Below are 144179 nucleotides of genomic sequence, written 5' to 3'. Positions count from 1 at the left end.
AAAATAGATTTTTGTTAGGAATAAACAAGCTAATGCTTGTAAAAGGTAAAAATTGTGCTTGGCTCACAGTCAAGACCCTGTAGTTGCTGGTGATTATCATGATTACCCTTCTAGAGTTTTGGAGAGAGAAAAATAGGGCTGAGTCCTGGGTAGTTTAAAACTTTTGTGGCTCTTGGCATCTGATTTAGAAATGATCTCAGCAGACAATCTTGCTCAGAGATTGTGTCTTTATTTGTGGTGCTGGGGATTAAACTCAGGGACATTCTAACTCTGAGTTATACCCCTAGACCAATATTTGTTTATTTATTTGTTTACACTGGGGATTGAACCCAGGGGGATTCTATCTCTGAGCAATATTCCCTATTTTTTATTCTTTATTTTAAAACAGGGTCTCACTAAATAGCAGAAGGACTCACAAGTTGCTGAGGCTGGCTGCGAACCTGTGATCATACTGTCTCAGTCTTCCGGGTACTGGGATTACAATTGTTTGCCACCATGCCCGGCTTAATTTTATTTTACTAATTTGTTTATTTGTTTGCTTATTTTTGCAGTACTGGGAATAGAACCCAAAGGCATTATACCTTTGAGATACAGCCCCAGCCCTAGTTTTTATTTTAAAACAGGGTCTCACTGAGTTGCAGAGCGTCACTAAGTAGCTGAGGCTGTCCATGAACCAAGATTCTCATGCTGCAGCCTCCCAAATGCTGGGATTACAAACGTGCACCACCATGCCCAATTTATTTATTATTTGGAAACACAGTCTTGCTAAGTTGCGGGGGCCTCTCTGAGTTGGTGAGGCTGACTGTGAACCTGAGATTTTCCTGTCTCAGCCTCCCAAGTACTGTGATTACAAATGTGCGCCACCACACCGGGATTTATTTTTTATTTTGAAACAAGTTCTTACCACGTTGCTGAGAGTCCCACTAAGCTGTCCTTGAGTCTATGATCCTCCTGCCTCAGCCTCCCAAGTACTGGAATCACAGGCGCCTGTCACTGTGCCCAGCTTCCTAGCCTTGTATATTTTCATTTGAAAGTTTCTATTTAATTTGTCCCTTAGGTACCTTAGGTACCCATCCCATTCTATCCTGTTTGCTCAAGTCTAGTTAGCCATCTTTTTTTTTTTTTTTTTTTTTGCAGATCTGGGGATGGAACCCAGAGGCATTTGACCTCCAAGCTACACCCACCCCCTGCCCAATTTTTTTATTTTTTATTTTGAAACAGGGTCTCACTGAGTTTCAGAGGGCCTCACTAAGTAGATGAGGCTGTCTGCAAACCATGATCCTCCGGTCTCAGCCTCCTGAATGCTGGGATTACAAGTGCTGTACCACCACTCCCGACTTAGTTAGCTATCTGACAGTGCATGTCTGTAGTTTCTGTAAGTCTTGGCTACTCAAGAAGCTGAGGCAGGAGGATTGCAGGTTCCAAGCCAATCTGGGAAATTTAGGGAGACCCTGTATAAAAATGGGGGGATGTAGCTCAGGACTAGAGCATACTGGGTTTCCCAGTACACACACACACACACACACACACACACACACACACACACACACATGCACATCTGTGCAGGAGTAAAGGCAAAAGTTTGCCATGAAATAAGTTTATATCAGCACAACATTTTTAGAATTGCTCCTGAGATTGAAGATGCAGCTCAGAGGTAGAGCTCTGATCTAGCAATGGTCTAAGCTCTAGGTTCCATTAGGACATGGAAAACAACTCTGGCGGCTTTTGGGAAGTGAAGTTGACTTGCATATTTACCTGTATGTACCCTAAGAGGCAGTCCACTGATTCTGGTCTAGTTCAGGCTGCAACACTGGGGAAATAGGCAGCAGCAGGGGCTTTTCCTGTGGAGACTGACCTTTGGCCCAGGATCCTCTGGACATTTTCAGGTGCAAATCTTTGCAATGCCTAAGTCTCTTAGTGGTCCTAACACATTTCCATAGCCCTTTTGGGTGGCCCAGGGCTAATGCTTTTGGGTGGCCCAGGGAACCTTGAGAATGGGGTTTTTAAGAAACCTGGGAGTCAGGAGTGGTGGCGCACCCATTGGGAGGCTGAGACCAGAGGATCGTGTTCTCGGACAGCCTCAGCTACTTAGTGAGGCCCTCTGCAACTTGGTGAGACCCTGTTTCAAAATAAAGAATAAAAAATAGGGTAGGGGTGTAGCTCGGAGGTTGAATGCCCCTGGGTTCCATCCCAGGACTGGAAGAAAGAAAGAAAGAAAGAAAGAAAGAAAGAAAGAAAGAAAGAAAGAAAGAAAGAAAGAAAGAAAGCTAGCTGAAATTCCCCAGGCATGCTGCTTCCAAGAAATCCCTGTACTTGGGAAGTTGAGACAGGAGGATAACAGATTCAAAGACAGAATCAGTGAGTAGTGAGACTCTCATCAATCTAGCAAGACCCTATTTTTTATTCTTTACTTTGAAACAAGGTCTCACTGAGTTGCAAAGGGCCTAATTACAAGGGCCCCTGAATTCAATCCTGGTACCACAAATAAATTAAAAGAGCTTGTGCTTCTTTCTTATCCCAATCTAGCCTACCAGCTCATTTATATATCTATCTAACCCCAGGTGTCTGTTTGGCTTGAATTTGCACTACCTAATTTTACCTGGATTTCCTTGAATTTTTTTTTCCCTTGAATTCTACCCTGCTCTCCAGCCATATGAAAATTCCAGGCTGCCAGCCCCCATGGTGTGACGATTTTTAAATTCAAAAGTAAAGACCAGTAAAAAAAAATTATTTTTTAAAATGGTGTTGATTGAACCTAGGGTATTCTAGGTATTCCCAGCTTATATTTTATTTTGAGACAGAGTCTCTCTCAGTTACCCAGCCTGATCTCAAACTTGAGATCCTCTGGTATCAGCCTTCCAAGTTGCTAAGATTACAGGTATGTGCCATGGCACCTAGTGGAAGACATTTTTTAAGTTAAAAAAATATTAATTTTTGCTGGGCATGGTGGCACACACTTGTAATCCCAGAAGTTGGGAGGCTGAGACAAGAAGATAGCGGTTTGCAGACAGCCTCAGCTACTAAGTGAGGCCTTCTGCAACTCAGTGAGACCCTGTTTCAAAATAAAGAATAAAAAATAGGTCTGAGGGTGTAGCTCGGAGGTAGAATGTTCCTGGGTTTCATCCCCAGTACCTCAAAAAATAATAATAATAATAATAAATTTTTAATGTGGTGTATCATTTGTTAAAAAAAAAAGGACGACAATAAAACACCATGTCCCAGAATGCTACTTTCTGTTCCCAAAATACCACACCAAGTTAATGGAACAGTGAGAATAATCCTGGGCTGGAAAATCTAGATGTACAGTATCGAAGCACTGGCTTTCTCTCTCTCTTCTCCTTCTCTCTCTCTCTCTCTCTCTCTCTCTCTCTCTCTCTCTCTCTCTCTCTCTCTTTGTGGGTCTGGGGATGGAACCCAGAGGCATTTGACCTTTGAGATACACCCCCTGCCCAATTTTTTATTCTTTATTTTGAAACAGGGTCTCACTGAGTTGCAGAGGGCCTCACTAATTAGGTGAGGCTGTCTGCGAACCACGATCCTCCGGGCTCAGTCTCCCAAATACTAGGATTACAAGCGTGTGCCACCACGCCCGGCTTTGGCTTTCTCTTATGCACACTCGGAACTAGGGCAAGTTAGTGTTATCTGTAGAAAGTTACTTTCTTGCATGTATGCCAGGACAGTGACTCCATGGGATGCTGGTCATTCAAGCAAACTGATGCTGATAATGTCACTGCCTCTGCCCTCTGCAGCCTAACATATAAAATCACTTTGTGAGTGGGGATGGGTGTGGAATGAGGGCCCTGTGGAGGGGATACCTGTCACTCAGCTGCCACTGGACAATGCACCATGAGGGAGAAGAGGCACGGACACAGGTGCTGTCTGCTAGCCCGCACCACTGAACTCTTCTTGGAATAGGCTCCGGTCTCTTTAAACTTTCTTCAATAAAGCAGGTGTCTCGCACTCTGTCCCTGGACACTTTCTTTGGCCTTTCCACAACCTACCCGACTGATTTGGTATAACTGGACTGTGGATGGGACATGTAGAACATTCTAAACATTTTTCAGAAGTAGTATGAATAGCAATGGACCTCATTTACCCATCTCCCAGCTGTAACTGTTACCTTCTTATGACTGCCAAAGTTCTTGGTATGAGGTTGAGCAGCTAGCTGGCCTTGGTTTCCACACAGGTGGTGCTGTTGATCCTGGAAGGTAGGAGAAGGGAGTTCCATGGGCCGGTGCTCATGCTTCCAGATTGCCTTTGTATCTTAATCTCAATAGCTAAGTTATCCTGATTAAGCTACTTTTTATTGCAACTATACCAGCCTGCTGTAACTAGCCATTCCCTGTCTTTTTTACTCTAATTGCCCTACTGTGGACCTACATGCTGCTTTTCCTCTAAATTATTACAACAGTAGCCTAATTGGCCTTCCTTTATTCAGGCCTCTATACTCAGTACTTCTGGCACCATTTGAAGTATATTCTTTCTATGTCACAAGCCTAATTATGGCACTCAATTCAGAAGCCCAGCAATTACTCTCAGTTGCCTATAGAGTAAAATTCAAATTTCCTCTTTTCCACCGAATCTAGGTGAGCTTTTTCAATGGTTTCCTAGAATATCTTCCACTCAATACTATAATATTGCAAGTCCAAGATGGCATTGATTATAAGATATAACACTGATTTGATAATAGCTTTGGGTCGGGGACCAAAAAGCAGAGTAAAACCCACATATCACCAGTAAGACACATTGTGATAAGCTGGGCCCACATCTGTGATACCAGTATGTGGGAGGCTGAAACAGGAGAATCATAGGCTTGAGGCCAGCCTTGGCGACTCAATAAGATCCCATTTTGAAAATAAAAAATAGGTTGGAGTCTGGTGTGGTTGTGCAAATTTGTAATCCCAGTAGTTGGGAGGCTGAGACAGGAGGCTCGCAGGTTCTTGGCCAGCCTCAGCTATTTAGTGAGGTCCTCCAAAAGTTAGTGAGATCCTGTTTCAAAATAAAAAATAAAAAATAGGGCTGGGGGTGTAGCTCAGAGGTAGAAAGCCTTTTGGTTTAATCCCAGTACCACACACAAACACACACACACACACACACACACACACACACACACACACACAAGTTGGGCATGGTGGTGCATGCTTGTAATCCCAGTAGTTGGGAGGCTGAGACAGGAGGATCAAAGTTTTAAGGACAACCTTAGCAATGTAGCAAGAATCTCAGAAATCTAGTGAGAACTTGTTTCAAAACAAAAAAGGCAGCCGGGCATAGTGGCGCATGCTTGTAATCCCAGCATTCAGGAGGCTGAGACCAGAGATAGCCTCAGCTACTTAGTGAGGCCCTCTGCAACTTAGTGAGACCCTGTTTCAAAATAAAGAATACAAAAAATAGGGCAGGGGGTGTAGCTCGGAGGTCAAATGCCCTGGGTTACATTCCCAGACCCGCAAAAATAAATAAATAAATAAATAAATATATATATATAAAAGGCTGGATGTGTAGCTAGAGGTAGAATGCTCCTAGTACCACAAAACAAATAAACAAATAAATAAAAGAACAAAAAAGTGCTGGGTGTGAATATTGGAGGTTGACTGTCCCTGTGTTTAATCTCTAGTACCAAAAAAATTGTGACCTTACAATTATTGTTGTTGTTGTTGGTGGTGTGTGTGTGTGGTGTGTGTGTGTATGTGTGTGTGTGTGTGTGTGTGTGTGTGTGTGTGTGTGTGTGTTGCTGGGTATTGAACCCAGGAGCATTTTACCTCTGAACTACACCCTCAGCCCTATTTTATTTTATTTGGAAACAGGCTGACAGCCTCATTACGTTGCTGAGGCTGGCTTTGGACCTGTGATCCTCTGTCTCAGCCTTCCAAGTACTGGGATCACAGGCTTGTGCCACCACACCCAGCTTACAATTATTAAAATGTAAGGGCAGTCAACAAATAAATGGATAATGAAATGGTGGTGTATATACACACAATGAATTTTTACTCAACCATAAGGAACAAAATTATGTCATTTGCAGAAAATGAATGGTACTAGAGAATATGAGGGTAAGTGAGACCAGCCAGTCTTAGAAAGTCAAGGGTAGCAGGGCGTGGTGGGGCACGCTTGTAATCCCAGCATTCGGGAGGCTGAGACCTGAGGATCAGGGTTTGCAGACAGCCTCGGCTACTTAGTGAGGCCCTCTGCAACTCAGTGAGACCCTGTTTCAAAACAAAGAATTAAGAGCCGGGCGTGGTGGCGCACGCTTGTAATCCCAGCATTCAGGAGGCTGAGACCTGAGGACTGCGGTTCATGGGCAGCCTCAGCTACTTAGTGAGGCCCTCTGCAACTCAGTGAGACCTGGTTTCAAAATAAAGAATAAAAAATAGGGCAGGGAGTGTAGCTCAGAGGTCAAATGCCCCTGGGTTCCATCCCCAGTCCAGAAAGAAAGAAAGAAAGGAAAGAAAGAAAGAAAGAAAGAAAGAAAGAAAGAAAGAAAGAAAGAATTTTAAAATATATAGGACTGGGGGTGTAGCTTGGAGGTAGAATGCCTCTGGGTTCCATCCTCAGTAACACACACACACACAAAAGAAAGTCAAAGGTCATATGCTTTCTTTCATATGTGGAATATAGAACAAATATAGGAAAGAAAAGGAACTTCAGTCAAAGGAGGAGAGAAACCAGTAGAATAGTAGAAGGGGGTTGGAGGAGGGAGATAGGGAGGGGGAAAATAAGGAAGAAGGGAATACTTTAAATAAGATTGTGTTTGCCGGGTATGGTGTTGCACACTTGTAATCCCAGCATTCAGGAGGCTGAGACCAGAGGATCGCGGTTCGCAGACAGCCTCAGCTACTTAGTGAGGCCCTCTGCAACTCAGTGAGACCTGGTTTCAAAATAAAGAAAAATAGGGCAGCGGGTATAGCTCAGAGGTCGAATGCCCCCAGGTTCCATCCCCAGACCCGCAAAACAAAACAAAACAAAACAAAGAAAATAAGGTTGTGTTCATACAGAAGATATCACTACCAATCTCACAGGATAGGGAGGGAAATACACTGAGTGATGTGTACACATATGTTGTGTCACTACGGCTCTTATTATAATGTATAATGCACTAGAAAAGTTAAAAAAAAAAGCCAAGTGTGGTGGCGCATGCTTATAATCCCAGTATTTGGGTGGCTGAGACAGGAGGATCACAGGTTCGCAGCCAGCCTCACCTACTTAGTGAGGCACTCCACAACTTAATGAGATGCTGTTTCAAAAAGAAGGAGGAAGAGGAGGAGGAGAATCAAAAATAGGTCTGAGGGTATAGCTCAGAGGTAGAATGCCCCTGGGTTCAATTCTCAGTTCTGAGGGGAAAAAAATAGTAAGAGCATATTAAAAATCCTGATAATCACAAATACAGTATTAGGGTAACAGCAAGAAATAGATGGGATATTAGACTGAGTAATTCAAGGAAATTTGAGTAAGGAAATAACTTACAAGACATGGGCAAAGTTTAGGGAGCAAAGAAGAAATGGTGTAGGATCCTAGGGCTACCTAGCTTTGGGATGAGTGGTATTAGGAGCATATCATCAAACCAAGCAGAGCCCCTTCACAGTAACTGGCTGCAGAAACTTCTTGTCTGTCTCTTTGTAGAGGTTGTGCTGTGCTAAAGATAACCTAGTGACCAAGACAAGATGACTTTACCCAGTTTCACTAGCTGACCTCACTTGGTTGCACTAAAATTGACCCCTTTCGTTTTATTTATTTTTATTTTTATTTTTGCGGTACTGGGGATGGAACCCAGGGGCATTCTACCTCTGAGCGACACCCCCAGCCCTATTTTATTATTATTATTACTTTTTTTTTTTGCGGGTGTGGGGATGGAACCCGGGGGCATTCTAGCTCTGAGCTACACCCCCCTGCCCTATTTTTTATTCTTTATTTTGAAACCGGGTCTCACTGAGTTGCAGAGGGCCTCACTAAGTAGCTGAGGCTGTCCGCGAACCGCGATCCTCCAGGTCTCAGTCTCCCGAATGCTGGGATTACAAGCGTGTGCCACCACGCCTGGCTTATTATTCATTATTTTGAAACGGGATCTCACTGAGTTGCAAAGGGCCTAAGTAGCTGAGGTTGGATTTGAACTTGCCCAGTTCTCCTGTCTCAGCCTCCCAAATGCTGGGATTATAAGACTGTGCCACCATGCCTGGCTGACCCCTTTGGTTTTAGTTTTCCACTTTTCAGATCCTCCTGGGCTTTGCCGATCCCTCTCTTATATATAGTACTCTCACCCTGTTCTTCAAGGCTGATGACGTTTTTGCCTTGGCTTCTCTGCTGGCAGATGTTATAATAAATTTTGTTCCCAGATTCTTGTCTGGCCAGGTTCCTCTCTGCCTTCGACCTAACAGGTGGAGAAGTATTACAACCTCTACATCTAGAGGTCAATGAAGGGAATGGTATGTGATCCTACAGAGGAGAGTGGATAGAGCAGACTCTAGATATGAGCTGTGGCCTTCAGTAGAGGGAGTAAGCCAGGGGAACCTGGCAGGGAGGAGGCTGGGAAATAGATGTCCCTCCTCCACTCTCCCCCAACCCTCCTAGCTTCAACTTAGCTGAACCACAGGAGCCAGAGGATAAGGAAGTGCACCAGTGCAGGTCACTTTCCAGGGCACAGCGAGAGAAGGAACAGCAGAAAAACACAATGAAGGAGGACCCAAAGGGCCACCTGGACTTATCTGACACACCTCCCATCCCTTTTCTCTCCATCTCTTAAATCACACATTACAAGCATGCGCCACCGTGTTCCCGGTCGGTCTCTCTCTCTCTCTCTCTCTCTCTCTCTCTCTCTCTCTCTCTCTCTCTCTCTCTCGTACTTAAGACGTAATCTAGGGGCATTCTACCTCCAAATGACACCCCCAGCCCTATTTTTTATTCTTTATTTTAAAACAGGGTCTCACTGACTTGCAAAAGAGCACTTTTATTTTGAAACAGGATCTTGCTAAGTTGCTGAGACATCCCTCAAACCTGTGATCCTTCTGTCTTAGCCTTCCAAGTAGATTATAGGTATGCACCAAGCCACTAGGCTTGACTTCTTAATTTTTTCTCCAATGTGTTTCTATAAAATTCTACTTAAAAATTCAAATTTTATACTTTCTTAAGAGCTGTCTCTATATTGATGTATTCACTGATGTATTATAAACTCTTTGGTGCTGAGACATTTTACAATCCTTTGCCTAAAAACACATAGACTCACCTGTCACAATATCTCTATTTAGAATCAAATAGTTTGGAGTTAGAAAAAGTCCTGGAAACATCTAAAACTACTATATTACTTAATAGGTGAAGAAACTGGGTCCCTGATCATCATCCAGTATTGGTGAGTGCCCAATAAATGCTAATTGAAGTGAAAGTGAAGATTTAGTTTTTAAAAAAAGGCTGAGTAGCATCAAGAGGACTTTGAAAATAAGTAAAAAAAAATCATCTTCTTTCTTGCAGAAAATCCACAGGGCAAGGTGGGTTGCATAAATGTGTAAAGTAGCAAGAGCATAATAAAATATTCTTTGCCACTGCTATGGTTTGAATACGATACCTTCAAAATTCATGTTAAAACTTAATCTCCAATGCAAGAGTATTAAGAAGTAGGGCCCTTAGGGGTTTCATTCAGTCATGAGATTTCCATTCTCATCGATGAATTAGTTCCTTTGAAAAGGGTCACAAGAAACTAGTTTAGTCTCCTTTTTTTGTGATACTGGGGGTTAAACCCAGGGGTCTTCTAGCCTTGAGCTACAACCCCTATAACCCACCCTCCTGCCTCCTTCGTGTGTGTGTGTGTGTGTGTGTGTGTGTGTGTGTGTGTGTGTGTGTGTGTTACTGGGGGTGGACTCGAGGGCATTCTACCTCTGAGCTACACCCCCAGCCCTATTTTATTCTTATTTTGAAATGGGGTCTCACTAAGTTGCAGAGGGCCTCCCAAGTTGCTGAGGCCTGCTACAAACCTGTGATCCTCTTGTCTCAGCCTCCCAAGTATTAGGATTACAAGTGTGTGCCACCATGCCACCATGCATGGCTTTCCTTCCTTCCTTTTTTTTTTTTTTTTGAGACAAGTCTTGCTACATGGCCCAGGTGGCCTTGAACTTGATATCTTCCCACCTCAGGCTCCCCACTAGCCAGGATTACATACAGGGTGAACCACCAGGTCTGGTTTAGTTTGGGCCCCTCTGCCCTCCCATTCCTTCTGCCATATGAGGACACAGCGTTCCAGGTGCTCTCTTGGAAGCAGAGCCAAGGGCCTCACCAGACAGAATCTGAGGGGCCTTGGGCTCAGGCTTTCCAGCCTCCAGAACAGTGTGAAACAAATGTCTATTTCTTATAAATTGTGTAGCCACGGGAATTTTGTGAGAGTGCCACAAATGTACTAACAAACTCACAAAAAATCCCTGCCGTTTTATTTTCTAAGAAATATATAGCACATTGGTATAAGAAAAGTTTTGTTTTCTTCCAAACTTTTCTACAAGAAACACAGTAATACAAGTATAATGTTAAGTGACAATTGACAACAGCATTAGGGTAAGAAGCTCTCTGGAGTGGTAGTGACATGTGCTCGCTGCATCTACAGGCAGAACATTGAAGCAGAAAACCATGGTGGAGGGAAGCTCTGCGAGCCTGGGTCTTCTATCTGTCTTCTCTCTATGTGCCCAATCAGTAGGATCCAGGGATGTGACGGGGTCCTCAGGAGTGGTTTTTCTCAATTGTATGAAATGAAGAGTTCATTCTATTACCAAAAATATTTCCATTCAGGTATGGTGGCACATACCTGCAATCCCAGTACTTGGGAGGCTGGGACAGGGAGATCACAGGTTTGAGGCCAGCCTCAGCCTCAGCAACGTAGCAAGACCCTGTTTGAAAATTAAAGGGACAAAGCCAGGTGTGGTGGTGCACTCTTGTAATCCCAGCATTTGAGAGGCTGAGGCATGAGTATTGTGGTTTGTGGCCAGTCTCAGGTACTACTCAGTGAGGTCCTTTGCAACACAGTGAGACCCTATTTTAAAATAAAGAATAAAAAAAATATAGGGCTGGGAGTGTAGCTCAGAGGTAGAATGCCCCTGAGTTCCATCCCCAGTACTGAAGGAAAAAAAAAAGTAAAGAGAAGAAAAAAAAAAAAAAAAGGCTGGGAGTATAACTCAGAGGTAGAACAATGCCCTGGGTTTAGTTCCCAGAACAACAACAACAAAAAATCCTCTGACCCACTTTGATAGTACATGATAAGACCTTCGTTTCAGAAGAGATTCTATCTCATGACAGCAAGAAAGGAATGCCGGAAAATCTACACAAACAGAATCCTTTCTTTTTTCCCTCTTCCTTTCTTCTTCTTGTGTTCATGGGCATTTTACCTGTTGGTGACACCTCCAGCACCCCTTTTATTGCAGTACTACTTCTAAGCTATACCCCAACCCTATTTTTTATTTATTTTGAAACCAGTTCTCATTGAGTTGCAAAGGGCCTCACTAAGTAGCTGAGGCTGTCCACAAACTGTGATCCTCCTGTCTCAGCCTCCCAAATGCTGGGATTACAGGCGTGTGCCACCATGCCCAGCTTTCCAGCTCCTTTTTATTTATATTTTGAAACAAAGTCTCACTAAGTTGCTGAGAATCTCACTAAGTTGTTGAGGCTGGCCTTGAACCTGTGGTCCTCCTGTCTCAGCCTCCCAAGTACTGGCATGATAGGCACACACCACCAGACCTGGCTCCCGATCACATTTCTATGTAGTTATCCATATTCCAGTCATGCCTATGCAATGAGATCTCTATAAAACCCCAAAATTTCAGAGTTCTGAGAGCTTTAGACAGCTGAACACATGCAGGTTCCTGGGGTACCACACCCAGAGGGGTTACAGAAGCTCCAACCCCTTCTGCCATCCCTCCCCTAAGCCTCTCTCTTCATCTATAGCCTTTGTAGTAGTCTATATAATAAACCAGTGAATGTTAAGTGTTTTCCTGAGTTCTGTGAGACATTTCCTAAGAAAATGAATCGAACATGATGTGGGTGTTGTGGGAACTTCAATGTATAGCCTGCAGTTAAAGCACAGGCGAAACAACCCAGGGCTTGTGATTGGCATCCAAAGTGGCCCACGGGCAGGGACATCTTGGGGGACTAAGGCCTCAACCTGTGGGATTAGACAATTTCTAGACGTAGATAGCGTTAGAATTCAGTTGAATTAAAGGACACCCAGCTGATGTTCACTGCTGAGAATTGCTTGCTAGCTCCATATCTGGGGCCAACCCCAAGCACTTGTGGTGTTAGAAGTGATCAGCGTTGTGAGAATACAATAGGAGAAACTGAGTTTGAATCTGCGTTTATTTTTGATACACACAAGTAAATAACAAGCAAATATTTTATAAGCTGAAGAAATATTTAAACTCAGTACAAAATAGAACAGTTTAATCAATTATACTCATGATTTATTATAATGACACTTAAAGCTAACGTGTGTGTGTGTGTGTGTGTGTGTGTGTGTGTGTGTGTGTGTTACTGGGGATAGAACCCAGGGGCATTCTACCTCCCAGCTACACCCCCAGCCCTATTTTTTATTCTTTATTTTGAAACAATGTCTCACTGAGTTGTAAAGGGCCTCCCTAAGTAGTTGAGGCTGTCCTCGAACCATGATCCTCCTGTCTTAGCTTCCCAAATGCTGGGATTATAAGTGTGTGCCACCACTCCCGGCTTAAAGCTAACTTTTACCTAGGATATAGTAAATTGTTTTTGGAAAGTACCATTAGGTACTTTTGATATTTTTCAATAATACTAATTCAAAACCTCATTTCTTCCCTATTTAATTCTGTTGAATTTATAAAAAGAAGTTGCTCTAAGAAAGTCTAATTTAGCCATTTTCCATGGGTTATTATCATTGATTCAGTCTTTTTTTTTTTTTTTTTTTTTTTGTCCTATGAACTACTGACAGCTTTCTAAATTATTCTAAGATTCTGGATTTCAATGATTTATTATTTGGGAAACAATTTCTGCAAAGTTGCTGAAAACTGGCAAATCTATAATTAATTACACATATTAGACTAAGCAGTTGGCCCTGACACAACAGAGATGGATATTTCCTCATTTCTGCAGTATTTTTGGTCACTTGTTAATGTCTAAATGGATGTTTTTGTTCTGTTTTAGTGGTAGAAAGAACATTTTTGTTGCATTTATATCTTTTTAAATTTTGTGATACTCTTTATTGAACCCAGGGGCATTTTACCTCTGAGCTACACCCCAACCTTTTTTGTTGTTGTTATGTTTTGTTTAGAAACAGACTCTCATTAGGTTGATGAGAATTTTGCTGCACTGCTGGGCTGTCTTGGAACCAGTGATTCTCCTGTCTCAGGTTCCCAGATACTGGGATTATAGGTGTGTACAACCATACCCCACATATTTCTTTTTTATTTTTCTTGTTTCTTTGTTTAGTGTTGCATTTCTTGAAGGTCTCCTTCTAATCTGCATGACAGAACCGAGGAAGAATAGCATTCCAAATACTATGGAAGCATAGCAAGGAACTCCAATCTGCAGAAAGCTGAATGAGAGACATGGGGGAAGGGGATGTTGAGCATACAACCAGGGTGGGCATCAGGAACCATTTGGAGGAGGACAGAGTTGACTCTTGGAAGAAATAACTTTGAAGAAAAACCAGTCAGAAACAACTCAAATTGGTTAGAGAGCCTTTGCAGGAGGAGAATAGTCTCTGTAGGCAGCCTGATGGCTCTCATTCAGCTCACTCTCTTTTATAAGTTCCCTAACTGGGAATGCAGGATCTGGGAGAGGGCCAGCTATAAGTCAAAATTGAAAGTGCTTTTGTTTCACCGAAAGCTTATGGATTCCTCCTATCAGAATTGAGGAGGAGGAAAGAAGGATCCTTTTCCATGAAGGAGAGAAGCATCCTTCTTCAGCACCTTTGTGATAGTGCGTGGAGAGAGATAGTGAGAGATAGAACATTACTTGAGAGAGAGACCCTGGAGGCAGGCAAGCAGCATCAGAGGTCACTACGAACTGTCACACCTGGGAGCAGAGGCAGAAGCTGATGCCCAGTCCCTACATCTGTAGGGAAATTGGTGCCTGCGTTGCCCATCAAGTAAACCAGAGGCTTCTCTTAACATCACCAGATTCCAGCAGAAATTGCTGTGCAGACAGGGCAGGACCAGAGCCTCCAGGGAAACATGGAGCTGGTGGAAGAGCTGCAGGTCTAGGGAATGAATGAGGTGCCTAATGGGTGGTTGCTAAGTCAGAATGTATTTGTGAGCAGTGAGATACTCACTGAAGATGCCTAACATGCTTCAAAAAACTGCAAAACAGGACAGAAGTCTGATATGAATTATGCAGGTGATGCCATGAGCTGGTGACTATTAGATTATTCAAATTAATGTGACTTTATTTATAACCATGAGTTAGAAGAAGCTGGGCAAATGGATATATATATCCATATATATGTACTTTATATATATATATATATATGGATATATATCCACATATATGTACATATATATGTATATATATGTCCATATATATATATATCCATATATATATATATGTACTTTTTTTTTTGCGGGTCTGGGAATGGAACCCAGGGGCATTTGACCTCCGAGCTACACCCCCTGCCCTATTTTTTATTCTTTATTTTGAAACCAGGACTCACTAAGTTGAAGAGGACCTCACTAAGTAGCTGAGGCTGTCTGCGAACTGCGATCCTCCGGTCTCAGCCTCCCGAATGCTGGGATTACAAGCGTGCGCCACCACGCCTGGCTTAAATGGTATATTAAATAATGTAGATATCAGAAGTCATTTTCAGACCAGTTGGGAAGATTTAGGGGCCACCTGAGGATTTTTTTGTCATAATTAATTTACGTGTAAAGTAAGATCTCATTTTATAGTCACAGCTTAAAATGTTGTGTAAGTACTTATTTAAGAGTAAATAATCCAAATCTTGAGAAAGATACCAATTTGGACTCTGCTCTTTGTCTCATAGAAGTCATAGGCCTAACTCATGTCTGCATGAGTCCCGGTGAGATTGTATTAATGAAGGGAAGAGATATATTTCTTTTCTTTTGTGGAACTGGTGATTGAACTCAGGCATTCTGCATTTGAGCTACACCCCCAGTTCTATTCTGTTTCTTATCTATCATCTATTGTGGTGTTGGAAATTGAACCCAGGGGTTCAGTTGCTCTATCATTAAAACTTTACCCAGTGGGGATGATTGTAGCTAACTAGACTGAAGGACATCATCTTATTTTGGAAGGTGTTCAACTGGTAGCACAGGCAAACCTTGAAAGACAAAGATCATAAAAGGGAATTAATAAAAGCCTACAAGTAGAAAAAGCTAAAATGCAGATGCTGCCAGGTTCAGTGGCACATACCTGTGACACCAGCAACTCTGGAGATTGTGGTAAAAGAATTACAAGTTCAAGGCCAACCTGAGCAACTTAGTGAGATCCAGTCTCAAAACAAAATACAAAGACAAGGAAATCAGTCAGGTCTGGAGGCACATGCCTGAAATCCCAATGCTTGGGAGGTTGAGACAGAAGGATCGCAGGTCCAAGGATAGTCTCAGCAATGTAGTGAGACTCTCAGCAACCTAGGGAGAACCTACTTAAAAATGTAAAAAGATGGACTTAGGTGTGGTCATCCACACTATAATCCCAGAATTTGGGAGCCTGACACAGGAGATTGCAGTTCACAGCCAGCCTTAGCAACTTAGTGAGGCCTTCTGTAACTTAGTGAGACCCTGTTTTGAAACAAAGAATAAAAAATAAGGTTAGGGGTGTAGCTCAGAGGTAGAAAGACTCTAGGTTCAATTCTCAGTACCACACACACAAAAAAAGTTGACAACATGATACTATAAGCAGAAATCAAGTTTATTTTTATGTAAATTCTTATTTTATTTTTAATTTTTTATTGGTACATTGTAGTCATACATCTTAATGGAGTACAAGATGGTGGAGGCAACCGGGCGTGGTGGAGCATGCTTGTGATCCCAGCATTTGGGAGGCGGAGACTGGAGGATCGCAGTTTGTGAGGGCACTTCACAACTCAGTGAGACCCTATTTCAAAAATAAAAGTACTAAAAAATAGGACTGGGGGTGTAGCTTGGAGGTACTATGCCTCTGGGTTCTATCCTCAGTACCAAAAAAAAAAAAAAAAAAAAGATGGTGAAGGTATACATGTACACAACACCCAATTAGCCTTTACCCAATTCCTGCCCCATTCTCTCCCCCTCCCTTCTTCTCATGTTTGGCTTAGTGATTGACTTTTATATGTTTCTTAATGTACATCATAAACATTAGAGAATTTCCCTCCTTCCTCTTCCCATCTCCTCAAGTCGCCTTATTTGCTCATCTATAGTATCCCCTTCTTCATCCAGAGTTCCTCCTATGACCCATTTTCTACCTAGATTTAACATATTAGGGAGAGCATCCGATTTCTTTTTTGTGACTGACTAATCTGACTTAGTATAGTGTTCTCCAGTTCCATCCATTTCCCTAAAAATAATATAATTGTGTTTTTCTTTATGGCTAAGTAAAATTCCATTGTGTGTATATCTCATAGTTTTGAAATCCATTCATCTGTTGATGGACATCTTGGCTGGTTTCATAGTTTGGCAATGATGAATTGTGCAGCTATGAACATAGATATGCATGCATTAGTTTAGTAGTTTGGTTTTCATTCTTTTGAGTAAATAGCCAGAAGTGGTATTGCTGGATTATATGGTAATTTTGTTCCCATTCTTCTGAGGATCCTCCATACTGTTTTCCAAAATGGTCGCACTAATTTGCAATCCACCAACAATGTATTAGCGTTCCTACTTCTCCACATCCTCACCAGCATTTGTTGTTTTTTGTGTTTTGAATGATTGCTATTATAGTTGGAGTTAGGTGAACTATCAGGGTAATTTTGATTTGCATCTCTCTGATTGTTAATGATATTGAGCATTTTCCTGTTCTACTTGCACTGTTGTTTCTCTCCAAGGAGGTCTTCGCCCCTCTTTTCCTACCCACCAAATGAGAGGACATTTGCCAGGACAGGACTAGCAAAAAAAAAACCCTAAAATATTTTCTTACCATGGTAGACACCCTAATAGGTTGGGTAGAGTCTTTTCCCTCAAAAGATGAGACAGCCAGTATGGTGGCCAATGTTCTATGCTCAGACATCATCCCTTGGTTTGGACTCCCCAATTCCTTACAGTCTGATAATGGATCAGCTTTTATTTCTAAGGTTACTTAACAGGTGGCACAAGCCCTGGGTATTTCTTGGAAGCTCCACGTCCCATATCAACTACAGTCATCAGAAAAGGCACCTCCTTAGGGAACATGCTGACCAATATCTTCCCCAACCTGGGACTGAAGAAGCAGCTCCACACCCGGTAGTCAAGGCCCTTAAGCCAGGGGATCAAGTCCTCCTCAAGTCACTTCAACCAAAACATCTCCAACCATGGTGGACTGGGCCTTTCACAGTGATCCTCACCACCTACTGCAGCCAAACTGCTGGGGGACCCCAATTGGCATCACCTTACTCAGTTTAAAAGTGCTCCATTATAGCAACCTCACGACAAATTCTCCTGTAGTGTTGGGGGCCACTAAGCTCCATTTTTCTCAGCATAATTCTCTTTAATGCTTTTATTTCAGCAAGTTCACTTGCTTACATAGTATGGTGCTCTCCCTCTCTGGATGCCAGACAGCCATAAGTATTAAACTCTCTAAAATCTGTTACTAACAAAAAATAGCTGGGCAGATGTGGTGGCCCACACTTGTAATCCCAGTACTTCAGAGGCTGAGACAGGAGGATAGCAGGTTTGCAGCCAGCTTTGGCTACTCAGTGAGGCCCTCCACAACTTAGTGAGATACTGTTTCAAAATAAAGAGCCAGGCATGGTGGCACACACTTGTAATCCCTGCACTTGGGAGGCTGAGACAGGAGGATCACATAGGTTCGAAGCCAGCCTCAGCTACTTAGTGAGGCTCTCAGCAACTTAGTGAGACCCTGTTTCCAAATAAAATATAAAAAAATAGATCTGGGAATATAGCCCAGAGGTAGAAAGCCTCTGGGCTCCACCCCCAGTACCACAAAATAAAATAAAATAAATTCATTACTAATGCACCTGACCCAATAGTATATTTTCTATTCAACCAGACTGACCCATATTGCCTCTTCGAGTGGCTCTTGCATTTAAATTTTGACCAGGTTAAGAGAGAATCTAAAAACACAACATTGACAGTCTACCTCATATCTGAAAGGGTTCAAAAGGCCAGCAGCTGCTGGGCTCCTTCCCCTCCTGGCAAGGGCTAGTAGCTGACAGGCTCATTCCTTTCTTGGGACCTGCTCTCACGATTTGCCTTTTCTTTTAATAGCTCCTTGTCTATTAACATTTATTCGAACACGCATTACTGAGCTGTCCAGGGTAACCTCCAATAGACTCCCACTGTAGCCATATTCCCACCTGCTCACTTCTGAAGGACCCGACCTCTCCTGGCCAAGGGGCACCCTACAACATCCCTTTATAACGGTAAGTAGTTATGGACTCTGTCTTTGCCCAATATCACCTAAAGGCTGGGATAATACGTTGGGTCCCTCCTTTCCTCCACGGGACCCCACAATGGGGACAGGAGGCAGAACCCTGGAAGCCAGAGCAGAGATGTTGCAAAACTCCAGATGTCCTGAGACTATAGACATCGTGAAACTACAGATGTTGTGAGAAGACCGGCTAGTCCCATCCCAGGATCTGGCTACATAAATGCCATCAGTTCCTCTCTGACCACGTGACTCTGCCAACCGACCGTTACTGGCTGACTCTGGTGACCGCATAGCTCTGACTGGGTCATCGATCTCTTCCCCCTCGCCCAAAGGTGCCAGTTTGATTAAAGACACTTGGTCTCACACAATAACTTGGCTGGTGTTTGTCTCCTTTGTGCCCTCCAACTCTATTTCAACATTACAGAACCCAGGTCCTTGCACATTATTACACCTCCAACCCTAATTTCCATTTATTTTTTATTTATTATTTTCTTTCCTCTTATGTAAGTAGATAGCCAGGTCTGTGCTTTCTTCTACAAGGTGAAGTCAGTAGTAAGGATGGACACTGAAACTGTGTAGCAAGCAACAGGCCACAAGGTCCTAAGACCAATAAGTCACATCACACATAACTTGTGTATTTCCACAATGTCATGAGGTTTATTCAGTACTTGAAGGTTACAGCATGCAGGAAATTATAAGGACTTCTGGCCAAGATGACAGCAGCCACGGCTGCAGCGGCAATGGTTGGGAGTGGCTGAATAGGGCATGTATTCCTCTGAGAAACCTTGGACAACAGATTTTGGTTTAATATCTGATTGGGACAACATACAGAGACAGTTCCAGTCATGACTTCCTATCTAAAATATAAGAGAGAGCCAGGGCATAGTGGCGCATGCTTGTAATCCCAGCATTTGGGAGGTCGAGACCGAAGGATCGTGTTTTGCGGACAGCCTCAGCTACTAAGTGAGGCCCTCTGCAACTCAGTGAGACCCTGTTTCAAAATAAAGAATTTTAAAAAATGGGCAGGGGGTATAGCTCGGAGGTTGAATGTCTCTGGGTTCCATCCCCAGACCTGCAAAAAGAATAAATAAAATAAAATAAAATATAAGAGAGAGACAGTGGAAAATGGTGGAATTAGAGGCAAGATGGCAGCAAAAAAGTGATTTTTGGAAGAACATCCCAGAAGAGATCAGAAAGTAGACTGCTCCTGCTGCTCCTGCTGCTCCTGCTCAGAAATTCTTAACAAGATACTCTGTAAGTAAAATGTTTGGTCACATTGGAGGGAGCCCAGCATAGCCAGATGGGATCACCGTGCTGCATGTCCCCGGAGGTCTTGGTGCTCCTGGTCGCCCTGCTCCTCTATGCCACACTGGGGGCCATGATGCAACAGATCCTGCTCTCCGTAGTGAAGTTGTGGGCCTCTGCTCTCAGTGGTGAGATCAAATCCATTGCTGCTAAGTACTCGGACTCCCTGCTTCTGCAAAAGACACGTACTGTTTTCTTTTATTAAAAAAAATATTGAAGAAAAAAATGGGACCCTCTGTAGACATCCTGCTCACAGTGTCGGGGAGTGGTGCCTGATTCACAGCAAGGCTGGGATCAGGGTCTGCCTGACGCGAGGCCAAGGACCATGGCCTGCTCCACAGTAAAGGGCCAGCAGGTCCCTGCAACCACGCAGTCAGGAAGCATTTGAAGCTGCCGCTGCTTCACCTCATCTCTCAGCAGATTCCCAGACCCAAGTGACCTCTATTAAAAAAATTGGTTGTGAGTAGATCATCTAATCAAAGTTACTCACCTTCTAGCTTTCAGGATTACAATAAGTGTGAATCAGTGCTGAAAATAAAAGGACTTCTAAGGCAGAAAAAAAATTGTAAGTGATCAGATGTGAAGTAGAAACTCTGCTACATTGTTGGTGGGATTGCAAATTAGTGCAACCACTTTGGAAAACAGTGTGGAGGATCCACAGAAGAATGAATGCAAACTTACCATATGATCCAGCAATACCACTTCTGAGTATCTACCCAAAAGAATGAAAACCAAGCTACCAAACTAATGCATGCATATCTGTGTTGATAGCTGCACAATTCATCATTGCCAAACTATGGAACCAGCCAAGACGTCCATCAACAGATGAATGGATTACAAAACTGTGGGATATGGACACAATGGAATTTTACTCAGCCATAAAGGAGAACAAAATTATGTCATTTACAGGGAAATGTATGGAACTGGAAAACAGTATGCTAAGTGAGATTAATTAGTCACAAAAAGAAAGAAATTGGATGCTCTTCCTATTATGCGGAAGCAAGGGAGAAAATGGATCATAGAAAGAACTATAAATTAAGAAGGAGAAACTATAGATGAGCAAATAAGGCGACCTAACTGAGGGGGGTGGGGGGGAAGAGGGAAATTCCCTAATGTACAGGATGTACATTAATAAACATACAAAGTCAATCACTAAGCCAAACACGGGAAGGAGGGCAGAGGGAGGGAGTGGGGTGGGGATTGGGTAAGAGCTAAATGGATGATGTGTGCATGTATGCCTCTATCATTTTGTACTGCATTAAGATGTGTGACTACCATGCACCAATAAAAATTAAAAAAAGAAATTATCAGGGAATTCTCTAAGCAAAGTTAAGCTAGTTTTGGATGCTGGGCAGCTGCTTTACTAAAAGCTAATTAGCTCTGAATAAGTATCAAACAATATACTTCACAGAAACAAATCTAACAATTTAGGTCAAACAAGTATATTAGACAATATATAAATTCCAACATTAGAGCACTTTAAATAAACAGCAAATAACACGTTACAAACAAGCAGGGGGACTGGGATAACAAACCAAGTCCAGCAGTGGATGAGGAGATTCTCAAGTTGGTCCGGTGCTGAGAAGATAAAAAGTTTCCCTGATCCCTAGCCAGGCGTGGTGGCGTATGCTTGTAATCTCCGCGCTTGGGAGGCAGAGACAGGAGGATCCCGCAGGTTCGAAGCCAGCCACACGCACTGGCTTAGGAGACCCTGTTTCCAAATATAAAATGTAAAAATAGGTCTGGGAGTGTAGCCCGGAGGTAGAAGGGCTTCCAGGAACCCCAGTACCACCACCAAAAAAAAAAAAAAAAAGTTTCCCTGATCCTTGATCAGCAAAGTGCAGGGTCCAAGCAAAGTTGCCGCAATAGGTCAGCACACTATTTCGAAAATGCTTTTCTTTTATAGGGTTTCTGTAGGTGCTGTCAAGTATCCTTGGCAGGCTTATCAAACCTTTCCAGACACCTGACAGTAACCACAAATGTACTGATGATATAAGTCCATCAGACGCAGGAAGAAATTTATGATTCAAGGGGCCCTTATTGTTGGTCTGAGCCACATGCGGGCATGTCCAAAGTCGTTGCTTTATGAGTTCCTGATGTTGTTTATGTTCCATGCTCTATACAATTGGTATGTCTGAACACCCTGTTTATGAGTTCCTGAAGCTCTCTTATATTTCATGCTCTAAACAAATTTTCTGGGAAACTTTCTGGCTTTTAGTTCAAAAGGTTAAGCCTCAATAAAGAAGAGAGTATGCAGGTACAGACAAATGACTTGGAGAAAGCTGAAGTAAAGGGATATTGTGCACTTTAGAGAGAAAAAGATTCAATGAGGGCCAGAGGAACTTTGGGACATGGGAACTTTTTTATTTTTTTTGCGGGTCTGGGAATAGAACCCAGGGGCATTCTACCTCATAGTTATACCCCTGCCCAAATTTTTATTCTTTATTTTGAAACAGGGTCTCACTAAGTTGTGGAGGGCCTCACTAAGTAGCTGAGGCTGTCTGTGAAACGAGATTCCCTGGTCTCAGCCTCCTGAATGCTGGAATTACAAGCCTGTGCCGCCACACCTGGCTTATTTTTAAATTTTGAAGCAGAAATTCACTCAGTTATAGAAGTTCTCACTAAGTTGCTCAAATATGCAATCTTCCTGTTTCTGCCTCCCAAGTACTCTTATCACAGGTGTACACCAGCACATCCAGCCACTTTTTGTCTATTTCTGAGAGCTTAGATTCATAGCCACTATATTTGCATTATCAGAATAAAGGACCAAGCTCACTTCTGAATTTCAAGTGAATGACAGTGGCTGTAACGATGGCTCTTTTAAGCCACAAACCAAGCCAGGCATGGTGGCACATGCTTGTAATCCCAGTGCTTGGGAGGCTGACACAGGAGGATCGCGCAGGTTCGAAGCCAGCTTCAGCTACTTAGTGAGGCTCTCAGCAACTTAGTGAGACCCTGTTTCAATATATATATATATATATATATATATATGTATATGTATATGTATATATATATATATGTATATGTATATGTATATGTATATGTATATGTATATGTATATGTATATGTATATGTATATGTCTGGGAGTGTAGCCCGAGGGTAGAAAGTCCCTGGTTTCCATCTCCAGTACCACAAATAAATAGATAAATAAATAAAATAAACCACAAACCAAAATGACATGCTAGGAGAATCTTATGTAATGAAGTCTAAAGTGAAGTAAAGAAAAAAATTGTGTATTGCAGTCTCTCTCTCTCTCTCCCTAACTGGACCGAGTCTGGAAGACCATCTTGGGTGTTACCAGTCCTTGCTATTGCGACCTGTGGCAGCTGTGGATCCCTATTGCATCGTATACCATTCTGGCGACTCAGCTATTCTCTGAAGCTGCTGCTCCTGTGGACTGAGCAATGAGCTGACTTCTCCCCATTGTCTTTCTTAGCTTTTGCCATTCATAGTTTCTGACGACTCTTGACTTTTATTGTCTCATAGCTTCTGATCGTTGCCTATTCTCTGGAGTGGGTTGGCTTTGCTCTTTTCATTTTTTGAACTCTACCCTCAGAACAAACTGCTGACTTACCCTGTGTATTACACACTCAGCTTTGCAAAAGAGAATATTGGTCTATTTATTCAGTCATAGGCACCTCTGTTGGACAGAGCTGTCACCTCGATCATCGACTTATCTCTGAACCACACTGTGTCTAGGGCTAAGGGCTCGCAAACCTTTCTAAGCCTAATTCACAAGGAGCTGTGGTTGTGCGGGATAATAATAATAATAATAATAATAATAATAATAATAATAATAATAAATGACAGCAGGTAACATTTACAGAGTGCTAACTGTGGACCAGACATTGTTCCAAATAATATCATCATTTACAGGTGAGGAAGCGAAGGTGCTTAGTGTTGAGCAGTATTTCTAGGAACACACAGCAGCAGTACAAAAATCCAAGGCAGACAATTTCAGTTTTAACTACTGCCTTTCCAATTGAACTATCCATGAAAACACACACACACACATACACACACACACACACACACACACACACACATCCTTACTGATTTTTGTTGTTGTTGTTGTTGCTACTAGAGGTTGAACCCAGAGGCATTCTACCTCTGAGCTGTACTCCCAGTCATTTTATTTATTATTTTGAAGCAGGGTCTTGCTAAGTTTCTGAGGGTCTTACCAAATTGCTGAGGCTGGCCTTGAATCTGAGATCCTCTTGTCTCAGCTTCCCAAAAACTGGGATTACAGGTGTGTGCCACCACGATCAGGTTACCATCTTTACCAAATATTAATACATTGCAACTATTGTTGGCTCTCCTATTCTGCATGTGGCTATATACACAAATAATGTTGCATGCCAGAGATACGTTGGAGCATCTTTTCTTGGGTCTCCTATTATTGTATGTGAATAATCAAGGTTATCTATTGGGAAATAGCATCTACTGCTTTCCTGGATCTAGATTTTTTTTTTTCGGTACTGGGGATGGAACCCAGGGGCATTTTACCTCTGAGCTACACCCCTAAACCTATTTTTTATTCTTTATTTTGAAACAGAGTCTCACTGAGTTGCAGAGGGCCTCACTAAGTAGCTGAGGCTGTCCATGAACCATGATCCTCCAGTCTCAGCCTCCTGAATGCTGGGATTACAAGCGTGCACCACCATGCCCGGCTGTGGATCTAGATTCTAATAGATTTACTATAACATATTTCCCAATGTTATGGGCTGAATTTCATCTTGTCTTCCAATCTATATATTGAAGTCCTAACCTCCAGCACCTCTGGATACGGCTGTAATTAGGGAAAGGGCCTTTAAAGATGTAAGTAAGGGAAGACAAGATTGTATGAATGGACTCTAATCCAAATGACTTGTATCCTTACATTAAAAAAAAAAAAGATTGAAGATGGCGACCGAGAAAAGCAGGGCTTAAGAGCCCCGCTAACAACCAATCTCCATTACCACAAAATCAGCGCCTTTCATAGCCAGAAAACACCATCACCAGAGAAACAAAAAAATCACCAGGCTCCAGAGAGAAAGCAGACTGAGAACAGAGTTCAGAGCCACAGAGGAGATAACTGGCCTCACGCCCGAGGATGCGGCAGCAGCGCCATACTGCCGGCGGTAGCGGCAAATTCCCCGGACAGCTACAGCAAGCCGAGGTGAGCCGCTGCAGAACAGCCAGGCGAGATTTCTCGCCGCAGGTAAAATCTAAAGCTCCCAGTGGCTGAGCTCAGCACACGCCGCAGGGATTCAGAGTGGAAATCAAAACCAAGAAGAAATACGCCAGCCTCACGGCCGAGGGCGTAGCAGCAGCGCCATATTGCCACCGGCGGCAGCAGCAGAGAATTCACCGAATCCAGTACAGCTACATCTGCGTACTCAAGAACAGTGAGTCAAAATGTGGGCCACAAAGGAGAAATCCCAGTACTGTACTCCCTGGGACTTGACCCAGTGGGGGAGTGGCGGTGGCAGAGATATCACACCATAGGAGAACGTGCAACCTGGCAACCCCCACAGTCTAAAGCAGCCTCTATCGACTCTCTGGGTCGGAGACTCTGTGATACAACCCAGTAAAGGAGTAGTGGGGTCTGAGATACTACTGACTCGAGATCCAGAGCATCTTAAGTGAAGTCATAGTGACCCAAGGGAAGAACCCAGAGAAGGCACAAACTTCTGAAATCATGGGAAAGAGGAATAATATTGGAGTAATGAATGCCCACAACCCCACAACATCAGAACCCGATAAAACAGAAAATCAGAGATTTCTAGAAGATCAAATCAGGAAAATAACTGTAGAAATAATAGAGGTGCTTTGAAAAGAACTCAGAGAGAGCCAAAAAGAGATAAAGGATGCAATTAATGAAGTAAAGGCCTCAATTCAAAGCACAAACAACCAATTAGACCACAAGGAGAACAGAATCTCGCTCTTAGAAGATGATCATTCCAAAAATGAACGCATAGTTTCTAATCTAGAAAAAAATAACCGACAGCAGGAATCACACTGAAGAAATATGGGTCCATTTTAAGAGAGCTAACCTAAGAATAATTGGAATAGAGGAGGGAAAAGAAAGTGAAACCAAAGGGATCAACAATCTCTTCAAGGAAGTAATAGCAGAAAATTTTCCAAACATAGAGTAAGAGGTCAATACACAGGTCCAGGAAACTTACAGAACCCCCTTTAGACAGGATCAGAGAAGAGGATCCTCACGCCACATAATTGTCAAAATGACCAATGTGGAAGCCAAGCAGAGAATCTTAAAGGCAACAAAAACAAAGGGCCAAGTGACATTCAGAGGCAAACCAATTAGAATCACTCCGGACTTCCCAAACCAAGTCATGAGAGCCAGAAGGGCTTGGAGTAACATATTCCAAACTCTGAAAGAAAACAACTTCCAGCCAAAAATTTCCTACCCAGCAAAACTTTCTATCAAATTAGATGGAGAAATAAGAAGCTTCCATGACAAACAGAAACTGAAGGAATTTTTGTCTTCAAAACCAGCACTAGAGAAAATACTCAAAGAGATTAACTACAAAGAAGAAATAGGTAACACACACCAGAACCAGAGAAACAAGAGTTTCCATCCAACAGTCAACTAAGATTGATTATCTGTGGAGATTCATTACTTATGTTAGTCTTTTACCTATCTGTAAATGGTATTGTTTGCCTTTATTGTTGTTAATTTTTAGAATTTCTAGTTGGAATATTAATATACCTTCAGATATAGCATTTGGAAATATTTTATCCCATTCTATTAGTAACTTTTAACTCTGTTTACATTGTCTTTTGATATACAATATTTTTTTTTATTTTTTAGGGAGTTTGTATACTCTTCTGTTGCCTGTGCCATTGAAATCATATCCAAGAAATCACTGCCAATTTCAATGTTGTGAGGTTTTATGACCCAGATTTTCTCCTAAAAGTTTATAGTCTTAAGATTTATATTTAGGTCTTTTATCTATTTTGAGTTAATATTTGTATATGGGATTAGGTAAGGGTCCAACTTTATTCTTTTCCTTGTAATTATTATTTTTCAACAATATTTAGTTAAAAGATTATTATTTCCACCACCAAATGTTCGTGGAAACCTTGTCAAAAATAACTTGACAATATAGGGAAGAATTTAGCTCTAGGCTTTTAGTTAACTCCAATGGTTTATATATCTGCCTTTAGAATAGTACTTCACTGTTTCAATTATTGTAGCTTTATATGGTTTGAAATCAGAAAATATATATCTTCTAGTTTTGTTCTTTTTCAAGATCGTTTTGGGTATCTAGAGTCCATATTCCATATTAGGATAGAGTTTTTTTTCTGAAAAATAAATATATAAATATATGATAGTTTCACCTAAAAAAAATAGAAAAAAAATTCTCTGGTAAGAAAGAAAGTAAAAAGAAATATTGAAATGTCATCTTTAAGTCATCAAAAGCTTGGTATCAGACAAATGAAACTGTTATGTGAGATTATCATTTTTAATTTAGGATAAATTGCTATAATACTAGATGTCAACCACTAAGCCAAGCTTGGGAGGGAGGGATGGGGAGAGAATGGGGTGGGGATCAGGTGGGGGCTGAGTGGGCGATGTGTGTATGTATGTCTACAAAAGTTTGTATCCCACTATGATGTATGAATACAGTGCACCAATAAAAAAAAAGTAAAAAAAAAAAGATTAAGACACACAATACATACTGAGGCACAACTGTATAAGGACAAGAAAATGGCTATCCACAGACCAAAGAGAGAGGTCTCAGAAGAAACTAAACCCGCCAACACCTTGATGTTGGACTTCTACCTTTCAGGACTATGAAAAAATAAACACATAGTTTAAGCCATCCAGCCTATGGTATTTTCTTATGACAGTAGTAGCAAACAATTAAACTCTAAAAGGTCCTCTGTCCCCTAGAATCAATTTTCTTTCTTTCTTTCTTTCTTTCTTTCTTTCTTTCTTTCTTTCTTTCTTTCTTTCTTTCTTTCTGCGGTACTGAGGATGATACTCAGGGGAATTCTACCTCTGAGCGACACCCCCTGCTCTATTTTTTATTCTTTATTTTGAAACAGGGTCTCACTGAAATGCAGAGGGCCTCACTAAGTAGCTGAGGCTGGCCTTGAACTGTGATCCTCGTGTTTCTACCCAAATGCTGGGATTACAAGTGTGTGGCACCACGCCAGGCTAGAATCAGTATTCTTAATATTTCAATCTTCTAAATTGTCACGGATATAACCTTGGAAAGCATAAGCGGGATTCTTTGCACCTTAACCAATATCTAAATATTGTAAACATTGTTTTATTAATTCCGCAATCAAGAACTCTACTTGTAGACTATGGAATCCATTCATATTAGGAGCTGCTCCTTTATTTTCTGAGATGAAGTAGATAATCTACCCATTCAAATAAGTCAAGGATATGCCAGGTGTGGTGGCGCATGCTTGTCCTTGAAAAGTCCCTGGGTTCCACCCCCAGTGCCACACACACACACAAAAAGTCAAGGATATCCCCTCTAAGCTGTTTACATTTTGATCCTTGAATTTTACTATTAGTAATTAATGTTCTTTTAATAATCCCACAAATTCATCAAATGTTTTCTTTAGTCCTAAGTGAAACAGAACAGGGTGACTTTATTATAGCAAATATTTTCTTTCAAAAGAATTCAGTATTCCAGACTATCAAAAGCATAACATGATTCATGATTCTGTTCAGAAATCTATTTTGTTTATTTTCAAAGGGGATAAAAGCCTTAGAAGAGCAGTTTTTTAGAGTCCTCCAAAGACTTTTTTTTTTGTATGTGTGGTTACTGGGAATTGAACACAAGAGGATCTACCTCTGAGCTGCATCCCCAGTACTTTTCATTTTATTTATTTATTTATTTATTTAATTTATTTATTTTGTGGTATTGGAGATGGAACCCAGAAGCATTCTACCTCCGAGCTACACTCCCAGCCCTATTTTTTAGTCTTTATTTTGAAACAGGGCCTCACTCAGTTGCAAAAGGCCTCCCTAAGTAGTAGCTGAGGATGTCTGCGAACCCGGATTCTCCTGTCTCAATCTCCCAAATGCTGGGATTACAAGCGTGCACCACCATGCCTGGCTCCCAGTACTTAAGAAAATTTTTTGTTGTTGTTTGAAATAGGGTCTTGCTAGGTTGCTGAGGCTGGTCTGGAACCTGTGATCCTCTTATTTCAACTTCCCAAGTATTGGGATTACAGATATGTGTCACCAGACCTTGCTCAAAAACATTTTATCGTCGTGTCCTATTCAGTTTTAGAAATGTATAGATAATACCAATGTTTTAAATAAGATAAAATGATGTTAGCACTTGAAATACTATCTTTCTTCCTCCTTTTACTTTCTGTCTTTTCTTTCTTTCTTCCTTTCTTTCATTCTTTCTTGGTACTGGGGATTGAACCCAGGGGCATTCTACCTTCTACCTATACCCTCAGCTCTGTTATTTTTGAATTTTGAAACAAAGCCTCAGTTAGTTTGCTGAGATTGTCTTTGAACCTGTGATCCTCCTGCTTTAGCCTCCCAAGTATTGTGATTACAGGTATGTGTCACTATGCCTAGACATTTTGTGTACATCTTGCCACTATATTCAGCACACTTGAATTATAAAAAAAAAAGAGAGAGAAAAGAACCAAGCTTTATTATAAAAAACATGAAGCTGAGCATGGTGGCACACACTTGTGATCCCAGTACTTGAGAGGCTGAGAAAGGGAGGCTGATCCTCCTCCTTTGGGGATCACAGGTTTGCAGCCAGCCTCAGTTACTTAGTGAGGCCCTCCATAACTTAGTGAGACCCTGTTTCAAATCAAAGAATAAAAAATAGGACTGGAGGTGTATCTCAGAGGTAGAATGTCTCTGCTTTCCATCTCCAGTATCACTAAGGGAGAGAGAGAGAGAGAGAGAGAGAGAGAGAGAGAGAGAGAGAGAGAGAGAGAGAGAGAGAGAGAGAGAGAGAAATATGGCTGGGGAGTAGTATAAACCTGTAATCCCAGCATTTGGAAGGCTGAGACAAAAGAATTCCAGGTTTAAATGAGATCAGTTTTAGCCACTTAGGCCTTGGTTCAAAATAAAAATAAAATAGGGAAGGGGGGTATCTTGAAGGTAGAATGTCCCCAGTACATGCCCCCATAAAAACTCCAGAATAGCCAGGCATGGTGGCACATGCTTATAATCTCAGCACTTGGGAGGCTGAGACAGAAAGATTGCATAGGTTCAAAGCCAGCCTCAGCTACTGAGTGAGGTTCTCAGCAACTTAGTAAGACACTGTTTCCAAATATAGTATAAAATAGGTCTGGGAATATAGCCTGGAGGTAGAAAAGCTCCTGGGTTCCATCCCCAGTACCACACACATACACACACACACACATACATACACACGCACACATACTACATAGAATAGATATTAATTAATATAGAATTACCTGAGAATCCCCTAAGGTGCATTAATAATAGTCTTATTATAAAAACTATTATTAGAACCGGGGGTGGTGGTGCATGCCTGTAATCTTAGTACTTGGGAGGTTGAGACAGGAGGATCATGTATTTGTGGACAGCCTCAATTACTTAGGGATGCCCTCTGCAACTTAGTGAGACTCTGTTTCAAAATAAAGAATTAAAAAAAAAAATAGGACTGGGGTGTAGCTCAGAGGTAGAATGACCCTGGGTTCAATCCCCAGTGCAGAAAAAGAATACGTAGAAAATCTTTTTAAGAACTGCATTATTTAATTACATTATTCATTTTGATGATGATCATATTAGAATAAAGCAAAATAGATGACTTCTGCAATCCCAGGTTGCACAGTGCTACATTTTGAACTATCAAGAGTCACTTGGTTAAATAGCCTCACGCAGTCATGGTGGTCATTCTCACAACAGCAGCTGCATGCACAGCTGGATGAAGCAGCCTTCTCCCAAATCATTCTGACCTTGGTAGCATGTCTGACCTCTTTTTTGAGCTTTCTCTACCATTCCCTGTAGAACTCACCTTTTGCACTGCTTTCAGAATAGAGCTAAACTGAAGCCCTGCCATAAATCAATGTCTATGAATGGATACTATACAATTCCTAATTTATATGCAACATGGCTTGTGTTCCTTTGAGAGTCATAAAGCTACACAAATAGAGTAACCAGAAAGCACTAATATAAAAGGGCCATTTGGTTAAGAAAGGAAGCAACAGAACCAATAAGCTTCCTTCATGCGAGTAAGTGAGTGTGCCACCATGCAGTGTGTCAGGGCCTCTGGAGAGGGCTCTTAGGAAGTGATAAAATTATATAGCAAATGAATGCTTGTCTTTCATTTTCAAACTGGCTTGGTATGGCATAATTCTCTTTCCTGCTATCCACTTGGAAGACCTGTCAAACCATCCGTGTAGTCTGGGCCCATACGGGAAGGTTGGAAAGAATTGTACCTTCGCTTGTTTCTTTCCTGGGCCTTTCTTTGCTAAAAAAGCATTGCTCTGAACATAAGCAGAATATGGAAGGTTATTTCCTTACATAAAGGTATGTTCCTGGGTAATTAAATGTTTCATCTTTTAGATCTTGCTAGCCTGTAGATGAGGTATTCCTTCATAGCTCAAACGACAAAGTTCAGACTTTCCAATGAGATTTTGGCATTAATGCATACGTCAAGTGTTTCACAATTTGTGGCTATTCATCTAACTTGAATTATTTAAAGTTTCCACTTCTTTTAAATTTATCAGAAGCACTCAAGACAAAAAAGCTGAACTGTGCTTATTTTGCACTACATTTCCAAACCTACCTTAAAACATTACTTTTCGTTCAACTAGCCTGTGCAATCCATCTTAGAACAGTTTTATAATACACTGTGAACTATGCCAGCAGGAATCAATTCAAGCAACTCTTTAGTTTCTATTGCTAACCTCACAGGAATAGCGGATGATGCTACCTGCCATTTTAATTTGTGAGATAGTACTGAGAAAAACCAGATGTGGAACACATATTTCCAATTAAACTTTGGAGTGTTTGGTTGATACTTATCTGAGGCATTGCATTTTACATGACATAGTTGCATTAACAAAAAATTTGCGTCAATTAATTTTGAGGCTGAATTGTAGAATGAAACATGTGTTTTCTATGAAAAGTAGAAAAGATAGTCCCGGGAGTTTTTAGCCTGGTGAGTTAAGAACTCTTTTTTAGATTATATTTTTAAAGAAATGTGTGATGTAAAATTCCCCATCTTTATAACTGAACTGAAATCTGAAGCTTGTGTTAAGTTTAAAAAATAGGAAAATTCAACCAGGAATGGTGGAACACGCCTGTAATCCTAGTACTTGAGAGGCTGAGACAGACAGGAGGATTATGTGTTCAAGAACAGCCTCAGCAGCATAGTGAGACTCTCAGCAAATTAGCAAGACCCTGTTACAAAACAAACAAAAGAAAAAGGGATGGGATATTGCTCAGAGGTAGGATGCCCTGGGTTCAATTATTTTTGTAGGGAAGGGTATTGGGAATTGAACGTAGGGACATTCTACCTCTGGCTATGCCCCTAGCCCTATTTTATTTTTCATATTTATTTATTTATTTATTTATTTATTTATTTATTTATTTTGCTGGTACTGGGGGTGGAACCCAAAGGCTTTCTACCTCCAGGCTATACTCCCAGGCCCATTTTATATTTTATTTGGAAACAGGGTCTCACTAAGTTGCTGAGAGCCTCACTAAGTAGCTGAGGCTGGCTTCAAGCCTGCGTGCTCCTCCTGTGTCAGCCTCCCAAGCGCTGGGATTACCAGCATGTGCCACCACTCATTTTAGGAATACATATATTCAAGAAGCCAAGTATGGGGCCTCATGCTTGTAATCCCAGTATTTGGAAGGCTGAGACAGTAGGATCACAGTTCTAGGACAGCCTCAGCTCCTTAGGAGGAACAATGCCCCTGGGTTCCATTCCTAGTACTGCAAAACAAAACAAACAAAAAACCAAAAAACAAGAATACACATATTTATTAAAAGATATTGGAAAGCCGGGCATGGTGGCGCACGCCTGTAATCCCAGCATTCGGGAGGCTGAGACCAGAGGATTGCGGTTCGCGTACAGCCTCAGCTACTTAGTGAGGCCCTCTGCAACTTAGTGAGACCCTGTCTCAAAATAAAGAATAAAAAATAGGGCAGGGGGTGTAGCTCAGAGGTCGAATACCCCTGGGTTCCATCCCCGGACCCACCAAAAAAAAAAAAAAAAAAAAAAAAAAAAGATATTGGAGCTGTGTGTGGTGGCCCATGCTTGTAAACCCAGCACTTGGGAGGCTGAGACAGGGTGATCGTGCAGGTTCGAAGCCAGCCTCAGCTACTTAGTTAGGCTCTCGCAACTTAATGAGACCCTGTTTCCAAATAAAATATAAAATAGGTCTGGAAGTGTAGCCTGGAGGTAGAAAGTCCCTGAGTTCCATCCCTATTACTACCAAAAAGAAAAAAAAAAGATACTGGAAAATAAAGATGACAAAAAAATTTATTAGTCCACCAAACATAGTCATATCCATATTTGGGTGTGTTTTGTGTGTGTGTGTGTGTGTGTGTGTGTGTGTGTGTGTGTGTGTTACTGGGATTGAACCCAGCAGCATTATGCCTCCAAGCTACACCCCCCAGCACCTTTCATTTTTATTTTTATTTTTTTTATTTTTTGTGGTACTGAAGATGGAACCCAGGGGCATTGTACCTTCGAGCTATACTCCCAGTCCTATTTTGTAGTCTTTTTATTTTAATTAATTAATTAATTTATTTATTTATTTATTTATTTTTGGAGGTACTGAGGGTGGAACCCAGGGGCTTTTCTACCTCCGGACTATCCTCCCAGACCTATTTTATACTTTATTTGGAAACAGGGTCTCAGTAAGTTGCTGAGAGCCTCACTAATTAGCTGAGGCTGGCTTTGAACCTGTGCAATCCTCCTGTCTCAGCCTCCCAAGCACCTGAATTATAAGCATGCGACACCACACCCGGCAAGTCTTTTTATTTTTAAAACAGGGTTCCACTGAGTTGCAAATTACCTCACTAAGTAGCTGAGGCTGTCTGAGAACCCTGATCCTCCAGTGTCTGCCTCCCGAATGCTTGGGATTACAAGTGTGTGCGACCACGCCTGGCCTTTATTTTTATTTTTTTTAACAACCAGCATTTATTTATTTATTTATTTATTTATTTATTTGTTTGTTTGTTTGTTTGTTTATTTATCTGTAGTATTGGGGGTGGAGCCCAGGGGCTGTTCTACCTCTGGGCTATAATCCCAGACCTATTTTATACTTTATTTGGAAACAGGGTCTTACTAAGTTGCTGAGAGCCTCATTAAGTAGCTGAGGCTGGCTTCAAACCTGTGCGATCCTCCTATCTCAGCCTCCCAAGAGCTGGGATTACAAGTGTGCACCACCATGCTCGGCCTTTATTTTTATTTTTTTTTAACAACCAACTTTTAATAAAGAAATGTAGGTGGCATGAAAGATGATGGCGGTGATAGCTGGCAGCAGCCAAATAGGACATTATTCCTCTGAGAAACCCCGGACAACAGATTTTGGTTTAATATCTGATTGGGACAACATACAGAGACATCTCCAGCCATGACTTTGTACCTAAATTATAAGAGAGAAGAGACAGACCAAGATGGTGGCAGCGGCCAGTATTTGGGAGAGGCAGACAGATCCAATCCAACCTGCCTTGAACTATTGGAGAAATCTCCCCCAAAACAGAATGCTGCCCCACATGCTCAGGAATTCTGGGCAACATACTAGGTAAGAAAAAAAAATGCTTGGGAGGAGAACCAAGACGGTGGTGGCGGCAGCGGCAGCGGCGGCCAGTATTTGGGAGAGGCAGACAGATTCAATCTAATCCACCCTGAACTTTTGAGGAAATCTCCCTGAAAGTAGATTGCACCTGCCCCACATGCTCAGGAACTCTGGACAATATACTATGTAAGAAAAATGTCCGGGGTGAGTTGGAGGGAGCCCCGCCCATATTGCCAGGCCGGCTCACTGGACCAGGTGTCCAGAGAGACCTCAGTGCTCATGGCCGCCAGGCTCCTCTGCGCTGCGCTAGGGGCCAGGGTGTGCTTGAAGCAGCGGATCCCACTCTCCATGGTGAGGCTGTGGGGCTCCACTTTTGGTGGGGAGATAAAATCCATTGCTGCTGTAGCCAGGCGTGGTGGCGCACGCTTGTAATCCCTGCACTTGGGAGGCTGAGACAGGAGGATCACACAGGTTCGAAGCCAGCCTCAGCTACTTAGTGAGGCTCTCAGCAACTTAGTGAGACCTTGTTTCCAAATAAAATATAAAAAAGGTCTGGGAGTATAGCCCAGAGGTAGAAAGCCTCTGGGTTCCACACCCAGTACCACCAAAAAAAAAAAAAAAAAAAAGTCTATTGCTGCTAGGGAATTGAGCTCCCAGCTTTTGCAAATGACACGTGCTGTTTTCTCCTACTTTAAAGAAAAAAAAAATGGAAGGGAAAATGGGAACCTCTGTAGACATCCTGCCCATGGTGATGGGGACTGGAGCCTGCCACGTGGCAAGGCCGGGTCCTGAGCCAGCAAGGCGGGGCCGGGAGCCTGTTGTGTGGCAGGCCTGGGACCAGGACCTGCTCCAAAGGGCCATGGGTCCCTGCAACTGTGTGGCCAGGAAGCACTAGAAGCTGCCACTGCCTCACCTCATCTCTCAGAAGATTCCCAGATCCAAGTGACCTCTACTAAAAAAAAAAATTGATTGTGAGTAGATCGTCTTGTCAAAGTTACTCACCTTTTGGCTTTCAGGATTTCAGTAAGTGGGAATAAGTGTGGAAATTAAAAATTACTTCCAAGGGCCGGGCATGGTGGCGCACGCTTGTAATCCCCGCGCTTAGGAGGCAGAGACAGGAGGATCACGTAGGTTCGAAGCCAGCCGCGCGCGCTGGCTTAGGAGACCCTGTTTCCAAATAAAAATATAAAAATACGTCTGGGAGTGTAGCCCGGAGATAGAAGGGCTTCCAGGAACCCCAGTACCACTAAAAAAAAAAAAAAAAAAAAAAAAAAAAAAAATTACTTCCAAGGAAGAAAGAAACTGTAATTGATTGGATGTGGAGAAATAGAAGCTCTACTACATTGTTGGTGGGAATGCAAGTTGATGAGCCACTTTGGAAAACAGTATGGAAGATCCTCAGATGAAGGAAAATGAACTTACCATATGATCCATCAATACCACCTTTGGGTATCTATGAAAAAAATGAAAACCAAAATACCAAACTAATGCATGAGCAACCATGTTCATAGCTGACAGTTCACTACTGTCAAACTGTGGAACCAGCCAAGATGTCTTTCAACAGATGAATGGATTTCAAAACTATGGGATGTGTACACAATGGAATTTTGCCCAGCCATAATGGAGAACAAAATTATGGCATTTACAGTGAAATGTCACAAAAAAACAAGAAGTCAGGTGCTTTTCCTAATGTGTAAAAACTAGGGAGAAAGGGGTAACAGGAGGAACTCTAGATGAAGAAGGGATCCTATAGAGGAGCAATGAAGGTGACCTACTGAGGGGTTGGGAGGGGGAAGAGGGAAACTCTATAAACATATCAAAGTCAATCAGGAAGCCACACACAGGTAGGAGGAAGGGGAAGGGAAGGGATTAGGGATTGGGTAGGGGCTGATTGAGTGATGTGTGCATGTATATCTCCACAAGATTTTTATCCCATTAAGTTCTATGACCACAATGTACCAATAAATATTTATTTTAAAAAAACAGCTTTTAAATGAAAAGTATGGCCTTGAGTGGTGGCACATGCATATAATCCCAGTACTTGGGGGTCTGAGACAGGAGGATTGTAGGTTTGCCACTTCAGCAATTTAACCAGGCCCTCAGCAATTTAACAAGACCCTGTTTCTTGTTTCTTTTATTCTTTGTTCTTTTTTCTTTTTTCTTTTGGTGGTACAGGGGTTCCTGGAATCCCTTCTACCTCCAGGCTACACTCCTAGACCTATTTTTTATTTTATTTGGAAACAGGGTCTCTTAAGCCAGCGTGGCTGGCTTTGAACCTGTGCGATCCTCCTGTCTCCGCCTCCCAAGCGCAGGGATTACAAACATGGGCCACCATGTCTGGCTAACAAGACCCTGTTTCTAAATTAAAAAATAAAGAAGGACTGGTATTGTATCTCTGAGAAGAATGCTCATGGGTTCAATCCCCAGAACTACAAAAATAAATTTAAAAAATAAGTAAATCAATGTATGAAAACCGAAAGAAAAGGAAATAACAACTTTAAAGTCCTTTTCAGGAGCATGTCTAGAAGTTAATCTTTATATCATCAACTCCCCCCAATTTTTTTTGTTTCAAATAAAACAAAATTTAAATTGAGATATAATTACTGTATTGTAAAATTTTGCATTTAAAAAAGTACAATTGAAGCCGGTTGTGGTGGTGCAAGCGTGTAATCCAGCATTGGGGAGGCTGAGACCAGAGGATAGTGGTTTGTGGATGGCCTCAGCTACTTAGTAAGGCCCTCTGCAACTCAGTGAAACCTTGTTTCAAAAATAAAAAGAATAAGCCGGGTGTGGTGGCACATGCTTGTAATCCCAGTGCTTGGGAGGCTGAGACAGGAGGATCGCATAGATTCAAAACCAGCCTCAGCTACTTAGTGAGGCTCTCAGCAACTTAGTGAGACCCTGTTTCCAAATAAAATATAAAATAGGTCTGGGAGTAGGTAGACGGTCTGGAGGTAGAAGTCTCCTGGTTTTTATCCCTAGCACCACACACACACACAAAAAAAAGAATAAAAAATAGGGCGGGGGGGGTGTAGTTTGGAGGTCAAATGCCCCTGGGTTCTATCCCCAGACCCACCAAAAAAAAAAAAAAAAAAATTAAAATTGAGTGAATTTTCACTACTGTCTAATTCTGGAAGTTTTTATTTTCAGCATCCAAAATCCTTAAAACAACAAGGAAGGATCCGAGGTCAAATTTTGCAGCCAGGGCTGGCCTTTTGGCCTCCGGCTTGCTGGAACTTCCTGCCTTTGGAACAGACATAGGGTATGGTGTGGCTGTGTGGCGTCCCTGGGGTCTTGCTGAAGTGCTGTTAACCCTCTCGGCCCTTAAGAGGAGCAGAGAGGAGTATGGTGCCACAGCCTGTAGGGTGTCCAGAGCCTGCTGGTCTGAGGGGAGGATCCGGTTCATTGAGGGTGTGGCTGCCGCCCTGCTGCTACTCACAGCACACACACCTTCAGTTTGAACATCTCCTGAACACACAAATCATCATTTATGGTCTCCACAACCACAGCTGTTCCGTTTTCCCACTGAGGAAGATTTATTTCACAGATCGTCCTGGAAGGGACAGAGGCGCCTGGTTGGGGTGACTCATGAACAGCCCCTTAAGCACACTCAGTAGAAGGTGGAATTGGTATGCCCAGAGAGAAGCCGGTGCAGCCTGATCAGCATGTTCTGAGAGATGTTCTGGCTCTTGGAATTCCTGCATTCCAGCAGTTGACTCCTGTTGTAGTGAAACTGAGTGCCTCTCATAGTAAGAATGCCTCTTACTCAGCCAGGTCCAGAAGGGGAGAACCTGATTCTAGAAAAAATTGTGTTGTTGTTGTTGTTGTATGGGGACTGACCCCCGGGGCATTCTCCCTCTGAGCTACATCGCAGCCTTTATTTTGAAACAGGGTTCACTAAGTTGCTAAGGCTGCTCTTGAACCGGCAATTCTCCTGTCTCAGCCTCCTGAGCACTAGGATTACAAGTGTGCACCACAACACTGGCTCTGATTTTACTTTTTTATTTTATTTTTTTGTGGTACTAGGGATGGAACCCGGGGGCTTTCTACCTCCAGGCTACATGCCTAGATTTATTTTATATTTTATTTGGAAACAGGGTCTCACTAAGTTGCTGAGAGACTCACTAAGTAGTTGAGGCTGGCTTTGAACCTGCTCAAGCCTCTTGTCTCAGGCTCTCAAGTACTGGGATCACAAACATTTGCCACCATGCCTAGTTTTATTTTTTATTTTGAAACAGGTTCTTGCTAAGTTGCTGAGGGTCTTACTAAGTTCCTGAGGCTGGCATTGAACCTGTGACCGCCTATTTTAGTCTCCCAAGTACATCGTACCTAGCTATTCTAAAAAATCTTACCCTAAAGCCAGGCGGAGAGGCATCGCAGTTTACAGACACCATCAGATACTTAGTGAGGTGTTCTGAAACTTAGTGAGATCTTGTTTCAAAATAAATAATTAAAAAATATTGCTGGGGATATAGGTCAGAGGTAGAATGCCCCGGGTTACATTCTCAGTACCAGAAAAAAAATTACCCTAGAATTTATCACCAAAAAGAAACATTTAGTAAGTTCCCATTCTCTCCTGGAAACCATTAATTTACTTTTGGTCTGTATGGATTTTCCTATTTTGAACATTTCATATAAATGAAATCATAAGATGTAGTTTTTTAATGTTTGACTTATTTTACTTAGTATAATGGTTTAAAGGATTAGCCATATTTTATCGTATATTTGTTCCTTTTTAGAGTTAAATTAAATGAATCATAGGGATTTTATACATTTATTTATTTATTTATTTGTTTATTTATTTATTTAGTTCCAGGGACCAAACGTAGGGTCTTGATCATGCTAAGCCCATACTCTACTACTGAACAACACTTCCAATACATTAAAGAAAAATCCACTCATTAGCTAATGGGCAGCTAATTGGGTTACATCAGCTAATTGGGTTACATCTTAGCCTCTTGGGGCTGCCATAAAAATACTTAAGAATTGTTATTATAAACAGAAATTTATTTATTTATTTATTTATTTGTACTGGGGGTAGAACCCAGAGGCTTTCTACCTCTGGGCTGTACTCCCAGACCTGTTTTATATTTTATTTAGAAACAGGGTCTCACTAAGTTGCTGAGAGCCTCACTAAGTAGCTGAGGCTGGCTTTGAACCTGTGCATGTGCTACCATGCCCGGCTAAATAGAAATTTATCGCTCACAGTTGGGGTGGTTGGAAGTACACAAGTTGCCATCAGATTTGGTGTCTGGGGTAGGCTTGTTCTTTATGGATGGTGCCTTCATTGATGGTCCCCACATGGCAGAAATCCTTAAAGCCTAATCACCTCCCATAGGCCCTTCTTCTTCTGTTCTGGGGATTGAGCCCTAGGGACTCTACCACTGAGCTACAATCTCCAGCTCCATTATTTTATTTGAGTCTTTAAGTTGTCCATGCTGACCTCAAATTTGTGATCCTCCTGCCTCAGCCTCCTGAGTTACTGGCATTAGAGGTGAGCACCACCATGCCAGACCTAGATCCCACTTTTTCATACTGTTACATTGGAGATTATGGTTCAACATTTGAAGTTTGTGAAGACAGGATCATTCAGATCATAGCAGTTTGCTCCCACTTTTTGGAAAGTAAATGTACAGGTCTATGTCTGGACTGATGTATTATATCTAAGGTCATAAAACTGCTTAGGAGCTGAGCAGAGTGTCACATGCTTATTATCCCAGTACTTGAGAGACTGAGATAGGAGGACCGCAGGTTCAAGGACAGTCTCAGCAAGCAGTGAGACTGTCATCAATCTAGTGAGATTTTGTTTCAAAATAAAAATAAAATAGGGCTAGGAGTGTGACTCAGAGTTAGAATGTCCCTGGTTTCAATCCTCAGTACTACTACTACTATAATAATAATAATAATAATAATAATAATAATAATAATAATAAATAATAGCTGCTTAGGATATGGTAGGTGGTAAGGTTGGATTTGGGACATATTCTTTGGTTTTTAATATATTTTAAAGAGAATTTTAGAAAATCTCACTCTGTGGGGATGTCTTCCTCATCCTGCTCTGTGTATGACACCTTAGCTATACTCCAGGCGATCCTCCTTGGGAGACAGCCTTTTCAAACCAAATATCAAAGCCTGAGCATCATGGGAAGGGAATCTCTAAATGGAGCAGCCAAAGGGGCATCAGGCTCTAATGCTCAGCCTCGCCACTGAGCTGCCTCCTTGCATGGACCCTCCACACTTCTCATGGGTCCTGACACGATTCTGACCCCCACTCCTGCATAGACCTTTTCCTCATCACTTTGTGTGTGTGTGTGTGTGTGTGGTACTGGGAATAAAACCCAGGGGCATTCTACTTCTGAGCAACACCCTCAGGCCTATTTTTTATTCTTTATTTTGAAATAGAGTCTTACTGAGTTGCAAAGGGCCTCACTAAGTAGCTCAGGCTATCCGCAATCTGTGATCCTCCTGCTTCAGCCTCCTAAATGCTGGGATCACAAGTGTGTACCACCACGCCTAACTTCCTCACCACTCCTGTGCTCTGATCTTTATACTCCCAAGGGCCCTTTCCTACTCTGCTTGACATTAAGGATTGAGACTCTCTGAAAAAAGAACTAGATGGGCCAGGAATGGTGGTACATGAATGGAATCACAGTACTTGGGAGGCTGAGACACGGGGATCACAAGTTTGAGGTCAGTTTAGCAAGATTGTCTCAAAATAAAACATAAGATAGGGCTGAGGGTATAGCTCTGAGGTAGAATACCTCTGGGTTCAATCTCTAGTACTGGAAAAATAAAACCCACAACTTACTACAAATCTACAATAAAGAAGGCTGTACAGAGTAGAGGCAAATGGACTAATGAAGTGTCAAAAGCAAACCCTCACATATACAAACACTTAACATAAGACCAAGATGGCAAGCAAAGCAGAAGGAAAAGGTGGAGTTCAATAAAGGAAGCTTGCTGCCCATGGTGGCTCGAACCTGTGATCGCAGTACTGGGGAAGCTGAATAGAGGATCACAGGTTCAAAAATAGCCTCAGGTAGCTGAGGCTGGCTTCAAACCTGTGCGATCCTCCTATCTCAAACCTCTCATAGCCGGGCATGGTGGTGCACACTTGTAATCCCAGCATTTGGGAGGCTGAGACAGGAGGATCACGGTTCGTGGACAGCCTCAGCTACTTAGTGAGGCCCTCTGCAACTCAGTGAGACCCGGTTTCAAAATAAAGAATAAAAAATAGGGCAGGGGGTGTAGCTTGGAGGTCGAATGCCCCTGGGTTCCATCCCCACACCCGCAGAAACAAAAAACAAAACAAAACAAAACAAAAACAGCTTCAACAAGTAGTGAGACTCTAATCAACCTAGTGAAACCCTGTTTCAAAATAAAAATAAAATAGGCTGGGGGTGTAACTCAGAGATAGAATGTCCCTGGGTTCAATCCTCAGTACCACAAAAACAAATAAATAAGTACATAAATAAACAAATGAGTGAAGCTTTTCTGACCCTCTAAGAAATCATTGTCTTCCATAGAGTCATAAGGATATTCCCCAATGCTATCATGTAGCAGCTATGTTTTGACTTTCATACTTAAAGCTATTATCACCCCATATAGAAAGAGGAAATGTGATCCCTGTATCAAAGTCTCAAGGTACCTAGAATGCAGTGGCTATGGGATCTCTTCTGAGGAATGTTCCAAGAGGGATTGAAGTTGATGATACATCTTCCTTAAGCCTGACCTCGTACATGTTGACATTTACCTGACTCCGGGGCATACACCTGTGAAGAACACTGAGCATGGAGAAGAAATAGGGCCAGAACGTCCGTATTACAAGTCATCCAAGTGAGATTTTGGAAGTAAGGTTTTAGCAAAAACAGGTTTTGGCTCTGTTTCCCTAAGAAACTATGAAACTATGCTACTATGCTACTGCAGTGGTTGTTGTTTCTTTTTTTTTTTTTTTTTTTTTCTCCTTCTCCCCACTGGAGATTAAATCCAGGGACATTCTACTTCTCTGACCTTAACCCCAGCACTTCTTCTTATTTTGAAACAGGGTCTCAGTAGGTTTCTGAGGTCTCACTAAGTTGCTGAGGTGGCCAGCGAACTGCCAACATTTTTAGGTATTATTGAGAAGCTAAAGGAAAAAAAACCAAATGGATAGTAGTCTACATTTGGATATTTACATTTTATTTACTTATTTTTTTGGCACTGGAGACCGAACTTAGTGACATTCTACCTCTGAGCTACATTCCCAGCTCAACTAAACTTAAATTTTCTTAAGCTGCTGAGTATTTTAGGGTTGTTACATCTATTAGTCTTTCCTGCTTAATTAAAATGCAATGCCAATCTGTGCCAATCTCCACTTTGAGTATAAGGGATACAATGGCAAACAAATAAGAGAGACAGAATTCTTGCTTTTAGAAGACATACTTTATGGAGGAGAGTCAGACAATAAAAGTGATAACTTATGCTTATATGGTGCTTTACAGTTAACAAAGTGGTAACAATTCATTTCATCTTCGTAATAATATTTTGCAGATGAGGAAACAAAAGATCAACAATTTTAAACATGTTTTACTAAACAGGAGATAGAACATGGATCAGAGTTTCTTCATTCTCAACTCATTATTCAAACCACTGAAGCATGATGCTTAAGTGTAAGGAACTGGCAAAGCAATAAAAGTAATGCACCTTGTCAGAAAATTTCATTATTCAATTTTATTTTAAAAAGTAATGGTTGTGGTGGAACATGCTTGTAATCCCATGAGTTGGGAGGCTGAGACTGGAGGACTGCAAGTTTGCAGCCATCCTCAATAACTTAGTGAGGCCCTCCCTCTCCAATTTAGTGGACTCTGTTTCAAATTAAAAAATAAAAAAGGGAGCCGGGAGTGGTGGCACATGCTCATAATCCCAGATTTGGAAGGCTGAGACAGAAGGATTGCAGTTTGTGGATAGCCTCAGCTACTAAGTGAGGCCCTTTGCAACTCAGTGAGACCCTGTTTAAAAATAAAGGAAAAAAACAGGGCTGGGGGCATAGCTCAGAGGTAGAATGCCCCTGGGTTCCATCCCCAGTACCACAAAAAATAAAAAAAATAAAAATAAAAAATAAAAAGGGCTGGGGTATACCTCAGAGGTAGAATTTCCCTGAGTTTAAGACCCACTACCGAAAATAAAGTATTATGCAGAAGTATAAGTGAGCAAAATATAAAAAGCAAAGTAAATGTTCATTAGCAGGGGGATGCATATATATTGTAATATATTCAGAGAATTGTTATATGGTAGGGAAAATAAAAACAGTTAGAACTCTAAGTATCAGTAACAATGAATCCTGTGATCATGATGAAGAATGACGAAGGCAAAATGTAGAGTTATAATGGCATTATAAAGTTTCAAAATACAGGAATGATAAATGGCGAATTTAGGATAATTACTCCCTTCACTATAGAAGAAGAAGGGGATACAATTGGCAGAGTACGCTGGGACACCAACTGTATTGGCCATATTTCATTTCTTTAACTGGGTGATAGTACCACATTATTCTGGGTTATCTTCCATTCGCCCCTCTGGGCCCACTTTACACACTTCTGAATTCTGCCTGTTCCTGGGGTCTGGCTGTGTACAGGTCTAATACAGATAGATGAGCTCCTTGTCCCAGCTTTCAGAAGACTGGAAGGTGGGAAAAGAATGAGGTCCTGGCTTCCTGACATTAGGGTGGCCTTGGGCTGGCCAGGTTTCTTAACCAAAGGTGCTAACTCCTTTTAGGAAGCCTTCTTCACGCAGATCTCATTGGGTCTTGGAAATTGTCCAGATAGAAAGGAAATAGGCAGATAGGGAAGAGGCCTCGGTAGAAAAAGTTAATTTCCTGAGTTTCCTGAGGGGCGATGAATATCGGAACTTCCAAAGGCTCAGATATAAGAAGGACCAGAGCTTCACAAAGCCATCAGTTTACTAATCAACAAACCCAGGAGCAAGTCTGGCACTCCTGAAAGGAGACTCTTCAAAGGACTTGCAAATACCCTATGTAAATTCTGAGAGCTGCTTCCCAGAATTCCCAGAATCCCAAAGTCACCCTAACCAAAAGGAGGACTTGCAAACGTTGGGCAAAGGCCCTAGCCAGCCAGCAAATTGGGTTTTTCCCTCTCGGGACCCCCTCCCCTTTTGGGGAGCTGTTCTCTCTCTCGCAGTTCGTGTCAGACCTGAGAGAAGGCAGAGTGCAACTGAGGGCACATGGCCCGGGCTGCTCTCGGTTAGTGACCTGAAGGCCTCTGCTGGACATCAAGGCTGACCAGGGTCCCTAGGGGTGACCTGCACCTCTTTTCTGGCAGATCGCGTGGATTCTGGGAGAAAGTAGTTTGCAACTGACGGCACTTGGCTCGGGCGACACTCAGGTAGTGACCTAAAGGCAGCTACTGGAATCAGAGACCCGACAGCCCGAGTGGTGTTCTGCCACTTTCCCCATTCCTTTCTGGCAGATCGTGTGGACTCTGGAAGAAAGCCGCCTGTAATTGAAGGCATTAGGCTTAGGCTACTCCCAGGTAATGTCCTGAAGGCAGCAGCTGGACATCAGAGACCTGACAGCCCCTTTGGGGTGTTCGGCCACTTTTCCTTATTCCCTGCTGCTTCCAATAAACCTTTTACTCCCCTTCCTGAAGTCTGCAGGTGTCATTCTTTGCTCACTATAGACAAGAACCCTGTAAGGAAATGCCGAGTTTCTTCTCAAGAAACTCCATTTCATCTATGATGAAACTCCAGGTTTCTTCTCAGGAAACCCCCCTTTTCATCTTGGGGGGCTCAGAAGAAACCCCTGTTTCACTGTCCCACTATTAGCACTCAGCTATTAGGCCATTCCTTATGTTTTCTCCAGACTGCCCATAATTTTTCTTTTTATCCTTTTGTTAACAACTTCCCGTTCTTCTCCCTCCTCCTCCTCCTCTTCCTCCTCCTCCTCCTCCTCCTCTTCTTCCTTCTCCTCCTCCAGTACTGGGGATTGAACCCAAGGTATTTTACCTCCAAGTTATACTCCCAGATTTTCTTTCTTTTTCTTATTTTGCGGTACTGGTGATGGAACCCAGGGCCTTTGTACCTTTGAGGTACACCCACGCTATATATTTTTTTTTTGTTTGTTTCTTTATGAACAGTGATCCTCCTGTCTCAGCCTCCCAAATGGTTGGATTACAGGTGTGCACTACTACACCCGGCCCTCCAGATTTTATTTCTGATTTTTTTTTTTGGCGGTACTGGTAATTGAACACAGGGGCATTCTACCTCTGAGCTACATCCCCAGCCCTATTTTTTATTCTTTATTTTAAAACAGAGTTTCACTAAGTTGTAGAGGGCCTAAGTAGCTAAGACTGGCCACGAACCTGTGATCCTCCTGTCTCAGCCTCCCAAGTACTGGGATTACAGTGTGCACCACTACACCTGGCTTTTTATTTCTTATTTGGAAATGGGGTCTTGCTAAGTGGCTGAGGCTGGCTTTGAACCTTCAATCTTCTGTCTCTGCCTCTAAAGTACTGGGATTGCAAGTGTGTGCCACCACACCTGGGCTCATTAAATTTTTTACTCTTCTAATGACCCAGCTTGAGAGTGCCATCTCTTTCCTGCTGGGTTCTTATAGAATATATAGTCTCTCTCTTTGTCTCTCCACAAACCCCAATGTTTTTAACATTTAAAATAATTCATAATTTTTAAATCAAGAAGGGAAAGCTTTTATTGAGTATTTAGTATACAATCAAATACCATGGTTGGGTTAAAGGTTAGGGGCAGAGAGAAAAAGAAATTAACCTTTTGGTAAAAGAAGTCACAGTTTAGTTAAATTTCCAAACTTATTGGCTTACAATTCTCTTTTTAGAAAAAAAAAATCACTCAGGGACCCTGTGGGTGCTTTCATTGCCTTCTTATTTTTAACAATGCTCCCAATTGCACTAGAGGCTACTATTGCCTCTCCCGGTTGTTCCCACATCCTCCTCTGGGGGTGGTTTTGGTATCAACAGACTTTGGAAATCTATGGTCTAGTAGGATAGACAGGTGAAAAATAAAATGCAAGGAGCCATAGTGGTTCTGACCCTGGACTGTGGCCTGGTGAGGTGGTACAGGCTTGTAATCCTAGTACTTGGGGAGCTGAGACAGGAGGATTGCTGGTTTGAAGCCAGCCTCAGCAATTTAGCGAAACCTTGTTTCAAAACAAAACTAAAAAGTATTGAGGGTATAGCTCAGAGGTAGAATGAGCTATACCCCCAATACTTTTCTGGGCTAAATCCCCCGGGGGGTGGTGGGGGGAAGAGCCAGGTGTGGTGGTACAAGCTTGTAAACCCAGCATTCGGGAGGCTGAGACAGGAGGATCACTCGGTTTTCTGACACCCTCAGCTACTCATTGAGGCCCTTTGCAACCCAGTGAGACCCTGTTTCAAAATAAAGAATAATAATAAAAAAAATAGGGCAGGGGCCAAAGCTTGGAGGTCGAATGCCCCTGGGTTCCATCCCCAGACCTGCAAAAAAAAAAAAAAAAAAGATAAAAATAAATAAATAAATAAATAAAGCAATGTGGATCTGGACTCAGTGGCACATACCTGTAATACCAGAATACCAGTACCTGGAGGGTGAGAGAGGGGAGGATCAAAGGTTCCAGGCCATAAGGCCAGCCTCAACAATTTAGTGTTATCCTTAGCAACTTAGCAAGATTGTTTCAACTTGAAAAACAAAATAGAGCTAAGGTGGAGTTCAGAAGTAGAATAGCCCTGGGTTCAATCCTCAGTACCAAAACAAAAAACAAAACAAAACAAAAAAACATAGGATGTACAGTGCTATATCTACCGTTCTAGCTACTTCAGAGGCTGAGGCAGGAATGGGACCCTATCTTAAATCAAACAAAATATGATACTAAAACCATGACATTTCTGGCCAGATAGAACTGAATTCAAGTCCAGGCTCAGTCACCTACTTGCTATATGACCTTAAGCTACAGAAGTAAAAATTGTCTGGGCACAGTGGTGCATGCCTCTAAACGTAGTACCTGGGAGGCTGAGACAAGAGGATTGCAGGTTGGAGACCAGTCTCAGCAACTTAGTGAGACCCTGTTTCCAAATAAGAAATAAAATCATTCTGGGAGTATAACTTGGAGGTAGAATGTTTCTGGGTTTAATCCTCAGTACACACACACACACACACACACACACACACACACACACAAAAAAAAAAAAAAAAAAAGGAGAAGCTGTGCTGGGGATTACATCCTAGAGAGAAATTTAAAAACCTGCCCTTTATTTTGAAATAGTTTCAAACTTATTAAAAAAAAACCTGCAAGAACACCAGATTTCCTATTTGCTCTTTAATCTTTTTTAATACTTTCATTGGTGCATTGTAATTATACATCATAGTAGGATTCAAGGTACATTCATACATGCACACGTCATGTGGTCTATTTTCCTCAGTATCCAGGTTTACTAATTATTAACATTCCATCACATTTTCCCCTTTTGTCTCCCAGTACACACACACACACACACACACACACACACACACACACACACCAGTGTACAGTTAACTACATTGTAACTTTCAAAGTCAGAAAACTCCAACAATCTAATTTCTTTTCTAGCAGAATCATTTTTTTCTTTCTGGTACAAATTCCAACCCATGGCCCAGTATTGCATCTCATAGTGTCCTTGGCTCCAAAACAGTTTCTCAAATCTTTGTCTTGGGAACATTTGCATTTTGAAGAACACAGGTCAATTATGTTATAGATTGCCTTCATTTTGGTTTTGTCTGATGTTTTCTCTTTAGACTCAATTATGCATTTTAGGCAAGAACACCACAAAAGACTTACTCTTTCCTACAGAGAGGTATATAAAAGTGGATTTGCCCCTTACTGGTGATTTTCACTGTGCATGTGTGTGTGTGGGAGGGGTACTGGGGATTGAACCTAGAGGCATTCTACCTCCAAGCTATCCTCCCAGCCCTTTTTATTTTGAAACATAGTCTAAGTTGCTCAGGCTCCCGTTAAATTGCTGAGGCTGTGATTGAACCTGTGATCCTGCTGTTTCAGCTTCCCCAGTACTGGGATTACAGCCATGTGCCATTGCACCAGGCTGGTGATTTTCGTTTTGATAATAGGGTTACAAGGGGAATCTGCCAGGTTTCTCCACTGTAAAGTTACCACCTATTTATTTAATTATTTATTGCAAAACTAGGGATTGGATCCAGGGGCATTCTACCTCTGAGCCACAGTCCCAGCCCTAAACTGGCCAAGAACCTGTATCCTCCTGTCTCAGCCTCCCAAGTACTGGGATTACCTACACTGGAAGCCAGGGGCTTTTCTATCTCCGGGTTATACTCCCAGACCTGTTGTATACTTTACTTGGAAACAGTCTCACTAAGTTGCTGAGAGCCTCACTAAGTAGCTGAGGCTGGCTTCGAACCTGTGTGATCATTCTGTCTCAGCCTCCCAAGCACTGGGATTATAAGTGCTGGGATTACCATGCTCGGCTCACTGGGCTTCCTTTTTAAATAATAAATGTCTTGTGGGGAATTACAATGAGGTAGGTAAAAATAGGGCAAATAATACAAAGAATGGTAATAAAAAACCCTGTGATGTAGCAATTCCATTTTTTTTGTGGGGGGGTGATACTGGGGATTGAACCCAGGGAAATTCTATCTCTGAGCTACCCCCACCTTACTTTTTTTTTTTTTTAATTTTGACACAGGTTCAATAGGTTGTGAAGTCCTCACTAAGTTGCTGAGGCTATCCTTGAACATATGATCCTTCTGTCTCAGCCTCCCAAGTTCTGGGATTACAGACATGTGCCACCACACCCAGCCCAGCAATTCCATTTTTTTTTTTTTTTTGTGGGTCTGGGGGTAGAACTCAGGGGCATTCGACCTCAGAGCTACACCCCTTGCCCTATTTCTTATTCTTTATTTTGAAACCGGGTCTCACTGAGTTGCAGAGGGCCTCACTAAGTAGCCGAGGCTGTCTGCGAATCGAGATCCTCAGGTCTCAGCCTCCTGTATGCTGGGATTACAAGCATGCGCCACCATGCCCGGTTTAGCAATTCCATTTTTAAGAATGTATTCTAAACCAGGCATGGTGGTGCATGCCTATAGACCCCAGCATGTGGGAGGCTGAGACAGGAGGATTATAGATTTGAGGCCAGACTCAGCAACTTAGTGAGATCCTGTTTCAAAATAAAAAGGGCTGGGGGTATAGCTTGGAGGTAGAATGCCTCTGGGTTTAATCCCCAGTAAAAAAAAATACACACACACACAGACACACACACACACACACGTGTGTGTGTATGGATGAATGCAAAGTTCTAGCTAAAATGATATTCACTAAAGCTTTTTTATAGTACATAACAATTAAGGATAAGCCAAGTTTCTATTATCAGTGGACTTAGTTCAGTAAACTACCTGATATATAGTCACTAAAACATACTTAATTAAAAAGAAAGTTCACACACAAAGAAAGTTCACAATTAAAGCAAATAACTGCTTTGTATGGTATGGTCCAGTTTTTATTTAAGAATATTTTAGGGCCGGGCGTGGTGGCACACGCTTGTAATCCCCGCGCTTGGGAGGCGGAGACAGGAGGATCGCAAAGGTTTGAAGCCAGCCACGCTGGCGTAAGAGACCCTGTTTCAAAAATAAAAATAGGCAGCACCAGGCTCCAGAGAGGAAGGTAACTCATAACAGAGCTCAGAAACCAGAGAGGAGATACGCCGGCCTCACGCCTGAGAATGTGGCAGCAGCGCCTTACTGCTGGCGGCAGCGGCGAGTTCACCGGAGGGCACCAGACCAACTCACTCAACAGCCCACCAAGCTCCTGAGAGGAGCGGCGGACAGCGAGCCAAGATGAGCCGCTGCGGAACAGCCAGGAGGGATTTGGCAGATTTCTCGGTGCAGGGAGTAGCTAAAGCTCCAAGGGGCTGGGCTCAGCGCACCCTGCAGGGACTCAGAGTGGAGTTCAAAAACAGAAAAGAAATACGCCAGCCTCACAGCCAAGGGCGTGGCAGCGGCACCATATTGCTACCGAGGGCAGCAGCAGCGAATTCACCAAGTCCACAACAGCTCCATCTGTGCACTCAACAGTGAGTCAAATTGCGGCCCCTAGAGGAGAAATCCCAGTACTGTACTCCCAGGGACTTGACCCAGTGGGGGAGTGGTGGTGGCAGAGATATTACACCATAGGGGAATGCCCAACCTGGCACCTCCCATGGTCTAAAGCAGCCTCTATCGACTCCCAGGGTCTGAGACTCTGCGATACAACCCAGTAAAGGAGTAGTGGTGACTGAGATACCACAGACTCGAGATCCACAGCACCTTAAGTGAAGTCATAGTGACCCAAGGGAAGAACCCAGAGAAGGCACAAACTTCCGAAATCATGGGAAAGAGGAATAACAATGGAGCAATGAATGCCCACAACCCCACAACATCAGAACCTGATAAAACAGAAATTCAGAGATTTCTAGAAGATCAAATCAGGAAAATAACTGTAGAAATAATAGAGGTGTTTCGAAAAGAATTCAGAGAGAGCCAAAGAGAGATAAAGAATGCACTTAATGAATTAAAGGCCTTAATTCAAAGTACAAACAACCGATTAGACCACATGGAAAATAGAATCTCGCTCCTAGAAGATGATCATTCAAAATATGAACGCATAGTTTCTAATTTAGAAAAAAAAATCCAACAGCAGGAATCTGACATTGAAGAAATATGGGCCCATTTTAAGAGAGCTAACCTAAGAATAATTGGAATAGAGGAGAGAAAAGAAGGTGAAACCAAAGGAATTAACAATCTTTTCAAGGAAATAATAGCAGAAAATTTTCCAAACATAGAGCAAGAGGTTGATACACAGGTCCAGGAAACTTATAGAACCCCTGTTAGAGAGGATCAGAGAAGAGGATCCCCACGCCACATAATTGTCAAAATGACCAATGTGGAAGCCAAGCAGAGAATCTTAAAGGCAACAAAAACAAAGGGCCAAGTGACATTCAGAGGCAAACCAATTAGAATCACTCCAGACTTCCCAAACCAAGTCATGAGAGCCAGAAGGGCTTGGAGTAACATATTCCAAACTCTGAAAGAAAACAACTTCCAGCCAAAAATTTAGTACCCAGCAAAACTTTCTATCAAATTAGATGGGGAAATAAGAAGCTTCCATGATAAACAGAAACTGAAGGAATTTTTGTCTTCAAAACCAGCGCTAAAGAAAATACTCAAAGAGATTAACTACAAAGAAGAAATAGGTAACACACACCAGAACCAGAGAAATAAGATTTTCCATCCAACAGACAAGATTGGTTATCTGTGGAGATTCATTATTTATGTTAGTCTTTTACCTATCTCTACATTGTATTGTTTGCCTTTATTGTTGCTAATTTTTAGGATTTCTAGTTGGAATATTAATATACCTTCAGATATAGCATTTGGAAATATTTTATCCCATTCTATCAGTAACTTTTAACTCTGTTTACATTGTCTATGGAAATACAATATTTTTTTTATTTTTTAGGGAGTTTGTATACTCTTCTGTTGCCTGTGCCATTGAAATCATATCCAAGAAATCACTGCCAATTTCAATGTTGTGAGGTTTTATGACCCAGATTTTCTTCTAAAAGTTTATAGTCTTAAGATTTATATTTAGGTCTTTTATCTATTTTGAGTTAATATTTGTATATGGGATTAGGTAAGGGTCCAACTTTATTCTTTTCCATGTAATTATTATGTTTCAACAATATTTAGTTAAAAGATTATTATTTCCACCACCAAATGTTCGTGGAAACCTTGTCAAAAATAACTTGACAATATAGGGAAGAATTTAGCTCTAGGCTTTTATTTAACTCCAATGGTTTATATATCTGCCTTTAGAACAGTACTACACTGTTTCAATTATTGTAGCTTTATATGGTTTGAAATCAGAAAATATACATCTTCTAGCTTTGTTCTTCTTCGAGATTGTTTTGGATATCTAGAGTCCATATTCTATATCAGGATAGATTTTTTTCTGAAAATAAATAAATAAATGTATGATAGCATCACCTAAAAAAAAAGAAAAGAAAAAAATATTCTCTGGTAAGAAAGAAAGTAAAAAGAAATATTGAACTGTTATCTTTTAGTCATCAAAAGCTTGGTATCAGACAAATGAAACTGTTTTGTGAGATTATCATCGTTAATATTGGATAAATTGCTATAAAACTAGATGTCAACCACTAAGCCAAGCATGGGAAAGAGGGATGGGGAGGGAACGGGGTGGGGATCGGGTAGGGGCTAACTGGGCGATGTGTGCATGTATGTCTACAAAAGTATTTTCTTTTTACCATTATGATGTATGCATACATTGCACCAATAAAAAATAAATAAATAAAAAAATATATAAAATAGGTCTGGGAGTGTAGCCCGGAGGTAAAAGTGCTTCCAGGAACCCCAGTACCACCCCCCCCCAAAAAAAGAATATTTTATGTATACATTTACAAATATACATATACATACAAACATGTATATACATACTTATTTGGTTGAGTTTTTTATTTTTGCTGTATACAAACATTTTTATTAATCGGTTTTGTTCTGTTACTTATATGTAATGTTTATACAGCATAACAGTTATTAAAAATAAAATTAGTATGACCAGGCATGGTGGCCCACGCTTGTAATCTCAGCATTTGGGAGGCTGAGACAAGAGGATGGCATTTTGCAGCCAGTCTCAGCTACTACTTAGTGAGGCCCATTGCAACTCAGTGAGACCTTGTTGCAAAATAAAGAAAAAAAGATAGGGCTGGGGGTGAAGCTCGGAGATAGAATGCCCCTGGGTTCCATTCCCAGTACTGAGGAGATAGAAAGGAAATAGGCAGATAGGGAAAAGGCCTTGGTAGAAAAAAACTAATTTCCTGAGTTTCCTGAGGGGCGACAAATACCTGAAATTCCAAAGGCTCAGAGATAAGAAGGCCAGAGCTTCACAAAGCCATCTGTTTACTAATCAACAAACCCACCAAACAAGTCTGGCATTCCTGAAAAGAGGCCCTTCAAAGGACTTGCAAATACCCTATGCAAATTCTGAGAGCTGCTTCCCAGAATTCCCAAAGTCACCCTAACCAAAAAAGGACTTGCAAGTGGTCAGGCCTTTGCCTTACTCAGCAAAATGGGGCTTTCCCTCTCGGGACTCCCTCCCCTTTTGGGGAGCTGTTCTCTCTCTTGCAGGTTGGCTCGGGTGACTCAAGTAGCGACCTGAAGGCCTCTGCTGGACATCATGGCTGATCAGGCCCCTAGGGGTGACCTGCACCTCTTTTCTGGCAGATCGCGTGGACTCTGGGAGAAAGTAGTTTGCAACTGATGGGCACTTTGCTCGGGCGACACTCGGGTAGTGACCCTGAAGGCAGCTATTGGACCCCGGAGTTCCGCCTGCCCCTTCGGGGTGTTCAGCCACTTTTCCTATTCTCTTCTGGCAGATCGCGTGGACTCTGCACCTGAAAGCAGCCTGCACTTGAAGGCAATTCAGCTTGGGTTACTCTCAAGTATTGTCCTGAAGGCAGCTGCTGGACCCCAGAGTTCCAGCCCCTTTGGGGGTGTTCGGCCACCCTTGCCCCATTCCCTGCTGCTTCCAATAAACCTTTTACTCCCCTTCCTGAGGTCTGCGGGTGTCATTCTTTGCTCACCATAGACAAGAATCCGGTAAGGAAACGTCAAGTTCCTTCAAGAGGGAACTCCGTTTCATCTCGAGGAAACGCCGGGTTTCCTCTCAAGAAACCCCCGTTTCAGTACCATTAAAAAAATTATATATATATAGTTGTAGCGAGCATAACTGTCCACAGCCAATTATTAGTCCGTCAAGCCACACTTCATTACAGGTTCGAACCTGGACCCAAGCGCATGTGTCTCCACATAAGCGGTAAGGGCCAAGATCGCCATTTGGGTGGGATTTTTATACAACATCTTGCAAGTCTGTTACATCATTGATGACGCTTTTTGAATTTACAGCTTCCATCCAATAAGGTAACTTGTATAAACCATTTTTAAGATAATAGGGTAGAGGGAGGGGGTTTAGCTAGGGCGGATGACCTTAACTAATAGGTAGACTTAAAGTTTAAACTTATTTAGGACTATTTAACTTAAAAAAATACTCTTGTACATTATTGATCAACATTATTAAAGCAATTTCTTAGCAACTACACTGCACTGCACTCTCATAGCACTGTTATAAAACTTTAACCTAAAATTTTAAACACAACTATATATATATCATACATATGATATATATCATATATATTCATTCATTATATATATATATATATATATGAATTATCCTGGTCTACTCACATTTGATTAGATAGCAACAGTTCACAGTATTCATTTGCTGATCAATACATAACTTCTCTTTGTAGTGACAGAAGTTATTCAAGCACAAGTTAGATAATAGTGTATCTGGAGTTGTGGTGGCACATGCCTGAAATTCCAGTACTTGGGAGGCTGAGCTAGGAGGACAAAGGTTTGAGGGCAGCCTCGGAAAGCAGTGAGACTGTCATCAACCTAATGAGACCCTGTTACAAAATAAAAATAAAATACGGCTGGGGGTACTGCTCAGGGGTAGAATGCCCTTGGGCTCAATCCCCAGTAAAACACACACACACACACACACACACACACACACACACACACACACACGAGGAAAAAGTGGCATATCTGGGACGTACTTGAAAGATTTAGACAACAGGTTTGCATCTCATAACCCCTAAAGTTTCCTTTAACTCTGACATTTCATGGTTATCAACATTCTCTTCCGTTTACCCCTTAAACAATCAGCTAGGATAAAACAATTGTACTGAGTCTGTTACTAGCACTCCAGATACTAAATGGTGGGAAAGTGGGATGGAAATAAATAGGGGGCACTAGAGGACAGAAGGCCCCACCGCTGGCTCTGTGGTCCTCAGGCTTTAGGGCAAACACTGTCAGTGAGAAATGGACTTCCAGAAGGGAATTACTTTCCTGGGAGCGGCCCCTCGGTGAAGACCTCAGGGTATAGGCCTGTGTAGACACAGCGCTCCTGAGGGCTCCTGGCCGCGGGGGTCCCGGGTGGGGTCTTGCTCCCGGCCTCCACGTGCGCGCCGCCGCGGAGAGGGCGGAGGGCGGGACCCCAGCTGCGCGCGCGGGCGAAGGCGGGGCGAAGGCCGCGGGGCTGGGCGGCAGCCGCGCGTGGGCGGGGCTAAGGTAAGGGGCGGGACTCCAGCTGTGCGCGGGCGAGGGCGGGGCGAAGGCGGCGGGCGGGGCGGAGCGGCAGCTGCTCGTGGGCGTGGCGAAGATGAGGGCGTGGCGGCAGCTGCGCGCGCGGGCGAGGGCGGGGCGAAGGCGAGGGGCGGGGCGCCAGCTGCGCGCGCGGGGCGGGGCGGGGCGCGTAGCGTGTCCGGGCCGCCCGCGCTCCTCCCCCTGCGCGCCCAGCCCGCCGCGGGCCCGGCTCCTCCCTCGGCTCGGTCGCCGTCCCCTCCTCTCCCCTCCGCCGGGCCGTTCTCCCCTCCCTCCTCCTTCTCTTCCTCGGTGAGGCGCTCCTCCCGCAGGCAGGAAGCATGGCGGCGGTGGAGACGCGAGTGTGCGAGACGGACGGCTGCAGCAGCGAGGCCAAGCTCCAGTGTCCCACCTGCATCAAGCTGGGCATCCAGGGCTCGTACTTCTGCTCGCAGGTGGGCGCCGCTCGGGGCGGGCGGCCTCTGCGTTCGCCCTCCCGCGGCCCCCTCGCGGGGCTCGGCGCGCTCCTCCTCTTCCCGCCCCGCCGCCCCTGGGCGCCGAGGTCGGGCCTGGGGCCCCGCGCGGCGGGCGGCCGCGGCCATGGCCATGCGGGCGGGCGGCCGGCCGCGGAGGCCGGGCTGGGGCGCGCGGCAGGGCCGGCTCGGGCCGCAGCCGCGGGGCGGCGCCGCCAGGTGTGGGCCGCGGCCCAGGTAGGGCGCGGGCGGCCCGGGCTTGGCGCGGCCGCGGGCCGGCTCGGGGCAAAGCGGCACGCTGGGCCTGGAGGGGTGCGCGGCCGCGGGACGCCCGAAGTCGCAGAGAAGGTGGGAAGCTAGAGCCAGCCCCACTTCTTTACGTTTCACGACTGCGTTTTGACACTTAAGCAACTTTGGGGTGGGGTAGGGAGGGGTATGTGTAATTTATTCTTTTCCTTTGACAGCCTATAGTGTTAATTTAGAAACCTATAAGTTAACGGGACGAGTCCCTTCTACCCGGTAAGGCTGTATAGTGTATTTGTAAGTTCTATGTACTGGAGCAACCCCGGCATTGAATGGGGTTCTGAGCGAAGCGTGTTTCCGTGTTTGTGTTTAAGAGTACCCAAGTGTTCTGCTGCATCTGGAGGCTCAGAATAATGTCAGGGCGGCAATAACTAACTCCCTTAGTTACGTTCGGGACACATGAATATTCACATGTTAAATTGGGAGTTTTTTGGGGGAAGAAGAGAGCCCGAATCCAGTGTCTAAAGGCCTGGTTGTGCTGCTGCCCCTGCCAGCTCCTGTGCCATCTTCCATTAGTCAAATTACTTAATCTTTTAGAGGTCTAGTGTTTCCCTGTACAGAGGAGAGGGGATGATGATAGTTTTCCTTATGTATTTCGCAAGGTTATTCGGAGATCCAAATTACACCATGAACGTAAAGCATAGCCTTTTTTTTTTTCCCTCCTTCGGTACTGGGGATTGAACCCAGGTTGATTTTGCCTCCAAGCTACAACCCCAGCCCTGTTTTTATATTTTATATTTTTATTTTTTGTGGTACTGGGAGGCTTTTCTACCTCCGGGCTATCCTCCCAGACCTATTTTATATTTTATTTGGAAATACGGTCTTACTAAGTTGCTGAGAGCCTCACTAAGTAGCTGAGGCTGGCTTTGAACCTGTGAGATCCTCCTGTCTCAGCCTCCCAAGTGCTGGGATTACAAGCGTGAGCCACCACGCCCGGTGCCTTTTGCTTTTTTAAAGGATGCCAGTACAGTTTAACACTGCTATATGTAAAAATTGAAATGAATAAGAATAAAAATATACGTTAAAAGATACAGATACAAGTATATTCAAATACAGAGTATTTAAGTATAAAGTATATAAAATATAGGTAAAAGTGAACATAAAATCGCTAAAGTTGCAATACATAAGCCCTGTAAGAGATCTTATCTGTTTTGTAGGTTTTGTTTTACATTGGATATGATCTTTGACCTTGTTGATATCATTTGGAAAAAGTTGCACTTGGAGAAGTGTTGCTTGGTCTAAAAATAGTCTTGGGGCTACTACTCATGCTAAACCTGGTGCTGGGTTCTTTTGATTCTTTTAGCATTTTCTCATTTGTTGAGGCTTTTGTGGGAACTAGACTTAAAAATAGTTTTCTTTTGAAAACTGTGTGCCATCTGAATAGAATAATGTAGTTTACACCAGTTTTAAAATTTGGTGACAGTTTGTAATGATAAATGATTATGTACTGACACTTTTGCTAAAATTTAAAAAAACTGCTAAGAAACCATGTTCATCAAATGTAGGTGATATTTGGTAGATAGAACATTGAATCATTGGAGTTTGTGGGAAAATGCTGTATACATTGGTGAAAACATTCAGGGTTTATTTAGTATGGTAGGGTGGGTGCCTCATGTTGAATTCTGAGGGCATATTTTTGCTACCTCTGTTGTATCTGTAGTCAAACATATTTGGAGTGGCTCTTATAACTGTTTCTCTTCCATTTCTATTATCACCACCTATCAATCAGTTTTAAAAATCTGTCACAAAGCCAGTTGTGGTAGTTTTTTCATTTCTTCACCATAATTTCTCACCTTGCAAACAAACACCCAAAAAACCCAACTAAACAAGACTTTTTGTACAGAAGTTATTTTCCCCACAGTCTGATTATGTTTATTCCTGTAATGGAGGTCCCATTGCTTTTGGGGCTCTAGTCCCACAATTATCATCTGTCTTCTGAATCTAGTTTTATTCTCTTGCTCTGGTCAAAGGCTATGTTTTCTTATCCCCAATGAAATCACAGCTATTTAAGTCCTGTTTTGCGACCTTAATCAAGTCACTATAACTTTTTCTAAGACTGTTTCTATATCTGAGATGAAACTAAGGCTTTTCTTGCCACTTCTGTGATTTATTTTCACTAGAACTGGTCTTCTCTACTTCTTACTTCCCTGGTCCCTAGCCTGACTGTCTAGCCAGCTTGTCTTTGGGAACAAGTAGAATAAAGCTACAGAGGCCTTCTGTAACACTGTAAGAGGTCTTTACCAGTTACTCTGTGGCACCATCTTATTTCCTTTATAACACTTTATAAAATCTGTAATTACCTTATTTTTTAGAAAACAATTGAAATAATGTCTTTTTTTTTTTTTTTTTTTTTTTGGGTCTGGGGATGGAACCCAGAGGAATTCGACTTCTGAGCTACACTCCCTTCCCTATTTTTTATTCTGAAACCGGGTCTCACTGAATTGCACAGGTCTCACTAAATAGCTTAGGCTGTCCCTGAACCTGAACTGCGGTCCTCCCATCTCTAAAGAGCCACTGGAATGCTGGGATTACAAGCGTGTGCCACCATGCCTGGGCAAAATAATGTTTTTTAGTTAGAAGGTGAGCTTTATGAATAAGCTGTCTTGTTTATTGCCCTGTGCTTGTTCCCTAGTACCAAACTGTGTGCAGCAAGTGGTCAGCACTTGTGCGAGCTAACGAACAAGAGTATCAAGAGTCAGAATAGACGGTAGGCTGCTGCATTTTAGTTACAGCTCCAATCTTTATTAGTTATGTGACTTCAGTTAAATAAGCTTTCTGTTCAGGTGTTTTTTTTTTTAAGGTACTGGAGATTGAACCCAGGGGTGTTCTACCTCTCAGCTACACCCCTAGCTCTATTTTTAATTCTTATTTTGTAACAGGGTCTCACTAAGTTGTGCAGGACCTTACTAAGTAGCTAAGGTTGGCTACAAACCTGTGATCCTCCTGTCTCAGTCTCCTAAGTACTGGGATTACAAGTGTGGGCCACCACACCTGGCTTTGTTATGATTATTATTTTTTTGTGGGTCCAGTCTGGGAATGGAACCCAAGGGCATTCGACCTCCGAGCTACACCCTGTGCCCTATTTTTTATTCTTTATTTTGAAACAGGGTCTCACTAAGTAGCTGAGGCTGTCCAAGAACTGCGATCCTCCAGTCTTAGCCTCCCGAATGCTGAGATAACAAGTATGTGTCACCACATCCAGCTTTTCTTTAAAGGACAAAGTAATTTCCCTAATTGTATAATGTAGAAAAATAGAAAATACAGATAAAAGTAATTAGATAATTTCTGGAAAATTTCTAGTGTGTATACTTAGGAACATGTTATGTGCATATATTTGTTCTTTTTTTTTTTAATCTAAATGGCACGTTAGTAAAATCTTACTGTGGAAGGCTCATGTCTTGGCTACATTCATGTTACCTTCTGTAAAAGCTGAACAGTAGAATGCTATTGATGAGCTATCATTTATTTACTCATGATTGAATTTAGTTTCCATACTCAAGCTATTTATTCTTCAGTAAGTTTCTGTGAAATTTTAATCATTTTTATTTATGAACATAGAATAATTGTAGAACTAGAACATGTACACAGGCTGAACTAGTCCGTCGTTTTTGGGTTGGGCATGATGGTGCACACCGATAATTCCAGTATTTGGGAGGCTGAGACAGGAGGATCATAAGTTCTAGGCCAGCCTCAGCAACCTAGTGAGGCCCTGTTCCAAAATAAAATAGGGCTGAGGGTATAACTTTAAGACAGGATGCCCCTGGGTTCAGTCCCCAGCATTCACCCCTAAAAAAAGCGCACACACACACACACACACACACACACACACACACACACACACACATCATAGAGTTCTCACAGAGTACTTAGTGGGTCATTGTTGCTTCTAGGGCCTTTTGATGGTTACTGGGGTTTTGACATTAATTATACTTGTTATAGTAGAACCTGTAAAAAGTGAACATCATTTGGTTAATAGGTAATCAAAAGTTATATAAGTCAGCCAGTGTGGTGGTGCATGCTTGTAATTTCAGTATTTGGGAGGCTGAGACAGGAGGATTGCAGGTTTGCTGCCAGCCTCAAATATTTAGTGTGGCCCTCTGCAACTTAGTGAGACCCTGTTTCAAAATAAGTAATAAAAATAGGGCTGTGGGTGTAGCTCAGAGGTAGAATGCCTTTAGGTTCTATCCCCATTACTGCCAAAGGGGAAAAAAAAAGTTATACAAGTCTTTAATTTTTTTGGTACCAGGGATTGAACCCAGGAGTATTCTACCTCTGAGCTATATCTACAGCTTTTTTATTTTTTATTTTGAAGCAGGGTCTTGATAAATTGTTGAGGCTGGCCTTGAACTGGGGATCTTCCTGTTTCAACCTTCCATGTATTGGGATTACAGGATTTTGCCACCATGCCTGGCTACAAATCTTAATTCTTGAGTTTACCTTTTTGGAAACTGAGGACCATTGGAAATTGCAATAATCTTACACTGTTTACTTAGTTTGCATGTTGGAAAGATTTTAGTCATAGGTTTTTCTAGGTGAGTCTTTTTCTGGTTTGACATTTGCAAAATTTTTAGTTTGGTCTTAATAATCTTGGGAATAACAGATATAAACACATTCCTAGCTGTAGATATTATGGGATGGGGGTGGGGAGAGAAGCAGGAGCTGGTGACTGCTTCTGTCTAAATGAGGAATTATCTTTAGTATTTTTTTTGTGTGTGTGTGGGTCTGGGGATGGAACCCAGAGGCATTTGACCTCCGAGCTACACTCCCTGCCCAATTTTTTATTCTTTATTTTGAAACAGGGTTTCACTGAGTTGTGGAGGGCCTCACTAAGTAGCTGAGGCTGTCTGCGAACCGCCATCCTCCTGTCTCAGCCTCCTGAATGCTGGGATTACAAGCGTGCACCACCACGCCCGGCTTATCTTTAGTATTAATACAAACCTGGTTAGATGTAATTTAGACAGGAATACATTATGACTATAATCCTATTTGCTTTCTCAGTTTTAACATGATATATTCTTTTTATTTTGATGTATTTTCTTTTTTTTTTTTTGGTGGTGGTGGTACTGGGGATTAAACCCAGGGACATTCTACCTCTGAGCTACACCACCAACCCTTTTTTTGAGACAAGGTCTTCCTAAATTGCTTAGGGCCTCACAAAGTTGCTGAGGTTGGATTCAAAGCTGCTTCAGACCTCCTGTCTCAATTTCCCAAATTTATAGGTGTATGCAGTCACACACAGCTTATTTTGATTTCTTTGGTTAGTAGCAGTCTTGTCTTTGGCTTTGAATAATGAACAGTTCAAAACTCTGTAGGCAAAGCATGCCTTACTCAATGCATGTGTTTGGTAGCTATAGGTGGACTCGTAAGAAGGACCCTGTGAAACTTTCATTGCATTATATGCTGTAAGTAAGTTCCATTGTTTTTGTTTCTAGTAATGTGTCTGCTGTATTTCAAGACTTCAGCCTAACAGGCTAGAGCTGTGCCATGTCTCTTATAAAGCATTCCTATCGCCTGATTAGCTAGGATCCACTATAAGCTAGTGACTTATTTGGATCATATGCCCAAGCCTTTAAAGAGTGGCTGGGTATAAATGGTAAATTAAATTATTTCAGCATTTACCCCTGCCATTATAAAGTAGGAGGCAACAGAGACTTCTCCATGTTATAAACTTCAATGATCTACCTTGGTATTAGTGGAAAAAGGTGGCCCTTTGCATCCGATTCAAAAGGTAACCATATCTTCCATCATTTTTTTTTTTTTTTTTTTTTGGTGTGTATGTGTGTGTTAGTAAGGATTCAACCTAGGAGATAACCCCCCCCCCCCAGTCCTTTTTATTTTTTATTTTGAAATGGGGTCTCACTAGGATGCTAAGAGTCTTGCTACGTTGCTGAGGCTGGTCTTGAATCTGCAGTCTTCCTGTCTTCAGGCACACACACGGCCTCCATCAGATTTTGAGATTAATTCTTCCGTAAGATTGATCAGTGTGAGTGCAATTAGGGTACAGACCTGACATGACTTCTTCTGATTATTTTGGGATGGGTTTGGCCTTTTGAATATTGATAACTTGGTGTTCTTTAGTATTAAAAAGCACAAAATGCAGAATAAATACAGTTATTACATGAGTAATTTGAAGAGGTCTTAAGTACTTAAAAATCATAATCTATGTAAACCTTGTTTTTTAAAATTTTTTGATGTTGAGAAAAAAAATTCAGCTGTGTGTGATGGCACGTACTTGTAATCCCAGCATTTTGAGGTTTAGACAGGAGGATTGCGGTTCGCAGACAGCCTCAGCCACTTAGGGCCTCTGCAACTTAGAATAAAAAATAGGCTCGGAGTTCGAATGCCCCTGGGTTCCACCTCCAGAACCACACATACACACACACACAAAAAAAAAAAAAAAAGAAAAGAAAGAAAGAAAGAAAGAATAAAAAATAGGGCTGGGGGTGTAGCTCAGTGGTAGAATGCCTGAGTTCAATCATGTTTATGCTTGCCCACATTTTTACAAGTGGAACCTTGAGTTTCTTCTGCAACATTCTTTGTTTGATACTACTTTCCTATGTGTCATCTATATTGCACATAGCTCTTAGTTCATTTATTGTTTTCATTGTTTTATGGTATTTCAGTGAATTAATATATTCATTCTGTTATAGAAATTTGGGTTGTACTGGGATTTGCTATTAATAAACAGTGCTGCTCTAAACATTTATGTAGCTAACTTCTGATGTTTATGTGCAAGAGTTTCTCTTGAGTACACATGTAGGAGATAAATTCTTGGGACATAGGATCTATTTTCAGCTTTATATGTTTTTGTGGTACTGGGGACCAAACCCAGGGATATTTTACCTCCAAGCTACAATACCCTCAGCCCTTTAATTTTTATGTTTGCAGCATTGAGGATAGAACATAGGGGTGTTTTGCCTCTAAGCTACACCCCTAGCCCTGTTTTTATTCTTTATTTATTTTGCGTTACTGGGAATGGAACCCAGGGGTATTGTACTTCCAAGATACACCCTCAGCCCTATTTTTTAATCTTTTTATTTTTGAAACAGGGTCTTACTGAGTTGCAAAGTGCCTCCCTAAGTAGCTGAGGCTGTCCTCCAGTCTCTATCTCTCGAATGCTGGGATTACAAGTGTGCACCTATTTCTTTGCTTGCTTGGTTTAGGCTTGCTATGTCCTCTTGGTTCAATTTAGGTAGGTTATATGTGCTTAGAAATATTTGCCTGCGCAGGGCGTGGTGGCGCATGCTTGTAATCCCCGCACTTGGGAGGCGGAGACAGGAGGATAGCGCTGGTTCGGAGCCAGCCTCACTGGTTTAAGAGACCCCGTTTCCAAATAAAAATATAAACATAGGTCTGGGAGTGTAGCCCGGACGTAGAAGGGCTTCCAGGAACCCCAGTACCAAAGGAAAAAAAAAAAAAAAGAAAGAAATATTTGCCTGGCTTTTAAAATATTTATTTATTTATTTATTTATTTATTTATTTATTTATTTATTTATTGGTGGCTCTTGGGTTAGAACCCAGGGGCATTCTACCTCTGAGCTCTACCCCATCCCGATTTTTTATTCTTTATTTTGAAACAGGGTCTCACTAAGTTATGGAGGGCCTCACAAGTGTCTGAGGCTGGCTGCAACCTGTGAACCTTCTGTCTCAATCTCCCAGGTACTAGGATTACAAGTGTGTGCCACTATGCCTGGCTTAGTATTGACATCTTAGCATGTTAAGTTCCCATCATGAGCATAGGATAGCTTTTCATTTTCTGTGCCATATTTAGTTTTTTTCTGCACTGTTTTGTAGTTTTCTGGGTACATGTCTTTTACCTCTTTGGTTAGGTTTATTCCTAAGTGTCTTTTTTTTTTTTAAGTTTATTTTTGAAGGAGGGTCTCACAGAGTTGCAAAGGGCCTTGCTAAGTAGCTGAGGTTTATGGGAACCGTGATTCTCCAGTTTCAGCCTCCCAAATGTTGGGATTACAAGCATGCGTCTTCACTCTCGGCTATTCTTTATTTTGAAATGGTCTCACTGAGTTGCAAAGGGCCTCACTAAGTAGTAGCTGAGGCTGTCCTCAAACTGCGATCCTCCTGACTCAGCCTTCCAAATGCTGTGATTACAAGCATGTGCTACCATGCCCAGTTTTTAAGTATCTTACATACTTTTTTTTTTTTTTCAATACTGAGGATGGAACCCAGGGGCATTCTACATCTGAGCTACACCCTCAGTCCTATTTTTTTATTCTTTATTTTGAAACAGGAGTCTTACTGAGTTGCAAAGGGCCTCACTAAATAGCTGAGGTTGTCCTTGAACCGTGATCCTCCTGTCTCAGCCTCCTGAATGCTGGAATTACAAGCATGAGCCACCATGCCCTTCTTTAAGAATCTTATTCTTAATGCTATTGTGAATTGAATTATTTTTTTGAATTCATTTTCTAGTTAATTGTTAGTATGTAGAAACAATGGAATTTTACCTGTTTATTTTGTATCCTGCAACTTTGCTGAATTCACTTATTTATTTGCTTGCACAATTTTTTTGTGGAGTCTTCAGAGCTCTTAAAATATAAGGTCCTGTCACCTTTGAATAGAGAGACTTTTCCTTCCTTTTTAGAGGCTTTTTATTTTTTTCATGCATATTTACTTTCGCTAGGACTTCCAATAGTGTTGACTAAAAGTGGAAACTGATATCCTTGTCTTTTTCTTAGTCTTATGGGAAAAGCTTTCAGTCTTTTACCATTGAGTATGATGTTAGCTGTGGACTGTTGATATTTGGCTTTAGTGTGTTGTGGTAGTTTCCTTCTATTCTATTCTAGTTTATTGAGTGCTTTTATTTTGAAGGAATGTTGAATTTTATATTTTTTCTGTATCAGTTGAGAGGATCATGTACTATATTACATTGACTGACTTTTTGTATGTTGAACTACCCCTTCTTTCCTGGAGTAAATCTCACTTGATCATGGTATATAGTCCTTTGATTTTAAAAAGGAGTATTTAGAAGAAGCTTCAGAAAGACTGTAATTAGTCTTACTCAATTTCAGTGTAGACAGTGATGTCTTCTGCTGTGCCTTGATGTCTTGTTTCTGTATTCATTACTGACTGTTCTATGACTGCTATAACAAGTTACTGGGTGGCTAACTAGCTTTTTTGTGTGTGTAGTACTAGTGATGAACCCAAGGGCATTCTCCCTCCTAGCTACACCCCCAGCCCATTTAATTTTTTATTTTGAATCAAGAGTCTCACTAAGTTGAAGGTCTTATCCAGTTGCTGAGGCTGTCCTTGAACGTCCAATTCAATCCTCTTGTCTCAGCCTCCCAAATACTGGGATTTCAGGCATACTCCACCACACCTGACTAAGTAGGTGGTTTAAAACAATAGAAATATATTTTTTCATAGTTTTGGAGGCCAGAAGTCTGAAATCAGTTTTACTAAGCCTTAATAGAATATAAAAGTTAAGGCTTGCTCCCTCTGGATAAATGTTCTAAGAAAAAATCAGCTCTTTCCTCCTCCAACATCTGGTGACAGCAGCATTCATTGCTTTGTGGCCTTATTACTTCAGTCTCTACCTTTCTGGTCACATTATCTACTCTTATATGTAATCTCCCTCTACTTCAGTTAGAGGGAAACTTTTGGTGACATTTAGAGCCCACTTAGATAATCTAGGATAATCTTTCTGCCACAAAATTCTTTAGTCATCTCTGCAGACCTTTTTTCTAAATAAGGTAACATTGACAGGTTCCAGGGATTAGGGCCTGCTATCTTTGGGTGGCCATTATTCATCCTACTAGAGTTAATCATTGCCATCTTCACTTCCACCTCTTTTTGGTCCATTATCAAGCAGGTGAGTGACAGATTTGTTTATGATACTATTCTTTGCATTTTTGATTCTCACAATTCAACATACTTTCTAACCAATGTATCTTCCAAAAATTAAAAGTGTTGATTTTCTTTTGATATGTTTGATATTTTCCTACTGTTATTAGTCCATGAGTGACATTTTGGGACTGAGACAGCAGCTCCACAAGTCATGAGGAGGCTAAGCCTAGTGTGTGCTTGTTGTTTTGTGATCAGTGACTGTTGCTTCATCTGGGTTTGAGGCAGAAAGACAGAAGACATGGTGTCAAATGAACCTGCCTTTTTTTTTCCCCCCTGCAGGTCTGGGGATGGAACCCAGGGGTATTCGACCTCCGAGCTACACTCCCTGCCCTATTTTTTATTCTTTATTTTGAAACCAGGTCTCACTGAGTTGCAGAGAGCCTACCTAAGTAGCTGAGGCTGTCTGCAAACCACAATCCTCAGGTCTCCGGTCTCAGCCTCCTAAATGCTGGGATTACAAGCATACGCTACCATACCCAGCTCCTATTTTTTTTTTTTTAATTCTTTATTTTGAAAAAGGGTCTCACTGACTTGCAGAGGGCCGCCCTATTTTTTATTCTTATTATTTTGAAACAGGGTCTCACTGAGTTGCAAAGGGCCTCAGTAAGTAGTAGCTGAGGCTGTCCTTGAACTGTGATCCTCCTGTTTCACCCTCCCAAATGCTGGGATTACAAGCCTGTGCCACCACACCGGGCTTGAGTTTTATTTGTAAAGTGGGGATAATGCAAGGGGAGCACATTGGTGCTTGTAATCCTAGTACTTGGGAGGCTGAGACAGGAGGATCGCAGGTTCGTGGCCAGCCTCAGCTACTTAGTGAGGCCCTCTGCAACTTAGTGAGACCCTGTTTCAAAAATAAAGAATAAAAACCAGTGAGGTGTGTGTGTAGCTCGGAGATAGAATGCCCCTGGGTTCAAACATCAGTACTGCAAAAAAAAAAAAAAAAAAAAAGAAATAAAAAATAAATAAAAAGGATAATGCCATCTGTCGTGTAGGATTTTTGTGAGAGTTAAATGAGAGTATAGATAGTAAATGGTAACTAACTACTCTAGTTGTTGTCTTCCTTATATGGTTTAATACTGACTTCTTATTCTGTATAAATGAGGCAGTACTGAGACTTTTATAATATCCCTCTCTTTTGTTGCAGAATTCTTAATATTTCTATCAGTTTTGTCCATGATTTCAGGAGGAACTGATCTTGTTGCCAGTTGTGAATTATTTTTGCAGTTTGACAACAGAGGTAAACTATTTTATCTCTTGTATTAGTTTTCTATAGCTGCCATAACAAATTATCACAAACTTGGTGGTTTAAAACAACATAAAAAGCCGGGCATGGTGGCGCATGCTTGTAATCCCAATATTTGGGAGGCTGAGACAGGAGGATCTCAGGTTCGAAGCCAGCCTCAGCTACTTAGTGAGGCCCTTTGCAACTTAGTGAGACCCTGTTTCAAAGTAGCGCTGAGGGTATAGCTCGGAGGTAGAATGCCCCTGGGTTCCATCCCCAGTAAAAAAAATTATTACAATTGGGTGGGTCAGAAGCCTGACACAGTGTAAGGAAATGAATGGCAAGTAACTGGAAAATAAAATTGACTGAATTACATTATGTGTGTGTACAAGTATGTAATAAGTATGTAAGAAGGAATTGCAAAGCTGGGCGTGGTGGTGCATGTTTGTAATTCCAGCATTTGGGAGGCTGAGACAGGAGGATTGCGGTCCTGGACAGCCTCAGCTACTTAGTGAGGCCCTTTGCAACTCTGTGAGACCCTGTTTCAAAATAAAGAATAAAACATAGGTCTGGGGGTATAGCTCAGGGGTAGAATGCTGCTGAGTTCCATTCCCAGTTTAAAAAAAAAAACAGAATCTCACTAATGTGTATAATTATAGTGCACACACAAAAAATTGGATCTCAGGGCTAACATCAGGTGTTGGCAGGATTTGTTCCTCTCTGGACTTGGGGGAGTAACCTGTTTGTCCTTTTCAGTTCTAGAGGCTGCCCACATTTCTTGATTTGTGGCCACCCTGCTTCACCTTCAAAGCCTGTAACGTGACATCTCTCTCACCTTGTTGCTATCATTACATCTTTCTCTGACTACTTCTGTCTCCCTCTTTTATCTTTTATGGACCCTTATGATTACATTGGACCATCTATATAAAACAGAATAGAGCTGGACATGGTGGCGCATGCTTGTAATCCCAGCATTTGGGAGGCTGAGACTGGAGGATTGCGGTTTGTGGACAGCTTCAGCTACTTAGTGAGGCCCTTTGCAACTTAGTGAGACCCTGTTTCAGAATAAAGAATAAAAAAAAAAAATAGGGCAGGGGGTATTGCTCAGTAGTTGAATGCCCCTGGGTTCTATTCCCAGACCTGCAAACAAACATAGAACAGAATAATTTACCATCTCTAGGTTAGCCTGGTAGCTTTTTAAATCTCTTTTGTCATATAACCTAACATATTCACAGGTTCTGAAGATTAGGACAGTGGCCTCTCAAAGGTGCTGTTACTCTGCCTACCATACCTTTTCATCCTCCCCAAAAGACTGAGTTCAGTTTTAGCTTCAAACTGAAAAGTCTTTGATGCTATAGAAATCTTTCTGTACATTGGAAGTCTGTTCAGATTGTAGGAAGGTATGACACTGGCTTTTTTTTTTTTTTTTTTTTTTTGACTTAACTGTTGCCAGTTGTGGCAGATATAGGAAAGTGAAGGTGAAGGAGTATATGTTGGAGCAGAATGGAGAAGCTGACCCTCTAGAGGTCCTTGTGCAAACTTTTAGGGAGGGTACCCTTAGCCTGTGAAGTGGTTTGATTGCTAGTATCCTAGGGAGTTTTCCTTCTGGGCTTTTCTCTTGGCTTTTCTTTTGTCTCTGTTTTCAAACTTAAACCATTTGTAGGAATATGTGAATTTTATTAGTGCTTTTAACAATTTGAGTAACTTTGAACTCATTGGAGGAGAGGAGATAAAAATCAAAGCATAAATAAGGTCTAGATGTGGTTGAATTATTTTTCTAATTACTTGAATTCCTTAGTTGAATTCAATTTCTTGTGTTAATTCTCACAATTTTTTACTTCTAACTGGTATCTAAAATATATTATAGGAAGTTATTTTTCTAAAAGAGAAGTCTTGTCTTGCTACTTATTCATCTATTCTAATTAACTAGCAATTACTCATAGAATCTCCCAGACCTTCTGCTTGGGTTTGGGCAGCAGTGGTGAACTTTAATACAGATCTTTCCTTTGCAAGGCTTACTACTGAGGGCTGTCCACACATAGTGAACATGGTTCCTGCTCAAATGGGTGATGTAATGTGTGTATGATTAATAGGGAATCTATGATAAATAATGAAAGACTCTCAAGTTTTCTGTTACTTTTTTTTAAGTGTATGATTGATTAGTTGGTTAATGGGTCTTTTCACAAACTTCAAAATACTTTGTTAAGAGCTGGGTGTGGGAGCACATGCCTATACTCCAGCTAATTGTGAGGCTGAGGTGGGAAGATCATTTGAGCTCACAAGTTTGTGACCTGCCTGGGCCACATAGGGAGATTCCGTCTTAACAAAACACCCAACAAGCCAGGTGTGAGGGCACACTCCTGTAATTCCAGCTATTTGGGTGGCTGAGGGAGAAGGATTATAAAGTTCAAAGCTAGGTTGGACAACTTAAAGAGACCCTATCTAAAAAAAAAAAAAGGGACTGGGGATGTAGCTCAGTGGTGGAGGACTTTCTGAGCATGTGCCAGGCCATGTTTTTAATCCCCAATACCTCACACAAAAAAGAATTTGGTGAGATAAAATTAATTAAAATATAGCCATACTCTTCAACATATAGACTAATCTTTCTTGCTTATTTGAAGTAGAGTTTAGATTGCCCCTTTTTGTTTGTGTAGGTGTATGTGGTACTTGGAACTGAACCGAGGGACATTCTACCTCAGAGCTATACCTCCTGCTCTTTTTTTTTTTGAAATGTTTTTGAGTCTGTCCTTGAACTTCCAGACTCTAGTTTCCATCTTCCAAATACTGAGATTATGGGTGTGTGCCCACTACACTCAGTTTAAATTGCTTTTTGAAATAACATTTTGAATACATGTTATTTTTAAGCTTTTTCTAAATATTTAACTTGCAATTCCACACATTCTGGTTTTTGCAGAAAGTTTTCAGTAACAACTGTTTATTGAGAGCTTGTTTGGAGGTTCTAGCAGAGGAGCACAGCTACTTGTATACCCTTGACTGAAGACTGGTCTTTTTCTATTCAGGGAAGGTCCTCTGTTCTGTGCTCAGCTTTGGGAGGGATGCACATGGAGCGTGAGGGAGGAGGGGACACCCACCTAAGCCAGCCAGATCAGCAGAATCAACCCTGACGATCAGTGGGGTGACAGATATTGAAGCCAGATGGCCCTCACATCCCAACTATTTTCTATAAATAACATTTCTTAAAAATGTTTCTAATTAAGAAAGGTCTGCTACTAATTTCCTTGTGTGCTCTTTTAGGAGTGTTTTAAAGGAAGTTGGGCTACTCACAAGTTGCTACATAAGAAAGCAAGTAAGTAAAATCACTTATCTTTATACCATTTGTCATAGAAGTGGATTTTGTGAGACAAGATATGAATTCTTCAAGTTAGGAAAGTATATATGTGAATGTGAAATATCTTGAAAGAATAATGTTCTTTTATTTTTGTTATGTATAATCATGTAAACAAAGCATGGCTGAATAATATCTTTGTTAATCTTGGTTCATATATTTGGCATGAAAACATAAGATCTTTACTGAGATAAAAGAGATTTGCTTGACTAATACTTGATAGTGCTCTCATCTTTTGGCATTCTCTTGTCTTTTCTAGAAGTGCTTGCTTATTGTAGACAGAAAACACGATCCAGATACCTTTTGCTTTTTTTTTTTTTTTAGCTTCAGTTTATGTTGCTTTTTCTACAGAGTTACATATAGTCAGTCCTCCCTGTCCTTGGGTTTCATATCTATGAGTTCCACATCCAGTAATTTAACCAACTGTAGAGGGAAAGTATTCAAAAAACAATTTGTATTTGTACTGAACATGTACAGACTTCTCATTATTTTCTAACTACTTACATTTTAAATAGTATTTATCTTAGTAGTGCATTAATAGTGTTTGTTTTATATCACACTTGTATAAAGTGTTATAAGTAAACTAGAGATGACTTAAAGCACATGAGAAGATGTGCATAAATTATATGCAAATACCATGCCTTTCAGATAAGGGACATACATATCCTAGCTGGATCCTGAAATCAATCTCCTGGGAATACTGAGGGATGACTGTGCTTTGTTGTTTGGGATTTGGATGTTCTTATTCATAGTCTGATGTTTAATTTTCTCTTTGAAAATTACTTGTGTGATACCACAACATAAAACTGTTAGCTGCTTCTTAGCTATTGCTGTCAGCTACACTGGTAGAGCTGAGATATTCAAATAGCTTCTCTGCTTCAAGTACTTGTCCTTTGAATTTAGTGTGAATTTAGTGTGGCTGGCTAAGAAGGCCATCACAATTACCTGGAGCATTCTCATTCTAATGGATGAAGGCTTTTCAGGCATCTGTGGTTCTTGGCATAAGGTCTCTGTTTTAACTTATTGATCTTCATATTTTGTATTCTTCTGCCTATATATATTTTTTTAGAAGTTAGTTGATTTAGTGAAGTTTGGTGTATTCCTTTACCAAAACAAGTCTGAGGTCATCCAAACCACCTTTGAAGAAAAGGGAGTTAAGTTTTTAAAAGTTTTTTTTTCTGTGGCTATATAAAGTGACATTGCTAAATAATGGAAATGCTAGGCTGTTGGGGGAGCAAATGTGGCTAGAGGAGAGAAAATGATGTGACTAGGTAAAAGTTTATTAGAACATGAAAGACAGGATTTGTTAATTTTGACTTGTTATTATCTCAAATCAAAGTATAGAGACAGTTTTACATGAGGTCATTTAATAATACTCACTTTTACATATTGTATTTCTAATGAGCCAGTATTATCATTTTGTACTCAGGAGGTTAAAGCATAGGGAATTTATTTATTTATTTATTTATTTATTTATTTATTTATTTATTTATGGGCTTCCTGGAAGCCCGTCTATCTCCGGGCTACACTCCCAGACCTATTTTATATTTTTTTTATTTGGAAACAGGGTCTCTTACGCCAGCAAGGCTGACTTGCGCGATCCTCCTGTCTCCGCCTCCCAAGCGAGGGGATTACAAGCATGCGCCACCATGCCCGGCGCAGCATAGGGAATTTTAAAGGGCCAACATTTAACACTGCTAGTAAAAGAGCCTAGAACGTTTCTCTACCCAAAAGTTTGCTAACTCATTGAAAATACCTGCCTCATCAGTACTGAATTCCTTCCTTCCTTCCTTCCTTCCTTCCTTCCTTCCTTCCTTCCTTCCTTCCTTCCTTCTGTCCTCCCTCCCTCCCTTACTTCCTCTTTACCTCTTTGTGGAACTAGAGATTGAACCTAGGGGTACTCTACCTCGATCTATACTCAGCCCTATTTTGAATTTTTTATTTTGAAACAGGGTCACACTGTGTTGCCAAGGGCTAAGTTGCTGAGGCAGGCTCTGAACCTGAGGCCCTCCTATCTCTGCCTCCCAAGTTACTGGAATCGCTAGTGTGCACCACTACAACCAGATTTCTTTTCTTTTCTTTTTCTTTATTTTGTGGGTCTGGGGATGGAACCCACAGGCACTTGACCTCCGAGCTACATCGCCTGCCTTATTTTTTATTCTTTATTTGAAACAGGGTCTCACTAAGTTGCAGAGAGCCTCACTAAGTAGCTGAGGCTGTCCGCAAACCGCGATCCTCCAGTCTCAGCTTCCCAAATACTGGGATTACAAGTGTGCGCCATCATTTCCGGCTTACGAACAGATTTCTAAGGGCAGCCTTACTTTATTTTGACCTCCTCTACAAGGGAATTAAACAGCAGGTGTTCCATATGTAAAAAGAACGTAATTATTGCTGCTGCATTGGACTTAAGTTGTTCAGAGTTTACTTATACCTCTGGTATTTAGTATGGTGCCATCTTTTAGTTGAATATAAAGATGAATCTTTTGAATCTATTGGGATGATTTTCTTTAGTAAGTGAGCCTGCTTTAAATCCTTGTGGCTGTGTTATTTAGAGATAGCCCTCAGTGGGCCAGACCCCATGTCTTTCTTATCCTAACAAATTGATCTCAGGTATGCTGTGGTGGTGACGGTCCTAGAGTTTGGTAAAGGATAACCTCCAGAGCTCAAATATTGAGAAAGGCATTAGGGAAAAAAAGGAACTTGGGCACATTAGAAGGTGGCACTTTATTTCCAGAAACAATAGTGAGATAATAAATTGAGATATGAGATAGCAAGCCATTCTCATAACAAAGGTATATCCTTAGGCTTAAAAAAAATGTAGTGTGTTTTGGTCCCTGAATAAAAGTACCTGATTTACATCTGTGTTCATGTGGGTCCATAATTTTCATATCTAACTAGTTTTGGTGTTAAGGCAATTCTGATCTCATAAAATGGGAACTATTTTTTTTTCCCCAAATGGGAAATATTGTCAGTGCTTTCACAGTCACTTAAGGAAAAAAACAAAACAAAACACTAATTATTATGCATTTTTGCTATCAGCCTGAGCCCAGAACAGATTTATTAGGTATCTACTATGTATCTAGCATTTAGGATACAGAGTAGATTGACTCAAAATCTAAACTAACAACTTTTCATGTATAAAGTTCTTTAAGTAAATTATGCTTAGATTTTTTTTTTTTTCTGGAAGAAATGTAGAATCAGCATTCTTTTTTAAAAGTTAGGTGGATGTGTGCATGTATGTCACTACCATCTTACACCCTATTAAGATGTATGACTACTGCTGGGCATGGTGGCGCACACTTGTAATCCCTGGGTTTGGGAGGCTGAGACAGGAGGATTGCACAGGTTCGAAGCCAGCCTCAGCTACTTAGTGAGGCTCTCAGCAACTTAGTGAGACCCTGTTTCCAAATAAAGTATAAAATAGGTCTGGGAGTGTAGCCCAGAAGTAGAAAGCCCCTGGGTTCCACCCCCCAGTCCCCCCCCCCTCACAAATCTGACTACAGTGCACCAATGAAAATATTAAATAAAAAAAAAAAGCGGGGCATTGTGGCACAAGCTTGTAATCCCAGAATTTGGGAGGCTGAGATAGGAGGATTGCGGTTCCCGAACAGCCTCAGCTACTACTTAGTGAGGCCCTTTGCAACTTAGTGAGACCCTGTTTCAAAATAAAGAATAAAAAATACGGCTGAAGGTGTAGCTCGGAGATGGAATGTTCCTGGGTTCCATCCCCAGCAAGAAAAAAAAAGGTTGAGCCGACACAAACTACCATGGGCTGGGGGGTTTAGCTCAGAGGTAGAATATCCTAGGATTCAGTCAGTCCTGAATATCCCCCCCCCCCTCTCTCTCTCTCTCACACACACACACACACACACACACACACACACACACACACACACACACACACACAGAGTTAAGTGGAATTCACCAGTTTAAAAGAAAAAAAACCCTGCCATTAAGATCTGTGATTACAGTGCACCAATTTAAAAAAAAATCTGGGTCTAGAGCTTCGTTCCTTCTTCCCTTCTTTTGGTGGTTCTGGGGGTTGAATCCAGGGGCATTTTACCTCTTATCTATACTCCCCAGCCTTTTTTTTTACTTTTTCTTTTTTTTTTTTGAAACAGGATCTCATTAGGTTGCTGAAAGTCTTAAGTTTCTGAGGCTATTCTCAAACATGTGATCTTCCTTTATCACCCTCCCAAGACCTGGAATTTCACGTGTGTGCCACTGTGCCCAGCCATGGAAACGTAATTTTTTTTGAATAGGTCTTAGAACATTTTTAAGTGTGAGTTAAATAAATGACTCAGGCACAGAATATATTTTTTATGTGTCATAGTAAAGAAGAGCAGTCAGATTGTAAAGTCTTGATTAAAGCACATATTTGCTGATATTTGAGTGACTATCTGTCAGAGTGTACTTAAGTAGCATTTACTTTTTTTTTTTTTTTTTTTTTTTTTTTTGGTGGTACTGTGGTTCCTGGAAGCCCTTCTGCCTCTGGGCTACACTCCCACGGGCTACACTACCAGACCTATTTTATACTTTTTTGTGTGGAACCAGGGTCTCTTAAGCCAGTGCGGCTGGCTTCGAACCTGCATGATCCTCCCGTCTCTGCCTCCCAAGCGAGGGGATTACAAGTGTGCGCCACCACACCCGGCCAACATTTTATTTTTTTATTTTATTTTATTTTATTTTATTTATTTATTTATTTTTTATTGGTGCACTGTATTCATACATCATAGTGGGATACAAACTTTTGTAGACATACATGCACACATTGCCCAGTCAGCCCCCACCCGATCCCCACCCCACTCTCTCCCCATCCCTCCCTCCCATGCTTGGCTTAGTGGTTGACATCTAGTATTATAGCAATTTATCCAAAATTAAAAATGATAATCTCACATAACAGTTTCATTTGTCTGATACCAAGCTTTTGATGACTTAAAGATGACATTTCAATATTTCTTTTTACTTTCTTTCTTACCAGAGAATATTTTTTTCTATTTTTTTTAGGTGAAACTATCATATATTTATATATTTATTTTTCAGGAAAAAAAATCTATCCTAATATGGAATATGGACTCTAGATACCCAAAACGATCTTGAAAAAGAACAAAGCTAGAAGATATATATTTTCTGATTTCAAACCATATAAAGCTACAATAATTGAAACAGTGTAGTACTATTCTAAAGGCAGATATATAAACCATTGGAGTTAAATAAAAGCCTAGAGATAAATTCTTCCATATATTGTCAAGTTATTTTTGACAAGGTTTCCACGAACATTTGGTGGTAGAAATAATAATCTTTTAACTAAATATTGTTGAAAAATAATAATTACATGGAAAAGAATAAAATTGGCCCCTTACCTAATCCCATATACAAATATTAACTCAAAATAGGTAAAAGACCTAAATATAAATCTTAAGACTATAAACTTTTAGAAGAAAATCTGGGTCATAAAACCTCACAACATTGAAATTGGCAGTGATTTCTTGGATATGATTTCAATGGCACAGGCAACAGAAGAGTATACAAACTCCCTAAAAAATAAAAAAAAAATATTGTATATCCAAAGACAATGTAAACAGAGTTAAAAGTTACTGATAGAATGGGATAAAATATTTCCAAATGCTATATCTGAAGGTATATTAATATTCCAACTAGAAATCCTAAAAATTAACAACAATAAAGGCAAACAATACCATTTAGAGATAGGTAAAAGACTAACATAAATAATGAATCTCCACAGATAACCAGTCTTAGTTGTCTGTTGGATGGAAAATCTTGTTTCTCTGGTTCTGGTGTGTGTTACCAATTTCTTCTTTGTAGTTAATCTCTTTGAGTATTTTCTCTAGTGCTGGTTTTGAAGACATAAATTCCTTCAGTTTCTGTTTATCATGGAAGCTTCTTATTTCTCCATCTAATTTGATAGAAAGTTTTGCTGGGTAGGAAATTTTTGGCTGGAAGTTGTTTTCTTTCAGAGTTTGTAATATGTTACTCCAAGCCCTTCTGGCTCTCATGACTTGGTTTGGGAAGTCTGGAGTGATTCTAATTGGTTTGCCTCTGAATGTCACTTGGCCCTTTGTTTTTGTTACCTTTAAGATTCTCTGCTTGGCTTCCACATTGGTCATTTTGACAATTATGTGGCGTGGGGATCCTCTTCTCCGATCCTGTCTAAAGGGAGTTCTATAAGTTTCCTGGACCTGTGTATCAATCTCTTGCTCTGTGTTTGGAAAATTTTCTGCTATTACTTCCTTGAAGAGATTGTTGATCCCTTTGGTTTCACTTTCTTTTCCCTCCTCTATTCCAATTATTCTTAGGTTAGCTCTCTTAAAGTGGGCCCATATTTCTTCAATGTCAGATTCCTGCTGTTGGATATTTTTTTCTAGATTAGAAACTATGCGTTCATTTTTGGAATGATCATCTTCTAAGAGTGAGATTCTGTTCTCCTTGTGGTCTAATCGGTTGTTTGTACTTTGAATTGAGGCCTTTACTTCATTAATTGCATCCTTTATCTCTTTTTGGCTCTCTCTGAGTTCTTTTCGAAGCACCTCTATTATTTCTACAGTTATTTTCCTGATTTGATCTTCTAGAAATCTCTGATTTTCTGTTTTATCGGGTTCTGATGTTGTGGTATTGTGGGCATTCATTGCTCCAGTATTATTTCTCTTTCCCATGATTTCAGAAGTTTGTGCCTTCTCTGGGTTCTTCCCTTGGGTCACTATGACTTCACTTATGGTGTTCTGGATCTCGAGTCAGTAGTATCTCAGACCCCACTACTCCTTTACTGGGTTGTATCACAGAGTCTCCGACCCAGAGAGTCGATAGAGGCTGCTTTAGACCTTGGGGGGTGCCAGGTTGCACGTTCTCCTATGGTGTGATATCTCTGCCAACACCACTACCCCACTGGGTCAAGTCCCAGGGAGTACAGTACTGGGATTTCTCCTCTGTGGCCCACAATTTGACTCACTGTTCTTGAGTACGCGGATGTAGCTGTACTGGATTGGTGAATTCGGTGCTGCTGCCACCGGTGGCAATATGGCGCCGCTGCTACACCCTCGGCTGTGAGGCTAGCGTATTTCTTCTTGGTTTTGATTTCCACTCTGAATCCCTGCAGCGTGTGCTGAGCTCAGCCGCTGGGAGCTTTAGATGCTTCCTGCGCCGAGAAATCCCACCTGGCTGTTCTGCAGCGGCTCACCTCAGCTTGTTGTAGCCGTCCGGTGAATTCACCGCTTCTGCCGGCAGTAAAGCGCTGCTGCCGCGTCCTTGGGCATGAGGCCGGTGTATCTCCTCTGTGGCTCTGAGCTCTGTTCTCAGTCTGCTTTCTCTCTGGAGCCTGGTGATTTTTTTGTTTCTCTGGTGATGGTATTTTCTGGCTATGAAAGGCGCTGATTTTGTGGTAATGGAGATTGGTTGTTAGCGGGGCTCTTAAGCCCCGCTTTTCTCAGTTGCCATCTTCCTGGAAGTGGCCAGCCAACTTTTAATCTATAAAAATTGTACAGTTGCACGTCTCAAGATTGTATTCTATATTAGTTATCACTGAGATATTCAGTTTGTTTGTCTCCTAGTTTTCTGGAAGAATTTGACAGGTATCTTTTATTTTCTTATTTAAAAAATTTTTTTTTTAGCCCCTTGGTTTTATCCCCAGACCTGCAAAAAAAAGAAAGAAAGAAAAAAAATTTATTTAGTTAATTAATTTACTTACTTACTTTTTTGTGTGTGTGGTACTTGGGGTGGAACCCAGGGGCTTTTCTATCTCTGGGCTACACTCCCAGACCTATTTTTACATTTTTATTTGGAAACAGGGTCTCCTAAGCCAGCACTGCTGGCTTCGAACCTGCGCCATCCTCCTGTCTCTGCCTCCCACGCGCGGGGATTATAAGCGTGCGCCACCACGCCTGGCCCCCAGACCTATTTTTATATTTTATTTGGAAACAGGGTCTCACTAAGTGGACGAGAGCCTAACTAGTATCTGAGACTGGCTTCGAACCTGCACAATCTTCCTGTTTCAGTCTCCCAAGTACTTGGATTACTAGTGTGTGCCACCACGCCTGGCTATTTTTTTTTTAAATTCCTTATTTTTTGAGAGAGGATCTCACTAAGTTGCAGAGGGCCTCACTAAGTAGCTGGGGCTGGCTAAGAACTAGTAGTCTTCTTGTCTCAACCTCCCAAGTACTGGGATTACAAGCATGTGCCACCACACCTGGTTTGACAGGTACTTTCAGTATGTATGTATGTATGTATGTATGTATGTATGTATGTATGTATATTTAGCAGGTCTGGAGATGGAACCCAGGGGCATTTGACCTCTGATCCACACCTCCTGCCCTATTTTTTATTCTTTATTTGAAACAGGGTCTCACTGAGTTGCAAAGGGCCTCACTAAGTAGCTGACTGAGGCTGTCCGCGAACTGTGATCCTCTGGTCTCAGCCTCCCATATGCTGGGATTGCAAGCATGAGCCACCACGCCCGGCTGACAGGTATTTTTAAACAGCCAAAAAATTTAATATAAAACTCCCATTATTTATTTATTTGTTTATTTTTGTGGTACTGGGGTTGGAATCCAGAGATGTTCTGCCTCTGCACTACACATCCTACCATTTTTATTTTTTATTTTGAAACACAGTCTTGCTAGGTTGCCCAGGCTGTCCTCAAACCTGTCATTTTCCTGTCTCCATTACTGGGATTACTGGCACGAGCCACTACACCTGGCTAAAAAAAAACATTTAAATAAAGAACTATAGCCGGGCATGGTGGTGCACGCTTGTAATCCCCGCACTTGGGAGGCGGAGACAGGAGGATCAAGCTGCTTTGAAGCCAGCTATGCTGGCTTAAGAGACCCTGTTTCCAAATAAAAATATAAAATAGGTCTGGGAGTGTAGCCCGGAGGTAGAAGGGCTTCCAGGAACCCCAGTACCACCAAAAATAAATTTAAAAAAAAAAGAACTATAATTATTTTTATTTTTGTACCCCTAGTCCTCCACAAAAGTGTGCTTGATTATTTGGATTACAGAGAGAGTTATGTAATATTTCAGAACTGGCTTTACCAATCTTTGTCACCATGGATTACTCTGAACCTCACCTCCAATACGTGAAAACATAGGTTTGTTGTGAAATCTAGTTGTCAGTATGTCCATGTCATCTCTGGAAGAACTGAGTCAGAATTTTGATTAGAAAGTTTCATTACAGGCAAAGCTTAGATGTGTGCAATTATGTTCTGTCAGTTGAAATGGAGGAGGGAGCCTCACAGGACCTTTTTAGGGGGTAACACCTAGAAGTGATGCCAGGCATGAATCAGAAACTTCATTTGGCCCTACCTGCATCTTACCTGGTCTTGTTGCATTGTGATATTTGAAAGAAAGCTTGCAGGTATTTATTTACAATGTTTATGCTTCCGCAATCATTTAAAAATACCTGATTATGCCGGGCGTGGTGGTGCACACTTATAATCCCAACATTCGGGAGGCAGAGACAGGAGGATTGTGGTTTGCGTTTTGCCGACAGCCTCAGCTACTTTTGAGGCCCTTTGCAACTCCGTGAGACCTTGTTTCAAAAAACAAAAAGACTAAAAAATAGGGCTGGGGTTGTAGCACAGAGGCACAATGACCCTGGGTTCCATCCCTGGTACCACAAAACAAAACAAAACACCTGATTAGCTGGGTGTGGTGGCGCATGTTTGTAATCCCGCACTTGGGAGGCGGAGACAGGAGGATCGCACTTGGGAGGCGGAGACAGGAGGATCGCACAGGTTCGTTGTAGGCCTCACTGGCTTAAGAGACCCTGTTTCCAAGTAAATAAAAAATATAAAGTAGGTCTGGGAGTGTAGCCCGGAGGTAGAAGGCCTTCCAGGAAACCCCAGTACCACAAAAAAAAAAAAAAAGAAAGAAAGAAAAGCCCCCTCCAAACCCCTGATTATTATGCAGTTTTGTTACCAACTTCAGCTCAGTACAGATTTATTAGGTATCTTATGATTTTAGCATTTTAGGCTCAGAACTCTAAAGTATAAACTAACTTTTCAAGTGTGTACATTTCTATAAGTAAATTGTACTTAAGAAATAAAAAGTGATAAATGCAAGTAAAGAACTTGCATTCGTTAGATAGCTTTTGGACAATATTGTTTGAGGTCTGCTTTCAATTCTCATTTGGAAATAGATTGTGGAAAGGTTTCAATGGGAACAATTTTACATCCTTTTCTTCTCCCTCCTTCCTTCACAAGAGTATGTTAAATCAAGAGCCTGACTCTTGCTTGCTATTCTTTCCTGAGTTCCAGGAGGAAATTATTCTTGAGGTTCATTTTTTCAGATAGAATCACTTGATGAGGTTTATAGCTGAAGCAGGTGTCAGTTGGCTTAACATTGTGAACAATTTTTTATAATGTTCAGTAAAAAATTGTCTATAATAATCTAGTGGCAGTGAATGGAATTCTCACTTTTGTCCTGGAATGATTGTGTGTGTGTGTGTGTGTGTGTGTGTGTGTGTGTGTGTGTGTGTGTTTTGTTAGGGCTTGAACTCAGGGGCATTCTACCTCCGAGCTTACTCCAACCCTATTTTTTATTCTTTTTTTTTGAAACAAGGTCTCACTAAATTGCGGAGGGATCACTAAGGCTGGCAGTGAACTGGGATCCTCTTGTCTCAGCCTCCCAAGTACTGGAATGATAGACAGTTTTTATATTGACATTAACATTCACAGTAGTTTTCTTGAACTCCAAAGGGGAGAAATTTAAAATTTAATGGCATAGTAGCTCTTCTTTTACTTTGTATGTTATAGTATAAATGTGTTCTCTTCCAAAGTTATGTGAGTGGATTGGTTTTATTTATTCATTCTTGTTAGTTGTTTCTCCAACAGCATTTAACCTTCAGGTGGCTCCATGCTCTCTGGAGAGAAGAGTTACTGGACTGGGAATCTGTATTCTTGTTTCACTGTGTACATGAAACACATCTTCTGAATTTCTTCATCTTTGAAAAGAGAATAGATTTTTTTAAAGATCCTCCCTAAATTACATTACATGACCCATCTACTCTTCATTTCTTACTCTCTTACTACTTTGTAGTGCTGTAAATTGAACCCAGGACTTCACACATCATTTCGTATTTTGAGTAGATTGTTTAAGAGGGAAGTTTTATCTTCCTCATATACTTCTAAATTTAGTTTGAAGGCTAAGTTTCAAAGCCTATAGATAACATGAAAGTAATTGGGAAAAGATCTGTGTGCATTTGGAGGTGTCAATACTTGATTTCAGAGGGATTTGAATTTGTACTATTTAAAGAAGTTTTATTTCACTTGATGGATAAGAGGTGAAGCTAGTATATAAAAATCAGATACCATAGAGGATCTGTCTACTATATGTGAAAAGGATTCTAAGGTGCAGTTTAGTAAAAACATAGCTTTATAGCATTACGTATTAATAACAATATGATAATGTGTATGTGTGTTACTCTTAAGTTTTCTACTGAGTTTTCATTAACTTTCCTTTTTTTTATTTTATTTTGGTACTGGGGATTGAATCTAAAAGCAGTCTGCCTTCAAGCTACACTTTGAAAGAAGGTCTCACTAGGTTGCTGAAAGCTTCACTAAGTTGCTGAGGCTGGCTTTGAACTTGCTGTCCTCCTGTCTCAGCCTCCCAAGTACTGGGATTACAAGCTAGCACCACCACGCCTGTCTAACTTTCCTTTCTTTAAATTTTGGTATGGGAAATCAAATCTTGGGGCATTCTATCTCCAAGCCACATCCCCAGCCTTTTTTATTTTTATTTTGAAACAAGGTCTTGTTAAGTTACTATTTGCTGACCTTGAACCTGTGATCCTCCTTTCTCAGAGAGTTTTGTAAGTACTGGATTACAGGTGTGCTCCACGTGCCCAGTGGTTTTTAGTAACTTGACAGACTATTCCCTCTTCTTTGCCTCTCCTGCATCCTTTTAGTACCTCCTTCTAGAAAGTGGCAAATAATGGCTGTAAAATTTCAAAGCAATTTGAAATATTGACTTAAAAGTCACTTTATGGATAAGTGGGAAATCATTATTTTTGATTTTAAGTTTACTTTGAGGTAATTTAGTTTCCTTGTTTTGTGTGATTTTAGTTGGGGAGGTTTTGCGAGGGCTTATGTTTTATATTTTAAAATGAGCTTTGTGTAAATTGACATTGTAGAGAGGATACAGCATTGGAAAAAACAATTTTATCTGCTATTGCAAAATACTGTTTAGGTAAGGATTTTTCTTCCAAGACATTTAGATCTTTGAAGAGGAGTAGTAAGGTTTGTACACTTGATCTTAGCCAAAAGGCCGAGAAGCGATGTAAGGTTTGTAATACAGCAGTAAAACAGTCGCTTTGCTAGCTTAGGATGGAAGTTCGCTAGGTTTTGTGCCTGGGCTATCTAGCTTGATTTTTAGACAAGTGAGAATTAAAGCATGCTGTGCTCAGCAACTTGATCACTGAAGCATTCCTTTCTTTTCTCTGCGTTCCTCTTACAAATGTCCATCCATTGGTCTCCCAGAAGATGAAAAGGCAAAGCGAGAAGTGTCTTCCTGGACTGTAGAAGGTGATGTAAACACTGACCCCTGGGCAGGTTACCGATACACTGGTAAACTCAGGCCTCACTATCCTCTGGTGAGTAAATAAGGTAATAAGAATTTAGCATTCTTTTAAACCAGGATTCATTTTCTTAAAAGTGATACTTGTAATTTTTATACTGATAATGAACTGTGGAAACAGGATTAAGTTAAAAAGGAACTTGTGTTCTAACTCCTTAGCACTTGTGGTGCATTATTTGGGAGCTGGTAGGGATACTTGGCAATCATGCAAGTGGAGGAAATATTAGATGAAAGTTAAGATGAAATTCTTAACTTTAAAACAGAAGGGTGAGCTGGGCGTGGTGGCGCATGCTTATAATCCCAGCATTCGGGAGGCTGAGACAGGAGGATCGTGGTTTGCGGACAGCCTCAGCTACTTAGTGAGGCCCTGTTTCAAAATAAAGAATAAAAATAGGGCAGGGGATGTGGCTCGGAGGTCAAATGCCCCTGGGTTCCACCCCCAGACCCTCAAAAAAAAAAAAAAAAGAGAGAGGGGTGAAATAGAGTGGATATTTCTGGTTGGTATAATTGTAGTGTGTAATACTATTTTTTTTTTTTTTATGGTACTGGGGATCGAGCCTAAGGGCATTTTACCTCTGAGCTACACTTAAAACCCCTTTTAATTTTTGTTTGAAAATTGCTGAGGGTCTTGCTTTGTTGCTGAAAGCTATCCTTGAACCTGTGGTCTTTCTCTTACTCCCAAATATTGGGATTATAAGCATGTGCCACCAGGCTCAGCTTCTGTAATTTTTAAAATTTTATTTATTTATTTATTTGTTTTTTATTTTTTATTTATTTGCAGGTCTGGGGATGGAACCCAGGGGCATTTGACCTCTGAGCTACACCCCTGCCCTATTTTTATTCTTTATTTTGAAACCGGGTCTCACTGAGTTGCAGAGGACCTCACTAAGTAGCTGAGGCTGTTTGCTAACCGCGATCCTCAGGTCTCAGCCTCCTGAATGCTGGGATTACAAGCGTGCGCCACCATGCCTGCTTGTAATTTTTTTTAACAGAATATATTTCTACCTTTCTTATCCCAAGAAAGGGGTGATAGTAACAATAGGAAAGTAAAGCTTAATGAAATAGATACCTGCTGTGATATTTATGATATCTTTTAAAGCTTTTTTCATTTAATAGGTTTGCACTTATTTGTTAACATTTTTTCTTCATTAATTAGTTTTAACTAGTCTCTTTGATGTTTAGATGCCAACAAGGCCAGTGCCAAGTTACATTCAAAGACCAGATTATGCTGATCATCCCTTAGGTAAGTTCTGCTATGCTAGTTCTTAATTTTTCAGTTTGTGGGGAGTGCTTTTCTTATAGGAATTTTTTGATGCTGTACTTCTGATATATAGGGATGATTGATTTTTTCAAGCCACATACGAATATTTAAGAGATTAAAAGGTTCTGAAAACATTTTTTTTGTAACTGCTAAATACTACATGTAGAATAATACTGTATTTTTTGGTGTTCTACCAACATCTAGGTAAAAAAACAGCCAGTTTTGATTTTTGCATATCCTCTTACCTGAGTTAAGGCAAAAGCAAATTGTGGAGGCCTGAGTAAATGCCCAACTAAAGCCTGTGTATTGTAGCATTACTAGAAAGAGTAGTAATAGAGGTGAAGATGCTACTAGTAATGATGAGGATGTACTGCTGATTCTACAATAGTAACAGAGGTTTATTTTTGCTTAACTGTGTGTTAGGCACTGTGCTAAGTTCTTTGCACGTGTTACTTCATTTAGTACTTTGAACATTTCTGAGGTAGATTCTGTTGTCTTCTCTATTTATAGATAATGATAGATACTCAGGGCCATTACAACGCGCATGTCTTTTCATTTCGCTATATTCGTTTTAATTTAAAAATTAAATTAAATTAAAAGATCAAGGTTTTAAATTAAATTAAAAGATCAAGGTTTTGTATCTTAGCAACAGCCCACAATTGGATCTTTGAATAAGAAAAAAATACATTTTTCTCACATAATAAATATAAGAGAATAAAGCTAAGAGGTCTAAGAGAATAGCTGTTTGTCAGTTTACATTTCAAAGTAATGCATGTTTTGGCCAGGCACCATGACATATGCCAGCAAACCCAGTACTTGGAAAGCTGACAGGAGGATTGTAGGTTGAAGGCTAGCCTCCGCAACTTAACGAGACCATCAAAATAAAAATTAAAAGGGCCGGGAGTGTAGCTTGGATGTAGAATTCCTCTACGTTCAATCCATAGTAACCCCCCAAAATGGTATGTTTTGAGCATAAATTTAGATTAATTTCAGCACAAAAGTTAAGTGATATTTAAGGAGTTTAGTCACTTGAGGAACATCTTTTTATTATTTACTTATTTCTTATTGGTGCACTGTAGTTATACATCTCAATCGAGTATAAGATGATAGATCCCTATTTACTTTTTTAAAAGTTACTTGTAATCCTGGTGTCGTGAAGCATGCTTATAATCTCAGCATTTGGGAGGCTGAGACAGGAGGATTGTGGTTCATGGACAGCCTCAGCTACTTAGTGAGGCTCTTGCCAACTCTGTGAGACCCAGTTTCAAAATAAAGAATAAAAAATAGGGTAGGGGTATAGCTCAGGGGTAAAAAGCCACAGGGTTTCATTCCCAGTACTACAAAAGAAACCCTTACTTTAGGTACACTACACAATCACACAGTCATGAACTATAGTTTGAAAAACATTGCGGTTTCTGGTTTAGAAAAATAGTGTAATTGATTCATTGGTTGTGGGCCTGCATGTAGTTGCTTCACGAGATGTGATTTTGAAAGCAGCCTATAAATTGTATGATACTATTCAAACGTGAATTGTTTGCTGAGTTTATTATTAGCATACTGCCTAGCATGTAATAAAATCTTATCAATATTGACTGATTGCTAATAGATCTGAAAATTTATTCTTTAGAACTCTTCCTTCAACTTGTTTAGCAAATTGCCTTTTCTTGTTGAAAATATTTTAAAAATAAACTAATGTGGACCCTCCCAAAATACCAAAACAGCATTGTGTATCATTGGGAGACTTGAGTATAATTATGTCTTTATGTATATAATTATGCTAATAAATGCTACATCTCTTTTTTCATTTTAATTTTACTCACTTGATTTTTTTACTACAGGAATGTCTGAATCTGAACAGGCTCTTAAAGGCACTTCTCAAATTAAATTACTCTCATCTGAAGATATAGAAGGAATGCGACTTGTATGTAGGGTAAGAGTAATTTTTTTTTTCTTTTTCTCTTTTAGGACTTGTTTAAACAATACTTAGGAAATCAATTATTTGCTGATTTATAAAGAAACAAAAATTACATTGTATGATTTATACTTAGGCATAGTTTGCATTAAAGTCTTATTAATGTCATTTTATGCAAAAATAGCCTATTTAAAATTAGTATGGCAGGTAATCTATATTTACTTGTCAGTTTGTTTCTTTTACTCTTTATATTAATACATTTCCACAGAACCAGGTTTTTACTTGCATCTTGTTTTCACAAATATAATAACAGGACAAAGTTTAAGGCTCACACAGGATTATACAAAAGGACCTTTTGAGCCAGGCTTGGTGGTGCACACCTGTAATCCCAGTACTTGGAAAGCTGAGACAGGAGAATCACAGGTTCAAGGTAGGCCTCAGCAAGTAGACTCTCATCAACCTATTGAGACCCTGTTTCAAAAATAAATATAAAATAGGGCTGGGGGTGTAGTTTGGAGGTAGAATGTCCCTGGGTTTAGTTCCTAGTAACACACACACACACACACACACACACACACACACACACACACACACCAAAAAAAAAAAAAAACCTTTTGTGAAATACTTAGGAAGTATGGTAGTGGTTGATATTAATTAGGTGAAATCACATATTTTTTTAAAAAAGAAAAATAATATGTTATAAAAATAATTGATATATATTTTTTCTTTTTTTGTTACTGAAAATTGAACCTAGGGGCATTGTACCTCTGAGCTGTACCACTAATCCTATTTTTTGTTCTTATTTTGAAATAAGGTCTCACTAAGTAGCTGAGGCTGTCCAGGAACTTGTGGTCCTTGTGTCTTAGCCTCCCAAGTACTGGGATTATAATAGTGTACCACCATGTCCCGGCTGATAAATTTTTCTAAAGAAACATAGATAGGATCATATCTAATAAAATTAGATATGATCTTTAAAAGGTTTTTATAGAATACTTTAAAAATGATTTGAAGCTAGTTGTGATAGTATATACCTATCATACCAGTACTTGGAGCTCAGAGCAGGTTTGAGGCCAGCCTCAGCAACTTAGACCCTGTTTCAAGATAAAAAGTAAAATAGGGGTGGGGCTGTAGCTCAGAGGTAAAATGCCTTGGGTTCAATCCCTAATACCACTAAAAAATAAAAGTGATTTGTTACTCTATTTTCCTGATCTAATTTGGAAAGCTTTATGTCTTTTTCACTTAGTTGCTGTGATTCTTTGAGAAAATCAAGTTATTTATTTATTTATTTATTTATTTATTTATTTATTTATTTATTTATGGAACTGGGGATTGAACCCAGGGGCATTCTACCTCCAAGCTACACCCTCAGCCCTATTTTGTTTTTTATTTTGAACCAGGGTCTCACTAAGTTGCGGAGGGCCTCACTAAGTAGCTGAGGCTGGCCGTGAACCTGCGATCCTCCTGCCTCAGCCTCCCAAGCACTGGATTACAAGCGTGAGCCACCACACCCAGCTTCATCTATTCTTTTATTTCCCTCTACCCTTCTCCATTGTAGAAGTGTGAGAAGACTCAACCTCCGTCAATTGATTATTGTTTGACTTTAGGATATATATTTTCACATAGAAATCATTCAACCATACTAAGAAAATAAGCTTTAGCTCAATTTTAGTTTATATTTGTTTATATATTCTTATTTCTATATTCATCATATTTCATATAGTTACATTGAATGGGAAATTCATTTTACCTATTTTCTAAAAACTAAGATAATACAAAGGGTACAGATTTTTACTTTTTAATAATTTCTTTCTAAATGTTTACTAAGTGTTCCTTTTTTACAGCTTGCTAGAGAAGTGCTGGATATTGCTGCTGGGATGATTAAACCAGGTGTAACTACTGAAGAAATAGATCATGCTGTACACTTAGTAAGAACTTTACCTTTTTACTCTGAAAAATGCAAAAAAGTTTTCGGGAGCTAGGCATGATGGTGCATGCTTGTAATCCCAGCATTTGGGAGGCTGAGACAGGAGGTTAGGAGGTTCGAGGTAGTGAGATAGCAGTGGTCTTTTGCAATTCAGTGAGACCCTGTTTCAAAATAAAGAATACAAATATAGGGCTGGGGATGTAGCACGGTGGTAGAATGCTCCTGGATTCCATCCTCAGTACCACAAAAAAAATGTTTTCAGGGTTGGGGATATAGCTTAGTGGTAGAGTACTAGCTTAGCAAGTGTGACCCCTGGGTTTGATTTCCAGTACTGCCATAAAAACAAAAACAACAAAATACTCTCACAGTATTAGATATTTTTCTGACTGACTGATGTAGTTGTATTAAGCAAATATGAAAGCAAATTTTTGCTTTAAATTAAGAACTTAACCTTTTCATGTTTTATGCATCTATAGACTCAAGGCAAGGGGGGAGTGGGGAATACTCATCCATAGATACTGGGCAATGACTGACTGGTGGTGAGGTCTGAGTAAGCTTGAAATATCATGTTTCAGAAACCTCAGTATTTCAGTTGAGATTTTGTGAAATGATTAATTTTATTTGTGCTTTAAATACATGCTGCTACATGCACCAAATATTCTGAAATAAAAAATCTGATTTCTGAAGCTAGATTAGTAGAAATCAGTGTTCCCTTTTATGTCAACAACATCAAGGCAAAAAACAGATAAGCTAAATATTTATAGTAAATATTATCCAGGGATTCAGGGATTTTTTTTAAAATTAAGATTTCATAGCTGGGCATTGTGGTTCATGCTTGTAATCTCAGCATTCGGGAGGGTGAGACAGGAGGATCTCAGTTCATGGACAGCCTCAGCTACTTAGTGCGGCTCTTTGCAACTTGGTGAGAGTCTGTTTCAAAATAAAGAATAAAAAACTGGGCCAGGAGTCTGATTGGAGGTAGAGCCCCTGGGTTCCATCCCCAGTACTGCAAAAAAAAAAAAAGAATTTTATAAATCCTGATTTTGGGATATTTTTACATATGCTAGTATAATATTTCAAGTGTGCAATAAACATTTTCAGATTTTAAAATTTGATTTGTTAAACAGTTTTTTCTTTGGCATATTCCTAATTATTTTCTTCATATTTTAATATAGGCATGCATAGCAAGAAATTGTTATCCTTCTCCCCTGAATTATTATAATTTCCCAAAGTCATGTTGTACTTCAGTGAATGAAGTCATCTGTCATGGAATTCCAGACAGACGGCCTTTGCAAGAAGGTGACATTGTTAATGGTAAGAAATATGTAAGTGTGACTTTTATCATTATGCACAATGACACAAGGTCTTAGGAGTGTGTTAGTAACTTTGGCTTTCTTGACTTGCTTCCTGTACTTGCTTCCTGTACTTAGGTCTTTTCCTAGTTACAATTTAGTAGGATTTTGAAATCTGAAAACCTTTTTGGTTTTGTACATGTTGTTTTTTTGTGTGTGCGGTAATTGGATGGAACCCAGGGGCATTCTACCTCTGAGCTACACCCCACAGCCTGATTTTTTTATTCTTTGTTATGAAACAGGGTCTCGCTAAGTTGCAGACGGCCTCACTAAGTAGCTGAGGCTGGCCGCGAACCTGGATCTTCCTGTCTCAGCTTCCCAAGTACTGAGATTACAAGCGTGCGCCACCATCTTTGTACATGTTATTTTTAAGATACATCTGGTATAGCCAGGTGTGGTGGTGCACGCTTATGATCTCAGTATTCTGAGGTTCGGGGTTCGTAGACAGCCTCAGCTACGTAGTGAGGCCTTTTGCAACTCAGTGAGATCCTGTTTCAAAAAGAATAAAAAATAGGGCAAGGGGTATAGCTCAAAGGCAGAATGCCTGTGGGTTGCATCCCCAGACCTCCCCACCAAAAAAATAGATACATCTAGTTTGATGCATTTGGTACACCGTGTATTTCTTTCATATTTAACTCATAATGTGATTATTGCCAATAAATGAGATGTCAGTGAAATGTGGAAGTAATGTTGAATAACTTGTAATTTTTATTTAAGTCTACTAATGGTTTTGAAGAAATTGAAGCAGGCTTTCTTAACAGATAAGAGAAACTGTTAGTAATAAATGAACAGCTGATGAAAAGAGCTAAAAATCTTGCAGAAGTACCTTTTTTGAGTAGAGTGGCTTTAAGGATCTGAGTGCTGTGCCATCTTGGAAAGCTGCAAGTACAGAGGAGAAACTAAAAGGCATTTCCCTCTGTGTTCAAAAAACAGTATTGATGAAGAAGGCTCCCTTCGATGGCATTTTTAATATTAATGAAAGTTCTAGGATATTAAAGGATTCTGAGACATCAAGAGTCAAGTGTTACCATTACACAGAAATGACCAATTGTGATTCTGGCTATGAATGATAATAAAGCTCTAACTCTGTTAGTGTTTTTATTATAGTTGTTACTGATTTGGTACCTATTTATAAAGCTTCATAAGTTTTGAGGCCCACTCTATTTTCATATAAACCTTTTATTACATGTACAGTGTGTTAAGATTTATCAGACATTTTGTAGGTCACATGAAATCTATAGTATAAAAATTCATTTCATTTCTGTTCTTTTTTTTGTACTGAGAATTGAATCCAAGGAACATTCTGCCTCCAAGCTGTACACCAACCCCATGCCCCTTTAATTTTGAAACAGCTTCTCACTAAGTTTCAGAGGCTGGCCTCATACCTATGATTCTCCAGTCTCAGTTTTCTCCAAGTACTGAAAAATCCTCATTTAATGTGCTCTTTGGATAGTCATTTAATATATGGTAATGATAGAGTAGTAATCTGTTATTAAAACATGGGAATAAAGAGAAGAATGTTCACAAATGAGTGAAAGACAACTGAGGTTTTTTTTGGGGGGGTTCAATCCCCAGGAGCATTCTACACTCCAAGCAACACCCTTAGCCCTATTTTTTATTCTTTATTTTGAAACAAGGTCTCACTGAGTTGCAGAGGGCCTCACTAAGTAGCTGAGGCGGTCTGCAAACTGTGGTCCCACCATCTCAGCCTTCCAAGTACAGAGATTACAAATGCATGCCACTATGTCTGGCCTAGAGCTGAATTTTTAAAAGTATAGAATAATGTTAAGTTTTTTTTTTAATGATATTGTAGATTAAACTGAGAAATATTCTACATCAGAGCAACACTCTTAGTACTCTTTTCTTTTTTATTTTGAAACAGAGTCTCACTAAGTTGTGGAAGGTCTCACTAAATCGATGAGGCTGGCCATGAACTTGCAGTTCTCCTGTTTCAGCCTCCCAGGTACTAGGATTACAAGTGTGCTCCACCACACCTGGCTAAGTTTCAATATTTACTTATTCCCTATAAGGAGGAACATACTCATTAAGGATAATAAGCGAAATTAACGTTCTCTATTAATGTCATAATGTACCCAAATCCTCAATTCGATGTACATTTCTCTTTACTTATCCTGGTTGTTTATCTTACATGATTGTGTCCTGCTTACCTTTTTACTTCTGCCAGAGAAGTCTTATTACTTTAGGAGTGTAAAGTCCACCATCTGGCTTGTGCTGCATTGCCATATTCCTATTCTCCACAGTGAATTTGATTGAATTATCTTCAGAGTTTCTGTTAAGTAACTGTATATTCTTTGGTGTCTGATTTGACAATGCAGAAGTTATCTTTGTCATTTTGTTGCTTGATGTTATGTTGGAAAAATATAAGTTCCATTTTGAAATAAAAACAAATATGGTCTTTATGTTTGCCCATTCTTTTGCAGTGGACATCACTCTTTATCGCAATGGTTATCATGGGGATCTGAATGAGACATTTTTTGTTGGCGATGTGGATGAGGGAGCACGGAAACTAGTTCAGACCACATATGAGTGCCTGATGCAGGCCATCGATGCAGGTCAGCTTCAGGGCTGGGCTTATGTTGGTGGTGTTATGTGTTGGTGCTATGCACTGGCAGGCTGTGAGTGACTGCATTTCTTATACCTACCTGCTTTGCCTCGACCCTGAGTTAGCTTTGGGTTTGAGCAGTTAATGGGTTCAAAGATGATCTGGGAATCCTATAAGATGGATGAGATGATTGCTTATCATCCTCTGTCTCTTCTGAGCTTTATCTCCCCTTTCTTTGCCTGACAAAAGAGGAGTGTGTAGATGGTTCTTTAGTACAATTTTTATTTCTACTTTATTCTTTTAACTACACTAGCATTATGTTTTTATTATAGAGTTTAAACAAGTCAATATTTTGAAAAGACAGTGAATGCTCTTCTTTGCCTCACACTTTGCTTTTCATTTCTCTTTCCTCTAGAGATATCTACAGTTAACATTTAGTTTTTCCTTTCTCTCCTATGTTTTAAGGAACACATAAGTATGTATGTGTTTTATAAGGTTAAATGGAATCATAATTTTTGTAATATTCTGTAATACCTAATGGTGGTTTCCAGATTCTTTGCTATTTGTACTATGAGTCTCTCTGTAGAATTTTTCTCAGGCTGTCATTGTTCATACAGTCAACTTATCTAGACTTTCTTGTTTACTCAGTACCTTCTGAGGATGAGAGAAGAAAAAGGTTGTCGTAGTTGTTAATAGACATCTAATGGAAAGATAATTTTCCAGTTAGTATCAGTTCTCAACTCTTATTCATGTGTTATATCTGCCATCCCCTAAAAACTCCGACTCCTTTAAACATCTTTTTTTTTTTTTTTTGTGGTACTTGGGGTGGTACCCAGGGGCTTTTCTATATCTGGGCTACACTCCCAGACCTATTTTATATTTTATTTGAAAACAGGGTCTCACTAAGTTGCTGTGAGCCTCACTAAGCAGCCGAGGCTGGCTTTGAACCTGTACGATCCTCCTGTCTCAGCCTCGCAAGCACTGGGATTACAACTGTTCTACCACGCCCAACTCTCCCACTCCTTTATGTGTCATCAGTAGTGTTGAGCATGACAGAATTCTTTGATAAAGACAGTCATCTCTAAAAACATAAATTCATAATTATTAATTGTTTTTGGCCCACTCTTCAACATGTGGGGGGGATGATGAAGTTTTTACTAGTTTATATAAAGTTGGGTGAATGAAAGTAAGAGAATGATAATTTCATGTGTTAATATGTAAAGTTTAAAAAATATTTTGTAACCCAGGGATAATAGGAACATCTAGATAGGAGTGAAGGAAAATCATTATGATGGTTGGCATGGTTTCTTGAAATTGAAAACTTAATTTCTTCTGCCAAAAAAGCTGGAGTATATGGTTAAGAGCAAGTGAACATGTTAAAGAGAATATGATTCCTTAAGCTTTTTACCCCAAAATTTAATTGGATGGGGAAGATAGGTTGGAAATCAGGTAGGTTAAGAGATTATAGGGGGTTAGAAACCTCTAGACCGTGGCTTGCTTCTTCAGGAGTCTGGCAGTGCTCTGCTCCTGTGGTCTTACTGCTGGGGCAGCCTTAACAGCAACAAGAATGACTACTTTTGGTTGTATCAAAAAGTATTGAAAGTTATGAAAATTAAATAGGACAGTAAGTAGTGAAAAGTAGGGCCTTTTGCAGAGGACCTATGTATAGTTTGAGAACCATTTTCATGGGAACAAAAAAAAATAAAAATAAAAAAAGCTCAGGGAAGTAATTCTTTTAGAAGTTGGCCCCAGACTGAACTTGGGACAAGTCACTTTTTGTATATTCCTTTTGGTATACTCTTCTTATCTCTTCTGTTCAGTAGAATAGAATACAATGGATTAGTACTTGAGTTTAGGGAAGAACATAAAGAGAAATGCATGCTCTGTTCTGTTGTTTAGTGTCTATTTTTCAAGGAAGCAAAAGGTATTTGTTCCCACTCCCTTAATACTGCCAGGTGTCTTCTTTTTCTGGCATTAAAGGAGGAACCTTCAATTCTCCTGGTTTGAATCAGAGCTTCGCCGTTTTACTATTTGCTGTCTGTGTAGCCTTTCTGTGCCTTATTCTCTTCTGTAAATTAAAAAATGAAGGTTTATAATGTGTTTAAAATGGTGCATAGATATGAATTGCTTAGTAAATGTTAGTTATTTTGTCATGAATCTTCTTTTTCTTTTAGTGAAACCTGGTGTTCGATACAGAGAACTGGGAAACATTATCCAGAAACATGCTCAAGCAAATGGATTTTCAGTAGTTCGAAGCTATTGTGGACATGGAATCCACAAACTTTTTCATACAGCCCCCAATGTACCCCACTATGCCAGTAAGTCCTATTCAGAATGTTATGTGCTAACCATTCATTCAGCAGTACATATTCAGACATTTAACAAGGTCTACTATTTGTATTAATTAGAGTAGTCTATCTGTAATAAATTACCTCTGAATGTGTATTTGTTCAAATACAAGTGCAGGTCTTGTTTACTCATAGTCTAAGGGAGGTGTTCTGGGTCACTGTGGGAATGGGGCAGTTATTCTGTGACTCAGGTTTTGTCAACTTTAACCCATGCCTTTCCAGGCCACCTTGGGAGTTATCCTCCTAGTCAACAGATAGTGTGGGGAGGAGGGGAGAAGCTTGGAGGGGTATGTTTGGTAGTTGAGTAAGCCAGCTTTAATTGACATAAATCATTGATTTTTTTTTCAATTGGCAGAATTCAAGTCACTTAATTGTATATAAGTGCAAGGGAGATTGAGAACTATAATCTAGTTGAGTGCTTGTGAAGAAAAGTAAACTATTTTGTCAAATGGTCACATGTCTAGCTGTTGCTGTTCTTTTTAATTTATTTTTTCTTTTTTATGATGAACCCAGGGACATTTTATCCTGAGCTGTACCCCCAGTCCTATTTTGTTTTTAAATTTTGAAACAGGGTCTTTATAAGTTGCAAAGGGCCTCACTATGTTGCTGAGGCTCACCTTGAACCTGTGATCCTCCTGCCTCAGCCACCCAAGTACTAGGATTACAAGTGTGCACCACCACACCTGGCTAGCTATTGATGTTCTGATTCTATAGGTGAAATCAATTGGTCTTTCTTGGTTTGTTGAGTTCTCAGTAAGTGTCAGATACTATACCATATACTGGCATAAGTAAAGGGGACTAAACAAAGTACTTTTCTTAAATTTGAGAGCTGTATGGTAAAACAACAACAGAAATATAAGACAGTCTTTTCTAGAAACCTGTCCTTTGGAGAGATTAAACATATGTAGGAATGAGACAGTTATTTAGTGCCAGAAGTAAAGCTATCTGTAAGTTACATAGGAAGGAATTTAACATACATGTGTGTATGGGTATATGTATGTGTTATGTGTAGAGAGTTACCGCCACGTAAACACTCATGGATTTCCTTTTTCTTTTCTCATCTGAACAATAGTAGAGAATGGTATTTACCTTAGAATTACGAGGATCAAGTGAGATGATACATGGAAAGCACTTAGAACTCTGTATGTACATGAAAAACACCTACTATTCACTTTGAGAATCATGAAGATGATAGGCATTATTTCATTTGACCTCTATGAATATTTTCTCAGTCCTATTTTTTGTGGTACTGTGTATTGAATCCAGAGTTATTCTACCTCTGAGCTACACTCCTGGCCTTATTTATTTATTTATTTATTTATTTATTTATTTATTTATTTTTGAGGTACTGGGGAATGAATTCAAGGGTAATCTATAACAGCTATACCCCCAGCCCAATTTTTTATTCTTTATTTATTTTTTAATTAAAATTTTTTTTATTGGTGCACTGTATTCATGCATCATAATGGGATAAAAAAAACTTTTGTAGACATACATGCACACATCGCCCAGTTAGCCCCTACCCAATCCCCACCCTATTCCTTCCCCATCCCTCCTTCCCATGCTTGGCTTAGTGGTTGACATCTAGTATTATAGCAATTTATCCAAAATTAACAATGATACTCTCACATAACAGTTTCATTTGTCTGATACCAAGCTTTTGATGACTTAAAGGCAACATTTCAATATTTCTTTTTGCTTTCTTTCTTATCAGAGGATATTTTTTTCTTTTTTCTTTTTTTAAGGTGAAACTATCATACATTTATTTATTTTTCAGAAAAAATTTATCCTAATATGAAATATGGACTCTAGATACTCAAAACGATCTCGAAAAAGAACAAAGCTAGAAGATGTATATTTTCTGATTTCAAACCTTATAAAGCTACAATAATTGAAACAGTGTAGTACTGTTATAAAGGCAGATATATAAACCAATGGAGTTAAATAAAAGCCTAGAGATAAATTGTCAAGTTATTTTTGACAAGGTTTCCATGAACATTTGGTGGTAGAAATAATAATCTTTTAACTAAATATTGTTGAAAAATAATAATTACATGAAAAAGAGTAAAATTGGACCCTTACCTAACACCATATACAATATTAACTTAAAATAGATAAAAGACCTAAATATAAATCTTAAGACTATAAACTTTTAGAAGAAAATCTGGGTCATAAAACCTCATGACATTGAAATTGGCAGTGATTTCTTGGATATGATTTCAATGGCACAGGCAACAGAAGGGTAAACAAACTCCCTAAAAAATAAAAAAAATTGTATATTGAAAGACAATGTAAACAGAGTTAAAAGTTACTGATAGAATGGGATAAAATATTTCCAAATGCTATATCTAAAGGTATATTAATATTCCAAATAGAAATCCTAAAAATTAGCAACAATAAAAGCAAACAATACAATATAGAGATAGGTAAAAGACTAACATAAATAATGAATCTCCACAGATATCCAATCTTAGTTGTCTGTTGGATGGAAAATCTTGTTTCTCTGGTTCTGGTGTGTATTACCTATTTCTTCTTTGTAGTTAATCTCCTTGAGTATTTTTCTCTAGCACTGGTTTTGAAGACATAAATTCCTTCAGTTTCTGTTTGTCATTTCCCCATCTAATTTGATAGAAAGTTTTGCTGGGTAGGAAATTATTGGCTGGAAGTTGTTTTCTCTCAGAGTTTGGAATATGTTACTCCATGCCCTTCTGGCTTTCATAACTTGGTTTGGGAAGTCTGGAGTGATTCTAATTGGTTTGCCTCTGAATGTCACTTGGCCCTTTGTTTTTGTTGCCTTTAAGATTCTCTGCTTGGCTTCCACATTGGTCATTTTGACAATTATGTGGCATGGGGATCCTCTTCTCTGATCCTGTCTAAAGGGAGTTCTAAAAGTTTCCTGGACCTGTGTATCGACCTCTTGCTCTATGTTTGGAAAAATTTTCTGCTATTACTTCCTTGAAGAGATTTTTGATCCCTTTGGTTTCACCTTCTTTTCCCTCCTCTATTCCAATTATTCTTAGGTTAGCTCTCTTAAAATGGGCCCATATTTCTTCAATGTCAGATTCCTGCTGTTGGATATTTTTTTCTAGATTAGAAACTATGCGTTCATTTTTGGAGTGATCATCTTCTAGGAGTGAAATTCTATTCTCCATGTGGTCTAATCAGTTTTTTATACTTTGAATTGAGGCCTTTACTTCATTGATTGCACCCTTTATCTCTTTTTGGTTCTCTCTGAATTCTTTCCGAAACTCCTCTATTATTACTACAGTTATTTTCCTGATTTAATCTTCTAGAAATCTCTGAATTTCTGTTTTATCAGGTTCTGATGTTGTGGGGTTGTGGGCATTCATTGCTCCATTGTTATTCCTCTTTCCCATGATTTCAGAAGTTTGTGCCTTCTCTGGGTTCTTCCCTGGGTCACTACAACTTCACTTAAGGTGCTCTGGATCTCGAGTCTGTGGTATCTCAGTCACCACTACTCCTTTACTGGGTTGTATCGCAAAGTCTCAGACCCAGGGAGTCAATCGAGGCTGCTTTAGACCATGGGGGGTGCCAGATTGGGCATTCTTCTGTAGGGAGTTGTGACTATGGTGTGGTATCTCTGCCACCGCCACTCCCTCACTGGGTTAAGTCCCTGGGAGTGCAGTACTGGGATTTCTCCTCTAGGGGCTGCAGTTTGACTCACTGTTGTTGAGTGCACTGATGGAGCTGTAGTAGACTCGTGAATTCGCTGCTGCTGCTGCTGGCAATATGACACCGCTGCCATGCCATCAGCCGCGAGGCTGGCCTATTTCTTCTCTGTTTTTGAGCTCTGCTCTGAGTCTCTGCAGGGTGTGCTGAGCCTAGCCGCTGGGAGCTTTAGACGTTCCCTGTGCCGAAAAATCTGCCAGCTGCCGCCCGGCTGTTCTGCAGCCACTCATCTCGGCTCGCTGTCCGCTCCTTCTCTCTGGAGCCTGTTGGGCTGTTGAGTGCGTTGGTTTGGAGCCATCCCTTGAGGTCGCTGCTGCCGCCGGCAGTATGGCACTGCTGCTGCGTCCTCAGCCGTGAGGCCGGCGTATCTCCTTTCTGGTTCTGAGCTCCGTTCTGAGTCCCCCTCCTCTCTGGGGCCTGGTGCTGAGAGGGAAGATGGTGCCCACGCTGCAGCACTGTGGTCTGGTTTCTTTCTGGTGTCTCGTTTTTCCAGCTCTCTTTTTCTCTGTCCCTTGTATTTGCATTTTTTGTTTCTCTGCTGATGGTGTTTTCTGGCTATGTCAGGCACTGATTTTGTGGTAATAGAGATTGGTTGTTAGCGGGGCTTGTAAGCGCCCTTTTTCTACGTCGCCATCTTCCCAGAAGTCCCCTCTATTCTTTATTTTGAAACAGCGTCTCACTAAGTTGCAGAGGGCCTCACCTAAGTAACTGAGGCTGGCTGTGAACCCAGATCCTGTTGTCTTAGCCTCCCAAATACTGGGATTACAAGCATGAACCACAACACCTGGCTTCTCAGCCCTATTTTATTTTTTTGTGATACTGGGGATGGGACCCAGGGGTATTCTATCTTCAAGCTATACCCTGAGCTTGATTTTATTATTTTGAAACAGAGCCTCTCTAAGTTGCTGAGGTTTGCTACAAACCTGTGATCCTCCTTTTACAACCTCCCAAGTACTGGAATTACAAGTGTGCACCTCCATTCATGGCTTATTTTTATTTTAAAACAGTCTCCTAAGTTGATGAAAGTTTCAGTACTTCCTGAGGTTGTCCTGGACCATGTGTTTCCCAAGTACTGGAATTATAGGGATGCACTATGCCCAGCTTCAGCCCTATTTTAAAATGATTCTGTGCTTACAGCGGTGGTTTGTTACAGTCACACAGTCTATAAAACAGATGCCAGAACTAAGATTGGTACCTGGTTATGTCCAGCTTTCTGGAGTCAGTTTTTTCTCCTTTGCTTCCTTCTTGCTTAGAGTAAGCTGGTTCTGGGGGAAAACTGAAGCGTGGCTGAAATTTTGTTTGGTACAGGAGGTGAGTGAGCATTCCAGGTGGAGGGAAGCCTGTATAGATGCTTAAGTTGAGGCCCAACAGAGACAAGATACACTTGACTGAGTGTTATGTTTTGTGGACTAGCAGTAAGCAGTGCCAGGTATGGAGAATGCCAGACTTAGAAATCCGACTTCATCTGTAGGACTCTTCAGAAACATTTTAGAGCAGAAGAATGGCATGATGAAGCTTGTATTTTGGGAAGATTAATTTGGCAGTGATGGCTAGGATATATAGCAGATGGAAGCTATTCAAGACAGATATCCCTGATGGATTGTTTTTGCTATAGTCCAGGTGTGAGGTAGTAAAATCCTACAGAAAGACAGTTGTGAAAAGAATGTGAAACGAGTGAGAAACCTGTCTATAGAAGCTAGGGCATGGCATCTGAGGTATGTTATTTATTTATTTATTTATTTATTTATTTATGTATTTATTTTTGTGGGTCTGGGGATGGAACCCAGGGGCATTCAACCTCCCTGCCCTATTTTTTATTCTTTATTTTGAAATAGGGTCTTACTAAGTTGTGGAGGGCGTAAGTAGCTGAGGCTGTTCGTGAACTATAATCTTCCTATCTCAGTCTACCGAATGCTGGTATTACAAGCTTATGCGCCATGATGCCTGGCTGATGTATGTTAAAAGCATTTGTTAGCAGACCACAGCATTCTGTGACACATGCTTGAAATACAAGCTGACATCAGAAAACACGTAATTGACTTCATTCCTAGGTCCTGTTTTCACTGAACTGTACATTCCTTTTCACAGAATGGAGGTAGTTATTCTGGTGTGTGTGTGTGTGTGTGTGTGTGTGTGTGTGTGTGTGTGTGTAAGTCATTAATAGAAATTAGTGATGGTAATATTCTACATATACAATGTACATTACAATAATTCTGTGATATAGATGACAGAGTGGATTCAGACTTTTTAAAAAGTACCTGGTAAGTGGTGTGGTGATACATTTCTCTAATCCCAAAACTTGATAGACAAAGATAGGAGGATTGCACGTTTGAGGCTAGCCTCAGCAGTTTAGTGATACACTCAGTAACTCAGTGATACCGTGTCTCAAAATAAAAAGATAAGATTCAGATGTAGCTTGAGGTAGAATACCCCTGGGTTCAATCCTAGTACCAAAAACAAAAACAAACAGTACCTAACATACTGCTTGCAGTAGTGAAGGCACTCAGATAATGGTATATTTGTTGGTATTTGTTGAGTGAGCTGTCAAACTGAAACACTAAGAGTCTATGTAATGAGTAGGAGTGGTAACTTTTCTAGAATATTTATGATTTAGTGACAGAAGTAGGAGTGGAACATAGATTCTCTGTATCAGCACTGCCCAATAGGAATATAGTTGAGACATATATGTGATTAAAAAAAATTTAGTAACCACATTAAAAAGTGAAAAGTAATAGGCAAACTTTATTTTAATATTTTATTTTATGCCACTTACCACATCTAAAATATCTTTTCAACATTATTCAGTATGAAATTATTGAGATGTTATCCTTATTTGCTGGTTTTCTCTAAAATGGGGAGACCCCCAAAGTGGGATCTTTTTCCATTTGGTGTTGTGAAACCTCAAAACCAGAACCAAACACAGTGTCAACAGAACAAATTAATTCAATGCCCAGAGAATGGAGAAGAGGGCTTGCAAATCAGCTTCTTGATGTGTTGGGCTGAGTGGGTTATAGATAAGGTATAAAAGAAATGAGGGGAAAGGAACTAGCTAATAAAGGAAAGGAGTATTCATGTCTTCTGGAGTAGGTGGAGAATTCAAGCCCCGTCCTTTCACTTCTTTCATGGTCTGGTACTTCTTTTTGAGGCAGCAGGTGGTTATATCACTTACCATGGAGATTAGATTATAACAAAGGTAAAGATTGTCTGGTGGCAGCCATCTTATATCCAGTTTGTTTTGGTTAGCCTACTTGAGGAGGAATTTCTAGCCATTCAAGCACCTTGTCCTCAGAAACAAGCACTCCTGTAATCCAGAACTAGAGACTGAGACAGGAGGACTGCAGGTTTGAGGACAACCCCAGCAGCTCAGCAAAACCCTTAACTTAGTGACATCTTGTTTCAAAATAAGAAATTAAAAAAAGGACCTTGGCAATAGTTCAGAGGTAGAATGTTCCTCAGTTCAGGGTAAAAATTCATCTACATGCTGTTTTAGTTTTCAAAATTTGCAGTGTTTTTACACAGACAGCCTATTTCAGTTCTCATTAGCCACTTTTCAAGTACTTGGTATCTATACGTGACCAGTGTTGCTGTATTGGACAGTACGGCTCTAGATTTATCTTTTTGTGATATCACACACACTTTTATTTTTGATATCTCCAAGGTTTTAAATGATTATGCAATGTAGGAAATTGCGTATCATTTGAAAGAAAGTTCGTGAGGCTAGAAATAGAAAATCTAGATGCAGCTTTATTGCTTTTAAGGTTTTATATTAGTTTGGAAATTAGATTTGGAATCTGTGGTGAGTTTTATTTTGGCAAAATCTAAAGTGGTGGAAAGTGGCCTCTTTGATACCTTATCAATGACCTCCCTAGCCCAGAAGCTGATACTAGGAAAGGTGCAGGAATATCAGTAGTTAGGTAAGGTTGGACCAGACCTAGAATGAGGGGTCTTTTAGTCTCTGAGCCTCACTAGGCACATTCATGAAGTCACGATCCTGACTGCTTAGCAACTTTACAAAGAAAAGGAACCTGGAAAGGTTGATGTGTTTGCCATCTGGTGGTCAGGCTGAATAAATGCAGTCATTGATTTAGCAGATATATTATCAGTTCTTGCTTTTAAATTTGAGATTTAAACTAGTTCTCCACTTTTGTCTAAGATTGATTTTAAAGTTCCACCTCTGTTTTTAAAAATTTGGCCTTTTTAGAGAGAGCAAATCTGGACATTTTGATTCATAATTGTGTTTCTTTGATGGCTCTGAAAATATAGTCATATTAGTAATTGTGGAAAAAAAGAACAAAAAGTACTTGGAGGGAGAAATCAGTTTTTTTCCAAATAATAAGAAATGTCTCACCGGGCGTAGTGGTGCATGCTTGTAATCCCCGCACTTGGGAGGCTGAGACAGGAGAATCGCACAGGTTCAAAGTCTTCAAATAAAATATTAAATAGGTCTGGGAGTATATCCCGGAGGTAGAAAGTCCCTGGGTTCCACCCCCAGCACCACCAAAATAAATAAATAAAAATAAATGTCTCTCTCTCTCCCTCTCTCTCTCTCTCTCTCTCTCTCTCTCTCTCTATATATATATATATATATATATATATTTAGCAATATATATAAATGTCTCTAGATATATGTGTGTGTGTGTATATATATATATATATATATATATATATATATATATATATATATATATGGCTAGGGATGTGCTCAGTATTCAAACAATCAAACAAATCAAACAGGCTAGTGTGCAGAGGCTTTATTACCATTTGAAAATGAGAAGGCAATTTATAAAACTTTATGAAAATCATGTGGATGTTTCTGTGGGCTTTTGCCCTACACACAGCCACACTCCCTGTCTGCCAAAGAGGTAGGAGACTTTAGGCATAACTTAAAATTTCTGTCCTTCAAATTTTTATGTGTGGATCAATGATAACATACTACTTATTTCTGCAATTGCATTTATAATCTGCAGTCACTTAAATGGTAACACTTTTCCTTTTATAGAATTGATAATCATATCTGAAATCTAGTCTATGGATGTCTCTATGTAGAAAACATAAGCAGAATGATCTGTGCCTAGAACAGTATCTGCCCCAAAGTAGGTGGTTACTAGTCTACTGTATGTTTGTGGAATGACATACATTAAGAAAGAGTGTCAGAGCTGGACATGGGGGCTGAGACAGGAGGATCTCAAGTTTCAAGCTGGCCTCAGCAACTTGGCAAGATTCTCAGCAACTGAGCAAAATCCTGTTTCAAGAAAAAAAAAGGGGGGGGAATTTGAGGGATAGCTTGGAGGTCGAATGTCTATGGGTTCTATCCCTAGTCACCTTTCTCCATCCTCTCCACACAAAAGGTTATCAAAAGAGGAGAAGATAAATAAGAGTCCTTGATGGAAATATAAGTGATGTATTCTTTCTTGTGAATGGTTCAAATGAACAGAATTGGGTTTTGCTGTGTTTTGAGTTTTATTTTTTTCTTTTAATTTTAGAAAATAAAGCAGTTGGAGTAATGAAGTCGGGTCATGTATTTACAATTGAGCCAATGATTTGTGAAGGTGAGAAAAAATCCTTTAATTGAACTTTTATTTATTTTTGGTTACTCATCAGATCAATAGTCTGTTATGCTACTTTATTGTCACTCACTATCCCATACTGAATTTAATTCAGTGTTGTATAAAGAATTGACATTGTAAAGATTGGCAAGGAGATATGTTTTATATATGTCAATTTTCCTGCTGTCAGTAAGTACTGAATACTTGAATCCTGGTCTGTCTTCAGAATAACTTTGTCACAGAGTGTACTGTAATAATCAAGAGCCTATATCACCTGGGTGTTGGCATACACTTGTAATCCCAGTGCTTAGGAGGCTGAGACAGGAGGATCGTGGTTGTTGGACAGCCTCAGCTAGCTACTTAGAGAGGTCCTCTGCAACTTAGTGAGACCCTGTTTCAAAATTAAAAAAAAAAAATAGGGGTGGGGGTATAGCTCGGAGGTAGACTGTCCCCTGGGTTCAATCCCCAGTACCACAAAAAAACCCACAAAATAATTAAGAGCCTACATCAAGCCAGTGGAAGTTTTCACTGGACTTAGGTGGAGGAAGAGAAAGAACAAAGGAGAGCATTTGTTGAGCCACCTACTTTGAGGCAGACAATTATATTACCTAATTCTTCACAGTTGTCCCCATTATACAGAGGACCAAACTGATCTTTGAAGAGGGTAACCTGCCCATTTCTCTTGGCATGTTCTCTTTCTTAGAAGTGAATGGCTAAATCTAGCCTACCTCAAGGATAAAGATCCTGTGCCAGGAAGTGATGTCACTCAGACAGGAGGGTTATCACACAAGGTTGCCTGCCATAGAAGGAGGTGGGGATCATTGGAGATGTTTTGAAAGCTGCCCTCTTAACCTGATTCTTCCTTTTCTGTAAGGTGAAAATCAGAATCTTTATCTTACCAATATAACAGGGCAGCTATAAAATTTGAGATGATCATATTATTGCAAAGTGCCTTGTATATTTTAAGAACTACATAGTTGTATTTTTGTCATCTTTGTGGAATAAGAGTGAAGTGCTGGTCATGAGCAATCAGTTGTAGGGCATATTAGCAGTAAGAGGAAAGGCAGTTGAGAGGAAAATGCTGTTTTGTTACATATTTTCATTAACTAGCTTGTGACCAGGGAGGCATAATGTAGTATTTCAAGGAGTAGTGAGCAAATCGTTTTTTGTAGAGCTGATTTAGATAACCATTAAATTATAAGACATACTTAGGTGTAAGTCAGTTAGGTGTTAAAGCTTAGCTCTGGAATGGAAAGTCTCAAATCTGAAGAGGAATTTCCTCAGAATAGTAGCAAGTATGTTTAATTTGACATCACTACTAAACTTTTTTAAAGCCTAGTTGTGTAAAGGCCATTACACTGAAAAATACTTGTTTACTTTTCAGTGTTTGACAAAGCATGGGTTAACTTTTTTTTTTTTTTTTTTTTTGTGGTACCTGGGGATGGAACCCAGGGGCATTCTACTTCTGAGCTATATCCCCAGCCCTATTTTTTATTCTTTATTTTGAAACTGGGTCTCACTGAGTTGCAAAGGCCCTCACTAAGTAGCTGAGCCTGGCTGAGAACGGCGATCCTCTTGTCTCAGCCTCCTAAATGCTGGGATTACAAGTGTGCACCACCACGCCTGGCTTATGGGGTTAACTTTTTAAAAGCTTCATTGTGTTTTCTTTTTATCCTGAAATTTAATATTCCAGAAGTAGGTTATACTTCACTAGAGGGATTATATTGTGGGATTTGTCAGTATGAGCCAGTAAGACCTAGATGTAATATGTTTTGCCTAAGGATTACTCAAAATGAAGAATGTATTGATTTTTTGACATCTAATTTTGAAACAAGAAGGTGTTTATGAATACATATTTTCATGGTAGTATCCAGAATTACCTAATTTTCTCATTCTGCTTTTTTTTTTTTTTCCCTTTGGTGGTACTGGGGTTCCTGGAAGCCCTGCTACACATCCAGACCTATTTTTATATTTTTATTTGGAAACGGGGTCTTTTAAGCCAGCGAGGCTGGCTGCGAACCTGTGTGATCCTCCTGTCTCTGCCTCCCAAGCGTGGGGATAACAAGCGTGCGCCACCACGTCCGGCATCATTCTACTTCTGCTTTGATTCTCTTGGGCTACCCTTCTGCCTTTCCTTCGTTGCACCCCCGTTTTCTGTCATTGTTTTCTAGCTTCTTTCACTGTACCGTTCTGCCTTTCCTTCATTGCACCCTCGTTTTCTGTCATTGTTTTCTAGCTTCTTTCACTGTACTGTTCGTTGACTGCTCTTCTCTAGTTACCCCCTCTCATTCATTTGCCTCATCATTTTCCTCTTGCCCAATCCTTCTTTCTCTTTGCCTCTCTGGTTACAGGGGTATGGTCTACAAAAATTTTATAGTATAATCTGTTGGCATTATCTGCTTGTATACCTGTCATTGAAAAATTATATTAGGAAGGCTGGGCATGGTGGCTCACACTTGTTAACCCCAGCATTCGGGAGGCGGAAAGTAGAGGATCGTGGTTCATGGATATAGCCTTAGCTACGTAATTAGGAACTTCGCAAGTCAGTGAGACCCTGTTTAAAAAACTAAAAAATAGGGCTGGGGGTGTAGCTTGGAGTTACAATGCCACTGGGTTCCATCGTCGGCCCACAAAAAAAAAAAAGAAAAGAAAAGAAAAGAAAAAGAAAAGGAATTAAAATGCTATAGTAAATGTATGAAAATTTACATAGTAAATGTATGAAAATTTACATTGTTTCCTTTTTTTTTTTTTTTTTTGGTGGTACTGGGGTTCCCTTCTACCTCCGGGCTACACTCCGAGACCTATTTTTACATTTTTTATTTGGAAACAGGGTCTCCTAAGCCAGTGCAGGCGGCTGGCTTTGAACCTGCGCGATCCTCCTGTCTCTGCCTCCCAAGTGCGGGGATTACAAGCGTGCGCCACTACGCCCGGCCTTCTAGCTATAGTTGAATCAGATGGCCTCAGTTATGGCAGGAAAGAGCTTAGCTTTATTAATTTAAGTCTTTTACTCATAGTTTTGTGATGAGTAGTATTAATGTATTTTTCAAAATGAAGTTCAGGGCCTGCCATCTTGATTTGATATTAGAACATATACTAAATGTGACATTGCAACACCTGAAGAAGTCTAAACATCATTATAACTTCATAGGTACTAAAGTCTAAAAACAAAGATGGAAAGACTTCAGCTAAAACAATTCAAGTATTAATAGGGATTTATTATTTTTATTTTTTTATTTTTATTTTTTTGTGGTACCTGGGGGTGGAACCCAGAGGCTTTCTACCTCTGGGCTATACTCCCAGTCCTATTTTATACTTTATTTGGAAACAGGGTCTCACTAAGTTGCTCAGAGCCTCACTATGTAGCTGAGGCTGGCTTCAAACCTGTGTGATCCTCCTGTCTCAGCCTTTCAAGTGCTGGGATTACAAGCGTGAGCCACCACGCCCGGCTTTAATAGGGATTTTAATAGTGAGTTTTCTAATTTCCTTCTTGATAAAGAGTTTATTTAAAAATTGAGCAGTTAAACTAAGAGATTTTTTTTGTTTGTTTGTTTAAGGTGGGTGGCAGGATGAAACCTGGCCAGATGGTTGGACTGCGGTGACAAGAGATGGCAAACGGTCTGCTCAGTTTGAGCATACCTTGCTGGTCACGGACACTGGCTGTGAAATCTTAACTCGGCGACTTGATAGTGCACGGCCTCACTTCATGACCCAATACTAATTTCTCCTGAGATGGCACATGTCAATAATATCTTCTTACTGTACTGTGCATTTTATTGACAGTACAGAAAGGAAGAGGCAATTTTTTATACCTTGTTTTGTTTTGACTATAGATGAGAAAGGACTACAACATTTGATGCGTGTCCTCAAGCTTGTCTTGGGTCTGAAAAAGCTGAGAAGAATAAAAGAAACATTACTCAACTCCTTTCAGTATCCCCGCCCTCAGTCGGTTCTCTGCAAACCTGTGTTTTCATTTGACCCTTGAGCACTTTTACTTCAACTGCTTCTAGTTGCTTTAATCACTGCCACAGACTTCCTGGCTATCAAGAGCCAGCTGCTTTCCAGGTGAATGCTGAAAATGAAAATCCCTGAAGCACTAGCAACACTTGTTCTGGATTTTAAATATTATATATATGGAAATAATATGTATACATTTTAAATTCCATATATGTAATTACTGAACACTATGTGACCTTTGGTTTGGGTTGATTCCGCTCTGACAGGGTTATTTGCTGTCATAAATGGGCCTGTAGTTTATAGTGTTTAATTCCTAGTTGAGAATTGGCTTTCTCCCTTTCCCATGCTGATTATTTACCCTTGTAATTGTATGTAAGGAAGCACTCACTCAGTGAGTCTTTCCAATGTGAACTCTTGTCAGTGAAAATGTGGTAAAATTCACTTGGGAAGAAGGTTATCAGGCATTTTGAAACCTACTTTTTGGCAAAAATACCTATGCTCCTAGAGTGGCTGAATGTTGCAGGGCATGAGGTTTTGTAAAATACTGCTATTTCAGACCTTTGATCAGAAATGGGAGGGAAAAGCTCCCTTTCTTCTCTTGTTTTTGGAGGTTGCACTGTGGAGGATGATGGGGAAAGAGTTATAAAGTATCTCCAGCTGTGAGCACAGGAAGTCAGGTGGGCTGTGAGAGTCTAATACAATAAATGTAATAGGAGAAGGAACTTCTGTGTGTACTGTAATCGTGCAGTAGGGATGCAGCTGTCCTTGGTGTGCTGAGAACCCCTCACCTATATGTAGTTGAGAGCCTCATTAGCAAGGCCTCAGCCGCCCAGTATCTGTTTTTGGTTTTTTTTTCAGCAGTTGTCCAAACACAAGTGTAGCCCGTGCAGACGTATAAGGTCAGAAAGTCATCGTCGGTAGAGATCCTTGATTACTGGGTATCTGACGGCTGGCTGGTAATATAATTTGATGCCATTGACACATACTTCCAAGAGAACATCTTTCCCAGAGTGCCTCAGACCTTATTGCTTTAAGAGAATTATGATAATGTTTTCATTACTTTTATTATTTTAATGATTTAGCAAAATGACTGAATCTGGCATAGACTTTTGGGGGTATGTGTGAAGTTTTTATCAAACTGTAATATTTGTGAATGGAATGCCTTGTAATATGACTGTTAATATGTGTAAAGGGAGATTAAAAAGCTGAATGATTATCCCATCATGTAGTCATTAACTTTGCTGCATTTGTTTGGGATTGGAGGGGATCGGTATGAATGGGGAGGCTTATTTCATAATCTAAAATAAACTCATTTCCATTCAGGTAAAGGTATTTTTACAGGCTTAATGCTGGTAAAATGGTGGTAGCCTGCTTCATCCAGCAGTGTGTGCTCTCAGTACTGCCCTCAGGTGCAGCCATAGAAGAGAGCTTTCAAGGGCCAACACAGTATTTAGAGGAGTACTTTATGTCTGATTGGAGAATGAACAGTGTGGGCTTATTCATTGTCTGTTGTTAGAAAATATGTTAAGGAACAAAATCTTTGTGGGAAAGTTTGGTGGTGAAAAGATAAAATGCTCTACTGGTGATAATGCTTTTCTTGGTTTGGGAGATTTTCAAACAACATGGATTGTGGTCTAGTTTTATATATATCTTGAATGACATATATATTAGGTGACACAGTTTCTAATTTTATCATTCTGTCAACTTATAAGTCAATATATTTACTTCTTTTAGATTATGTTTTAAGGTATTCTTTTTTTCTTGCTCATCCTCCCAACATATATGCTTCTTCCCCCCCAAGGTATTGTAATTTAAAAGAAAGGAAACATGTTTGCCCTTCATTTTGTTCCTGATAAAATAGAATAGTAGGGTTAGCCTCCCATTACCACCAATTTGTGTGTGTGTGTGTGTGTGTGTGTGTGTGTGTGTGTGTGGTACTGGGGTTGAATCCAGGGACAATCTTCCTCTGACCTACACCCCAACCCTTTTTAATATATTTATTTTTATTTTTACTTTTTTATTTTTTGGTGGTACTGGCAATGGAACCTCTGGGCTATACTCCCAGACCTATTTTTATATTTTTTTATTTGGAAACAGGGTGTCATAAGCCAGCAAGGCTGGCTTTGAACCTGCAGGATCCTCTTGTCTCCTCCTCCCGGCTATTTTTATTTTGAAACACAGCCTCATTAAGTTGCTAAGAGTCTTGCTATGTTGCTATGGCTGTTCTTGGACGCGCGGTCTTCCAGCCTCAGCCTTCCAAGTATTGGGATTATAGGCATGCTTCTGCATTGCCTGGCTTCAACATTTTTATACCACTTGCCACCTCATGTCTAATTAAAACCTTCTCTAGGAGCTGGGTTTGGTGACGCACGCTTGTAATCCCAGCATTTGGGAGGCTGAGACAGAAGGATCGCAATTCTCAGCCACTCTCAGCTACTTAGGCTCTTTGCAACTCAGTGAAATCCCTGTTTGAAAATGAAGAATAAAAAAATAGGACTGAGATTGTAACTTGGAGGTAGCCCGCCTCTGGGTTCAATCCCACCTCCTCTATGCAAGAGGAAGTTTAGGGATTTGTTTTCCATCTTAGTTTGATTTCTCAGTCTATTCTTTGAACCACATCTGGATTTCATTGGGTTTGGTTAAATTTGTATAGCAGGAGCTTGTACTTTGTACACTACCACACCTGGGTTGTAAGGATATTCTATATTATCAAAATATAATGATCACATCTAAGGAAATTAGCATTGATACAGAATTATCTAGTGTGTATAGTATGCATTTTAGCTTTTTATAAAGATTTTTTAAAAATAATCAGGAACCATACCCATGACATATGATTGTCTTGATCTATAGTTTTCTTCTAGAGCAAATCTCCTACCCTTTTTGGTGTTTTATGAACTTGACACTTGAAAATTCAGACCAGTTGACTTTTAAAAATCTGTTTCTCATGAGACTAGTTTCAGGATACATATTTCGATGGAAGATGACACAGATGGCATGTTGGATGTACCATTCATTACATCTCATAAGGAGGCACTTGCTGTTGGCACATTGATCACTTGTCAGGTCTTTTGTTGAGAAAGTATTTTTTTCTTAAGTGATCCCAGAGAAGCTATTGGAGACCATTTATATATCACATTCACACAGTGGTTTTAGCATTCACAGATAGTTCTTGCCTTATTTTATTGCAGTGATGGCTGCAAGTTGGCATATTTTATTTCTGGCATCCCATATATTTGTTAGCTGAGATTCTACAAAGAAGCAATTTCTTCCCTCAAGTCCTTTCCCCAACCTCCTTCAGTATCAGTGTGGAGTCATGGATTATTAATTTTTAGTTCTATTTAATTAACTGGACATACGGTACATCCCTGTAATTTCAGTACATGGGAGGCTGAAAGGAGGATTGCAGGTTTGAGGCCAGCTTCAGCAACTTAACAAGACCCTCAATAACTTAGCAAGACTCAAGTAAAAAGTGAAATAGAGCTGGGAGGGTGTATCAGAGGTGGAATGAATGCCCCTGGGTTCAATTCCTAGTGCCACACACACACAAATTTCTGTTTAAGTACTTTGTTTCAAATTTGGCCAGTGGGAAAAACTTTAAGATTATTCTTGAGTATGCTTAAATACTTTCATTGGTACATTATAGTCTCATATAATGTACTTCATAGTGATGGTGACATCCATGCACTTGGTGGGATTTCCCCTGGCTTCCTCCTTTCCCCAGGCAGGGTCCTGAGGTTGACATTGGTATTCTCACGTATGTACGTAACGTCAGTGGAAGTGATTCCTCCATTGATTCTCCCTCTTCCCCTTTCCCCTAGGCCACCTCCCAGGCTCTGTTAGTGTGTCTCCTCCATTATCTGAAATCTCTGCTATCCCATTTAACTTCCCAGCTTCTCTACATATGAGAGAAAACATGAATCTTCAGTTTCTGTGACTGACTAGTCTCACTTAATGCTCTCCAGGACCATCCATTTTTCTGCAATTGACATTATTTACTGCTGAGTAGAATTCCATTGTATATCCTACAATTTTATAATTCATCTGCTGATGGATACCTAGGTTGGTTCCACAATTTGGCTTTTGTGAATTGTGTTGCTGTAAACATGGATGGATATGCATACATTACTATAATTTTCTGATTTCAGTTCTTGGGTACTTTTGTTTTTGTTTTTTTGGTGGTACTGGGGGTGGAACCCAGAGGCTTTCTACCTCCGTGCTATACTCCCAGACCCATTTTATATTTTATTTGGAAACAGGGTCTCACTAAGTTGCTGAGAGCCTCACTGAGTAGCTGAGGCTGGCTTCGATCCTGCGCTATCCTCCTGTCTCAGCCTCCCAAGTGCGGGCATTACAAGTGTGCGCCGCCACGCCCGGCTTCTTGGGTACTTTTGAACAATGCCATAGCAAGATGTTCTGGGCTCACGATGTATTTTTCCTGCCCTAGACAAGACTGGATTTCTCAAAGAGCCTTGGTTTCTTTTCTTGGAAGATAGTGTTTGGAAATCAAGATCTGGGTTCTACTGGGGTCTCATTGCTTCTAGACACTTCCAGGGGGAAAAAAGCAAATGCACTTTAAAACATTCATGATTTTATTCTCATACCTTCATTTCAAATTAAACATTAATCTTCCTCTCCATTCCCTGTTCCATATTTGCATCTCATTTGGTGAGAACTTTGGATTCCAGATAGCACTAACGTTTTACGCAGGCTTTGAACCTGCATGATCCTCCTGTCTCAGCCTCCCAAGTACTGGAATTATAGGTGTGTATCACCACAACTGGCTTTTTTTTTTTTAAGCCAGAATGTGGTGAATCTTAGGGGAAAAACAGTAGGCGTGGATGATATGAGTCACCTGGAAATTATAAATCCTGGGACTGTTGGATATGGTGTAAGATTCAAGCTATATCCTCTAGCAATTCATATCACCTTTTTTTTTATTTTTTATAGTATTGGGGATTGAACACAGGGACAGTCTACCTCCAAGTGATATCATAAGCCCTTTTAAATTTTTTTGTTTTGAAATAGGGTCTGGCTTGGTTGCTGAGTCTTGCTGTGTTGCTGAGGCTGGTCTCAAACCTGCAGTCTTCCTGTTTCAGCCTCTCCAGTACTGGATTATAGGTGTGTTCCACCATGTTCAGCAATTCATACCACTTATCTGGATGTGTGGTCCATTTACTAACTCTTATATTAGAAAATAACATCTAGACAATGTGTTAGGACCAATCTGTTTCATAATGTAGGTTATACAGGCAAACTCTAAAATATTAATGTGTTTTGTTATATTTAAAATGGAACACTTAGCCGGGCGTGGTGGTGCACGCTTGTAATCCCAGCACTTGGGAGGCTGAGACAGGAGGATCTCACAGGTTTGAAGCCAGCCTCAGCTACTTAGGCTCTCAGCAACTTAGTGAGACCCTGTTTCCAAATAAAAGTATAAAATAGGTCTGAGAGTATAGCCCAGAGGTAGGAAAGCCCCTGGGTTCCACCCTCAGTACCACCAAAAAAAACAACAAAACACTTAAGGATTAAGATAAGCTTAGTAGGACAGCATATATGCAAGGAATTTCCCTGGCTCTGCTCTTTGAATCCTTGAGAGGCAATTTGCCTTTGGTGGTAGCCTCTTCTCTTAACCTGTTTCTTTACCCTTTTAGAGCTAAGTATGAAAAATAAAATTGTGACTTGCATTTAGATGTTTTGCAAGAGAAGCAGCAATAAAGTGCCCTAGGCTACATTTTCTCTGCTGCTTTTCATTTTGGGGACTGCGAGAAATATAGAACTGCCTATATATGGCAATTCTGTGGTTATTTTGGGGGTTAATAATGGTATTATACTAAAATGGTGCTCTAAAAATCATTATGTGGAACACTCAATAAGGGATTCCTGTAAAGATTTTACTTATCACTGATAAGTACTTTAGTAATTTCTCTTGTGGAAATTCCTATGAATGCTCAGCCCTTTTACTGTTGTAAACTATAGTTACAAACTTATTTGCACTTTAGTTTTTGGCACCAGTGATTGAACCAAATGGCATTCTACTTCTTAAGCAACATCTTCAGCCTTTAAAAAAAATTTTTTTTTTGGTGGTACTGGGGATGGATTCTAACTCCAAGCTACACTTACAGCCCTATTTTTTACTCTCTTTTTCTTGAAACAGGGTCTCACTGAATTGCAAAGGGCCTCACTGTGTAGCTGAGGCTGTCTGAATTGCAATTCTCCTGTCTCAGCCTCTCAAATGCTGGGATTACAAGCCTGTGGCATCACACCTGGCTCTTTTCAATTTTTTTTTTTTTTTTTAAAAAACTAAGCCAGAGCCAGGCGTTGGAATACAAGACTTGAGAGGATATACAAACACACATCATCCAATTAGCCCTCATTCAGTCCCCATCCCATTCCCTCCCCCTCCCTCCAGCCCATGCTTTTTTGGTGATCAACTTTGATACATCTGTTTATGTACCTCCTGCCTTTTAAAGAGGCTCCATCCTCCCCTATTCCATACCCTCTGATTGGTCACCTTAATTGCTTCACTATAGGGCCCTTTCTATAGCTCGACCTCTTCCTGTTGCCCCTTTCCTCCTAGTTATTGCTGATTAGGGGAAGCATCTGGTTTTTATTTTCTGTGATATTTCTCTGTGCATTGCCGCGTTGCAAGTACCGATCCCACTCTTGACAGCCCCAGTAGTGATCTGGCTACTCAGTGGACTGATCAAGCAGCGGCCTTGCCTCATGGGAGGCCCCGATTCTGGTCTTGCTGGCCCTGACACCGGCCTAACCCTTCAGCTGGCTCCGATCCCGGCCTCGGTGGTCCCAGCACCAGCCTAGCCTCAAGGCAGGCTCTGATCCCGGCCTGGGAGGCCTCAGTAGCAGCCTTGCCTCATGGCACAGCCTCAGCTATTTAGTGAGGGAGGTTCTCAGTAACATAGTGAGACCCTGTTTCCAAATAAAATACAAAGTAGGTCTGGGAGTGTAATCCAGAGGTAAAAAGCCCCTGGGTTCCATCCATAGTATCCCCATCCCCAAAATTCAGTCTTGCAAAGTTACCATGTGCTGGCCTCAGACCTATGACACTCCTGTTTCAGCCTCCCAAGTACTAATTATAGGTATGTGCTACAACACTCAGCTAGAATGCTTAAAAATTTAACCAATTATTTGAGCCCTGGGTGATTCTGAGAAAACAAGGCCATTGATGAGAACTTAAGTTATTAAGATGTAGATGAGCAGTTGGGATCAACATATTACACAACACAGTTCAGCTGTTCTTGGTTTTGACAGTCAAGATTATTTCAGTGCACATCTAAACCGGAGGTAATTCTACAGTGCACTCTTCACACATATTCCAGAATATGAAATTCTGTTAGTGTCCACATTGATAAAATCCAGTCTACTTAACAACTCGTTCTGCTTTTTTCTCATAAAGTCCCTCCCCCCCCAAAAAAAAAAATCTTGTGCAGTGGAGGATGACTATATTCTGTTCTCTTGGTTGTCGTCGAAGCACAATTCCTTCAGTATAGTTTTATGCATTTATTATCAAAATAGCTATTTATACTTATTAAAGCTTTTTTCAAATGTATTTATGGTATACTTTTTCTAAAAGGTTATTTGCTAACAAAGAATCTGATCTTGTATGTTAATTAAAATCAAATCAAATGAATCCAAAGTTGGTCTTTCTTCTGGGTCAGCCGTATCTCTAGTCCCAAAGAACAGTTGGTACATTAGGATTTTGATCATCAGCTTACTTGGCAATTGGTAGCCACGCAGAAAAAGTTCTAAAGCATTGTATACATGTGAAATGTTTCCTTTCCTTTCACTCAAACCATAAAAGACTTTGAGAAGTAGCATCTAAGTATAATCTTCCACTTAGGAGAGGTGGAAGTAGCACTCTGCTTTTATTTTGGAGTTATTTTTGTTTGGTGTTAGTTGTATACAATATTAACTATCTCTATTTGTATTTTTGAAAATAATTTGATTTTTTCCCTCACTCTCTTCCCAAGTGATCCCATCGTCTTTTCCCAAAAAATAACACTAGAAAAGTTAAAACAGAAAATTAGAATGTCCCCAGATGCTAAAAATGGAAATGCAGGCAAGAAAAATGCTAGGCATATGAACACATTTCCTAATATTTTAAAGAATTTGAAAAGACAGTACATTTGCCAGGCGTGGTGGTACACACCTTTAATAATCCCAGTACTTGGGAGGCTGAAACAAAAGAATCACAGGTTTGTGGCCAGCCTCAGCAACTTAGTGAGACCTTGTGTCAAAATAAAAACTAAATTAGGGCTGGGGGTATAGTTCAAAAGTAGAATTCCCCTGGGTTCAATCCCCAGTACCACATATAAAATATAGGGGTTCCTGAAAACTCTTCTACCTCCAGGCTACACTCCCAGACCTAATTTTTAATATATTTTTTAAAATTTGGAAACAGGGTCTCCTAAGCCAGCGAGCCTGGCTACGAACCTGCGTGATCCTCCTGTCTCCGCCTCCCAAGCGCAGGGATTACAAGTGTGCGCCACCACTTCTGGTGTAAGTACATTTTAATAGCTATCATGAAATACAGAGTGGAAGCTAATACCCATTTGCATTGAAGTTATATACATTTGTTCAAGAAAGCAGTTTAAGATACTTGTGTGTGTGGTACCGGGGATTAACCCAAAGGCATTCTACCTTTGAGCTCCTAGCCCGATTTTATTTGGAAACAGTCTCACTAAGTTGATGAGACTTATTATTTGCTGAGGCTGTCCTTGAACCTGTGATCTTCTTAGCCTTCCAAGTACTGTGATTACAGGTGTGTACCACCATGCCCAGATTAAAAATATTTTCAAGCTGGGCGTGGTGGCTCACGCTTGTAATCCCAGCATTTGGGAGGCTGAGATCGGAGGATCGCGGTTTGCAGCCAGCCTCAGCTACTTAGTGAGGCCCTTTGCAACTCAGTGAGACCCTGTTTCAAAATAAAAAATAAAAAATTGGGCAGGGGTTGTAGCTCGGAGGTCAAATGCCTTTGGGTTCCATCCCAGACCCCCCCAAAAAAAATTTCAAAAATTTCCCAACAGTCCGTTCAAAGAAGTCGAATCTGAATTTAGGACAACCAAAATAGATTTGCTGACAAATGGCTTTTAGACTTGTGCTTTATCTGCCTTTTGTTCCAAAGCCTTTGGTCCAGCAGTATACATAGGATCCTAGATTCAATCTAAGAGGATTGAAAGAACTTTTAAAGAAAATACTTTTTCTACATATAGTTGAGTCCCATGGTCCAGGAGTTCTTATAGGAAGGACCTTATAACATTGATTCCATTCCTTATGCTGGATCTCTGAAGGAGATGAGTGCTTTGAGGCAGGAGTTGCTAATACTCAATTCAGTAGCTAAAGAGTATGTACTTTAATGTGACAGAAATTAAGACTAAGTTGACCATCTATAAAAACTGGAATAACAGTTTAATATCTTTAAACTGCTTTAATTTTTCATATTGGTCAACAAAAAATGTATTACTATCTACATATATATAAGAAAAGGGGAGAGCTCACATACCCAGTTTCTTCTTTCCTTTACAGAATGAACATAATTGCCAAGGAACCATGAGGTTGAATAGAGCATAAAAGGAGATGACAACTTACACACAAATGCAGAAATTACTTTCATTATATTTTTTAATGAGATAGCAATGATTTATTGAAGGAAAGTCCAGAAAACAGACTTGTGACTATATTAGTCTTGTCCTTGATTATAGAGACTTACATACATTTCCTAGCGTAGTTACTGAAGTTCTAAGAGGCTGCGAATTTAGAAGATCTTCAAGCTGCCTGGCAGCTGCTTGTATCATCACAAAACTTGGGAATGGATGGACTTATTTTTCTCTTAATTTACATCTTTACAACAGTCCGAATGCTGTAAGAGAAGGAAGCAATAAACACATATAACCTTTTAAAACTACTGTAAAAACTATTATTTTTGATACCTCCTTTCCTCTAAACCCCAAATCAATACATTCTGTAATACATAGCGTAAAGGAAAACTTACCTTTTCCCTGAATGCAACAGTTCAAAAGCTTCATTAATTTGGTCAAAGGACACATTGCCAGTCACAAATTCATCAACTTTTATCTTTTTGGACATATATTCAGACACCAACTTTGGGACACTTTCTACACTCTTCCATCCTAAAACAAATCATACATCCATTAATATATGCAACAAATGCTATAGTATGCTTATTACTTAATGGGTGGCACAAAAACATTTAAAGAGGATGAACTTTTTGACAAGTTCAAAAGGAATAAAAAATTCTAGTATCAAATCAGAAGAATTCCACACACATTTTTTTTTTTTTTTTTTTTTTTTTGTGGTACTGGAGATGGAACCCAGGGGCATTCTACTTCTGAGCTACCCCTAACTCTATTTTTTATTCTTTACTTTGAAACAGGGTCTCACTGAGTTGCAAAGGGCCTCACTAGCTGAGACTGTCCACTGAGATTACAAGCATGCGCCACCATACCCGGCTTTGACACACATTTTAATTATGAAAGAAGTCAATACTTTTGAGTATTTCCCCTTTTCTGTATTGATTTAGCAAGTTGGGCAGTCAGTGGTGCATACCTATTATAACAATACTTGGGAGGCTGAGACAAGAGAATCACAAGTTTGAGGCCAGCACCAAAAACTTAGGGAGACACAGTCTCATAAAGAGCTGGGGCTAAAACCAAGTGGTAGAGTGTTCCTTGGTCTACCCCTAATAACACTAACCCACACACACCCACACACACAGTTTAAAAGTTTTTGCCAACTGAGATTTTTAGGCTATGCAGGATAGAATTCTGGAAGTCTTAGCAGTAACTTTTTTAGATCCACAAGGAAGGAGATAAACAAATACAAAACAATTCAACACAAGACTACTTCCTTTTTTTTTTTTTTTTTTTGGTACCAGGGATTGAACCCAGGGGCATTTTACCTCTGAGCTATACCCCAAGCTCCATTTTATTATTTTTATTGGGGTATTTTACCTCCAAGCCATACCCCTAGGTCTTTTATTTTTCTTTTGAAATGGTCTCCTCTCGCTAAGTGGCTGAGGGTCTCACTAAATTGGTAAGGCTGGCCTTGAACCTACCATCTTCATGGCCCAGCCTTCCGAGTACTGGGATTACAGGTGTGTGTCACCATGCTCCATGTAAGTGACACAATTTTAAATAAAATTAGTTGCTTCAATTTTTCACTTATATTTAAGGAAGCAATCAACAAAGAAGTCTCCTCCACCTCAATGATGCTAATGGACCGCATTTCAAACATCTTTGAGCCCTTTCAAAATCTGCCTTTTTATCTCCCACTAACTCCCCCCCCCCAACTGTGGGAATTTATAACTTTTTTTTTTGGTGCTGCGGATTGAACCCAGGGGCATTTTACCTCTGAGTGACACCCCAAGCTCAATTTATTATTATTTTTATTGGGAAGCAGGGTCTCACTAAGTTCCTGAAGCTGGCTTTGAACCTGTGATTCTCCTGTTTTAGCCTCCGAAGTATTAGGTTTATAGGTACGTGCCACCACACCTGGCTTTTTTTTCTTTTGGTTCTGAATTGAACCCAGGGGCATTCTAACTCTGAGCTACACCTCTAGGCCTTGCTATGTTGCTGAGGCTGTCCTCAAATCTGTGATTCTCCTGTCTCTTCTAGGGTCTAGCTAAGTTGCTGAGTCTGGTGGTGAGCCTGTCGTCCTATCTCAGCCTCCCAAGTCTGGGATTATAGGGATATACTTACAGTGTCCACCAATTTCTAACTTCTTTAAATCTCCTAGTAACTAAGACAATTGCAGATAGTCTCTAGACCAAAGCTTCTACATATAATGTGTGTGTGGGGGGGGGGAAGGGAAGGAGGGAGGGAGGGATAGTGTGATACTTTAGCAACACAAAGGGCTGCATCCAGCAAATTTCCCAAATGGCATGTGCTATATGATGCTTCAGCTAGAAGTTACTACCAAGACCCCTGACCTAGCTACCCACGCTGAGAATGCCCTTCAAAAAAGCTGGAGTAAAGGCTGGGCGTGGCGGCACACGCTTGTAATCCCCGCGCTTGGGAGGTAGAGACAGGAGGACCGTGCAGGTTCGAAGCCAGGTGTGCTGGCTTAAGAGACCCTGTTTCCAAAAAAAAAACAAAAACAACAACAACAAAAAAAACTATAAAATAGATCTGGGAGTATATAGCCCGGAGGTAGAAGGGCTTCCAGGAACCCTAGTACCACAAAATAAATAAATAAATAAATAAATAAATAAATAAATAAATAAATAAATAAATAAAAATTTTAAAAAGCTAGAGTAAGAAGATACACTCGGGTAGCTGTAAATGTGGCTTAATGATACGTTCAATGACATTGGTGGCATATGTCTAGGGCTCTCATAAGGAGGGCTAGTCAGACTGACCTTTTCTTTTATGGTTTTTTTTTTTTTTTTTTTTTGGTACTAGGGATTGAACCCAGGGACAGTCTAACTCCAAGCTACACCCTTTTTATTTTGAAACAGGTTCTCACTAAATTACTGAGGCTGGGCTTGAACCTGTGATTCTCCTGTCTCAGCCTCCCAAGTACTAGGATTATAGGCTTGTACCACCACACCTAGCTCAGACTGACATTTTCTAAGGTAAGTACTGTAATATTTTCTTTTGGTGTTCAAAAAGATGGCATAATAAAGATAGAAAATCTTATCCGATATATTATTAAACACAGATCATTCCAAATTAGTGATTACCCTCCCCCTGCCATATTTGATAGTGAGATGTCATGTTTTTGGGTTTTTGTTTTTTTGTTTATTTTGGGGGGGGAGTCTGGGGATGGAACCCAGGGGCATTTGACCTCTGAGCTACACCCCCTGCCCTATTTTTATTCTCTATTTTGAAACAGGGTCTCACTAAGTTGCAGAGGGCCTCACTAAGTAGCTGAGGCTGTCCATGAACCACGATCCTCCGGTTTCAGCCTCCCGAATGCTGGGATTACAAGCATGCGCCACCACACCTGGCTAAGATGTGTTTTTTAAAGCCTATAAAAACTTTATAAATTTCATTAATTTGTAATAGTTGGAAAATACATATTGATGTCTTTGTTCTTCACTAACTATAGCGCAAAAAGTTTGAGGACCCTCCCCCCCACTTTCTTCTGGTGATAAGGCAATCTCAAATAATAAAGCACATTTTAAGGAAAAATGATTAGTCTGGTACCTTTTCAGTTTTTAAAAATAGGGTTTTGTCTAATGTCTAATGTTTTCAGTTTAAGACTCAGTTTTCATTACTGCTGAAGTCAGTACAATTTATAAAAAAGTATGATCACATCCAGCAATCTATGTATCCTTTAGAAAAAAATAAGTAAAAATATGATACCCTACTCAAGTCCAAAACATGAAAACAGTAGACAGTGTTATCTGCTTATCCTACAACCAACTTTAACCTCTGCCTACCTTCAGTTTCCTCTTCACTAAAAGAATATTGAATCTTTTTTAAAAAGTGGGTAACAAGTAGCTATGTGCTTCAGAAGAATCTGAGCACCTTCCTACCCTCATAGATAAAGAGTGAATCTGAAATTGTCCTATTAAAATAACCTTGCAGCTGGGCGTGGTAACTCATGCTTGAAATCTCAGTACTTAGGAGGCCGAGATAGGAGAATCATGGGTTCACAGCTAGACGGCTAGCCTCAGCTACTTATCGAGGCCCTGTCTACAACTTAGTGAGACCATTTCAAAATAAAGAATAAGCTGGGCACAGTGGCATATGCTTATAATGTACCTGAGAAGCTGAGACAGAATCACAGGTTAACAGCCAGCCTCAGCTACTTAATGAGACTTTGTTTCAAAATTAAAAAAAAAAAAAAAAAAAAAAGGACTGGGGGTGTAGCTCAGAGGTAGAATGCCCCTGGGTTCAACCTCTAGTTCAGGAAAAAAATAAAATAAAATAAAAAAATAGGGCTGGGGATATAGCTCAGAGGTAGAATGCCCCTACGTTCAACCCCAGTACTGCAAACAAGCAAAAAACAAACAAAAACCTCGCAGGCAACAATTTACAATGAGAAGGTAGTAGCTCAACATTAGCCTGGGATTAAAAATATGCCAATGGAAACAACCAGAGAAAATGTACTGTCTCAGCCACTGAATTACCTCCAAAAGCAGTGCCTTTCCATGTGCGACCTGTCACCAGCTGGAATGGACGAGTGGCGATTTCTTGACCTGAAGCAGCTACTCCGACCACAACGCTGACACCCCAGCCTTTGTGGCATGCCTCAAGAGCTGCTCTCTGCAAGCACCAAGAAAGACCAAATCACAGGAAGCAGTGCATTTTGCTGAGAATAACTACTTCCCCAGAAAACTCTAGTGGGAAGTGTGGTGGCAGAGCTTTGTAAGAAAAAGGTAACAGATGTCCAAACTTAATGTTTAGCAAGTTTAAATTTATTGAATAATTATATTTTAACAGGTAATCCTAGCACACTTGTAATCCTAGCACTTGGGAGGCTGAAATCGGAGGATCGTGGTTCATGGACAGTTAGAATAGCCATTTTTATTCTTAAAAAAAAAAGAAAAAAGAAAAAAAAAAGCCGGGCATGGTGGCACATGCTGTAATCCCAGCATTTGGGAGGCTGAGACTGGAGGTTTACAGACAGCTCTAGCTACTTAGTGAGGCCCTCTGCAACTCAGTGAGACCCTGTTTCAAAATAAAGAATAATAAGCCGGGCGTGGTGGCGCACGCTTGTAATCCCTGCGCTTGGGAGGCGGAGACAGGAGGATCGCGCAGGTTCGAAGCCAGCTACGCTGGTTTAAGAGACCCTGTTTCAAAAATATAAAATAGGTCTGGGAGTGTAGCCCGGAGGTAGAAGGGCTTCCAGGAACCCCAGTACCACCAAAAAAAAAAAAAAAAAAAAAAAACCCACAAAATAAAGAATAATAAATTGGGTAGGGGGTGTAGCTCAGAGGTCAAATGCCTCTGGGTTTCATCCCCTGAACCCCCCCCCCCAAAAAAAAAAAAAGTTGGGCATGGTAGCACATGCTTGTAATCTCAGCATTCAGGAGGCTGAGACAGGAGGATCACAGTTCAAGAACAGCCTCAGCTACTTAGGCCTTTTGCAACTCAGTGAGACCCTGTTTCAAAATAAAGAATAAAAACTGGGGCTTGGGAATGTAGCTCCAAGGTAGAATGCACCTGGGTTCCATCCCCAGTCCCACCAAGAGAAAAAAAAAGTTTTCATTGTAAAGAAATAAAAACCTTTAAGGAGATATACATGTTTAATCTAATTTAAACATCATGTAGGACTTCCGGGAAGATGGCTACCGAGAAAAGCGGGGCTTAAGAGCCCTGCTAACAACCAATCTCCATTACCACAAAACCAGCGCCCTTCATAGCCAGAAAACACCATCACCAGAAAAACAAAAAAACCACCAGGCTCCAGAGAGAAAGCGGACTGAGAACAGAGCTCAGGGCCACAGAGGAGACACACGCGCCCGAGGACGCGGCAGCAGCGCCATACTGCCGGCGGCAGCGGCGAACTCAACGGACGGCTACAGCAAGCCGAGGTGAGCCGCTGTGGAACAGCCAGGCGGGATCTTTCGGCGCAGAAAGCATTTAAAGCTCACAGTGGCCGAGCTCAGCACACGCTGCAAGGATTCAGAGTGGAAATCAAAACCAGAGAAGAAAAAATACGCCAGCCTCACGGCCGAGGGTGTGGCAGAGGCGCCATATTGTCACCGGCGGCGGCAGCAGCAGTGAATTCACCGAGTCCAGTACAGCTACATCTGCGTACTCAAGAACAGTGAGTCAAATTGCGGGCCACAGAGGAGAAATCCCAGTACTGTACCCCTGGTACTTGACCCAGTGGGGGAATGGCGGTGGCAGAGATATCACACCATAGGAGAACGTGCAACCTGGCACCCCCCATAGTTTAAAGCAGCCTCTATCAACTCCCTGGGTCGGAGACTCTGTGATACAACCCAGTAAAGGAGTAGTGGGGTCTGAGATAATACAGACTCGAGATCCAGAGCACCTTAAGTGAAGCCATAGTGACCCAAGGGAAGAACCCAGAGAAGGCACAGACATCCGAAATCATGGGAAAGAGGAATAACACTGGAGTAATGAATGCACACAACCCCACAACATTAGAACCCGATAAAACAGAAAATCAGAGATTTCTAGAAGATCAAATCAGGAAAATAACTGTAGAAATAATAGAGGTGCTTCGAAAAGAACTCAGAGAGAGCCAAAAAGAGATAAAGGATGCAATTAATGAAGTAAAGGCCTCAATTCAAAGCACAAACAACCGATTAGACCACATGGAGAACAGAATCTCGCTCTTAGAAGATGATCATTCCAAAAATGAACGCATAGTTTCTAATCTAGAAAAAAATATCCAACAGCAGGAATCTGACATTGAAGAAATATGGGCCCATCTTAAGAGAGCTAACCTAAGAATAAGTGGAATAGAGGAGGGAAAAGAAAGTGAAACCAAAGGGATCAACAATCTCTTCAAGGAAGTAATAGCAGAAAATTTTCCAAATATAGAGCAAGAGGTTGATACACAGATCCAGGAAACTTATAGAACTCCCTTTAGACAGGATTGGAGAAGAGGATCCCCACGCCACATAATTGTCAAAATGACCAATGTGGAAGCCAAGCAGAGAATCTTAAAGGCAACAAAAACAAAGGGCCAAGTGACATTTAGAGGCAAACCAATTAGAATCACTCCAGACTTCCCAAACCAAGTCATGAGAGCCAGAAGGGCTTGGAGTAACATATTCCAAACTCTGAAAGAAAACAACTTCCAGCCAAAAATTTTCTATCCAGCAAAACTTTCTATCAAATTAGATGGAGAAATAAGAAGCTTCTATGACAAACAGAAACTGAAGGAATTTATGTCTTCAAAACCAGCGCTAGAGAAAATACTCAAAAGAGATTAACTACAAAGAAGAAATAGGTAACACTTTCCAGAACCAGAGAAACAAGATTTTCCATCCAACAGACAACTAAGATTGGTTATCTGTGGAGATTCTTTATGTTAGTCTTTTACCTATCTCTAAATTGTATTGTTTGCCCTTATTGTTGTTAATTTTTAGGATTTCTAGTTGGAATATTAATATACCTTCAGATATAGCATTTGGAAATATTTTATCCAATTCTATTAGTAACTTTTAACTCTGTTTACATTGTCTTTGGATATACAATTTTTTTTTTTTTTTTAGGGAGTTTGTATATTCTTCTGTTGCCTGTGCCATTGAAATCATATTCAAGAAATCACTGCCAATTTCAATGTTGTGAGGTTTTATGACCCAGATTTTCTCCTAAAAGTTTATAGTCTTAAGATTTATATTTAGGTCTTTTATCTATTTTGAGTTAATACTTGTATGTGGGATTAGGTAAGGGGCCAATTTTACTCTTTTCCATGTAATTATTATTTTTCAACAATATTTAGTTAAAAGATTATTATTTCCACCACCAAATGTTCGTGGAAACCTTGTCAAAAATAACTTGACAATACAGGGAAGAATTTAGCTCTAGGCTTGTATTTAACTCCAATGGTTTATATATCTGCCTTTAGAACAGTACTACACTGTTTCAATTATTGTAGCTTTATATGGTTTGAAATCAGAAAATATATATCTGCTAGCTTTGTTCTTTTTCAAGATCGTTTTGGGTATCTAGAATTCATATTCCATATTAGGATAGATTTTTTTTCTGAAAATAAATATATGAATATATGATAGTTTCACCTAAAAAAACAGAAAAAAAATATGCTCTGGTAAGAAAGAAAGCAAAAAGAAATATTGAAATGTTATCTTTAAATCATCAAAAGCTTGGTATCAGACAAATGAAACTGTTATGTGAGATTATCATTTTTAATTTTGGATAAATTGCTATAATACTAGATGTCAACCACTAAGCCAAGCATGGGAAGGAGGGATGGGGAGAGAATGGGGTAGGGATCGGGTGGGGGCTGACTGGGCGATGTGTGCATGTATGTCTACAAAAGTTTGTATCCCACTATGATGTATTAATACAGTGCACCAATAAAAAAAATAAAATAAAATAAAAAATAAAAAATAAAAAATAAACATCATGTAATGTATTTATGTATCAAACATAACAATTCATTAATATGTAGAATTTTTGTTTTTGTGTATCAATTTAATAAAGTAAATTCTAGCTCAAAATTCTATAGAATTTAATACAAGAAGCAGGCAGAATAGTAATATTTTACTTAGTGTCTACTTCCTATCAAGTAGGTGTCGTTACTATCTGCACTTTATATATGGGAAAAGTGAGACTTAGAGAAGTCCTTTGCTCGAGGCCAGTGAGTTAGTGTTTGCTCACTAATTCCAAAGCTTGTATTCTCTACAACTTCATTATTCTGCAGTTTCATTTAATGAGACATAATTTAGTCTGTATTGAAAGGAAAATAGAGACCTTTTTTATTTTTCCCTGAGCCAATCTTATATCATTTCCCATTTGTAGTTCAAATAGTTATTTTCCCCTTCTTTCATTAGAAGTCAAAAGAAATCTTTCATAAATACAAAATAATTTTTTAATCCTAAAGGAATGGCAATCAATAAAAGTTCCACAAACAAAAATGGGATGAAGCCAAGTGTACTCACCATGACCTTCACATTACCAATGCACTCAAAGGAATAGTCCACCCCTCCATCAGTCATCTCAATGAGCACTTCCTGGATGGGTTTACTGAAGTCTTGAGGATTAATACATTCAGAGGCTCCAAATTCTTTGGCCTTTGCAAATTTATCTTTATTGATATCCACGCCAATGATCCGGGATGCACCAGCCACTTTGCAGCCCATAATAACCGCCAATCCGACTCCTCCCAGGCCAAAGACAGCACAAGTAGAGCCAGGCTCCACCTAACGGTAAAGACATCCTGTAAGGTACTCTTTCCACTACAGTAGGGAAATCATTAGGTTTCTTACAGAACAGCCAATTTCACTATTGTAGCCAGCCTTTGCTGGACTGAATTAGAAGGCAGAGGCTAAAACCCAAGCTAATCTCACCCTGGCGGTATTCAAGGCGGCACCATAACCAGTTGAAATTCCACAACCAAGAAGGCAGACTTTATCCAAAGGTGCTGCAGGATCTATCTTAGCGACAGAGATGTCAGCCACAACGGTGTACTCCGAAAATGTGCTGGTTCCCATGTAATGTAAAATGGTCTTTCCTTTGCAAGTAAATCTGCTAGTACCATCTGGCATTAGTCCTTTCCCTTGAGTGACTCTATAAAAACAAAACAGGAAAAGGCAAGGTAGAATCTGGTTTCTTATAAAGGATGACCACCTTAAATATGAAGTAGTAATTGGTAAAGTAGAGAAAAGGTAACAGACTTTAGACCTTCTATCAATCAACTTTTTTTTATATTGGGGATTGAACTCAACAACATTCTACCTCTGAGCCATACCCTCAGCCTTTATTTGTTTTATTATACTTTTTTTTTGTGTGTGTGTGTGTGGTACTGTGGTACTCATTCTATCTATGAGCTACACTCCCAGCCCTATTTTTAATTCTTTATTTTGAAACAGGGTCTCACTAAGTTACAGAGGGCCTAAATAGCTGAGGCTGGCTGGGAACCTGTGATCTTCCTGTCTCAGCCTCCCAAGTACTCGGAATTCAAGCATGTGCCTGGCTTTTTATTTTGAAACAGGGTCTCACTTAAGTTGCTGAAGGCTTTGCTAAACTGCTGAGGCTGGCCTCAAACCTATCTCAGCCTCCCAAGCACTGGGATTCCAAGTGTGTACCACCAAGCCTGGCTTGTAAATCAACTTTCATATTATCTTTAGGCATAAAATAATTAAACCAAATTCTTCAAGATAGGCAATTGGGGTGATTATGATATTCCAGAGTATACGAGTGTTCATCTGATCCTGACCTTTTTTTGTTACCATAAATTTATTTTAAGATTGTGTAAAATGTTGGGTGTGGTGGCATACGGTTGTAATCCTAGTACTTGGGAGGCTGAGACAGGAGGATCACAGGTTCAAAGACAGCCTCAGCAAGTAGTGAGACTCATCAATCTAGTGACACCTTGTTTCCAGAAAAGAAATAAAATACGTCTGGGAGTATAGCGTGGAGGTAGAATGCCTCTGGGTTCAATCCCCAGTTCCTTAAAAAAAAAAAAAAAATCTATTATTATAAAAAAAGATATTTGTGTAGATTACTATGAAAATAAACTTTTATAATCAGTAAATTTTCTAATTGTTATACTATATTATTTCACTTAAATTTTCATTTTCTAGTACTAGGGATTTGGCCTTGCTCATGCTAGAGAAGTACTCTAACCACTGAGCTACACTCCAGCCTAATTTATTTTTTATTTTGAGTCAGGATCTAAGTCGTCTAGTCTGTTCGCAAACTTGCAATCCTCCTGCATCAGCCTCCCAAGTAGCTTGGATTATATAGGCATACACTATAGGATTATATAGGCCCCATAATCTTCACTTTAAATTACAAAACATGTCTCTCCAGTGTATATGTAGATTATATAGGGTAACAAGTGTTTTACAAAGTACATTGAACTCCAGAGGTAAGTAAGGATAACTAAATGTTAAAATTAACTTCATGATTACAGACTATATATGGTAGGGAGGGCAAACAAGGCAAATATAGCAAGCATCTTTCCCCTCCATTTAACCAGATACAGTGTTTTGACATTTTTATTTATTTTTTGTGGGTCTGGGGATGGAACCCAGGGGCATTCTTCTACCTCCAAGCTACATCCCCTGTCCTATTTTATATTCTTTTTCATTTGAAACAGGTTCTCACAAAGTTGTGGAGGGCCTCACTACGTAGCTGAGGCTGTTGGCGAACCATGATCCTCTGGTCTCATCTTTCCTGAATGCTGGGATTATAAGCGTACGCCACCACATCCGGCTGACATTTTTATGATATACAGGTTGACCTTTAACTTGGGTTGAGAGCTGACAAGAGCAAATCTCTGTAATTTAGGTTTTTTTCCACAGCCACTCCAAATATCTTAATTCCTAAACTACACTGTGAGCTCTGAAATGATGTTCACTTCCATATTCTTGAAGCTTTCCCATCTTAATCAGACACCTCTTGTTAAGGCAGGGAACTTCTATGACAAGCTGTTTATAAGCCAGGTGTGGTGGTGGACACTTGTAATCCCAGTACGTGGGAGACTGAGATAAGTGGATGTAGATTTGCAGAAAACCTCAGTAACTTGGTGAAGCCCTCTGCAACTCAGTGAGACTGTGTTTTGTTTTGTTTTTAAAAAGGAGCCGAGCATGATGGCACTTGCTTGTAATCCCAGTACTTGGGAAGCTGAGACAGGAGGATCGTGGCCAGCCTCAGCTACTTAGTGAGGATACTCCGCAACTTAGTGAGATCCTGTTTCAAAATAAAGAATAAAAATAGTAATCCTCAGTATTGCAAAAACAGAAAACAACCCCCCCCCAACACACACACACAAAATAGGTCTGGGAGTGTAGCTTAGAGGTAGAATGCTTTCCAGAGCTGGGGGGAAGCTGTCTTTGTACACCAGCAATCCTATTAGTTACTATATATATTAAAAAAATTGCTCCCAAGCAATGGTTGAAACTATTGTTCTCAGATCCCTATTCATAGCATTATTTCCCTAAGAAAAAAAAAAGAGGTCTGCTTTCACAATAATGACCCCCGTGCCCATACAGTATACCTAATGTCCTTTGGAGCAAAAACTAAGAAGTCAATCAACGCTGTTCATCTTGATTAGCGTATCATTATTTACATACAAGGAATATATATTACTGATTCCAGACCAAGTATTATAACCATAATCCCAAGAAACTTGAGGTCCTGCAAAATGCCAGAGCAAGTTCGGTCATTTTGAAGCAAAATGTGATAGTTTATCATCCTTTATAAGTGAGATGCAACATCAGGAAGAAATAAAACTCCTCCCTCCTAAACTCAAGAAATCCTACAGCTCTATCTATAGCCTTAGTTGATGAATCCCAAGTCCTCAATTTCCTGATATGAGCATCCATTGCCAAGGTAACAGTCAAGATTAAGACAAGTTTTCGGGTTTTTTTTTTTGTTTGTTTGTTTTTGCCATGGCCCATGATCTTCAGCCCTTCAATAGAAAGCTCTTTTTCCTTTGGGCTTTCTTGTCTTTTCTTTTTTTTTCTTTCTTTTTTTTTTTTTTTTTGGTGGTACTGGGGTTCCTGGAAGCCCTTCTACCTCTGGGCTACACTCCCAGACCTATTTTTACATTTTTATTTGGAAACAGGGTCTCCTTCTCCTAAGCCAGCGCACGCGGCTGGCTTCGAACCTGCGCGATCCTCCTGTCTCCGCCTCCCAAGCGCGGGGATTACGAGCGTGCGCCCCCACGCCCGGCTCTCCTTTGTGCTTTCTGAGTACAATGCTGGTAGAGCCTGAAGAGGCTACACGGGTCCCTGGAGCCGTTCAACTAGTGACACTGCATGGAGGTGCTCAGCTTCATGCCTCCCAAGGCTGTCGGGACCATGGCAGTGGGGACTCTGATGCTCTGAATTCAGTTTAACAGGTACAACTTAAAGATAAGATGAAATTGCTTTAAAATTCCACAAGACTGTGAGCTAATATATCTGAGCTAATGTATCTTCATAAAGGGTGAAGCTCAGATCAGTACCTACTAAAGCAGAGATTATAAACAATTATCCAGATCAACTGAAGGAAAAAGATGACCAAGCCCGTCATACAGAAAGTGAAAACAGTAGTATCTCCCTGGCAGATTGCTATAAAAATCGAATGAGACATCATGTACCTAATGGATTAGAATTGTGTCTGGCACAGAGTAGTTAGTAAATATTTGTTATTTTTAATAAAATAAACACCATATTTTTCTTGTGTGCGTGTGTATGTTGTGTGTAGTACTGGGATTGAACTCAAAGGTGTTCTACCATTGACCTATACCCCCAGCACTATTTTGTTTTTTATTTTGAAATAGGGTCTCACTAAGTTACAGAGGGCCCAAGTTGCTGAGGCTGTCTGTGAATCTGTGATCCTTCTGTTTCAGCCTCCCAAGTACTAAGGTTATAAGCATGTGCTACCTTGCCTGCCTAAACACTAAAATTTGATGTACCCTCTTAAATGAATTCTTTGGGATACACACACACACACACACACACACACACACACACTGTGTATCTGTGTATGAATAAATATATAGATAGGAGAAAATGGATTGCTTCTAGATTTAAGAGTAAATATTTCCTTTGAGAGAAAAACAAAAATGAGCAGAAATAACAGGTGTCAAAGCTCTAAAGAAACCATTATTATTTTTTTTTTTTGTGTATTTTTTTTTTTTGTGTGTGTGTGTGTGGTACTGGGGGTAGAACCCAGGGGCTTTTCTACCTCTGGGCTACACTCCCGACTTATTTTATACTTTATTTGGAAACAGGGTCTCACTAAGTTGCTGAGAGCCTCACTAAGTAGCTGAGGCTGGCTTCAAACCTGTGCGATCCTCCTGTCTCAGCCTCTCAAGCGCTGGGATTACAAGCGTGTGTTGCTAAGCCCAGCTCTATATACTTTTTGATACTGGGGATTGAACTCAGGAGCATTCTACCTCTGAGCTATATCCCTAGCTCTTTCTATTTTATTTTAAAACAAGGTCTCACTAATGCCTTACTAAATTGCTAAGGCTGTCCTTGAACTTGATCCTCCTGCCTCAGCCTTCCAAGTACTGGGATTATAGGCATGCACCACTGTGCTCAACTTCATTGACATATCTTTAGTGGAACAATTAAGTTTGTTAAATCACTCTGTTAAACACAAGGTGATATGGGATATATTTGATACTTTTTCCTCTGAAAGGCTATAGTCACAACAAGTTTATTAGCATCATATGCTCAATGTGTCATAAAATTTTTTGGAATGAGCTGGGCACAGTGGTGCACACTGGTAACCCCAGTACTTGGAAGGCTGAAGCAGGAGGACCACAGGTTCAAGGCACTCTAAATGGCCATCCACAGAAAATGGGTAAACTGTGGTATCTGGAATGGAATATGACAGAGCAACAAAAGCAGCAGTGATGCATCCAGCAACTTGCACATGTCCTACTGATATTATGAAAGAAAGAAACCTGGCAGAAGGACATGCTGCATGACTCAATTTATACAAAGTTCTACAGTGAAAACATCAGGAGAACGGTTATCCCTGAGGGAGGCAGGTGCTGACTTGGAAGGACTTGAGGGACTTTGAGGAGTGCCCAGGAATCTTTATCCTTCTCTCTCTCCTCCCTCCACCCACCCCCCTTTTTTGCGGTACTGGGGATGAAACCCAGGGGCATTCTACCTTCAAGTGACACCCCCAGCCCTATTTTTATTCTTTATTTTGAAACAGGGTCTCACTGAGTTGCAAAGGGCCTCACTAAGTAGTAGCTGAGGCTGTCCACAAACCACGATCCTCCTGTCTCAGCCTCCTTAATGCTGGGATTTATATAAGCATGTGCTACCACGCCAGGCTTGAATCTTTCTAACCATCAGGTATGAATATACATAAACATTCATTAGGCTGTTCACTTAAATTTTGTTCATTGTTAAGTAATATATTATAAATATGTTCTATCTCAATTAAAAAAAAAAAAAAGCCGGGCCTGCTGTAATCCCGGTGCTTGGGAGACTGAGACAAGAGGACCACAGGTTCAAGGCCAGTGTCAGCAACTTTGTGAGACTCTGTTTCAAAATTTAAAATAAAACAGGATTGGGGTGTAGCTTGAAGGTAAAATGGCCCTGGGTTCAATCTTTAATCCCTAGTATGGAAACAAAACAAAAACAACCCAAAAAAGGCGAACAACAAGGGATCTTAAATCGCCTCAAAGTAGTAGTAAATGATATATTACCTTACAATAAAATAACTACCTTTTCTGTGTCATTATCTCTTCTATGTTTCCTAATAACCTTAGGAGGTGTTTTATTACTTTGATTTAGTGGATAATAAAATGGTCCATAAAAATTATTTCATTTAAGCTGGGTGTGGTGGCTCATAGTTGTAAACCTAGCATTTGGGAGGCTGAGACAGGAGGATCATGGTTTAAGGACAGCCTCATCTACCACTTAGTGAGGCCCTTTTCCTTATAAATATAGGGCTGGGGGCATAGCTCAGAGGTAGAATGCCCCTGGGTTCCATCCCCAGTACCCCCCCAAATAATAATTTCATTTAATTTCACAAACATGCCCTTTCTTACAAATTTAGCCTAGTGTTAAGTGAAGAGATTGGGCTCAGAAAATTCTGTTCTATATCTCAATGGCTAGTGATTCTGGGCAAATCCTTAATTTCTGAGTCTTAATTTCCTTGTCTTTGAAAATGGGGATATTAATAACAGTGACAGTAAGGTTGCATTAAAGTTGGAATAAAACAGCCCATGTAAAACGCACTGTACAATCACTTGCTTTACGAATACAATAAAAAGACACCAACCTTATCTTCTGGCAAAGGTTTGTTTTTGGATTCAGACAAAATTTGCATTCTCCACATTGGGGGATGTACAGTGGGATGACAGTATCACCTGAAAAACAAATGGGAAGATGGCCTTGCAAACTCTAATCCTCACAGCTGATACAGCCTGCAAAGTTAACAACTTCAAGGGTTAAAACTGTACCTCTATACTGCGCCTCAGACATTTCCTGACTATGCAAAAAGTAGGTTTCAAAGTTTTTATCAAAATGAAACTCTTAAAACAGTAACAAGGAAGTCATGTGCTTCAAAACACGGACTTATAAAATTCTTGGTTAGTTTGCCAAAACTGGCTTTGGAAATGTACTTAAATGGAAGAAGAACAGCCTGCAAAGTCAGAGAGCAAAACATATCCAAATTATCTGTGCTTACTAGATGAGGAATGAAATCAGTCTTGACACGTCCTTAGGTAATAACCTGTTTATAAATACTGTGTGTGTATATATATTTTTTTTATCTGAAAAGTAACTTCCCTACAAGAATACGCCTAAATCGTCTTATATGTGGTTCAAATACTCTCCTTACCTGCCTTCAGCTTAGTAACTCCTTCACCAACACTCTCCACAATCCCAGCACCCTCATGTCCCAAGATCACTGGAAAACAGCCCTCAGGATCAGCTCCACTTAGGGTATAGGCGTCAGTGTGGCAAAGTGCAGTGGCAATGATCTATCAGGATAGTAAAATAAAAAGCACTGAAGTGTGTGTGTACATGCAGTTCAGAGTAAGGTACACAAATCAAATAAAAGACATTTCACTTTAATACCATTTGGGGATACATTTCTTTCTTTCTTTCTTTCTTTCTTTTTTTTTTTTTGCTGCTAAAGATTGAGCCCAGGGACAGTCTACTTCCAAGCTACATTCCCAGCCCTTTTATTTTATTCTGAAACAGAGTCTCACTAGTTGCTAAGGCTATTCTCAAACCTATAATCCTCTTGTTTCACCCTTCCAAGTACTGGGATTACAGGTATTAGCCACTGATCCCAGATTCTAGGATGCATTTTTTTTTTCATATTTTAACTTCTCAAAAATCAGCAAATGTTTACAATCCATGGATAACATTTAGAAATATCATGGTACATTTGTATGCAATTAAACGTGGCACATCTATTTTCCTTTCCAGTATATTTTAGCAAGAGGAAGTAAAAAAAAAAAAGGGGTAGAGAAGACAATCACACATATGTAAAACAAGTGGAGTCCATCTCACTGATGATTTTCTCATGACTGCTGGGAAATACAATATCTAACAAGGTACTGACCATTTCTGAAATATGCCATTCTGTGTGAGTCTGCGCCAAAACTAAGAGCTTTTAGTGGAACCAAGTCTTTTTTCCACCACACAAAATCTCTACTTACATAAATCTTTCATTCCTCTGTCTTTTTTTCCCCCCAGTACTGGGGATAGAACCCAGGAGCATTCTACCTCTGAGCTACACCATCACCCCCTTTTTTTAATTCTTTATTTTGAAACAAGGTCTCACTGAGTTGCAAAGGGCCTCATGAAGTAGTAGCTGAGGCTGTCCGCAAACCATGATCCGCCTGTCTCAGCCTCCCAAATGCTGAGATTATAAGCGTGCACCACCACACTTGACTCTGTGTGTCTGGCTTTTAGTATTTTATCTTTACAAACCACAAAAAGTACAGAAAGGCAAAATCTTTTTTTGTATTCATGCTTTTCTGTTTCTGGTCTATATGTTCACAATGTAACATTCTTTTCTAATCTGCCAACAGTTTCTCAAGGATGAAAACTGAATCCAATGTGCCCCAGAAAACTCATCTTAATATACCCAGGACAAATATTATCTTCTTTCGTGGCAAAAGTGCAATCAGTTTAATTTCTGAATTTCAAGAAAAACACACAAACTATTATAAGATTTCAGATTCTTGGATCTGAGTTGAAAAGGTTCCTAAAAAGTTATCTGGCTGTGGGCGTCTCCATCTGATATAACCCTTGCTTGCAGGATCAAGCATATGGGTTTGAGTTTGGAGGCAGAATAGGGGGCAGTATACTTAAAGAAATTGTGACTCTTCCTTGAATGTAACATTTTCCTAGAAAAATTATGTAATGGTCACTACCTTAGAGCATTCATTTTGTAACAAAAATAAGGAGAGAGCAGAATGCTAAAAATATAAAATCTAATAAATATTAAGCCTTCAAAGATCTCTTGAGCTGGCTGCCTTGTGTAATAGACCTCTCTCCGTAGGTAATTTCCTTCCTCTGCCACAGCAGAGGTTTACAAGCAATGGAATAACCCACTGAACGCTTGCCTCGTTCACCAGGGACAGTATATCTTGAAGCTCTCTAAGCAAGGAGACTTCATTTGCTCTAGTCAATGGGGAACTTCTTTCCAAATCTTATTTGAAATTCCTTCTAACAAAACTAAAGATAGTTTCTTATTCTATTGTTTCTGATGTGACTACAGATATTTTAAATTATGGGGAAGCAAAAAGGGGAGGATCCTACAAAATCATATAAAACTCAAACTACAGAAGTGATATTGTAGTAACCCAGTCACCCACAGGGATGAATGCTCAGCCCCAGACCAAAGATCAGCGACTGAGGAATGCTGCAAAAGTGAGAGGGGCCAGGGGATGCTGTGGTTCTAGGGCTGGATGACTTTTAGTATCCTTTTCTTCAACTGTCCTTTGGAGTTTATCCTCTGCAGACCTCAAATCAACTCATCTATCCAGAGACCTAACTGTAAGACATTCTTCTTTCCAGTGCTTTACATGCATCATTACCTTAATTCGAACTTCATGAGCCTTTGGGGGCGCTACCTCTACCTCCTCTATGGAGAGAGGTTTTCCAGCCTCCCAGGCGACGGCAGCTTTGCACCTGATAACCTAAAGTGGAGAGAGAGAAAAAAAAAGAGGTTAAGTTGTTTATTCTCCTAAATTAATAACTACCAATGGTCAATTTAAATAAAAATCAATCATAGTGTTAGACAACATTGTCACAGATTCAGAGAAACATATACCTCTATGTGATATGGAGAACTGTTTTTAGAGTTCATATAGGTAACAAACTTTCAAAAGATTTAATTGGGAATGACTACCTCATTAGATGTACAAACTTCTTTTGGCTAAAAAGTTTTGTTTATCAAATATTTATCTACTTGTTCACTTATTTATTGGTGGTACTGGGAGTGGAACCCAGGGGCTTTTCTACCTCTGGGCTATACTCCCAGACTTATTTTATAATTTATTTGGAAACAGGGTCTCAGTAAGTTTCTGAGAGCCTCACTAAGTAGCTGAGGCTGGCTTTGAACCTGTGTGATCCTCTTGTCTCACCCTCCCAAGTGCTGGGATTACAAGCATGTGCCACCACACCCAGCGTTCATCAAATATTTAATAATCCTCCACAATGCATCAAGGACAGCAGGTTAAGAATAGAGGTTTCAAGAAAATCTCAATCAGTAGGTCTAGCATGATGCCCAAGGAACCCCATGTTTAACGTGTACCCTATTAAATTCTTGCTCAGGATGGTTTAAGTAGCACCAGCTCAGTGCAAAATTGCAGGGTAGGAAGAAGGATAAAAATCTCTATCTTTTCCTTATAACTGTGCCATTAATCATTTGCCTCATGTGGCCATTGAGTACTAGGAAAATGGCCAGTCTGAATTGAGATATGCTTAAAACTAACATATACTTGGATTTTAAAGGCTTAGCATAAAAAAAGGTAAAAACATCCCAATTTTTTGTATTATGTTACCGAGGACTGAATCTAGATTCAGTACCACTAGTACTAGATTCTAGTACCATCTAGTGGTACTAGATTCCCACCCCACTTCTTTTAAATTTTGAGACAGAATCTTGATAAGTTGCCCAGGCTGGCTTCAATCTTGTCATCCTTCTTCTGCTTCAGCCTCCAGAGTAGCTAGGATAACAGGTTTATACCATTGCATCAAGCTCAATAATATTTTTAAAAAATATTGATTACATACTGAAATAGTATTTTGGATATACTATATTATATAAATACACCACTAAAATGACTCTCAATTTATTTTGATGTATCTACTGAAAAATTAAAAATTCCAAATGTAACTTCTATTTATCTATTTATAGTATAGTTATTTAAAGATGAAAGAGAGTCTACCCTTCTACCACCAGAGACTCAAACATAATGAGGAAGGTTTTGACTAGTTCACAAAAGGCTTATGAAATGTATTGATAGAATAAGGGTTTCAAATTACTGGGTTTACTGTTACAAATAAAATACCTACATACATGATGATTATGTGGTGTGGATGAGAATATTTAGTCCTAAATACAGTAAGTGCACAGCGCAACTTTGCAAAAACATGTTAATAATGATTAGTGGCAGAGCAGAATTGAGGAAAAGGAGACGTGAACTAACATGCCTATAATCCCAGTACTTGGGAGGCTGAGACAAGAGGATCGCAGGTTCATAGCCAGCCTCAGCAACTTAGTGAGACCCTGTTTCAAAGTAAAGAATAAAATAAGGCTAGAAGTGTAGTGCAGAGGTTGAATGCCCCTTGGTTCAATCCCCAGTAACCCCCCCAAATAAATAAAAATGTAGGTATTAAATCTGATACTATAAATTATTTATTTATTTATTGTGGTATTGGGAATGGAATCCAGGAGCAATCTACCTCCAAGCTGCTATACTCTCAGCCCCATTTTTTATCCTTTATTTTGAAACAGGGTCTCACTGAGTCGCAAAGGGCCTCATATGAGGCTGTCCACCAACGGAGATCCTCCTGTCTCAGCCTCCCAAATGCTGGGAATACAAGGGTGCACCACCACGCCTGGCTTAGTATAAAGAATTTAGATGCTGAATAGAATAGTTTTTCTCCCCAGTGTACCACAGGTATCAAAACAAAATCCTAAAAGATCAAATTTAGGATGCTAACAACATAAGTTATGTAACTTAGAAATCCAAAGCAACATGAATAAGTCTGATAACTCTGCCCTTTAAAAAAAAGTTTGAAAGTTATTTTTTTCCGTTTACTGAGAATTCCAAACATTCTAGACACAAGGGAAATTGCCCTACTTTAACATTTGAATTATCATAGGGGTTACAACTTTTACAGACACTTTGTAATAGAAAATGTTTTTCTTAAGTCTGAAAGATTGTTTAGAGTTTAATATTTAGCGGGGCTTGGTGACGCACGCTTGTAATCTCAGAATTTGGGAGGCTGAGACAGGAGAATCGCAGGTTTATGGCCAGCCTCAGCTACTTAGTGAGACTCTGTTTCAAAATAAGGAATAAAAGTCGGCGTGGTGGTGCACGCTTGTAATCCCCGCGCTTGGGAGGCAGAGACAGGAGGATCACGCAGGTTCGAAGCCAGCTATGCTGGTTTAAGAGACCCTGTTTCCAAATAAAAAAAATGTAAAATAGGTCTGGGAGTGTAGCCCGGAGGCAAAAGGGTTTCCAGGAACCCCGGTACCACCAAAATAACAACAACAACAACAACAACAAGAATAAAAAAATTAAAAAAAAAAACAGGGCTGGGGTTGTAGCTGGAGGTAGAATGCCCCTGGGTTCCATTCCTAGTACCGCAAAACAAACAAACAAACTAACTTCAATATTTAAGGTCATATGTCTTTTAGGAAATGTAAAAAGTCTGTAAAGCATTAAAACAATCAGCAACTTTAATCATTTATGTTCTTCATGTATCTTTGTTTAATGTATTTCAGATTCCCGTCACACATGGGAAAGACCTCAGTCTGAAGACCTCAGTCACAATCCTGACTCATTATCTTTGATGTGACCGCTAAGCACAACCAACTTTTTTCTTAAACTTCAGTTTTTGGTCTGTGAGATAGGAATATCTCACAGAGATGTTAACGGATTAATGGAAGATAAAAAACTCTTGGTGCTTAAGTGCTCAAACGTGTTAAAGGAACCTAAGAGCCTTTCCAAAATGCACCGCTAGGTAGTACAGTAATTAAGCAATTAAGCGTAGGCTACGTTATGAATTGCAATTATGGAACACAAACAACTTAGTATACTGTTAGAAACATGGCGCTGGCTGCAGCTCTGCCACCTGCAAGTTTGACCCTGAGTAATTTAGTTTTGCACAGAGATAGCCGCGGCTAGGCCATTGGACACCGCCTGACCAGCCCCGGCCCCGCTCCCCGCCCCGCCCCAGCTCCGCGGTCCCGGAGCAAAGAGCGAAGCTGCTGCGCAAGCCGGGCGCCAAGACAAAGCTCCTTCCCTCCTTCCCGCTGAGCCTTCTGAGGCCCCGTCTCCGTTTTAATAAAAGCATCCGGTCCCGGGCCCAGCCGTGAGCCCCTGAGCTCGCGGCCAGGTGCCACCCACTGCTCGCCCTTCCTCCGGCTCGGAACCCACCGCGCAGCCCGAACTACCTGGTTCGCCATGTCAGCGGGTCTGGGCTCGCGCGGCGACAGCGGCAGGATAGGGCCTCGTGGGGGGCCGGTCCTTCCGGGGGGGGGGGGAGCTTGCCAGGACTGAGCGCACGGGGGCGGGGCTTCCTGGGGGCGGGACTTGCAGGGAGCGAGAGCGCGGGGGCGGGGCTTGTGGGGGCGGGGCTTTCCGGGCCGAGCGCGCGGGGCGGGGTTTTCAGGGGCGGGGCGCGCTGGCGTGGTGGTTGAGGGAGGTGTGTCCTGAGATGGGGGTGAGTTTCCGCGAGCTGCCAGGCGCCTCCTCCTGGGATTTTTCTGACAGACTCGTTGCAAAATATCTTTGTCCGGAAAGGATTTCCCCATCATCGTAGATCAGGCTTAAAAAAAAAAAAAGATGTGGAAGGTGAGAAAAAAACAGGAATTTCACTGGAAGCCCGAGAGAAGCAGTGGCAGGCCTGCGCCGTTTTTTGTGCTCCTAGGCAAATGCTGCCTTCCCTTCCAGGCGGTGTGTGTGCGCTGTGAGCTGGGGACTCACCACCGAGGAGGGAACTAAGCTCTGAAGATAATGGTTAAGGGAGCAAGCCGGGGAGGGAGGCGTTCTGGAAACTCCCCAAGCCCCATTCCAGCAGTTCCTGATAGGTTCATAGGATTTCATAAGAGCGAATAGGCCTTAGAGAGAGACCCTTGCAAGGAGTGTCGAGGGCTGCAAAAGCCTCCAGAACCATGGTGTGAATGAAGAATGGAGCTGGCTTAAACACTGATTGTTGTAGAGGCTGACTTTTGGTAAAATTGTTCTAACAGACACACCATTTTCTTTCAAGTTTTTTTTTTTTTTTCAGGAGTATAAACCTAAATGTTTGGTGATCTCAAAAATTCTGTCCAAAGTTCTTCTATCCCTTCACTTTACCCTCTCATCTACACGAAGGCTTTTAACTTCTATTTATATAAGGATGCCCACCCGGAATGTTATCTCCAATCCAAACTACAGGCTTCCTACTGTATATCTGTCTCCATTGGAATAAGTCACGGTCTTTAAAACATGGCTACTCTAAAATTCTTTTTTTTTTTTTTTTTTTTTGGTACTGTGGGTGGAACCCAGGGGCTTTCTACTTCTGGGCTATACTCCCAGACCTATTTTATACTTTATTTGGAAACAGGGTCTCACTAAGTTGCTGAGAGCCTCACTAAGTAGCTGAGGCTTCAAAGCTGTGTGATTCCCCCGTCTCAGTCTCCCAAGCGCTGGGATTACAGGCGTGCACCACCACACCTGGCTTCATATTTTCTTTTTACAGGGACTTTTCTTTCTGAATCTGTGTGTTGCTACCATCTATCTGAAACCTGAGAGTCATAGCTCTCCCTCTCCTCAATCTCTGAACATCCTCAAGCCCTAAATAGCTCTCATATCTTGTGCCCTGTTTTTTTGCTCACTGCTGCTGCTTTATTGAGTTAAGGCTTTCATTATTTTTTCCCTTGATGCCAGACCTCTGAAACTAGTGTACTTCTAAATTAATACCCCCTTAGTGATCTTTCTAAAATATACATTGAACAGTGCCATTTACTTTCTACAATAATGACAAATGTTATTATTCTTTTTAAAAATCTTCAAGGGCTGAGAAATGGATAAAATCTGCCGGGTGTGGTGGTACACGCTTGTAATCCCAGCATTTGGGAGGCTGAGACAGGACGATTGCAGTTTGCTGTCAGCCTCAGCTACTTAGTGAGGCCCTCCACAACTTAGCAAGACCCTGTTTCAAAATAAAGAATAAAAAATAGGGGTAGGGGTGTATCTTGGAGGTAGAATGCCCCTGGGTTCAATCCATAATACTGAAAAAAAAAAAAATCAAATCCAAACTTTGTAGCTACACCAGTCAGGCCCAGAATAACCTCACTCTGCTTACCTTTCCATTTTTATTTCCTGCTGTTCTGGAATACAAGTCTTACACCAGTCCTATGAAACATATGTAGTTCTTTAAAAAGGACTTATCTTCTGGGAAGGTTAACATTTTTGTAATACCTTGCTTAACAATATTAGGACTTCTGGTTTCTGGTCTGACATGTAAGGAGTTTAGTAGTCATCACTCCAGTAATAAGATCAACAAACTGAGAAATTAGCAACTCTTTTTATATCTGAGAGAAGTGGAGTCATAGGGAGAAGTGCTGCCCCAAATTAGAGAGATAGATGAATACAGAGAATCACCATTTGCCAGAGTCTGCAGGAACCAATACTGGGGTAGGAAAATCTGAGCTGTAATGAATGTATTGTTGGAGTCTCTGGTTTAGTTTGAGAGAATAAAAACTTTAAGGAGACCTAGTCATAGGGAGGAGATGCGCTCATATATTTGTGAGTTTTATCTCATATGAGTTCTCACAATGAAGATAGGAGAAACTTACTTTTTCTTGAAGATGGAGTAGAAAAGTGACCATTTGGAAATGTCAGGACATTCTGTTCTCAATAAGATTTGCCCTCAAGAGGATCTTTTTTATTTTTATTTATTTATTTTTTTGTGGTACTGGGGTTCCTGGAAGCCCTTCTACCTCCGGGCTACACTCCCAGACCTATTTTATATTTTTGAAACAGGGTCTCTTACGCCAGCGCGGCTGGCTTCGAACCTGCGCGATCCTCCTGTCTCCGCCTCCCAAGCGCGGGGATTACAAGCGTGCGCCACCACGCCCGGCCAAGAGGATCTTTTTTAAAATCTACAGTAGTTTTTAATCAGTGTTCTTAAAAGGTGGGATAAGGGGGGCATATCTAGCACTGTCTTGGTTAGCTTTTTCATTGCTATAATCAAAAGCAACCAATCACACAATTTAGAGGAAAGATTTATTTACTCAGTTTTTGGAGATTTAGAGGTTCAGTCCATATCAAACTGGGTCTACAGAACTCAGGGCAAGGCAGTGGAACCAGAAAGAGGGAGAGATCCAGGGCTCTCCCTCATGTTACCCCCACTGTATCTGTTCAGGTTACCACCCACTGAATACATTAAAATGGATTTATCTGCTGATGAGATTAACTTTTATGACTTAATTATATCAGCTCTGAACATTAATACATGAGCAATTTTTTTTTTTTTTTTTTTGCAGTACTGGGGATGGAACCCAGGGGCATTCTACCTCTAAGCTACACTCTCAGCCCCATTTTTTATTCTTTATTTTGAAACAGGGTCTCACTGAGATGTGGAGGTCCTCCCTAAGAAGCTGAGGTTGGAGGCAAACTGCGATCCTCCTGGTTTAGCCTCCCAAATGTTGGGATTACAATCAGCGTATGCCACCACACCCTTTAACACATGAGCTCTTTATATCTAACTTTATATCTGATAAGTTGGGTCCTGCACTCATGTGACTTTGTGTCACATGACCTCTGCAGGGCAAGGGAGGGGCTGAAACCTCCGAGAGAATTGGGCGTTCCCGGGAGTAAACCCTCATCTCGCGAGATGCATACCTTGAAAAGGAGAGCCCGCGTCCTCAAGCTTTGGACAGGCGCACGGGCCCCACGGTGCCTCGCCCTGATCCCCGGGAGAGCCGTGCCATTAAAACTACATGCCATGTGTACCGGACCTCTCTCGTGTTTTTCACACTCCGCCGTACTCACTTATTTTTATTTTACTCGCATTTAATTTTTTATTTTACTTATCAATATCTAGCTTATATCTAACTTTTAACAAGCACCCTCTAGTCATCCTATGCCACCTAAAAGGGAGAGTGGGGTAAAAAAGGAAAATCAACTGAGAAAAACTCTAAAGTTAACAATCTAGGGGTACAGGCTTACTTGAAGAGTTGAGGTCAAGTCATTAAACTACAGAATGCTTCTCGTATATCTTATCACTACATCGATGGGGATTGAGCCTGTATTGATTGTTAATAAGAGCTGTATTAATTGCTAATAAGTCCAAGCTTTCATACGTAAGCAGAACAATAAAATCCCTTTCTCTGCCTCTAAGCTGTCAGCCAAGAGCTGCAACCAGTATTGACCTTGGTCAGCTAATAGTTGGCTGTTAGCCCAGATGAATACCTGCCCAGATGAATACACAAATACCTGCACTTAGAAAAAGAATTATATATTATATATTTTCACAATAGTTTAGGCTAAAAGTTAAAAGATGAAAAAGCAAGCTATATTAGCTCAATATTAATTACTAATTACACAAAACAGTTATAGCCTAGGATCTTCATACTTTAAAAGACTATCCCTGTGTCTTTCTTTTCTTTATTGTAATACAAGTTTTTAACATAATAAGTAAATTTTAACAGACAAAGATAGGAAAGGGCTAAAAACTGACCAAGGACACAGGTGGACAATACATGCTTTAAATCTAAAACCAAAGACAAAGCAAGCTTCTACCATGCAGC

The 144179-nt window shown here is 40.5% G+C and overlaps 2 protein-coding genes across 2 annotated transcripts; one reads left to right on the top strand and one right to left on the bottom strand.

Annotated features, from left to right (window-relative positions):
• Positions 1-56076: 56076 nt before the first annotated feature.
• METAP1 (methionyl aminopeptidase 1) lies at positions 56077-107836 on the top strand (the record flags this gene model as incomplete). Its single annotated transcript, XM_080697192.1, has 11 exons — positions 56077-56190; positions 70847-70898; positions 83426-83538; positions 84705-84765; positions 86622-86713; positions 88537-88620; positions 89795-89933; positions 92413-92544; positions 94709-94852; positions 104056-104121; positions 107673-107836. 11 exons carry the CDS (start codon positions 56077-56079, stop codon positions 107834-107836), a joined length of 1161 nt encoding a protein of 386 aa, XP_080553318.1.
• A 10091-nt stretch (positions 107837-117927) lies between these two features.
• On the bottom strand, positions 117928-140195 carry ADH5 (alcohol dehydrogenase 5 (class III), chi polypeptide; the record flags this gene model as incomplete). The annotated part of the gene is made up of 9 exons (XM_080697191.1): positions 117928-117952; positions 118085-118223; positions 122189-122324; positions 126665-126925; positions 127073-127292; positions 133467-133554; positions 134028-134169; positions 136243-136344; positions 139587-140195. 9 exons carry the CDS (start codon positions 140193-140195, stop codon positions 117928-117930), a joined length of 1722 nt encoding a protein of 573 aa, XP_080553317.1.
• Between the last annotated feature and the right edge of the window lie 3984 nt (positions 140196-144179).

This window comes from Muscardinus avellanarius (genome assembly GCF_963383645.1).
Source record: "Muscardinus avellanarius genome assembly, chromosome: 6".
Lineage (NCBI taxonomy): Eukaryota > Metazoa > Chordata > Mammalia > Rodentia > Gliridae > Muscardinus > Muscardinus avellanarius.
The sequence above is the reverse complement of the archived record's forward strand: the minus strand, read 5'-3'. Positions and strand labels throughout refer to the sequence as shown.